Source organism: Nannobrachium achirus (assembly GCF_963921795.1).
Source record: "Nannobrachium achirus genome assembly, chromosome: 12".
In the NCBI taxonomy this organism is placed as follows: domain Eukaryota; kingdom Metazoa; phylum Chordata; class Actinopteri; order Myctophiformes; family Myctophidae; genus Nannobrachium; species Nannobrachium achirus.
In genome coordinates this window covers 47,269,329-47,413,507 of record NC_137832.1, presented here as the reverse complement: position 1 = coordinate 47,413,507, position 144,179 = coordinate 47,269,329, and the positions used below count along the sequence as shown (strand labels likewise).

The 144,179-nt window shown below is 41.3% G+C and overlaps 8 protein-coding genes across 8 annotated transcripts in view; 5 read left to right on the top strand and 3 right to left on the bottom strand.

Annotated features, from left to right (window-relative positions):
- Positions 1-4,849, top strand: part of agpat9l (1-acylglycerol-3-phosphate O-acyltransferase 9, like) — a gene marked incomplete at both ends in the record, with an annotated part of 10,541 nt that extends 5,692 nt beyond the window's left edge. The window contains 8 exons of the mRNA XM_080738998.1: positions 1,297-1,386; positions 1,481-1,574; positions 1,663-1,778; positions 2,699-2,754; positions 2,989-3,074; positions 3,488-3,616; positions 4,253-4,332; positions 4,744-4,849. Of these exons, the coding sequence (XP_080595124.1) occupies positions 1,297-1,386; positions 1,481-1,574; positions 1,663-1,778; positions 2,699-2,754; positions 2,989-3,074; positions 3,488-3,616; positions 4,253-4,332; positions 4,744-4,849 (757 nt within the window). The remainder of the gene's footprint in view (positions 1-1,296; positions 1,387-1,480; positions 1,575-1,662; positions 1,779-2,698; positions 2,755-2,988; positions 3,075-3,487; positions 3,617-4,252; positions 4,333-4,743) is intronic.
- A 3,584-nt stretch (positions 4,850-8,433) lies between these two features.
- LOC308295105 (myosin regulatory light chain 2, atrial isoform-like) lies at positions 8,434-11,178 on the bottom strand (the record flags this gene model as incomplete). Its single annotated transcript, XM_080738072.1, has 6 exons — positions 8,434-8,538; positions 8,674-8,722; positions 8,852-8,930; positions 10,050-10,154; positions 10,928-11,003; positions 11,143-11,178. 6 exons carry the CDS (start codon positions 11,176-11,178, stop codon positions 8,434-8,436), a joined length of 450 nt encoding a protein of 149 aa, XP_080594198.1.
- A 4,411-nt stretch (positions 11,179-15,589) lies between these two features.
- Positions 15,590-22,717, bottom strand: gck (glucokinase (hexokinase 4); the record flags this gene model as incomplete). Its single annotated transcript, XM_080739162.1, has 10 exons — positions 15,590-15,737; positions 16,156-16,389; positions 17,594-17,749; positions 19,289-19,472; positions 20,071-20,170; positions 20,295-20,390; positions 21,314-21,433; positions 21,641-21,795; positions 21,918-22,080; positions 22,637-22,717. The coding sequence occupies 10 exons, from the start codon at positions 22,715-22,717 to the stop codon at positions 15,590-15,592; spliced, it is 1,437 nt and encodes a 478-aa protein (XP_080595288.1).
- A 4,155-nt stretch (positions 22,718-26,872) lies between these two features.
- LOC308295312 (synaptobrevin homolog YKT6) lies at positions 26,873-34,103 on the top strand. The gene is made up of 8 exons (XM_080738358.1): positions 26,873-27,002; positions 27,365-27,523; positions 28,450-28,532; positions 28,894-28,994; positions 29,453-29,557; positions 29,786-29,851; positions 29,954-30,055; positions 32,291-34,103. Exons 2-8 carry the CDS (start codon positions 27,420-27,422, stop codon positions 32,324-32,326), a joined length of 597 nt encoding a protein of 198 aa, XP_080594484.1. The 5' UTR covers positions 26,873-27,002; positions 27,365-27,419; the 3' UTR covers positions 32,327-34,103.
- A 21,663-nt stretch (positions 34,104-55,766) lies between these two features.
- On the top strand, positions 55,767-90,251 carry itga2.2 (integrin, alpha 2 (CD49B, alpha 2 subunit of VLA-2 receptor), tandem duplicate 2; the record flags this gene model as incomplete). The annotated part of the gene is made up of 28 exons (XM_080738696.1): positions 55,767-55,852; positions 63,252-63,368; positions 64,529-64,638; positions 65,550-65,641; positions 66,460-66,574; positions 67,183-67,310; positions 67,631-67,779; positions 67,981-68,131; positions 70,193-70,358; positions 70,460-70,536; positions 71,374-71,512; positions 73,687-73,832; positions 74,507-74,650; positions 75,112-75,315; positions 75,614-75,744; positions 76,001-76,164; positions 76,498-76,649; positions 76,902-77,012; positions 77,392-77,477; positions 80,536-80,677; positions 81,405-81,497; positions 81,640-81,716; positions 81,816-81,899; positions 82,055-82,157; positions 82,272-82,382; positions 83,243-83,353; positions 85,711-85,827; positions 90,162-90,251. The coding sequence occupies 28 exons, from the start codon at positions 55,767-55,769 to the stop codon at positions 90,249-90,251; spliced, it is 3,396 nt and encodes a 1,131-aa protein (XP_080594822.1).
- Positions 90,252-95,778: 5,527 nt separating this feature from the next.
- On the bottom strand, positions 95,779-97,149 carry LOC308295908 (ruvB-like 1; the record flags this gene model as incomplete). Its single annotated transcript, XM_080738979.1, has 1 exon — positions 95,779-97,149. The coding sequence occupies one exon, from the start codon at positions 97,147-97,149 to the stop codon at positions 95,779-95,781; it is 1,371 nt and encodes a 456-aa protein (XP_080595105.1).
- An 8,947-nt stretch (positions 97,150-106,096) lies between these two features.
- On the top strand, positions 106,097-111,728 carry fsta (follistatin a; the record flags this gene model as incomplete). The annotated part of the gene is made up of 6 exons (XM_080738262.1): positions 106,097-106,187; positions 107,508-107,699; positions 107,930-108,148; positions 108,463-108,687; positions 109,301-109,531; positions 111,640-111,728. The coding sequence occupies 6 exons, from the start codon at positions 106,097-106,099 to the stop codon at positions 111,726-111,728; spliced, it is 1,047 nt and encodes a 348-aa protein (XP_080594388.1).
- Positions 111,729-114,039: 2,311 nt separating this feature from the next.
- Positions 114,040-143,555, top strand: ndufs4 (NADH:ubiquinone oxidoreductase subunit S4). Its single transcript, XM_080739279.1, has 5 exons — positions 114,040-114,143; positions 118,229-118,307; positions 140,134-140,306; positions 142,104-142,177; positions 143,352-143,555. Exons 1-5 carry the CDS (start codon positions 114,061-114,063, stop codon positions 143,453-143,455), a joined length of 513 nt encoding a protein of 170 aa, XP_080595405.1. The 5' UTR covers positions 114,040-114,060; the 3' UTR covers positions 143,456-143,555.
- The last annotated feature ends 624 nt before the right edge of the window (positions 143,556-144,179 follow it).

Below are 144,179 nucleotides of genomic sequence, written 5' to 3'. Positions count from 1 at the left end.
TCTGAATCCATTGCAAGCATTTGTTTTGCACAAAAAACAATCCTTGGGCTAAAACCAGACACTTTTTGGGGGCACGGTGGCACAGTTGTTAGCGCTGTCGCCTCACAGCTAGAAGGTCCTGGGTCCGATTCCCGCTGGGGGACGCTGTGGGCGCTGGGGGCATGTTCCTTCCTCTGCGTCATCAGTGCCCACACCCTAGGTGGGGTTGTCTAAAGGGCCTTTCTGTGTGGAGTTTGCATGTTCTCCCTGTGTCTCCTAGGGTATATATGTCACCGTTAGATAGAGAAACGGTGAGATAGAGAAACGGAGCGCTTGCCGTGCCGCACGGGGCGGAACAAGCGGTCGCCACAACAACGTCCTCCAGGCGGAGCCGCTCGATTGTCCACGACATTGCAAGCGGCGCGAAGGCCAGCGGACCTTGGTCCTGCTCTTCGCCCCCGAGCGCCGCAGGCACGAGTGGCCGCGAAGAGCGGGCCAGGGCCGCGCGGCCGGCGGAGCGCCGCGCGAGTTACGAAGCCGTGGTGAATGCAATCGTTATATTTAGCCTGGGCAAGCCCACGATAAACGCCCTGTCCAAGTGACTACAATGGAGCTAATGGCTAAGCTAGGCTAGGCTAGGCTAGGCTAGTAAATAAAGAAAGAGAGTCGCAAACGAGTGACGTCAGCGCCTTCACTATTGAATGGCTGCGTCGCCATCTGGTGGTGATTAGTGTGTGGTGAACTACAAAACGAGCGCTCTTACCACAGTCTCACTGAGTTACCCAAAATGACTGTAACAGATACACTCACAAAAAACATGCAGTAATCCTGGTCTCTATACTGCCTCCCCCTAGCCAGCCGGGGCGCCTGATGGAGGGGAAAGGAACTGGTTGGAATAACGTGTTACTTCCACACGCTACGTCCAAATCGGGGAAATCCCCCCTGCCAGGTGATAATAAGCTAATTGGACTCCCCAGGCGCGGCAGAGGGAGAGCAGAGCCCAGAATTACATAGGCAATTGGCACTGGGGTGAAAAAATGGGTTACAAAATCATGGGATAAAAAAAACAAAGAAAAACAACAACAAAAAACGGACACTTTCCATGTCATCACAAACCATTGTTTTGTGTTGGGGACGTTTTTAGCCCAAAGAGTTCAAAACCAATGCTTGCAATGGATTCAGAATCATGAAAACCCTCAATGAGTGTTACCACAGATCAAATAAACCTCTGACTTGCCAACTCTCTGACTCTCTCTTGTATACCTACCTGTTCTCTCTTTTACCTGTTCTCTCTCTCTCTCTTACACCTGTTCTCAGGATAAAGTACTGGCTAAGTGAGTGGGTTCATGTCATGTGCTACAGAATCTGTGCCAGGGGAATCTCTGCTACCATTCACTATCACAACAAGTAAGGGAAACCCGTCCACCTTCTTAAATCCCAACAGGAAATATGCTTATCCCTTCATGTAGTGTTACATGCAGTTTTTATATCATATTTGCAGGGAAAACCGACCCAGAAAGGGAGGAATCTGTGTTGCCAATCACACCAGCCCCATTGACATTGTGATTCTCTGCAATGACGGATGTTATGCTATGGTATGAGACTAGAACATGGCAATAACAGTGCTTTATACCACCAATAATAATAGTGGGAAATAAATGAATAATACAAACTTTTTTCCAGGTGGGACAGATTCACGGAGGCCTGATGGGAGTGGTCCAGAGAGCCATGGTGAGATCCTGTCCCCATGTCTGGTTTGAGAGAGCAGAAATGAAAGATCGCCATCTAGTGGCCAAAAGGTGATTCTTCCACATTCAAGTGTCTCTGCTCTGCACACTTGTTGAGTGTTTGCAGTAACTAACTAAGGCCCTTTTTCACCAAAAGAACTTTGGTTCTAGAATTGGTTGTGTTCTAGATTCTTCACCAAACTTTTGGTTCCAGTTACGAACCAACTTTTAGGGCTCTGAACCAATTCATTTTCAGTGGAAACACTCTGAACTGGTTCAATATTAAGCGGGAAAAAAATAATTGAACCGGTTCAACCTTAGTGTAAAAGGGGCCCTGAGAGCCAGTAGGACCAGCTTATGAGTAAACACTTTTTTTATATGTATGAGTGTGACCTTTTTCAGATCAGTTCAGGAAAATGAAATTATTTTCCCCCTCCGATATGTTCACTATATAATTATATTGAGGTATTTAAAGACTGCGTAGTATTCATTTCGTCATGTTCCAGGCCCAATCACAAATGTACTATGTGCTCTTTAGATACCTCAATAACTTGGATACCTCAATAACATATAGTGCGCACAAAAAAACAAGAGACCAGAAAACGAAGTGATATGTCTTCTTTTATTTCCCTGATCCGATTATTTAACCACTTAAACCTTTGTCTTAAGAGAACCGTCCATGAATTACAACTACTTTGAACACTTCTTTTTCCCAGCTACACCAATCAGCTATTTTTGGCCAATGTTCCCCCCAGAATTTGAACACTGGGGTTCAACTAAGTGGTTAACAAAAGACCACAATCATTAAAAGATCATGTTTATTCATGTGCTTGTCCACCCGGCTCTCGTTGACATCAGTGCATTCAGTGGAACATTCAGCTCCAGTTTGCCTGATGAATCTGCCAGCTGGACTCGTGACGTTGTTCTATCCTCTCCTTGTTTATATAATCCTTGTTTCAATTGACCGTGTTCCCACTCGCTTCAACTTCCAGGTTAAGGGATCACGTGAATGACAAAACAAAGCTTCCGATATTGATCTTCCCAGAGGGTAAGTGTCACCATGCAGAAGAGCCGACATCACCTCCCAACTCTTGATCATACATACGTACATTAGGTTTATCTTTGTCTTCTTGTTGACACGGATTGGCCAGTAGATCTACTCATCTTAGATCAAGTATGCCTGATTACAGTCAAGCTGTCAAGGCTGCAAAACAGATGCTGTTTCTCTGGATTTTGGAAAGGGCTCTCATGGCTCTGACGTGCTAATCTGTGCCTTCTTCAGGTACCTGTGTCAACAACACATCCGTCATGATGTTCAAGAAGGGGAGTTTCGAAATTGGAGGAACAATATACCCTGTAGCCATTAAGGTACTTTCTCCGAATGTGTGATAATGTGTCTTACACAGCTTTTTAATATTCAGTATATTTGTTGACGAAATTGTCAACATATTTAGTTTTAGTCATCATAGCTTTGTTTTTAATTTACTGTAGTCGACATTTTTTTTTGTCATAGCTTTAGTTGATGAAATCAACACTATTGAGGAGGGGTTAAAGAACATTCCCTCTAATGTAAGTTCTACCCCTCTAGGGGGTGCCTCAAATTAATAATTGTAAATTGTGTAACTCAATTAGGTTTGGTTTGATTAGGCTTGACTAAAATCATACTGTCCTTATAGGTATAACGTTATTTTTTTCCCCACTTCTATTCATTTGTTTAAATGAATATAAAAATATATATAATAAACATTTTAAATGTATGTTTATGTATTCTATCTTTTTAGTATGACCCCAAGTTTGGAGATGCCTTCTGGAACAGTTCAAAGTACAGTATGGTACAGTACCTTCTCAGGATGATGACCAGTTGGGCCCTGGTCTGTAACGTGTGGTATCTGCCCGCCATGCACCAACAGGTGTGTACAACAGGGGATTTCAAACTCTTAACTCGGGCACCCCTGTAAATAACTATTTCCTCCACGGCATGCCCTTGAATTACACTGTTCATTTTTAAAATCAGATTGCACTATGTAAATTTCCAGCAGAGGCTGTGTCACAGGAGAAATATCTGTTTCCATCAGAACTGACTGAAAATAACTTTATACTTGACGTTTAACCACTTGAACCCCAGCATCCCTAATCTGGGGGGGAACGAGGAAGGTTCACCAAAAATAGCTGATCTACAAGCTCACAACACATCACAACATGACGCGTTGTGAGCTTGTAGATTAGCTATATTTGGTGAAAGAGCTGGCTGTAGATGGAAACAGAACTCAAGTACTGTCCAAATCAGGTCTGTTTTACAAAGCATAGTGAAGTGATATAGATGTAGTGAGATTGATGAAATCCAATTGTTATCAGATTATCCTGTGGCACCCCTGGCATCACAGCACCCTGGGGTGCCGCAGCACCCACTTTGGTAAACCCTGCTGTACAACATGTGACCGTATACACAATGCAGTACAGCTTCAGTTTACTGTACCATGCCACGCAGACTGACAAAACTCAGACACGCACTTATATTTAAGTGATTGTTTATTTTAATATGATAGGAAGGAGAGAATGCTGTCCAGTTTGCCAACAGAGTTAAAGCAGCCATCGCTACGCAGGGAGGGCTGGTAGACCTCCAGTGGTAAGATGTTTTGTCTTTTTTCCCCGTCTTAATATATTTACAGTTCTTAGATTTCAGATAAAGTACACATACTGTGGACACATCCAAACACACACATAATACTAAATGCACAGTGAATTGCAAATGGCTCAGTTATTACCAGGGTCAAGGGGCCACTTTCCACCAAGGCGCTTTTTGTCCTACACGCAGCGTATGTTTTGAATTGTTTTCAATGGGAGTGTTGCATATTTACACTATGCTGGAAGAGCCTGCTTTGCACATTTACGTCTGGTGATTTTTATCTGGAATATTTTCAACTTGGCCGTTTGGGGTGAGTGTCTTTAAAAGTGCGCCACTGCGTTTTTTAGGAGGAGGGGGAAAAAAACGATTTGGAGACACAGCCTTATTGTAATGCCTTTCTGCCTGTTTCAGGGATGGGGGACTGAAGAGGGGAAAGGTGAAGGACTCGTATAAAGAGCAACAGCAGAAGCAGTTCAGCAGCATGGTGGTGGGAGACGACAGCAGCAACAGTGACTGACACCTCCGTTCAGTACGCCAGCCGAACCCTTACAGTACATACAGTTCGGTGCATGAATAGAAACACTCTCTGCCTCTGGAACGTCTCACCGGCTGTAACCGTTCTGGAATAACACTGGACTCTGAGCCTAGCTGCCTCTGATGAACTCATTATGACTAATGCCGGGTCTATACTTGGTTGCGGGCCGTGTCGCGAATCAAAATCTGTCGATCTACTAGCTCACGTTGTGTCGCAATGCGGCTTGAGCTTGCAGATCTGATATTTTCGGTGTATAACTGGCTTAATGATTCCTTATTTATTTGCATGAGGTATGCGTGCAATCTCCATGCATGAAAGAGTAGAGAAGAATTGCTGTGACGTGGCTAGTTGTGTGGTTGTTTCTGTGTCTTGCAGGTAGCCAGTGTTTTAATTGAATGTTAAACTCTGTGAATACTGTAATTCTCTCTGATCGGAATACAAAAGTGAGAAAGACTTAAACCACTAGTGTGTCTATCTAGACACACGGCAATGATAATTGTCTTGTGTTTACTTTCACTTATGCATGACCTGTTCGTACTTGTTTTTTTTATAAATGAGCAGCATTTTTGGATTATGCCTCATGGTGCTGATTATGAAAATGCAACAGTTGAGACACATTTGGCTCCTTTTCAACGATGGAAGATTTTTAGTTATTCAAGAAGCAGTTTACCACCAAATCTGGGTCTGTCATAGTAGACGAACATTCGGTGAAAACAGGCAACTATTTGATGGATGAACATGGCTATCTACTGTACAAGCTCTATCTACTGTACAAGCTCATGATGTGACATGTTTTGAGCTTGTAGATAGCTATGTTCAGCAAAGTGATTTTGTGTAGTGAAGTAAAAAGGAGGAGGGGGCCAAATACAGATCCCTGGTGGACACCGGTCAACTAAGTACACAGTATATGTATTGTATGCACTATGTAAGGTTTAAGTGGTTAAAGTGTTTATTTATTTGAAGGCACAAGGGTTTGGCACATGAATTAATAGATGGAATTATAGAGAAATCCATATGAAATGTGATGGCCTTAAAGGAGAGTACATGTTTTGGACTTTTTGGAGCTTTCTTGGCTGGGTTGCTTTCCTGAGGTGTCACAATCGCTGCCTCCAGTCTCTTGTGTGGTTGTTCCTTCAATTGTTCCTTAAACGAAACGGGAATGGCAATGGATATATGCATGGTGCAGGAGAAATGGAGCATGTACTGAAGTAATCCTCAAATGCATATTGATAGTTTTTCCAAATAACCAGTGTTCTCACCATTCTTCTCTCCATTGGGGGAAAGCCTGTCATTCTGTTAAATCACACAGACATGGGAACACAAGGTGGTTACCATAGTGTTACCATTTCCCCAGAATATTACAAACTCCAACTAGTATTTCTAACTAATGACTGCACTTACCCCAGGTGAGTTACCTTTTTGCTTTGTTTTCGGTGTGGATTCCAGATACCTGGTAGAATGAACAAATGAGCGTACACATTAAAATCTGGAGTGTTTAGTCTTTTACCATAACTGTAAAAATGTAGGGTGAAGTGTACTTGAATCTAAAAGGTCAAATATGCATAAGAGTCGGAAACAACTAGAAATAAGGTATTTGTTCCACCCAGGGGTGTCACACCAAATTCTGGGCCCTGGGTACAAGGATTCACGGCTGCCCCCCCCCATTTAGACTGGGAACGCATTATTATGCATTATTTTGTGCTTTTTAACTATTGAAAAATAGCAGATATACAGATATACAAGCTTGTAGATCTGCTATTTTTGAAAAGTCTTTGAATATTTCAAATCTTTGTGTCAGCGGTGCTCAAACATTTTCATGTCAAGGACCCCCAAAATGATATGTATTTGGCCACAGACCCCCGTCAAAATATTTAGTTCCAGGGACCCCCCCCCCCCCCCCCCCCCAGAAGCAAAATTTGAGTTACAAATGTTCGCTTAAAAAAGACATATCTTGGCAGATATACAAGCTCGCAGCTGTGAGCTTGTATATCTGCTATTTTTCAATCGTTAAAGCATAAAATAATTAAGGCCCCTCCAACTTGGGGTGGAGGGGCCCCGTGACCATGTTGACAGGAGCAGCTTGGATAAACTTGATCATCACGTGACATTTATGAGCGTGTTTTAGTACTTGACATCCTTATCTCTCCTTGCACAGTTCAAATGACAAACATGTTAAGTGTGAACACTTAACATGTTTTCATTGCCGAGCATTAATTAATGAGACCATAAATCCAAAGTTGGTCTGTAAGAGGAATGTGAATGAAATAAGTTTTAAACTCGTCACACATGCAACAGTGTATACCACATTTGGTTGCATAGACAACGACCACTGTAGTAGATTGCAATATTATTTCATAATTTCTTTTGTTATTAATTCCACAGAGAAACTGAGTGGTTGCCAGTGAATGAAGCCCTCACAGTAGGCCTACATCTTACAGGTTTAATGACAAAGCCCATACAGAATATATAATATTTAAATCAAACGTACCCACCGTTTCAGATAGGAATCACAATTCCTACTAATCGCACGTTTACTATCCCTCTTCAGTCCGTCTGGGGTCCATGCTATGGATGTGTCTATTCCTACATCCACCCTGCCTGTTGCTCCGGACGATATGGGCATCTCTGCGATGTGGTAGGCAGGCAGCTACATTTCAGAAGAATGATCGCCAAATCTTTTTGTTGTCACCGTCACCTCTACAATATTAGTTTGAACTTGGAACACTGTGCAGAGCCGAGCTGCATGAACACCCACTGCTTGTCTTGTAGTCTGCGAACTAGCCCTCTGTATATTGTCTTGAGAGAAAATGTGTCTGGCTGCGGAGTGTGGAGGGTCTGTTGTCGTAGCCATAGTAACAGTATTCTAAACGGGCCCGTCAATGACCCCTGAATGGGTGGTGGTTGTGTCTCCCATTCTCCCCTTTCTGGAAAACTACAAATGATGGGAGTTTACATGAAAACATTTATTTTATTTTAACTAAACCTGTGAAGTGACAACAAAGTTAAAGTTTTAGTTAGTTTAGTTCGCTGGTGATGCAAGGTTAGTTTAGTTCCATTTGAAGCAATGGAACAGGCCTAACTTGAGCAAGCGTAGGCTACAACTTTCAGGATCTTTGAGTTTTAGGATAGGATCTTGTAAGGCCACACTGCAAAACATCTGCAAAAATCAGTTTAATGATTTAATTAGAAAACAAACCTATGAGGAGCACAACACTTTATTCTCAAAGGCATACAAAGGGAGGTGAACATGGCAACAAATGATTAGTTGGCTAATAGCTAATTGCTCATATAGCTTATGAACAGCATGGTTCATTTAATGATCAATCAATTGATTGTGTTCCAGCTTGGATCAATGGAACCAACATAGTACACTTAAAGTTCCTATTCATCTGTATCACAATGAAAACTCATTTTTTCAAGGTTTTAAAGAAAGAATACCATGATTTTTTAAATATTGTTTTAAATATTAATGTGTCATCTTGCAACATCCTGATGTCCTACCAGGCCCACAGGTTGGGAATTTGCGGCTTTTAAAAACACAACAAATAATTGAATTGAAATCTTCTTTAGGATTCTTCCTTCTCGTCTCCATGTGTGATGATGTAGCAGAGGGACTTATAGTCGATGTTCCCGGCCACATCAATAGGAGCTACTGAGAATGCCTGGTCCACCTGGGAAGGTCACCATGGAGACAATGGCAGGTGAAGTTAACACGTACAAGATGGAAACGGACTGTAATGATGATCATTGCAGCACACTTTGAGCACACATTAGCATTAGTATTTTATGAAACACTGGATGCAAACCTCTTCTGATGTGAATTTATCAGCCTGATTCATCAGTAATCGCTTAAACCTGGATTGAATGAAAATACATCAAAGGTGGTTAAAAAAAGGAACTGATAAGCCTATTGTATATACCGTAATTATTATTTTCATTGAAAAAAAAGGGGAAAAAAAAGAACTAAAACTATGGTAACCATACTCATCCTTGTTGACAAAGCCTGTCGCATTAGGATCAAATAGCTTGAAGGCAGCAAGTATAGTCTCCTCAGGGTCAGTACCTGTATACAACAAGAAATTAGCATCCAAATTGTCGCAGAAACCTCTTTCCTACTAACTTTATTGTTTTTTTGTAAATTAATGCCCTACTACTCATAAATAAACTACTCAAAGCAGATCTACAAGCTCAAAACATGTTGTCATTTTGAGCTTGTAGATCTACTATTTTTGTTGTTTTTGAATCCTGAAATGTTTTAGGCAACAATACACTAGTCAGTAAATCAAGTAAACAGTGAAGTAAAGGTAATTATTCTTTTAACAACTTAAAGGAGAACTTCACCCATTTTCAACCATATCTTCGTATAATTGGTCCTCACTAATGTTCATTAAGATGGCACATGTTTGGATGTATATTAATAGTTCATAAACCTGCTTACCAATGACAAAAATCAATGGGGAAATTGCTATAGCAACTACAACCTTTATCTTCCTGGAAAGTTACATACTGGAATAGAAGCCTTATTCTTGCATTAAGTAAAATAAAAGTATGAAATCTTGTGGGAAATGACCAAACCTGCCTACCAATGATGTCACTGGTAGGCAGATTTCAGTAATCTCCACTCCACAGCCCTCCTCTGAGACACAAACAGAGAGTAGACAGAAACTGTACCATCTTATACTGAGAATTTAACCAATTCATGTTTATGTTGATGCTGTAAGTTGAAAATGGGTGAAGTGGTCCCTTAAGGAAGCCATATAGAGGGTATGCACATGCATAAAGTGAATGGCAAATCAAGTGGCAATCGAGTGGTAAAGTGAGTGGCAAAGTGAGTTTAATGTTGTTTAACATAGTTTAATGCCTTTTCTGTTTGGATGTATGGGCTGTCAATGCCAGAAAGTAGTTTTTTGGCACTCAGTGGGCGTTAACTTCCGGGTATGATGATGATGACACGCGCATACCCTCTAGTCTACTTCATTGTATGCCAAATAGTAAAAATAGCAGAGGATGACATGTTCAAGCTCACAGATACAATACGCTGTGAGCTTATAGATCTGCTATTTTTTGCATTTTCTTTTTTATTTAGAAACATTTAGGAAAAAACACCAAAAATATGGACTCCATGGTTAATGCGGTTAATGTCCAAAGTGCATTTTGGTTGCTGTGAACCCAGTGATCTCACCGTTGAGTTTCTCCCCGAACAAAGTCAGGAACACAGTGAAGTTGATGGGACCCTTGCCTTCACTCAACATTCCCTCCAGCTCCTCATCATTGACATTGAGCTTTCCTGGAGCATGCACACACACGCATGTTGCATGTACGCACGCACGCGCACGCACACACACACATACAAACACACATGTTCTTATTTAAACATGATATGAAGAGAAAGCACCAGATGGCCAGTGGTGGAAAAAGTACTCAAATGTTAAGTAAAAGTATCATTACTGCATTGTAAAAATACTCTAACAAGTTAAAACCCGCAATTCAAAATGTAGTTGAGTAAAAGTACAAAAGTATTGGCATCAAAATGTAATTGTACCAAAAGTAAAAGTACTCATTATGTAGAAAGTCTCATTACAAGTTTTCAAATTCAAATAAAAATTTGTAGAAAATACATGTACAGTAGGTCGGATTTATCCGCGGGCTGTGGACACCCATTTGAGAGGATTTAGTGCCAGTTACCCAATAGGTTTTGTGTTTAAACATTTTCAAGATTATTCCAAATTTCTCAAGATTATATTTTACTTTCTTTCTCCAAAGGAGCTGATCAGCAGATGGCAACAGTTAAGTTTGCCCATGCACCTCGAGGAGGCTGATTGTGACCAAAGTGCACAACGTGCCACACACTGCTACGAGTTGTGATCTTCTAGTTTGATTATTGAATAGCCAAGTATAAAATAGGGTTAAAGTTGTTTTGATGTTATATTTTGCTGGGGACCCTGGGGGTATCCGGACCCCACTTTGAGAACCACTGATTTAAAGACTCTGAATATGAAGGAGTTATATGAGTTGGGCCTATGCCTATTATTATTATTATTATTCAAATTAAATACTTACCCAGCTGTCCATAAGTCTGCACCAGGTCTTGTTTTTTAATTACACCATCTCTGTCTTGATCAATGCAGCCAAAAGCCTGCAAGGAACAACACAAAGTGTAGAGCAATTTCCTCTGATTTGAGTGGAATTTGATTTGTGATTGTGAAATATACCATTTATGAATTGCAATACATACACATTTGAAGCTGTGCCTGCTTTCCCATAGGCACTCTTACCTCCTTGAACTCCTGTATTTGAGACTGCTCAAACATGGAAAAGACATTGGAGCACGTCTTCTGAGCCCCCCTCTGTCTCTTATTAGCAGTCTTCTTACTTGCCTGAAACCCATACAAAGACAGAGTTCACACAAATCATACAATACTACCATTAGGGTTTGATCATGTAATACTACAACTAGATTGTAATTAGAGAAAAGAAGATGGCTGTTAAAATGCTTTCATTTAGGCTACTGCTTTCAATTGTTTTGGCGATTATTAATTTCAGTGGGTGCAGGCATGCTTATTAGTGGCTAAATGTGTCTTTTTAGACACAATAAGCCCATCCCCAAGATGCACCGCAATCTTTCATGGGCAGATGTGACTTATGGGGTCTAGTGTTACTGTAAATAGTAATAAAGAAATCACCAGCTTCTTGTGTCTAAAAATACTTTTTTTGTGCCCCATCTACTGAAATCAAAATCGCTAAAATGACTAGAAAGCAGTAAATGAAAACATTTTTTAACACTCAAATTAACCCTTGTTGTAACAAATCAAAGTTTTCCTTAGCCTATACTTCTTTGTACGACAAATAGTGAAAATGTTTGATCTGCAAGCTCATAACACGTGGCATCACAATGCAGTAAATGATAATAATAAGAATCATTTGTTTCCCACATTCTTTATTTTTTCCCCACTGTATTTGCATATTAAATTTGTCCTCTGCATTTATCCAATCTATATTAACTATATTAGGATCAGTGCTCTGGGAGCAGTTAGGGGCAGTGGTATAAAGTAGCTATGTACATTTACTTTGTACAATTTTGAGGTATTTGTACTTTACTTGAGTATTTCCAATTTCCAATACATTTACTTCTTCAAATATTGTACTTTTTACTCACTACATTTATTTGACAAAACGTAGTTACTAATTACTTTGTAGATTTGATTATTGTTACAAAACATACATTACACACTTCAGCCCTATATATATTTTGGCCATTTGAAAATACGTGAAATGAAATGGGAATTCTGCATAATGAGTACTTTTACTTACAAAATAGGTATGCCAGGGTTAATTGGTTAACATTTATTTTATTTTATTAAATTGTTAAATTGTGATTAACAGCACGGATAAAACATATCCCCACTGGTGATAAAACATTAATGACCAGAGGGGGATATCAGAAGCTGATGCAAATCGAACACTGGACAGAGCTGTTCATACCGCGCAAATCATACAAAAAGCAACCATAAACAGCCAGCAACACCCAAGCCAAGGTCAATCAAATCTAATATGACTGAATCAGTACTTCTTTTACAATAGGAGTTTAAAAATAATGACTGATACCCTCCAACCTCCTTATACCCTTCTCCTTATACCCTATCTCCATTAAGTTGTATTCTCAGGCAGCATTATTAAGTCATTAGTTAAACTCTCAAAAAGCATGCGCACCAAAAGAAAATGTTTAAATTATGGATTCCTGCAACTGGAATGGAAACGATCCTTCAGGCATGCAAGAGAAAAAAGAAAAAAAACATCTTAGTTTGACAAGAGTGTCATATGTTAAAAGCAGGAAATGATCTGCACATTAAACAACACTTCTGGATCACTATAGAGGTAATTATTTTCCCCGACATTCTCTGAAGGAAAGTATCGACACATTGTGGAGATATTAATTTACTTACCATGTCTGTAGGAGTGTTATAAATCAGTTGGCTCCCAGGCTAGTTGTGGTACTGAGGACAGTTTATGTATGGCCCTTGTTATCAGCTTGCTGCCTATAATAGCCTCTGGTGGCCAACATAGTCCCTTACATGGCTCCCTCATGTCCCCTGTCTCCTCTCTCTCTCTCTCTCTCTCTCTCTCTCTCTCTCTCTCTCTCTCTCTCTCTCTCTCTCTCTCTCTCTCTCTCTCTCTCTCTCTCAATGGACCTGATAAGAACTGAAGAACCAAGGATTCCTCTGGTCTGGAAAAAAGAGATAAGGATATCACAATGGTGGGACAGAATATGCAAGGGACAAACACTGATGTGACGTAGGCCATTTCTAGCCTGCCTACCTTAACCCTCTTGAGTGGCTGAGCTATAGGCTAAATGGCAACTTTTGTTACACGAGTGGTTCCCAATATTTGTTCCTTAATGGAGTGCCCCTTTATACTAATATATATGACAAAATCTAAGACCCCCCACATATGTGCGCACATGCACGCACTCATGCATGCAGGTGTTTTTCAGACACAAAGCCCAATATACTGTACCTACTTCTCGTTCAACGAATAGCACAAATAGATGAGCTTCAAGAATGTGTGAAAATGTTGTCTATTTCTTTAAATTTTACTATTTAATGACCCAAAGATGTATTTTATGATTGTGTTGTGATACATGTTTTACCTTTGGGACTACCTCCAAAACAGACAAGGCCCCACACAGCACTCCCCTTGTGATCTTTGGAGCCCTCCTATGGGGGGCCTGGACACACCATAACACTGGTTTAGCCAACACATATGCCACAGAACGGATGACATATTTTTGAGAGTTGCTGAACTTTTGTCTTGATATCATAATCTCATAAAGCAGGACTTTCATAGCCTCAGCTGTTTTGTCATAATACTGCTCTGATGAAATCATTTGAAATAGGTTAACAAAACTTAACAAATGATAAAGGCATAGAGATTTTATTTACAGTCAAGCTTATTCACATACAAAGCTCAATTTATTGTCAAGCACATATGAAAATCAACATCTCCCAGCTTAAACAATATTATAATGAACATCTTATCATTATATAAATACAATGTTAAATAAATATGTCATTGATCATACACAGGAAAGACTACAGGATACAGGAGTGAAGTTTTTATTTAGCATATAGCATATAGAAAAGAACCATCTCTTGTACGTCATCCTGCCAGTTTGCACTGATATATTAAATATGGTCCACCCACACCCAAACATAATGGACCTTATATCCATGCAGATATTTTGACTGGTAAACAGAGCTGAAGAATATAACGTTAGCTGTGGTTGAGTTTCATTTAGGTCAGGGATCTTCAACAAGGGGTCCGGGACCCCTAGGGGGTCCTCAGAGTTACTACAGGGGGTCCTCCAAATCTTTTAGTGATAGAACCTTTTTATCTTCTTTTTATATTAACCACTTGAACCCTAGTGTTCATATTCTGATAACTTTAGCTGAAAATAGCAGATCTACAAGCTCACAACGCCTGCGTAGATCAGCTACTTCCCCCCTCTACACCTAAGAAGGGAAAAAGAGCAGACTAAGTACAGAGTGAAAGGTCAAGTTTATTAAGTATTGACAGTTCAAGTGGTTAAATATCTGAAAACACAAATAGACATGTATCCAAAATACACTGATGATTGTGCTGTCAAACTATGGAATCTCTGAAAAAAAGGTTGTGGGGGTCCCTGCTTCATCTCTCTCTCAGCTAAGGGGTCCTTGGCCTAAAAACTTTGAAGACCCCTGATTTAGGTGTTCTGCGTGACATCATGAAGTTACAGTCCATGCTGGTGTAAAACCCAGGATTCAAGCCCGCTCTCTCACGTGGGGAACCAAGCTGTGCCACTCATCCAAAGGGGAATCTCTCCTTGGCCAGGGAAGATATTAGGCTTAGGAGGTGGCGGCAGGGTTACGTCATTATATTCACCTTGCTTCGACCTTGGGCAAAGCTATTCGCCCCTCGGGCTCTGTCATGCACCAACAACCAAGATTCAATCCCAGGTCTCCCATGTGGGAAACCAAAAAACCTTCGCTCATACATAAGGGAATCCACCCTTGTCCAGGAGAGATAGTAGACGTATGAGCTTCAGGCGGTGCTACTCCATTACATTCACCCCATTTGTCCTCCCCCCACCGGGAAGCCCCATCAGGGTCACAGTGGCAATGTGATTCAAACCCATGTGGGAAACCAAACATTCACTGGTCATGCAAAGGGGAATCCATCCTTGACCAGGGGACACATTTGTCTTATGAGCTGGCAGGGCTATGCTGTTAGATTCACTTGAAACGTTATTACCTTCAGCTGTGTTTACCTGTTGTGAAAATGTTCTATATTGATAGATAGACATTGATCAGCTAGGAAGCAGGAATTGTTAACTAGCTTTCTTGCCATCTAATCATTTTGGGTTCAACAAGGAACCAACCATATACTGTATATATTCACAAACACATACTGACATTGTGACAAATTGGTCTCCTTTTATCATACTACACATCGTTGTCTATAATACAAGTTACCGGTGGTTTCTTGTCTGTGCTCCTTCAAGTATTGAGTATCCTATTCCTCGCACACTGGCGCACATCCCTCAGCCAAAGTGCTTGCTTCTGTAAAGCCTGGAAAAGGCTGCAGCCGTATTGTACATCCCTGGACAGGGACATCACCATCACAGACCTAGAGTTCACTGAGGTCCACGTTGCTCCCTGTTCAAAGGTCACTTCTTGCGTGCTTCCTTTACTGTGCCATCATGCAAGCTGCCATCTTACAGGCCACCGCCGAGATAAGGGCTGCCCCACGGCCGCTTCCTTCCTCTGATTGGATGAACGTGATGTCACAGTGAGGCGTAAGCTCTCTGACAATTTTATGGAACCTGTCTTGGAAACTGTGGGAAAGGAACAACATGGTTACCACCATATAAATAATCCCACATGGAAATTCAAGATTCACGATTCACTGTACGTATATAGCCTATGGGTAACCCTAGACTTAGATCCTTTGGTTTTAGTTCCTCAACATTGTAGAAACAACAACAATAATTCTACTTAATATTCATTGTTATTACAGTATTTGACTTGCTGTACCATTGCTGCAGTGTCTGTATTACTGTTAAATTGTCATTTGTGGTTTTTCTTTTCTTTTCTAGGCCTATTTTATGTGATGTGCTGCCAATTGCCCTCAGAGGACAAATAAGGTCAAAACTTGAACATCTCTCTCTGTCACAGTCATGCCGCTTGCTTCCTCATTCTCCACCTCTCCGTCTTTCCTTGTGTCTTGTTTTCCTTTATCCTGTCATTCCTCACCATGGATGCAGCTTGTAAACAGAACCATCAACCCCGATGGTGATCTTCATTGCCTCCTGGTGGCGACGTTCTCTCATGAGATTGATGACCCCAGCGAGGCCAGCTCCACACATGTGGGCCGAGCGCGTGGACACGCTCTCACAGACCAGACGCACAATGTCACAGTCCAGCTCTGACGGAAGCACGCCCAGGGAAGACAGGATGTTGTAAATCTGTTTCCTGTCCCCAGAGTCACTAATGAATAAGACGAGGACAACAGAAATATTAAAGATTTTTCAAGGTTTCTTTTATCATATTTTTTCTTGTATACTTTTAAGTTAGTCGTTATCAGTTCCCAATTTTCCGCACACTTGTGTGTCCCTGCTTACTAGTAACCGCTACAGTTGGTTATATTTCAGGGTATAGATAGACAATCATGTTTCCTTTGATACACATGAAGTTGTCATTCACTTCTTTCACCTGACAATGAGGAGATTCAGCGGGAGGGCAATGCGACGCCAGAACCAATCACAGGAACCATCCCACGGCTCCTCCGCGGTGGAAAGGCTGGTGATGCGAGTTTACACAGTGATGTGTCCCTGGCTGTTTGAACAGATCTGAGACTAAAATAATGGCTAAAGTGTCATTATCAAAGCATTAAGACCCTTTTTAAACCCCAATAGGAATTCCTTTCTGAAAAAAGGAGTTATTGTAAAAAGATTCAGGTGTTCCAACATGGACGATATCTTGTCCAACTAGACATACTGTTCCTACGAAACAGTGTGGGCTTGCATGTATGGGCACAAAGATCTACCCTTTGGCTGCACCTCATTGGCACCTCAATTGCAAGTGTGGTTGCCGACGTGACTATATTCTGCAGCGAGCTAACTGTCATGTGAAGCTCGACCAATACTCCAGCTAGCACCACTCCCAAATGTTTTTCCACCAATTTCCAATTGCACCTCTTTGGCTAAGGGCCCTGTCTTTGTACTGTCGGGGAGAACTTGATAGATAATAAATAAATAATGAAGATAACATACGTGTGCTTGCTTTCAGCAAGCCCACAATTAGACAGGATTGGTCATGCTTCACTTGACATCACAATATCTAATGTAAATGATAAGACGGAATTCATTGGTCGGTCGGTCGGACGGACGGACGGACGGACGGGAGGCGGCGGGAGGGCCTTCGATTTGGAGAAGTGCCAAGGCCCGGGGATTCTTAAATCGGCACTGCTGGTACTACAGTTATGCAAAGAGCCTACTGTGTTGATTAGAGTGCCCTGCCAAGCTGGATGCACAGAGGAGGATTCAAACCCTAGATTCCACTCAGGGTGGCAGACGTCCTAAGACCCAATGACACCCGAGCGTCCCACCATTCCTTCAAAGTTAACCGAAGAGTTCATGGAGCAGGATCAGGTACCAGTTCTATATAGGCTTTCACAGTTAGGACGACTCACCTCTCCACCTGTGAGACGTAACGCGTCTCAAAGCTGCCACGCGTTTTCAGCAGGTCCGAGGCTTCACTGTTAAACAGCAGGTCCTCATTGACCAGTTTCAGCAGAACCAGTCTCACTAACTCGCCCATGTACTTCCCACTGATCAGCTTCTCAAATCTACAGCATGAGAGAGAGAGAGATAGAGAGAAATGAGTGGGCAATTATCTTTTCCATGGGGCCACATGAACAACAGAAAATATTGTGGAGGGCCGGGCCAAAAGGCAGTGCTCCCCATAAGATGTGCACCTCGCAAACTAAACACACAGCTTTACCCTCGACTTCAGTAAATAAATACTTAGCAGTCCAATTTTTGTTGAAAACACGGCATTCGGCATCGACTTTTCTTTTTTTAGCCACTTTAGCCATTTTTGGTGGGTAAGGTAAGGCAGGTCGTCTTGACGTGTGACCAGTCCGACCACCTGCTTGTTATTGAGACAACGATCCAATGATCACACACTTGCTGATGTACGCATTGCGTCCATATGTACATGAATAAAAAACTTCAAAATAAAAGAAATGCCGCTGCATGAGGTAAAATTAGAAAATGTGTTTATTTTGTAATTTGCCATTAATTAACCCTACAAGGGCCGGTCAGAGTGAACCATAGGGCCGCATACGGCCCCCGGGCCGCACAATGCCCAGGTCTGCATAAGAGATTAGAAGACATGATGGGAGGGGCTTCAAAGTAACAGCGGGTGCGAAGGAGAGATGCTGGTAAAAGGCGACCTGCGTCACAGAACATGAGCAAACAAATGTCTTTCTCTGAAACAAAGAGGGAGCATAAGCTGGACAGAAATCCCTAAGTCTCAGTGGCTGTCTATGTGAGGGCGGCCGTCAGTGAGAAAGGTAAACAGCCATTAGGGCTGGCCGGCACTATAGCGTACGCTGGAGAGAGAGGTCATTAATCTGAGCCCCCCCCAAGCCCCCCTACCTGACCATTGACGTACCTCTGGCCAATCACACAAGACCACAGGAAAAACAACTGGTCGCCTAGCAAGCTCACAGACATCACGTGTGAGCTCAGGTGAGTATTTGATTATTGCTGAGCGAACGATGATTATAAGAGAGCGAGAGAGGCATCGTTCTAATCTTTCAACATATACTGTAGTAATATTTGTAGTCTCACTCCAGCTGGGGGTTATCATCTAATTCAGGGGTCTTCAATGTTTTAAGGCCAAGGACCCCTTAGCTGAGAGAGATGAAGCAGGGACCCCCTCTATTGTATAAATGTGTGATGGAGATTCTCATCGATTTCATAGATAGATTCATAGACTTGTTTGACTCTTAACCACTTAAAATCTTAAATCATCAATACTTAGCAAACTTGACCTTTCACTCTGTACTTGATCTGCTCTTTTTTACCTCTACACCAAACCTATTTTTGGCTAAAGTTCTCCTCAGAGTATAGGGATGCGAGGGTTCAAGTTGTTAATTTAAAATAATGATCCTATCACACAAGGATTTGGCAGCCCCCCTGTAGTAACTCTGATGACCCCCTAGGGGTCCCCGACCCCCTGTTGAAGTCCCCTGATCTAATTGTATACACACACCTGCCATGAATGAATGAACGAATGAATGAATTAATTCATCAGTGCATTGTTATGGAATCAAAAGTGTCAAACATGCATGCAACATTTGTGCTGGTGAATGACTCACAGTTGTTGTCCGGGGTTGATGGAAGTCTCGTCGACCACCCTGTCGTACTCCAGCCTGAACTCCTCCAACTCCCCGTGGTCCCCGAAGGCCCCCCACTCTGTGTTCACACACATCCGGCCCTCCTCGCCCTCCACCAGTTCCACCGTATGCATCTCCTCCATGTAGCATGCATTACACCCCGTGCCTGTGGAAGACGGAAGATTTAGATCACGCATGTGCGAATATGCTTATGTAACTTAAGTTTACTCTTTGTGTGCGTGTGTGTGCACAGTGCATGTGAGTGGATTGGTGAGTAGTTGGACAGGTTGTTGTCTTGGTGGGCGTCCGTGCGCACGCGCGCGCGTGTGTGTGTGGCAGGGACGTGCTGAGAATGTTAGAGAGGCAGGGGCTGAAATTTCTAAAAGGGCCTTTTGGTGAAAATCTAAAATAGCAGACCTCCAATAGCCAATGCGTTGCAGTCAGCTATTTTTGGTGCTTGATACCACACTGAACTAAGCGTAATCAAGTTAATACTAGAGATGTGGCGTAACGGCATGGATTTCTACACAGAGAGGGCAATTCTTTCAACATAAGATGCTGCATTCAAGTTTAGGAGCGTTTGGAAAAGGCAATTCTCTTGAATGCCGTCTTCAGGTATGGCATGGAAAGAGGGCATTTGCATTTCTTTCACCATAGTAAAAAACGCATTTATGGTGTGGAGACGGATAAAAGGGCAGGGGTTCAAGCCCCCTTTGATGTCTATGTGTGCACTGTCTATGTGTGCAATGTGAACGTATCCTCACCAACAATCATTCCCACTTCACAGCTACGATCCTCGTAGTAGCAAGAGATCATGGTGGCCACTGTGTCATTCACCATAGCAACCACATCCATCTCAAAGTCCTGAATAACACATTTACAATCATCACTGATGTGACTCTTAACTATTGTAATATATGAAATTCAGGTATTGCAATTAAGTAATTAAGTCTTGTATAAATGTAACAAAGAAGAAGACCCAACATACCCCTCTCCTCTTGATAGCATCTCTTAGAAGGCCCACAATGTTGTTGCCCTCTGCTCCAGATGCCTTGAACCCTTTGGTCCAGTTCAGTAGGATGCCCTGTGGGGATGATCATAAATCTCATGAATCTCTCTCTCTTTTTTGTCTTTATTCACAGGTGCAGTTTAAGGAAACAGGAAACACAGGGAGAGAACAGCGGAGTGACATGCAGCAAATGGTCCTCTCGGCCAGGAATTGAACTAGGGACTCGCTTTAAGCATTCGGTTATTGGGTCACCCCATAAAGCTCACAAATCTCTGCCAGTTATAAACCCTGTATGATAAACAATCAGACCCTCAGGGCTCTATTTTGTCTTATGCCTTATGACTAGGGGTGTCACGATATATCATCCCACGATATACTGTATCGCAATATTTAAAAGTGATATGTATTGTCGTGACATCATACCGTATTGCAATTTCTTTTTTCAATAATGTTCTTACTGTATGGTGTGTGATGTGAGATGTAAGCTTATCATAATCACAGTTTTGTTTTTGCGCTCGTTAATGTTACATACTTCAAGACAGCGTCAAATAAAAATAGAGAAAATAGATGATCTACAGCGTCACATTGCGAGCTTGTAGATCAGCTCTTTTCAATTTTCAAAAATAAAATAAAAAGCATTACAAGATTAGTCATGCAAATACGGAAATGTGGGGCACCCAATGTTTTATACTGCACTTGCTTGTTTGAGACACCGCTCACCCAGTGTCCCTATGAGACACATAACATCTCCCCCACGTGTGCCATCTGGGCAGCAATCTGATGAGAAGCAGTAAAAGTAATGTTCCGTCCCCTGGGGGCCAATAAATACTTCCTTCCCCTTCCCACTTTCCAGCAACACAAGCACATACAGTATGAAACACAGGGCAACGTTTTTTTCATAAAAGTCATAACAAAACATAAACATAACAAGATGTTAAGTATGTGACACAGTTAACAAATTCGTCCAACCAGTTTCCAGGTCCCTTCCCACAGCCAACCTTGTCGAGGTCCTCGTGTCGCACGGGGAAAGAGAAGGTAAAACCCAGCGGAAGCTTCCTGTGTTTGATGTGGTGTCTATCCAGGAAGTCAGAGATACACTCTGCGATGTAATCAAAGAGCTGTGTGTAAGGAGAGATAGAGGGAGTGCACACTGTAAAATTGTGAGTGTTCATTTAGCTCAGGGAGGGAGTGTATTTGTACACTCTCAGATTCTCAGATAAATCTAAGATCTCAGATCACTGACTGTAAGTGTGTTGTGAGGGAGGACAGCCTCCCTGGCCTAGGACATTTATGAAGTTTATGAGCGCTGTGCTGGGCACACTGACCATCTCAGCGGTCCCCGTCATGGCGTCTTCAGGGATGGAGTACATCTGGGTTTTGGTCTCCACCTTCCAACCCCTCTCGTCATCTTCTCCCACCTTCACCAGCATCACACGGAAGTTTGTCCCCCCCAGGTCCAGAGCCAGGAAATCTCCCACCTCTGACACCGGGACACAGGATCATTGACAGGATATTAGCACGAGAGAAGCCATTTGGGATGTAACGTTTGCAAAGCAATCAAATATCGAAAACATTGAGTCTTAAAGCAGTGTGTCTACCTACCTGATCCTTCTGGGGTTGAGCAGACATACGTGGGAAGCATTTTGACACTAGCCTCTTCGTGTGTCTCTACACGCAGGCCTTTCTCCATCTCACGCCGCATTCTCTTCATTACTACTTTCAGTTCTTCCTTGTTCAGCCTGAACTCTGACAGAATTTGCTCCACCTGCAAGGAGTGGGAATTAGACCGCATGAGACTTATTATACGTCAGCTGTGTAGCATACGTCATCAACTAAAGTTGACACTTTCTATAGTTTGTCTTAAATGTTTGGGGACACTTTCAATTATTTGAGAGAAGTGTGCACACTGAAAGATGGAAGGAAAGTGCAGAGGTTAAAGAATATAGAGTAGGCCACAGACAGAACAATATGTTGCATATAGGAGAGGGCCTATAGGTACAGATCAATACAATAGAGCCTTGTTGTCTATTTGTTGTAATAATACAAGCAAATCTAAACAACATTGTAATGCACAATGACAAAAAGGATAGATTAAAAAGCTCTTCAATAACATTTTGAGTTAGCAGATACAACTAATATCTTTTCTAAATGAAAAGAACAACTTGAGCATCTAAAACAAGTTTGTTTTTCCTCCAAACATTTACACTGAAACCATAAAATAATTCAGGGTTCTATGACCTCCAATGCAAACAGGTTACTCAGAGCAATTTACAAATGGCATGAACCCTTGTCAGCAAAACACTGAGAGAAATGTATCTTACCATGCGTATTGTCTGAACCACAGAGCTGTAACTGCAGGGCACTGTTAACATCTGGTTTAAGCTAGAGCTGACACAAGGCATCTTCACTAGCTTTCTAGATGAGCCTTGTGGTATGTATCTAGGTGTGTGGTGAGTGTCTGTGCTGTGTGTGTGCAGAGCCAGTGAACTGTGAATGCCAGTGAATGAGAGCCTCAGCTGTTTTTATGTTCAGGTAAAGTGGGCCGGCCACAGAGCATGGTGGTGGCCTCTGTGCACACAAATGACCACCCCTTTCCAACCTCCCTCAACCCATCTGGACATGTACACACACACGCACGCACGCACGCACATCCCTTTTCCCAACACATTTGTACTTTCTGTTGTACGATGGTATTGTGTGCCGAAATTAGCTGACCAACAATGTGTTGTGAGCTTGTAGATTAGCTATTTTTATGCAACACAGTCTTACGAAGGGGCGTAATTTAGCAATACTATCTAATGTCTAAAACATTACTCTCTGCTCTCTATGAAAGTGAAACGCAGATTGCGGACACTCAAATACTGCAGCGCATGGACCAACTGCAGACAAACAGTACAGGAATAGAATGCCATTTGTTTGATTACATTCCACTAATGTTATATGTGTGTCGCACTTGGCACAGCCATGCGCAGAGCAATTTCTGCCAGGGAACTCAGCTAACCTCCACGTTCACATCTTCTGATCCAATCACACACTCATTTAATTCTCAGAACGCTCTATTTAAACTGGAGGTTTGCACTACTCATCCCTGCTTGCTGTGCTGCTATTCATGCTGTTGCTGCCACTGCTCTCACCAGAGCCTGTTTGTAAAAAGAACGCTGCTCACCCTCCACCACTAAAAGCAGATCCAATTCATTGCCAAACCATAATAAATATATTGCTCATTTTATATTCAATTAAAATAGGTTATCCTTCATGAGCTGTCTTTATCCATACAAAACTTGTTATGATTTAGCAATGAATGTATTGATGGAATATCAGATGAAGCAGGCAGCAATCCATAAGACGCACGCACGCGCCCCCACACACACGCACGCACGCGCGCACACGCGCAGTCGCGCACACACGCACACACACACACACACACACACACACACACACAAACACACACACACACACACACACACACACACACACACACACACACACAGGATTTGGTTTGCACGAGGACCATATCCGGATAAGAGTTGAATCTGTGCCAAGCACTTGTCCATAGCTGATTATCCAGCTAATTTAACTTTGTGTTATGTTTGCAGAGACACCTTTCCTGATGGCTCTCCATTCACCTGGCTTCCTCGCAGTGCAAACCACAAAGAACAAGAGATTTGATTTGCTCTCTGAAATGTATGAATCTGATTTAAAATGATAAAAGTACATTCTGCTTGAATCAATACACCTACTGTATTACTAATACATCTGGACTTTGATTGAATACTTTATTAACAAGTGTATTAACAGAAAACACAGTCAAAGGTTATACTAACACAAAAGGCCCCCACAGGCTTGTTTCCATTGTGGTCCATTGCACTCGATTCATCATAATACATATGATACATACAATACAATGCATCAGTATAGAAGAAAAGAAAAGAAAAAAGAAAAGAAAAAAAAGGGGGGGGGGGGGTTAGGGGGGGAACACTCAGTGGCATCAAAAGTTATATTTACAGAGAAAGGATGGGTGCATTTGATATTACCTTATGCTTATTGTAAGTCGCTCTGGTCTACTGATAAATGCCTAAATTGTAAATGGTAAATAGATATATAGATTATAATGAATGAGACCACTTGGGACCTGGAATGGGCAACATACATTCCTCATTTGCTGATAGGCATTTCCTTTATTATGACAGTTTGCAGAACCAACCATTCCATTAGAAGCATTTAACATGCATTGACAGAACAAATAGTATTTGAGTGGAGAAAGTTCTAACTCAGAAATGTGGCAACAATATCAGTTTTAGTAAATACCACAAATTAAGGTGTAGAATTAACTTGTTTGTGTTATTTACAGTAGGCCTAGTTTGGTCATACCAAGTCCAAATTCAACATAATTATACTGTATGCCTATTGGGTTCAATTATAAAGCTCATTAGTCATGCATATTGAGTTCAGCCTAGATAGATGTGTTTGCCTGAGATCACAATAGAAATAAATAATGATAATAATAATTTAAATACTTAAGTAGGCCTATATTGTATTAGCATGACAGGTTAAAATAATCAAACTTCGCCTCTAATGTTTGCACTAGCCTAACGGTTTGAAAGTGTACATAATTGTTTCCATCATCATGATCAAAAAATGTTTTTTTTTTAAAAGCCTATAAGTAGCCTAACTTTTCACGGGAATGGTGGGTTTTGCTGCAACTGTTGCTGATTGTAGATGGACTGAGCCTTTCCAGCAGTTCATGTATAGACTCTATATGTCCTGTAATTGATGTAGCCTACATTCTCCTATCGCTTTTGATCTGGATAGGATGATGAGATCATGAGATCATCACTGGACCGAACATAGAGTCGACATATAGCAGAACCATAGTGCCCTCGGCAGGATGCGGGCCTACACATTTAATAATTGAATTAATTGTTATTTTACCTTATCAATCGTAGTAGGCCTACGAGGATCCATGTCATTTTCCGCCGTCCATGGGGAGCTTTCTGCAGTGGATAGAGCGAGCGTCCGTTCCAGGTAGATTTATATCGCCCAATGTTTTAGCTGCAGAGGCAAATAGCTATAAAGCCTGGATTAAAGTTACCTATATATTTATATCATCCTGCCATATGCCAGACCAATCTGCTGCCAAAATACTGCGGCATTTAGAATAGATTATATTTTCTAATCAATAAATGGTTTAAGACTAATTATTTCCTACATTTTAGGGGTAAAGTCTGTCTGTGTAGCTTCTCTTCATTCTGATTGAGGCCTACTGGAGATTAAAGTAACCAATTATCTGTTAAATCGGAAATTGTTTTGGTTTAGGCTAGGCCTACAGCTAGTCCCTTACTCCCACCTTGCCTGTATATAAAGACGTCATAAGCTATACTATATAGGCTACTCTGTAACTTTACGGAAACAATAAGCATTAAAGACAGATATTGAACAAATAATATACAGTAAAGTTGCCTGCCCCCTCATTTCCATGTTTTGCTTCACTATTCTCTCTCTAGGCAGGGCAATAATAATGAAACCTTGATTCCAGGAAAGTGTGTGTGTGTGTGTGTGTGTGTGTGTGTGTGTGCGTGCCCGCGCGCGCGCGCGCGTGTGCGTGCCAGGTAAAGATTATTATAATTTATATAAGTCGCACGAAGGTGTCGCGCGCCCAAAATAGCAGACCTACAAGCTCACAACACGTCGCGTCCGTGAGCTTGTAGGTCTGCTATTTACTTTTCCCCCCCGACTCGCGGCACCGTTGTACGTAGAAGTCTTCTTCAGATAGTCGGGAAAAACAAAAAAAAAAGCAATTTTGTCAATTTGTTGCCTGGGAAACGGAATTTACCAGCACACTTCATTCACTGCCATGGAAAACACTTAGTGGCACCGAGGTTAAGTGGCCAGTACGAAATTGTTAAATGGACCAAACTCATACTTGAGAAAACATGGAATGATGGTGCCAGTCTGGCAAGATCTGGCACTGCCAGATATTTCCTACACATTTGAGCAAAACTGTTTAGATACAGCACTGATCACTGATAATAATAACAACAACAACAACAACAACATAATAATAATAATAATAATGATTATGATGAATAAATACATTAATAATAATAATATTATTGGTAATAATAAGGGTAATAATAATAATAATAATAATAATAGGGAAACGTCTTCTTGTAAGCCCATTACTATCAAGGTGTGTGTGTGTGTGTGTGTGTGTGTGTGTGTGTGTGTGTGTGTGTGTGTGTGTGTGTGTGTGTGTATAGGTCTATATATATATATATATATATATATATTTATATAAAATATGCTAATGAAATAGGCTTAACTAAATAAATTGTTGGCTGACGTTCAAATTATGTTAGAAATTCTTAGAATAGATGCAGAATATGTTTAATGCATATTTGTTGTTGTGTTTCATACATGTACGTCATTACAAAGAGTTTGGGCATCACAACAGGTGGTTTAATTCCGCCAGGAACCTTCGACGCTCACCGTGTGTTCCTGCCGGAGACATTATTCCACCGGACACATGGAGCATCGATCGTGACGTGGTGATTGGTCGTTCGTTGTTTAACGTAGCATCGCTAGCGTTAGCTTCGATACCAGCCTGTTGACGTTCGGAGGATATATCCACCACTTTTGTTGTTGTGGAATAAGGACACTTTCTGTTCGTTGTCACTGCTTTGCCAGGTGAGGGCCGCACTGGGACCCGAAGAACAGCGTTATTAGAAAGAAGCGTTAGCCACAGGCTAGCTCTGCTTCCCTTCTTCACTTGGGTTTGAAGAATTAGCTAAACTTTGCTAGCCTAGCTAACCTAGCTAACTAACTAACTAACAGTGTTTGTTTTATTAACCATCGGTAGTCATTTCTAAGAAAAATACGTTTAAGTTTAGCGGCAGCCACCCTCTACCAACGCTAGTATAAGGTTTAACTATTGCCACACAACTTTGCAGTTGGCGAGCAACCCCGGCTTAGCAACATTGCGGTTAATGATAGCTGCCTCTGGAGATAATGTTCTCATGTGATTTTACTTGTGTCATGCTTTAAATCAGATCTCCAGGCCCGTTGATCGTATCTGTGGCTGACATTAGCTGATCCAGTGCAAGCATGAAGCTCTATAGTATCAGTATCCTTTACAAGGGAACAACCAAGGCGAATCTCCTGAAGTCAGCCTATGACCTCTCCTCGTTCAGCTTCTTCCAGCGCTCCAGGTGGGTGTGACTGGGCGACCACCGCCCTTTTGGCCTTTAAGCACTTAAACCAGCGAATCTCTACCTTTCCTACCCTTTACTTAAACATTATTCCATAATTTGCAGACATAGGCTACCACATAGCCAAATACTTATGATATAGCAATATCGTAATAGGTAATTCCTTTCTTGTGTTTTTTTCTACATCCCCTACAACCATACCCTACCAACCCACACAAACAAAACAAACACATATTACATAGAAAAATTACCCTTTTCATTGAAGGACCCCCAGTTTGGTGTGCCCCCCCTCGGGGACCCAATCTACACAGGAAAATCCTCAGTGTTTATTAGCTGTGAGTGTACAAATAGATCTTAAGACTCGTACACACATGATGTGGAACCAAATGCCCTTTAAGGGTCCATTTGGTTCCTATAGTAATAGTACTAGTACACTCACAGAGTTACAGACCCAAAAGGGTCCCCTTGTAGTCCCAACTAAACATTGACTTAGAACCTTTTGGAGTATTTGACATAATTATTTTGTTATAATCGTTTCCATGTTGAAAAATCTTCATATTTTCAAATATTTTGGAACTAGCAGATCTATTTCCACTATAAATGAGATTTAGTAGTATAAAGTTCAAGTTGTCAAATATGTCAGTCATTTCCTTGTATATTTAGCTTAGGTTATGTGTCATATCTGCCATGTGCAAATCTAGCCCCATATAGAACCTCACCCGTCGCTGCGTATGCAGCGACGGGTGAGGTTCTATATGGGGCTAGTGCAAATCCAAAGCCTAAAAATCAAACAGGAATGTAATTGTCAACTACAAAAACACAATTAAATCGTTAATCGCAATTATTTGAGTGATAATTAATCGTCATGTAAAATTTCATAATCATGACAGCCCTATCATAATCATTTCTTGGTTGGGTTAATATAGTGTCCAAGAGTTCATGACCTTCACCAGTGCCTTGATTGTTGAGCGGTCATCACAGGGAAGTCGTGCTTCTGTCAAAGAACAAGGTATGCAAGAGCAGTATGCACCAATACATTTGACATAAATAAGTATGATGGATGTTATCCTTACTGAAGTTTGTGCCCTGCTTGACTCTAATGTTAAGATAGATGGAGGCTATTCACACATTACTAGTATTGATAATTGTCGTAGTGATTATTCCATCGATTACTTTTTTGATTCACTGATTAACCACTTAAGCTCTATTACTATTTTATACTTTGTCACACTGCGGTGTCATGTGAAAATAGGCGATCTAAAAAATCACAATCGCAACGCGTTGATAGCTTGTAGATTGCCTGTAAGATCGTTTTTGAAACTTTAAGCTTAATTAACTGTTAGAACCCTAATTACTTCTCCTTCTTTCAGAGTATCTGTGTCACGTGTATGTGAGAAACGACAGTCTGGGTGCTGTGGTTATAGCAGATAACGAGTACCCACAGAGAGTCTGCTTCACATTGCTAGAAAAGGTGGGTAAAACGGCTGTGAATAAATATTCAAAAATGTTACATTGTAGCGCTGCACGATGAATTGAAATAAAATCCAGATTGTGATTTCAGCATTTAGAGAGGTGAACAACCAACTCGTTTCAGCACCTTAAATGCCATATAATGAGGACTGAAATGGGTATAAACACACACCAAGCTTATACTGAAACGGGGCAGCCACCATGCTAATGCTTTCACTAGCATTGCCTATATACAAGAGAGGCACACAGAACTGCGACATATTATTTACCACAATCTGTTCAGTAAAGATGGCTTCAAGATTGTCCTATATTAGAAATAGTTAATTCTAATATAGCTGTTTTTACATACAACTATCATGAAGTCCTTCTTTATTAGAATAATTGTAATAATTTATCATGTTTTTTCTTTCCATATACAGTAACTGTCATTTAATGCCCGCTTGATGCCCACTTCTTCAGGTATTAGATGAGTTCTCCAGGCAGGTGGAGAGCATAGATTGGCCTTCTGGGAATCCCGAGACCATCAACTACAAGGCTTTGGATATCCATCTAGCTAAATACCAGGTATGTATGTTTATAAGCAGTTTAGCTATTGACTGAGGAGTGGTGTAGCTGACGTGTGGATAAGGTCTATGAAGAGTTTTTAAACTATTACATAGTATGTTTGCCGAGTAGCCACTGAGGTTTAGAGGATTTAAGAGGCCAATTTCTGTTAATTTCGCTCAATGTCACAAATATGTTGTGTCTCTGATCCACACCACTACTTTATTGAATGATTGTGTTTGCTTCTAGAACCCCAGGGAGGCAGATGCCATGACCAAAGTGCAGGCTGAGCTGGATGAGACCAAGATCATTCTTGTGAGTCATTAACTGAATCATTTTATAACCGTTTCATAAGCCGATAACTGCACACCATCTAGTTCAATAATTAAAGACTTAATTATGTGTTTCTTTTGGTAGCATAACACCATGGAAAGTCTACTGGAACGAGGGGAGAAACTGGATGATCTCGTGGCAAAATCAGAACATCTTGGAAACCAGTCCAAAGCCTTTTATAAAACTGTAAGTAGAGTAAAAAATTAGCAACTCGTCATATCTCGTCGGTGGCACCGTGGAACATTGGCTATAACTCGTCAAACTCACCATAAAGCAGTCAATGGGTTAGGAAGGGTTGCATCAGCTGAAATAGAACATTGGCATAAGTCACAACTTGGAGGATATAATGATGGAGCAATTTTATACCGGTGGTTTTGCTTAGGCAGTGCTTTCTCCGTGCTTTCTCCCCTTCGAAAATGTATGACAGATTTGTACTTGTGCTTTCATTGTCCATGAGTGCAAAGACTGTTGATCACTGACCTGCTGTCAGAGACAATAAGCTCTGTGCGCAACTGTATTTCCAGTTTTGAGAAGGTGGCATACATGCTTGCTGTTCCAGTAGATGTTCCGATAGCCTCCTTTGATTGACTTGGCAGATTTGAACTGGAAACACGTAAGGGTGTCATGTGTGTCTGGTTCAAATCTGTTGCCGAGCCAATCAAGGTACAGGTATGCCTAGGGTGGCCACCAGCAGGACCTCAGAAAGGAGGACACTTTTCCGGGCCTGCTTTACGGGACCCCCAAATTGATATCTAGGTCTATTTAGTCACGGACCCCCTTCTCAAAATATCTTGTGCCAGACCCACATAGACCGCCAAGATTATTCCAGATCTTTTAACTTTTTGAGAAAAAAATGTATCAAGCGCATAGCTTGTAGATCTGCTATTTTCGAATATAGTGTAAAATAGTTTTTAAGTGGTTTAATTAAGACTGGGTAGTGGGTACCCAGTTTATTTATGCATGATAGGCCTACACTGTGTATATTTTTTGCAAAATATTCCTGAGTTAAATTGTCCCATTTGAAATCTAATCCACAAGACTGGCATATCAGAAACAATAAAACATAGAGAGGGGAAGAGAAGGGTAGACTTGTGGACATACTGCATATAGCTCAGCTGCTGTTATTTTGTTCACAATTGGGGAATGGGGATCTGACGGGGGAAAGAAGACGAGAGGAAATCCTGCAGCACATTCTGTCAGTCAAAGCATGCCGTTGCGTTCTACCCATCATTTGATTGTTGCTGACATCAACCATGTCTGTTACACACAGTGCAAAGTGCATGATACTCGTAAATTCTGCTCTTCTTTATCTACTCCTTTACCTCGCTCCGTTGTTGGCTAAATTAAGTTTCGTTTCGGGGTCTTTAGGCAAATCTGCTGCAGCTCATCTGCGTTAGAACTACAGTAGCCTACTTGCTGTCGGTTTCATCCAACAGGCACACAATAAACAAGTGTGGGAGGAGCGCTCAGTGTGAGTAACAGTTGTGGGAGCGAGCACTAAACGAAATGCACGCACGTCGCATGCAACAAAGCTGTTATTCTATAATCTATACTAATGAAACGGGGGATTTGCAGAGATATGTAAATGTAACCAATAACACATGCACAGTAGCCTAATCACTCTCATAAAGCTGGATAATTAGGTGTCTGGTCAGAGGTTGCACTGGGCGGAGGACAGCAGGGTCAAAAACCGGACTGTCCGACTGAAAACCGGACGAATGGCCACCCTAGATATGCCACATTCTCATAACTGGAACTACTGCTATGCACTGAGCCTATTGCGCACATTCCACACAATACATTGTTTATTTTCTCTGTGAGCTCTAACAAATACCTACATGAGACACAGTTATTGAGTGTGACAGTTTTTAGCCTACAAAATAACTACAGATTTGGTGTAGAGGGGGTAAGAAAGAGCCCTGGATTGGTTGAATGCTTTATTAACAAATCACAAACAGAATATTGTGTAAAAGTTAAACGAAAATGTAATTCAAATTTTGAATTCTAGATACATTGCACATGCAGTGAAATATTCAATTTTTTCAGAGTTGCTTGAAGTCCAGTGGGACGTTTCCGCAGCGAGTTATTTTGGGGTGCTATGGCATCTATCTTTTTTTTTACACAATATTGGATTTTCTTTGATGGATTTGTATATTTACAGACCTCTGACTTCACTGTATATTGGGGTGTATAGGGTGGTGGTTTTAATGTTATATATTATACGTCCAACCCTTTCACTTGGAAAGAAATCACACCCAGTGTGAAGTGCGCGGTTAGCGCCACTTTTCTGTCAAAGCATAGTGTGTATGGGTCAAGACCAATGTTTCCATTTTCTCTCTCCCTATCTCTTCATTTTCTGTGCTTGACCCATGTCCCTATACACCTTCACCCCCCCCCCCCCCCCCCCCCCCCCCCACACAGGCACGGAAGCAGAACTCATGTTGTGAGATCATGTGATGCTGCTGTCTAGTCCTCACGGACATGCCTCTCTCTGCCTTTCTGCTCTTCCTACAACTCCCATCATGCACCAGCCACCAACTCTCAGCACAAAGGGACAGAATGGATACTGTCCACACCCAGGACAGAGTGCCAGGTGGAGGCAAGCAGGAGGTGGAGGTCTACATGTGAAACCCCTGGATTCTGACTGATGGGGGTTGGAGGACTGATGGGGTTTGGTCAGGGGGGTGATTTTATTTTAAACTCTCTAAGGGTAAACATCTTTGTGGTGTTTTCAATACCAGCGGAGGACATAATGGTGTGATCTTGTGTATTGGTGGTGTGATGTAAAAAAAAGAAAATGTTTTCTTCATCTGTATTCAGATTGTATGAAAGTCTCTCTCAGTCAGCACATTACTTTAAGGCAACCTTGACAATCTGTAATTGTCTCCATTGTGACTACTACAGAGTTAAATCCTTCACAGCACAAGGGACTTTTCTGTTTCTTGTTCTGCCCACTAGATGGCCCTGTTTATTCATGTCTGTACCATGGATATAGGTTATTTTTTCAAACTGTTCATGCAGGCCAAGACAGCAGAGACTGTTATGTGGTAGGTAGGCCCCATGGTAACATCCCATGCATTGTACTCTCTCCCCCCCCCCCCCCCCCCACACACACACACACACACCTCCCACCTCTCTCCATTATCTCCATGTTTGCTTTGTTATAAGTTGCACCGTTCTTGCACCCCCCCTCTCATTGTCTTAAGTGAAGCTTTGAAAACATTCCCAGTTGAAATGACGGTGTTATTGATGGATGGTGGAATTTGTTAGCAGTATTTTAGATTTGACCTGTAATTAAGTGGAGAACTAAGTGTTGAAATGCAACTCATACTGTAGACATGCTAGTTCTCTAGAGAAAGCCTTATAGCAGTACAGCATACAGTACATGCAATACTATGTCCTCTTGTTTCTACACTCCTTACAGCAGCCCTACTTAAACTTTTGGTTGCCATCCTTTTATTTGGCAAATCTGCTCCCTGACCAGCTGCCTTATATAACGGATGGGTTCAGTCTCACCATTGTTGTTCAGGTCATGAACTGATTATGTGCTAGTTGAGCAGGTTGTAGCTGAATGACAGCTGTATTCATTGCATATCAAAAACTAAGATGAAAAAGCTCTCTAAGCTCCATCATATTTCTATTACTTGACAGGATCATGTTTAAGCATGTGTGGCTTACAAAAGGCTGATCTACAAGCTCGCAACATGTTGGCCTGTAGATCAGTGCTTTTTGTCACTATGGACACTATTACGGAAAATACGTTAAGCTTTAAGCGTGTGGAAGTGCTTTTAGGCGGGTCTCGTCTTTGAAAGCATAGAAGTCCTTTTGGATTGTCTGAGTTCCTTCAATCCCAGCTCTAACCCTAAAAGGACCCTGGAAACATAGGACCGTAGGAACATGGGGATGATCCCTTTGGTTTTTTCATGCTCCCAATGCTTGCAGCCAGATGTCAATTTATGCCTTTGATTCTCTTAATTTTAGACATCTATCCACTTTGTTTCTGTAGTGTGTATGACCTTTGCTTGTGTACAGTATTTGTATAACTGCGGTGATGTTTGTGAGACTGTGATTGTGTGTGAAGACCGTTGCTTTTTACTGCTTTTACAGTATAATAAACATTCTGTGCAATAGACTGTCGATGGCTTCTTGTTGGATGAGCAAACATTTCTCAAAATAGATCAATCATATTTCTCTTATATACTCGTATATACTTACAAATATCCTATGTGAAATATATCCATGAGTGACAGAACAATTTGTAAAATGAGTGGTTTTCTTTTAAAGAATTTCCTTTTTTTTTAAAAATGGGCTGAATTTGACACATTAGTGGACTAAAGCACTTTACTGTGGATTTGAGAGATTTATTTAAACAGACTGTGCTGCAATTTATTGTCCAGTTATCTTAAGCAAATTTAAAGCAAACATTAAAAAATATGAATACATGCTACTAATCTTTTTTGACTCTTCTGTTGCTAAAGCAAATAGTTATACTTATGGGTCAAGTATCCCTCACTGCAGAGTGTAGAACGGGGCAGAGCTGATTGTAGAGCTTCTTGTGAGCTGGCCTTATCAGGGGACATGAGGTTAAGGCAGTTTTTTGACACTGTTAATTTTTTTAATCTTACATCATATTGAAGAAATATACGTTTCCATTAGACTAAAAATAACTTTATATTTGACGTTTAACCCCAGCATCCATATTCTGGGGGGGCAGGTTCACCAAAAACGTGCCGATCTACAAGCTCACCAGATCTTGTACGTAGATTTGCTATTTTTGGTGAAGAGAGTTGGCTGTAGCCCATCAAGTACAGTAGTGATATTAATGTAATGATATTGATGAATTCCAAATGTTATCAGATTGTTCTGCGGCACCCTTGGACTGGCATCACGGCACCCTAGGGTTAAGGAGTCAAACCAGGGGTCATCACCATGCCAGCTTGTGATGTAGGCCTACATTTCGAGATCTATGTAGCTGCTACCTTCTCATCTTATTATACACAGCTAATTCAAATAATGCAAAGAGAATAAGTCAATAGTTAAAGATGTATAATTATGAAAAAAGTGTAGCCACAAGAAACAAAATACAAATATTATTTGTGACTGATGATCGCACTTGACTTGATATTTCTATATGGCAAATAGTTGAAATTTCAGTTCCCTAGTTATTTATTTTTCTCAGTTCTGTGTCTGCTGGAATTATCTCGTCAAATGAAGTGTGGTTTGTCCGCAAGTGTCTTTCCAAGCTCTCGTGCAGTTCTTGCTCATGAGACAAATACTATATATATATTTAGTGGCCAAGGCCACGAAGTGGCAAAAGGCCACTCATTGTTATTGGACTTCATCATTACTATTATTATTAGTGGCCAAGGCCACGAAGTGGCAAAAGGCCACTCATTGTTATTGGACTTCATCATTACTATTATTATTATTATTATTATTATTCCGCCACTTTTGCTCTAGCGGCTAGACCGTGCAGTCGCTTTTTACGAAACTCGGCGGTATGGCAGAGGACTATGCCAAACGGCTAAAACGCGAAGCTCGCAACAATCGGCCAAAGGGTGGCGCTGTAGGAAGCCTTGGAAAGTGCAAACTTTGAACTGGTGTAGCTCATGCCCTGTTTCAGGTACAGCAATGAAACCTGTATACACTTATGCGTCTCCTCATGCCGAACAACTTTTACGCTCTGACTTTTGACCTCTGACCTTTACCTCTCCCACAATTTTGAATTATATGAAAAACAGTAAAAATGTATCTCCTCCTGGGATTTTCGCGTAACGTGCGCGAAACTTTTTTTACATGAACTTTGGACCAATACGGTCTGAAAACTTAGCCGGATTTTCTTTAAAGTGAAACATTATTTTTTAATAATTAACCGTATAATGCAGTTTCATGCAAATTATTCTTCTGCCTCTAAATCATACATGCAAAGTGACACGTTCATGGCAGTATGGCAGAGGACTATGCCAAACGGCTAAAACGCGAAGCTCGCAACAATCGGCCAAAGGGTGGCGCTGTAGGAAGCCTTCGAAAGTGCAAACTTTGAACTGGTGTAGCTCATGCCCTGTTTCAGGTACAGCAATGAAACCTGTATACACGTATGCGTCTCCTCATGCCGAACAAATTTTACGCTCTGACTTTTGACCTCTGACCTTTACCTCTCCCACAATTTTGAATTATATGAAAAACAGTAAAAATGTATCTCCTCCTGGGATTTTCGCGTAACGTGCGCGAAACTTTTTTTACATGAACTTTGGACCAATACGGTCTGAGAACTTAGGCGGATTTTCTTTAAAGCGAAACATTATTTTTTAATAATTCACTCAATGTTGCAGTTATATGCAAATTATTCTTCTGCCTCTAAATCATACATGCAAAGTGACACGTTCATGGCATTTGGCAAATATGTAGAGGGTTATTCCAAATATCACTGAAAGCAATCTTACTCCAATTGGCCAAAGGGGGGCGCTATACGAAGCGTTTGAAAACTCAAACTTTAAAGGGGCATAAGTCATGCCTCGTTTCGTTTGAAGACATGCAACTTGCTTACACGCGTGCCTTGACTCAAGCGGAAGACATCTGTGTCTTTGTTAAGTAAGCTCCACCCTTAGATTTTCCGCAATTTTGAGCAGTTTGTAAAACACTTAAACCCGCTTTTATTCCTTTCGCGTCACGTGCACAGAACTTTTTTTACATGAACTTTGGACCAATATCTAAAGATCTGTCAGATCGTTTTTTTTTTTTAATTGAAACATGCTTTATTAATAATTCAATCAACATTGCAAGTTTTATGCAAATTATTCTTCTGCCTCTAAAACATACATGCAAAGTAAAATGTTCATGATGAACTACCGTAGAGGGTAAGTCCAAATATCACTGAAACCAAAAAGAATCATATTTGAACTGGGGACCCCCCACCCTGACGTGAGTAGGGTTTTCCCATGATCTGGGCCTTAGGCTAGATGCAGAATAGAGCTGGGACGTTCGCGAACGAATCGAATCTTTTGAACGGCTCTTTGAAGTGAACGTTGGGATCCGGTTCGCGCAGTAGAGAGCCGTTCATTTGGGGGGAGACCCCCTCCCCCCAATTCAACATCTCCTTGCTACTCCACTGAGTACTGACTGAGTACAGTGAGTGAGTGAGAGAGAGAGAGAGAACAAGTGGAGGAGCGAGTTCATTGTTGCCTGCTTGTTTTTTTTTTGGTGTTTTATGAATAACAAAAGTCAAGGTAGCTTAATTTACACACACATTTTATGAAAAGGGTAAATACTAAATTGTGATCTCAACTGTCAGCAGAGGAATGTGGTGCCACCTTGTGGATTCATGTTTAAACAAATTCTTCTTAAAAATATATAAATATACAAGGAGCCAAATGAGCCAGTCTTTTGAACGGCTCTTTTCAGTGAGCCAGATCGATGGTACTGTCTCACTTCAAAGAGCCATAAATCCCACCTCTAATGCAGAATGGTTAGGCACAGGTGTGTGTGTGTGTGTGTGTGTGTGTGTGTGTGTGTGTGTGTGTGTGTGTGTGTGTGTGTGTGTGTGTGTGTGTGTGTGTGTGTGTGTCTGTGTGTGGGCGGGTGTGCGTGCGTGCGTGCATGTGAACTGAATCTAACTGATGGCTTAGTTTGGTTTTCAGAAAAACTACATTTCCCAGAATGCAGCAGCTAAGATGGCTGCTTGTTGCAATCAGTTTGATTTGTCAGCACCTGGCCGCAACACAGCTTCTCCGAGTCAGGCAATCCAAATGTTTTTGCTCTTAACCACCGAGCTCTGCTTCACTGTGTAGCTGGCTCTCGAAGGGACTCTTCCATCGAGCAGTAAGCAAAACTCCACTATGTTCTCCTCTGTCGCACATTTGCTCTGTATTTTGCCACATTGCTAATGGTGGTTCTATCTGTTCCCATTGTAGGCAAATTAGGAGCTGCATCTGAGTCTTGGAAGAGAAATGGCATGTGTTAATGGAAGCAACGGCATACTGTGAAACATATGTTTCGAATGTAACCCCTGTTTGTTAAGTTCTGGAAAGAAGCATATTTTGAGTTAAAAGCCCCGGTTTTGGGAAGAACTTTATTTCATGTTTTAGGGGAACGCCCCATTGAATAAAACAACGCTTATTGCGTTTTCACCTTGAGAACTGTTTCCGTGTGCTGGTTTGGGTTCAGACTTCACAATACTTAATGTTTAAAAACTTTATTTGAAGACGTTTACTACTTGAATTATTTAAAAACATTGTGATTTAAAAGACATGCCTGAAAATGGCTAGGTTGTTAACCCTCTGTTTTGAAGGTTTACAACCTGATGACCAACTCTTCAACAAAGAGACAACTAATGAAAAAGTTGGAAAATAAAGATATTGAGTTAAAACCTTGAGGAGTTCTTTGGAACTATTTTATGTCTGTTGCATATAGTCTTTTGCATAGATGTTGTGTCAATTTGTGCTTTTACCAATAACTATGCCGATTAGTGTAAAATCGGCAGAGTCTCTGTCATTTATAGCGCCACCAGAAGGCCGAAAACGCATTCTTCAATATTACTCCTTCAGATTTTATCCGATAATCACACAAATGGGCACACAGTATCTCTACAGTGATGTAATCATGACGGATTTGTCCAATATCATATTCTATCTAATTGGATAACATTGAATTCCAAGGTTTGCAGGATTGCTCCTTTTTGAACAAAATGTCTCAAACGCAGCCTGCTATTTGTGTGAGATTCTGCACGCACATTCCCACTAGGCCAAGGAACAGATGCCACCCTTCTCACATTGGCCTGTTATAGCGCCACCAGCGGGTCAATTTTTGCAAAACCCATTTTTGGAACAAAATGCCTCAAATCCCGCATGCAGCGTCCGATTGCCGTGAAAGGCCAAAGAACACGTGGTACCCTTTTCACTTTGGCCTAATATAGAGTCACCACTAGGCCAAAAAAAAAAAACACCTGACCTGCCGGAGACCTGTTCGGAAGAACACTGATTCTAGTTTTTCTTTGATTTCTTCTTTGCTTTCCCTTGATGCCTTTTTGCTTTCCTGCTATTTATGCCTTGGCCACTTTATCGCTGCTTGCAGCTATATTTATTATTATTATTATTCCGCCACTTTTGCTCTAGCGGCTAGACCGTGCAGTCGCTTTTTACGAAACTCGGCGGTATGGCAGAGGACTATGCCAAACGGCTAAAACGCGAAGCTCGCAACAATCGGCCAAAGGGTGGCGCTGTAGGAAGCCTTGGAAAGTGCAAACTTTGAACTGGTGTAGCTCATGCCCTGTTTCAGGTACAGCAATGAAACCTGTATACACTTATGCGTCTCCTCATGCCGAACAACTTTTACGCTCTGACTTTTGACCTCTGACCTTTACCTCTCCCACAATTTTGAATTATATGAAAAACAGTAAAAATGTATCTCCTCCTGGGATTTTCGCATAACGTGCGCGAAACTTTTTTTACATGAACTTTGGACCAATACGGTCTGAAAACTTAGCCGGATTTTCTTTAAAGCGAAACATTATTTTTTAATAATTAACCGTATAATGCAGTTTCATGCAAATTATTCTTCTGCCTCTAAATCATACATGCAAAGTGACACGTTCATGGCAGTATGGCAGAGGACTATGCCAAACAGCTAAAACGCGAAGCTCGCAACAATCGGCCAAAGGGTGGCGCTGTAGGAAGCCTTCGAAAGTGCAAACTTTGAACTGGTGTAGCTCATGCCCTGTTTCAGGTACAGCAATGAAACCTGTATACACGTATGCGTCTCCTCATGCCGAACAACTTTTACGCTCTGACTTTTGACCTCTGACCTTTACCTCTCCCACAATTTTGAATTATATGAAAAACAGTAAAAATGTATCTCCTCCTGGGATTTTCGCGTAACGTGCGCGAAACTTTTTTTACATGAACTTTGGACCAATACGGTCTGAGAACTTAGGCGGATTTTCTTTAAAGCGAAACATTATTTTTTAATAATTCACTCAATGTTGCAGTTATATGCAAATTATTCTTCTGCCTCTAAATCATACATGCAAAGTGACACGTTCATGGCATTTGGCAAATATGTAGAGGGTTATTCCAAATATCACTGAAAGCAATCTTACTCCAATTGGCCAAAGGGGGGCGCTATACGAAGCGTTTGAAAACTCAAACTTTAAAGGGGCATAAGTCATGCCTCGTTTCGTTTGAAGACATGCAACTTGCTTACACGCGTGCCTTGACTCAAGCGGAAGACATCTGTGTCTTTGTTAAGTAAGCTCCGCCCTTAGATTTTCCGCAATTTTGAGCAGTTTGTAAAACACTTAAACCCGCTTTTATTCCGGAACTTTCGCGTCACGTGCACAGAACTTTTTTTACATGAACTTTGGACCAATATCTAAAGATCTGTCAGATCGTTTTTTTTTTTTTAATTGAAACATGCTTTATTAATAATTCAATCAACATTGCAAGTTTTATGCAAATTATTCTTCTGCCTCTAAAACATACATGCAAAGTAAAATGTTCATGATGAACTACCGTAGAGGGTAAGTCCAAATATCACTGAAACCAAAAAGAATCATATTTGAACTGGGGACCCCCCACCCTGACGTGAGTAGGGTTTTCCCATGATCTGGGCCTTAGGCTAGATGCAGAATAGAGCTGGGACGTTCGCGAACAAATCGAATCTTTTGAACGGCTCTTTGAAGTGAACGTTGGGATCCGGTTCGCGCAGTAGAGAGCCGTTCATTTGGGGGGAGACCCCCTCCCCCCAATTCAACATCTCCTTGCCTCTCACTCACTGAGTACAGTGAGTGAGTGAGAGAGAGAGAGAGAACAAGTGGAGGAGCGAGTTCATTGTTGCCTGCTTGTTTTTTTTTTGGTGTTTTATGAATAACAAAAGTCAAGGTAGCTTAATTTACACACACATTTTATGAAAAGGGTAAATACTAAATTGTGATCTCAACTATCAGCAGAGCAATGTGGTGCCACCTTGTGGATTCATGTTTAAACAAATTCTTCTTAAAAATATATAAATATACAAGGAGCCAAATGAGCCAGTCTTTTGAACGGCTCTTTTCAGTGAGCCAGATCGATGGTACTGTCTCACTTCAAAGAGCCATAAATCCCACCTCTAATGCAGAATGGTTAGGCACAGGTGTGTGTGTGTGTGTGTGTGTGTGTGTGTGTGTGTGTGTGTGTGTGTGTGTGTGTGTGTGTGTGTGTGTGTGTGTGTGTGTGTGTGTGTGTGTGTGTGTGTGTGCGGGTGTGCGTGTGTGCGTGCGTGCGTGCGTGCATGTGAACTGAATCTAACTGATGGCTTAGTTTGGTTTTCAGAAAAACTACATTTCCCAGAATGCAGCAGCTAAGATGGCTGCTTGTTGCAATCAGTTTGATTTGTCAGCACCTGGCCGCAACACAGCTTCTCCGAGTCAGGCAATCCAAATGTTTTTGCTCTTAACCACCGAGCTCTGCTTCACTGTGTAGCTGGCTCTCGAAGGGACTCTTCCATCGAGCAGTAAGCAAAACTCCACTATGTTCTCCTCTGTCGCACATTTGCTCTGTATTTTGCCACATTGCTAATGGTGGTTCTATCTGTTCCCATTGTAGGCAAATTAGGAGCTGCATCTGAGTCTTGGAAGAGAAATGACATGTGTTAATGGAAGCAACGGCATACTGTGAAACATATGTTTCGAATGTAACCCCTGTTTGTTAAGTTCTGGAAAGAAGCATATTTTGAGTTAAAAGCCCCGGTTTTGGGAAGAACTTTATTTCATGTTTTAGGGGAACGCCCCATTGAATAAAACAACGCTTATTGCGTTTTCACCTTGAGAACTGTTTCCGTGTGCTGGTTTGGGTTCAGACTTCACAATACTTAATGTTTAAAAACTTTATTTGAAGACGTTTACTACTTGAATTATTTAAAAACATTGTGATTTAAAAGACATGCCTGAAAATGGCTAGGTTGTTAACCCTCTGTTTTGAAGGTTTACAACCTGATGACCAACTCTTCAACAAAGACAACTAGGGATGTCCCGATACCACTTTTTTGCTGACCGAGTACGAGTACAAGTACTTCATGTTGAGTACTCGCCGATACCGAGTACCGATACGAGTACAATTAATAATACAAAATGTATTTAAATTACGCTTTTTTTTCCTTTTTTTTTTCAACACGTGTTCCCAGGGGCATCAATTGGGTATGGCAATACCCTGGGTCCAGGGGGGAAGATAAAAAGTTAGTTCTGAATATGAATCCATGAATGTCTCTTTGTCTATCTGTGCGGGTTATTATGTTGGTAAATTACAGTAAATAAATGCAAACTTAACAAAATGGTCACTTTAACAAGGTATTATAATTATATTTAAGGTATATATAATGATATATTATAATGTACTTCTTCTTAAAATAAATGTATCATGCCTGTTGCTAAGGTATGGCAACATGACTGGTGTCACCAGTCATGTTGCCATACCTTATCTTTTTCTGAACTGACGCCACTGCGTGTTCCTCCATCCACACACAGTGCAGGTCCGTCCATGCTAATAGGCTAGCTCCGGTGGAATAGGTCTTTTAAACTCTATAAAGGGAACTAGAAATGCTATCCTTAGATGGACAACAAGTGTTGTCCATATCTACGACTCCTATGGACTTTATTTGGAAATATCGTTTGTTGTTGTTTTATGGAGCGACGTTCAGCAACGTGAGACGTGAGTTACGCACGCACGCACGCACGCACGCACACACGCGCACACACACGCACACACACACACACACACACACACACACACACACACACACACACACACACACACACACACACACACACACACACACACACACACACACAGAGAGAGAAAGGGTAGGCGGCCGCAGAACCCCCTCTTGATATTTTATTAGTGCATTGTTTGCACTCTGCTTTGGTGTTGTCATCCTCACAAAGAAGTGCACTCATTGCCAAGGGTGTCGCACCAAATTCTGGGCCCTGGATTCACTGCTGGCCCCCCATGAATGTTCTTCATGGGGTATTTAAAAAATAGCAGATCTGCAAGCTTGCAGTGCGGCACTGTGAGCTTGCATATCTGTTATTTTTCAATAGCAAAAGTATAAAATAATTAAGGCCCTGGCTTCCACCTTGAGCCCTAGTAACTCAGTCCCACTTTTCTCCCCCTTGTGACGCCCCTGCTCGGTATCGGCCGCTGCCGTGAGAAGTATCTGGCGAGTACGAGTACAGCAAAATAGGGTTGTATCGGGGCGAGTACCGATACCGCGAGTACCGATACCGCATCCCTAAAGACAACTAATGAAAAAGTTGGAAAATAAAGATATTGAGTTAAAACCTTGAGGAGTTCTTTGGAACTATTTTATGTCTGTTGCATATAGTCTTTTGCATAGATGTTGTGTAGAGGTCAATTTGTGCTTTTACCAATAACTATGCCGATTAGTGTAAAATCGGCAGAGTCTCTGTCATTTATAGCGCCACCAGAAGGCCGAAAACGCATTCTTCAATATTACTCCTTCAGATTTTATCCGATAATCACACAAATGGGCACACAGTATCTCTACAGTGATGTAATCATGACGGATTTGTCCAATATCATATTCTATCTAATTGGATAACATTGAATTCCAAGGTTTGCAGGATTGCTCCTTTTTGAACAAAATGTCTCAAACGCAGCCTGCTATTTGTGTGAGATTCTGCACGCACATTCCCACTAGGCCAAGGAACAGATGCCACCCTTCTCACATTGGCCTGTTATAGCGCCACCAGCGGGTCAATTTTTGCAAAACCCATTTTTGGAACAAAATGCCTCAAATCCCGCATGCAGCGTCCGATTGCCGTGAAAGGCCAAAGAACACGTGGTACCCTTTTCACTTTGGCCTATTATAGAGTCACCACTAGGCCAAAAAAAAAACACCTGACCTGCCGGAGACCTGTTCGGAAGAACACTGCTTCTAGTTTTTCTTTGATTTCTTCTTTGCTTTCCCTTGATGCCTTTTTGCTTTCCTGCTATTTATGCCTTGGCCACTTTATCGCTGCTTGCAGCTATATTTATTATTATTATTATTATTAAGTTCTCTGTCTGCTGCAATCGTACGGGTACCAATACGACAAATTCTTTAATGAAATGAAGTGAATATTTATATTAAAACTGGGCCCTAATAGGCACAGGCCGTTGTTCTAGGTTAAAAACGGATCACTAAACAATAATTTATAGCCCAATATAATGTAAATCACTCCCCTCCAGCTCATATAACACTACAGCACTCTACCCCCCAATACAATTTTAAGGTATTTGTATTTTGTTAAGGACACATTTGTCCGTGTACGCACATGTTGATGTCTTGATGACCCCTGACCCTGAGTCAAAACTTCCTCCAGCTCTGAGCTGGATACCTGAACGGGAATGTCCGGTACAAGCCCAGTGGCCCAAAGGTCAAGGGGGCACTCTAGAAAACTTGACCAATTGAGACCCACTGCACCAGGAACCTTTCAGAAGCTGAACTAAAAATGCTCCACATATTGTATAAGTACATTTTATGTACACACACACACACACACACACACACACACACACACACACACACACACACACACACACACACACACACACACACACACACACACTCACTCATGCACAAACACTCACACACACTTCATTTTCCATCTCGGCACCTCTGACCATAGCCTATATCACTAGAAAAGTAAGAGCGTGCTAGTTTCCTTGGCTTATCCCCTCTTATCCAGAGAGACCTTCCTTGCTGGTTTGGTCACAGCATTTGTCCGCTGGTCTTTGAAAATGTTTGTGGTTGCCATGATACAGAGGAAAAGGGCAAACTGTCATACCAAGAGATGCTCTCAACCTCAGTGACACACCACAACTATTGTCTGTTTCACTACTACAATGAAATGCCACAAACAAATTAAAGACAGACCCACTAGCCTATATCGTCACTGTTGGGTGAAGATCTTACATGTACCAAACCATTCCTCTTTCATTATCTCAAAAACATTTTAAAGTAGTGAAAATAGTTTTGTAGATCTACTATTTCACTCTTTTTGTATGACACCCTTGTATGAAGGAGTGGGGCAATAATTCGCAGTTGAAATATGGAGATACAAGGTTTCTGCCCGACAGCAACGTTATGCTTGAAGTAACAGTTCTTCTTGTGTGCTACAAATCTAAATACCAAACGCTGCACGTTTTAAGGCAAAGGACACAAGCTGGGTTAGAGAATAAAGCATTCTGTGTTGCCATCATTTAAATACAAGTAGAGTAAGGTGGGGTAAAAGGCCCCCCTTAAGGATAATGTCTATTTTATGACCAATTAAAATACATTTTGATATTAATTCAGTATGTACATGTTAACAATGCTTTACCCAATACACCTATATGGGCACCATGTTGAAAAATTAGATACATTTGATTTTATAGTACAAAAAGAAAAACATGTAAAAAGGGCCTATTGCCCCACTACTGGGGGTAATAGGCCCCCCTCTATGGGGTAATAGGCCCCCTTCTATGTCCTGGAGCAGAATAAGTGCTACAATCATGAAAATTGCCATGAGCATTTTCCATGGGTCACTTGACAAGATAATTGTCAGAGGAATTTGAATTTTCAAGATGGTGGCCATTTTTCAAGATGGCTGACACCTTAGTGGAGCAGTTATGTGATATAATAGTTTATTTGGTGATGTAAGTATGAAAATTGGCATGAGCAGTCTCTGTGGGTCACTTGACAATTAGCCACCCACAGCTACTTGAAATTTCAAGATGGCGGACATTTTTCAAGATGGCCGACACCTTGTGGAGCAGTTAAGTGATATAATGGTTTATTTGGTGCTCCACTATTAGTTTTAATGGGGGGTGAATAGGGCAAAATTTTAAACTGAGGGATATGTCCACGAAACTTCACAGGTTGATCAATGGTATACATATGAAAATTTTTTTGTATTGCAAGTTTCCATGAAATCCAATATGGCCGCCACAATATGGCCGCCATAATGTAAGGACCCAGAAAATAGGTTTTGCCTCTAACTTCTGAACCAGATGAGCTAGAAACGCAAACTTGGTGTCTATTTCATGGTGTCTGACCATGGGAGACTCAATGGAATAGCTAATTTTATTATTGGGTGTGTCTGGACCTTTATTGTGCATATTTGCAAGATGGTGGACTTCCAAAATAGAGCTTTAACATAATTTCTACCATTATTGTTGACTGCTTTTGCAAATACAAGCAATATGAATCCATTTGCTAAGATTTATGGCACAGAAGGGACTTATACCTGTATTATTCTTGAGTTTGCATGTTGTCAAAATGTCTGTAAACGAGATATTATATTTCCTGTCCGATTCTACTGTATGTAGTTGTAGCAAAGACTTCAGATAAAATCAGAGACCAAAACAATGTATCTTAGAAATTATTTTTTTATTAAAAAAAAAAAGAAAAAAAGAGAGAGACTATCTCAATGAAATGAATGCAACTGCCTTTTTGGGTCTTTCACACATAGACATGCACATGCTTTCCAACAACTTCAGCTTCAGGGAAATTATAATGAACACATGATTAAAACAGGCTGCATTATAATGCAAATAATTGCTAGTCACTATCACTGTCATGTGTACCTATCCTGCTGCATCTTGTCTCCAGTCCTTGGCAACGACACCCCAAGTAGCATGCAATTCCCTTCTTCGCACATGAAGTTCAATCACCCGAGAGAGACTTGGAGTAGAACCGCTGCTCCTTCACTTGGAAAGGAGTCAGCTTAGGTGGTTCGGGCATCTAGTACGGATGCCCCTCGAGCGCCTTCCTAGGAAGGTCCTCGATGCACGTCCCACTGGGAGGAGACCCCGTGGCAGACCTAAGACCAGATGGAAGGATTATATATCCAGACTGGCCTGGGAACGCCTCGGTATACTCCCAGAGGGAGTGGAGGAAGTTGCGCAGGATAAGGAAATCTGGAAGTCTCAGTTGGAACTGTTACCCCCGCGACCCGATTCCGGATAAGCGGTTGAAGATGGATGGATGGATGGATGGCACATGAACAGTTTTTCTGGCAGCCTTTGATACAGCTACATGATATTGCCTTGTCCATTGATATAGGCCAGGCTGGCTCTGTAGATGTACAGGGGACTGCCTTCCCATCACTGAGAGACCATCCATATTCAGTGAAGCAAGGGATGTCTGGCTTCGCGATGTGTGCAGTTTTATCTATTATGGCTGCAAGAGCAGCTCTTTTCAGGTGCAGGCCAAAGGCATTTTCTGTAGGTGGCAGCAGCTTCAACAGGGTTGATCGGTTATTTAGGAACTTGTACACTCTCAGCTTTGCCAGGTCAAAGTCCTCCGAATGGTCAGCTTTTGATGCATATACAGCTATTGTGAGGTCTCTAGCCTGATTCTTGACATCCTCTGAGAGGGAATAAGAGGAATTTTCACCAAACTCCTGAAGTGCAGGGAGATCTAGACCCATGCTGGTCTTGAACCATGCCTTCTTTCCAGTGAAAAAGGGATAGCTGGTGGTATCTCTGCCACCAGTATCTCTGTCGTGCCCTGCCCAATAAAGCAATAAAGGGCAGGACACGACACTGTGCGAGTCCAAGGGCTGAGACCATGTGATGGATAGGTTGATATGCATCCTGCTCTGTTCTCACCCACAGCTCTGGAAGGTCTAGGAGGTGGGTGGCAGCATGATATAGATGCCTATATCATGCTGCCGCCATGGGAAGGCAGTCCCCTGTCCATCTACAGAGCCAGCCTGGCCTATATCAATGGACAAGGCAATATCATGTAGCTGTATCAAAGGCTGCCAGAAAAACTGTTCATGTGCGAAGAAGGGAATTGCATGCTACTTGGGGTGTCGTTGCCAAGGACTGGAGACAAGATGCAGCAGGATAGGTACACATGACAGTGATAGTGACTAGCAATTATTTGCATTATAATGCAGCCTGTTTTAATCATGTGTTCATTATAATTTCCCTGAAGCTGAAGTTGTTGGAAAGCATGTGCATGTCTATGTGTGAAAGACCCAAAAAGGCAGTTGCATTCATTTCATTGAGATAATCTCTCTCTTTTTTTATATTTTTTTATAAAAAAAAAGATACATTGTTTTGGTCTCTGATTTTATCTGAAGTCATTGCTACAACTACATACAGTAGAATCGGACAGGAAATATAATATCTCGTTTACAGCCATTTTGACAACATGCAAACTCAAGAATAATACAGGTATAAGTCCCTTCTGTGCCATACATCTTAGCAAATGGATTCATATTGCTTGTATTTGCAAAAGCAGTCAACAATCATGGTAGAAATTATGTTAAAGCTCTATTTTGGGAATCCACCATCTTGCAAATATGCACAATAAAGGTCCAGACACACCCAATAATAAAATTAGCTATTCCATTGAGTCTCCCATGGTCAGACACCATGAAATAGACACCAAGTTTGCATTTCTAGCTCATCTAGTTCAGAAGTTAGAGGCAAAACCTATTTTCTGGGTCCTTACATTATGGCGGCCATATTGTGGTGGCCATATTGGATTTCATGGAAACTTGCAATACAAAAAATGTTCATATGTATACCATTGATCAAAGTTTCGTGGAAATATCCCTCAGTTTAAAATTTTGCCCTATTCACCCCCCATTAAAACTAATAGGGCTAATATTGAGGCGGCCATATTGGACTTTGTTGTACAAATTGACGGGGTTGTCCATATAGGTTGTGATCCTACTGGGTCATAGATAATATTTCTGGTGGACAACTTTTTATGTCGGGGCAAATGCAGGTTTCCCAAAAAAAGGCTGGTTTGCCCCATGGGTAAAATAACCCTTTATATCACATAACTGCTCCAATTAGGTGTCAGCCATCTTGAAAAATGTCTGTCATCTTGAAAGTGTCCATTTCAAAGTGACCAATGGAAACTGCTAATGCCAATTTTCACGTTTGTATCATTAACTGAACGATTCTGCCAAAAATAAGCAGTTATTCTCTCCATGGGGCAAAAAGCCTCCGGGGGCTTCTTACTCCACACGAGGGGGGGGCCTATTACCCCAACGCTGTCATTGCAAAGAGTGTCATCTTAAATCTTAAACCTTTTTTATTTTTTTATTTTTTTAAGTTGATAATTTATCATAAGGCCTTCCTAATGATATACAAAAAATAAGTGAAGAGGTTCAACTTATTTACACCGAGTTTGGAACATTTTCACAGTGACAAAGAATAGACCGTTTGTCAGCCTTCTGATTGGTCCCTGAGACTCCCTGACTGGCCAACCAGAAAAAAACATTCACTTTTTGCTATCGGGGGTGGAGTTTGTGCAGTGGAGAATGTTGTTTCAGGCTTTCAAAAACTGTCCGCAGTGCGCGACACGGAGATCGGCCGGTACGGTGATAGCGACGGCAAGCGTCAAGCGATCTCGCTCATCATAACGAATAAGCTTCAACAAACTAGTTCACATGTACCTTATCAATGGTCTAAGAGTCACGATTGGGTACATATAATTTAAATGGGCAGAATTACGAAAAGCCAGCCTATTATGTGAGGAGAAACATTCTCTCTGTCCTCTTCCTAGTACCCAAGATGCAATGCGCTTCTCTTTCTATCTCTGATCCAGAGGATTAAACTAATTAAAACATGTATTTTTCGGGGGAAAACTACTGTTTTGCTATGTAATTACTGTACCTTTTTCTTCCCTTTTTATTAATATCACGTAGATGTGTTTTTTGTGGTACTTTATATAGCTGTAATGAGGCTATGAAGGGGAAAAAAATCCCATCCACTTCCACTATAAAAGAATCTGCAAAGAGGATTCTGTCCCACTGGGATTAAACAAATTAAAACATATATTTTCGGGTAAACCCCCTGTTTTGCAATGTAACTACTGTACCTTTGTCTTCCCTTTTTATTAATATCACCTAGGTGTTTTTCCTTTGGTACTTTATATAGCTGTAATGAGGCTATGAAGGGAAAAAAAATCCCATCCACTTCCACTATAAAAACAATCTGCCCAGGGTTAATGTCCCATCATAGTAACAGGGCAGAATGGGGCGGGATTTACAAAAGGGTTTATTAGATCAGTTTATCTTAAATGTGTTTGATTGAGAAAGTTATGACCTGGATTAAGGTGAGACAATGAAATGTTGTATCCATGAAGAGCTAAGGATGCCAGGAATGTGCTGAAATCAAATAGTTTGCCACCTTGTAGTTCTGTAGTCAAATACAGCTGGGGGGCTTATTACCCCAGGGGGGCCTATTCCCCCACTCTACCCTACTGTAAGTGCCTGTATGTTTTCAAAAAACAATGTGATGTTAAAATCCAAAGTGTCTGCTTATGAAATCAACTTAGATGGTATGCTTTGATGTGATGGACCTTCCATTAGAATAAGTACATTATTTCAGGATCACTGTTGTTCTACCTCAATTATAATCTTACGGTGTGTGATTAAATTAGGAATGATCATCCTATGATTTTCTAGTAGGCCTACCGAAATTATGCATTCGTTTTGAATTAAAATGAAGTAACAAATACTATTTTTGAATGTAATCTTACAAGATAAAGATAGTGAATCATATAAATGGCACATCCCTTTTCCTATGAGGAATCCCTTTTCATAAGTGTTTGTTAAGCATGCTCTGTCAAGTGCAGGAAGTTGGCTAATCTCCTCAAGGTTACAAATGTCTTGTGTAATTGTCTTGGCATCCCTCTTTAAATGTTGATTATCAATCAAATAGAATACATCTTACTATAAATGCGAGAAATCTCTGTCTGCGTGTGTGTATGTAATCCGCGTATCTCGAGAACCGTTCGTCCCAGATTCGGCACGCGCGTTCCCCGCCACGGCGCGGAGTGCAGTGCCGGGCCTCGACCCGACCCGACGCGCGGTTTTCCCGAACCGGCGCGAAACGTTTGGAATCTCCGTATGCGGAGATGATTGTTGACATCAGGCTGTTTCTGAGGAAACAGGCGCAATCGCTGACTCATTGTGACATCACTTCATAAAAGGCTCTGACATCACGTACGCCACAGTCAACAAAAAATGCCATGGTTACGTATTGAATGTCATCAGCAGATGGAGGAGGAGACAAACATAAGACAAGCAACAAAGGGTGTGACTGGGAGGACATCGATGATGCAGATTTAAATGACTGTACAGCTTTTGCTGAAGAGAACAAGGATCAGTAGTCGAGATCTGGGTTGGCTGAGGTGCAGACGGAGGAGACAACCATAAGACAAGCTAAATCAACAGCACAAGACCGACAAAAAACAAGTTCTCTAAAAAAAACTCAAGCTGAACTCACCCGCTCCAAAAAAGAAAAAGAAAATAAAAGAGACAAAGACAAACATAAGACAAGAAACAAAGCGTGGGACTGGGAATATGATCTCCATATACGGGCATAAAAGGGACACAGACAGATATAGAGATCTCCATATATGGGCATAAAATGGACGCAGATAGACAGATATTGTTAGGATAAATTATGATACATAATTATGTTATTGGTGTATGAGTCTCATATGACCATATAAAGGCATAATATGAACTGAACGTACAGTATATAAGAGACCACATTTTGGTCGCATACTGTAGGTTCAGGCAAACTGAATGCCCTGAATAGAATCATGTTTTGGTTTATACTGTATGTCACCAGACTCACTGTCTTCCTCTGTCTGATATAAGTCACTAGTGGTGGAAAACACTACGTGGCACTTTCTTCCTGTTACTTCCTTGTTATGATATGGGAACGAATCAATATGTTCCACGCTTCTTACTGTCATAAACTGTATGTCTTTATATACATGTTTTCCTCCATCTTGGAGGAGAGAGAGATTTAGAAAGCTACCCCTATGGTACGCTCACTGTTTGTCTCCTCTGTCTGACTCCTCTCAAATACAGCAATCTAAGATATACGTCCTTTGTCTCTGTCTTATTTTGGTTATGGATTTTATCCATATTCCATATATTTATTTAACATTAATAACTTACATTTCAGATATCTCCATATATGGGCATATATGGGCATAAAATGGACGCAGACAGACAGACAGACAGATACAGATATCTCCATATATGGGCATAAATGGACACAGGCAAACAGATGGTCAAAACGGGTCCTATATGACAACAGGTATAATGGGGTTTGCTTTAAAGGGTGGGGCATTCATTCCCTATTTACATCGTTCCTGAGTAGGCCGGTCCCCAGAGATGGGGACTCGAGTTAAAGACTCGCGACTCGAGTCAACTCGAGTCGCGTTTTTGGAGACTCGTCACTCGACTCGGACTCGCCCCTCAAAGACTCGAGACTCGACTCGGACTCGCCCCTCAAAGACTCGAGACTCGACTCGACTCGAGCTCATAAGACTCGTGAACAATCTTTATTTTAAGCACTATAATGCATGACAAGCCCGACAAATATTGGCCTTTACCTCTCCTTTCTTCTTTCCTCTGGTGCCACAGACACAGCCGTGTGCACTCTGCATGGACCTTTCATCGTAAGATTTAAATATTAAAACGGCGAAATAAAACACACATGTTTAGCTCATCATCAGCTATTTTACTTCAGCTAACTTGGTATTTATGTGACTCGTGACTCGTGACTCGACTCGTGATGAAAGACTCGTGACTCGACTCGGGCTGACCCACTAAAGACTCGACTCGACTCGTAACTCGAGATCAAAGACTCGTGACTCGGACTTGACTCGAAATCAAAGACTCTTTTACATCTCTGCCGGTCCCCGACTAGACGCTTGGCCGCCTGACATACAGATACAGAGATCTCCATATATGGGCATAACATGGACGCAGACAGACAGATATATCCATATATGGGCATAAATGGACACAGGCAAACAGATGGTCAAAACGGGTCCTATGACAACAGGTTAGTGGGGTTTGCGTTAAAGGGCGGGGCATTCATTCCCTATTTACCGTACATCGTTCCCGAGTTGGCCAGGTCGCCGACTAGACGCTCGGGCGGCCGAGCTTCTAGTTTTAACCAATTCTAATATTGTCAATCATTGTCTTCAATCATAAATTGTGTTATTAGTGTGGTTGCCCAATAGGGCAACACACAGTAATAGCACTTGTCCAACTTTACTTTTCATCTCGATTATTATTGTTTCTAGTGTAACCGCAAAAGTTCACTGAGTTCAATGGAGGAGTGGTGCCTAGTTCCTCAAGCTGTATAGAAAAGTAGACCGACTGTACAAACGTATGTACTGTACGTCCTCATCCATCCGTGACCGTATGTCCCTTTTCTGATTGGACAATATAATAATAGGCAACCAATGATAGTAGCATACAGTTTACCCTTTAATGATGTAGCTCCTGTAAGCACTGTTGTTTCAGGTTATCCTTAGTTGAGATTTTAAAAATCCAGGGATCAAAAGAGGGATATTCATGCCTAGTCATGTCACTGTAAGTCGGATGCAGCTGGTTAGTCAAACTAAGTATGTTTTACAAAAACATTGACACTACTATGATATATGATTTAAAAAGGAAAAAAGTCAGTGCTGTCCAATTACTGGACTGAATTTCAGCATATATGAATTCAGAGGATATTCAGAATTGATATTGAGTAAATACTAGTATTTTTAAACTTGTGGTTCTATTTATTGCATAACCAATGAGTGATGTGGCTGTTGACCAATTACATTTTATTAATTCACTCATCATTCTATATATCTCCCTGCTGGACATTGTTATCAGGGGTTGACTGTACAGGAATAGCCGTACAGTAGTTTGCGGCTATTCCTGCATTGTCCCGTTGTACTATATGGTCTCGTGTTTTCAAAGTGTCAGTATACTACATAAGGGTTGATATGCTCTGAGTCTGACAAAATAATGCATTTAATGTACAGGTGATTTAGATATCACGGAAACTCACTTTGATAATTTATCTGTCAGATTATAGATTTTTCGTTGTTGTTACTATAATGGGGTTTTATGAGATTATTGCAATACAAATTATATAAAGTTGTTATGATGACTCAACCAAACAATCCGTACTCTTGAGATTCTATCTCCCATTTCTGTGGAAGTTCTTAATCTCCAACTTCCCACTAACTGACTACATAGTTACTCATACACTTTTATGTTTGTATTACTGTCTTTCTTCTTTTGAATGTATTGTTATTGTATTATGTAGTTATGTGCAGTTCTGTGTTGTATGTATGTGTGTATCTGTTGCGATGGGAAAAATCAACAAAAACGATTTAATAACTAGAAAGATGCATCTCTTATCTCGATAGGACAGTAGAGACAGGAAACAGAGAGAATGTCTGGGAGGAACAATGCAGCAATGCACAATGCAGGCTCGGGAATCAAACCCGGGACATGCTGTCAGGGGTCAAAGCCTATGTGGTACAGGCCTTAATCACGTGGCCATCAGTGCCCCACCCAAGGCAAATATAGTCTAGGATAAGATGGGGATTGATGGTCTCGATGTTAGCAGCTGTCCAGGTTTTTCGTTTTGTTTATTTATTTTTTTGCCAAAGAAGTCCTTTAAGCTACTTGTAAAACTAGTCCAAGTGTGGTGTGAGTTCAATGATCAGGCAGGTATGGCGAAGTCTAGTTTTAATAAAGTTCTGACACACAGAGAGCATACATACAGTGGCCTGACCGGCTAACAACTAATGCGCTGTAAGAATAGGGGCTGTCCTAATGCATGTCGGTTCCTGGTAGCCCAGGGAGGTACGGCGGCTTCGCTTGGACAACATTAAACACAATCATTTAGTTAAATGATCTACACTACTGAAACAACATTTTTCAGCTGGTCATTCTGGTTGCTGGCTGTGGTGGGGGTTGTTGGGAGTTGGGATGCAAACAGATCCGAGTCTTCTTCCCAAGGATCGGATAGATCTGATTCTTCTCCCCAAGGATCAGATCTGTTTGCATCAGGTGGTGGTGTCCAGGATCCTTGTTTTTTTCTTCAAGTAGATCCAGTAGGTCATGCTCCCAGCCACTGCCACCAGGACCAGCATCCCCAGACAGCCAGCTGCGACCACCAGGGGGCTCTGGTCCAAGTAGCTCACAGTGATGCTGAGTGAAGCCTCCATTGTCTCGTCGTCGACCAGCGAACACTTATACTCGCCGGCACTGTCTCGTGTGACGGCCGTCAAGGTGTAACTGTCAGAGTTTTCTACCAGAACCGTCTGGTTCTTGAGGTGGAAGTTGTAGCTCCTGGGAGGAGGGTTTCCGTCTGCATGGCACGTCAAAGTGACATCGGCCCCTTCTGCGATGGGACCTTTGGGTGTTGTCACCGTTAGACTCAGCCTCTTGGTCGGGTAATGGACAGGAAGGTTCAGCGGCTCGGACTCTGCTGTGCCCAGCTGGTGGTTGGACAGGCAGGAGAAACGTGCGCCAACGTCCTGTTTGGTCGGCATGTACAGGAGAGATGAGGATGTGGTGGACAGACCAGTGGAGGAGTCTTCTTTCACGGAGGATGTGACATTGACGTCAGTCCCCTCAGGCACCAGCGGCCGGCCGTTCTTCAGCCACGTGATCTGGGCCGCGGGGTGGCCGTCCCTTGCCACGCAGGTTCCCAGCCACGTCGGTTTACCTTCCTCCAGGAACTCAGTTTTGTTGATGATGACAGGGAACGCCGGCTTCTTGTAGACCAGGACAGAGCTGAGATAACGCTGTTCTTGGTAGGCAGACACCACGAAGCAGACGTAGACTCCCTGGTCCTTCAGCGTTCCCTGGCTGATCAGGAGGCTGGAGCCGTCCGAGGAGATGTTGACCCGTGGATCATCAATGTGAATGGTCATGTTGGTATGTTTACTCAACAGCGACTCCAATTCGCCGTCGTCATTCCTGTATCTCCACATCAGCTGAATCAGTCTGTCCCCTGGTGGGAGGTGGTAAGGACACGGCACCTCGATGGTCTCTCCGTAAAGGCTGATCACCATGCTCCTCTGGACTGGAAGAGACATGGTGGCAGCAACGCTGAAGAGGAGTATCAACAGGAGAGCAGATGAATGCATCCCAGACACCCTGCCAGATACCCTGGAGTATGCGTATGAGTCGGCTACGCCAGATATTTTGGTTCGTATAGGAGTTGGAGTGGTCTTGAGCGTAGGCGTCTTTTGAAGGTCAAAGGGTCTTTAAAGTCTTGAAGGTAGAGTCGGACTAGAGGAGTGGTGATAGTTGGAGATCCTGAGTGCTTTGGTTGAAATCTGTTATACTATGAAAGTGCTGTCCTTTTATATCATTCTGCTGAGCTGGTCGGGTCATCCTGGTGATGTCAGAACGAGTCAGCAATAACCGTATATGGAGTATGTGATGTCAGACGTAGATATCGCTCAGCTCCATATATGGAGATCCGGGTGATATAGAGTTGATGATGTCAGTGTTGGTCAGCTCCATAAATGGAGATCCAGGTGTTCTACCAACTTGGAAGGTTGTTAACCTGACCAACAAGCAAGATGATGTGGAAGGCCTTTGTATCACCCACTGATTTCCTTTTGGAAATCTGTAAATATCATGAAGGCCATAGGCAACCACACTAATAATAAGAAGACTAATAATAAGAAGAAGAACTCATATACTCTGTATACCAGTAAGACGCCCTATGGGCTTAATATTAATGGGATTGATCAGGGATCTGCAAGTATGGGCATAAAAAGGAGAGTGTGACTTCGCGAGTCGCGACATCCACACTGGTTATCCTGAGACTGACACAATATGTCCATTATGGGCATTCCCAGAGGCATAAAAGAGACAAGGACAGAATTAAGTGTGGTTTCAAATTAATTCTGTCTTGGCCATATATGGAACGTGACATGAGGCGTGACTGACTGAGTGGCTGACTGATTGACTGACGCACATGAGCTGCAGGTTTTCATAGTAAATGTGACCTACGGTCACAATAACACTGTTTCAACCAAAGGTCCATGACACATTCTTAAACAATATCCGTTAAGGGCTTGATATAATTCGGTACACCTTCCCTTCTTGAGATTCTATCTCGTGGACAATGTCTGTTTCTTCATGGCAATAGTGGCGGATACTCGGATAGGGAGAGAGACTCATCGTTTTCTGGCTCGAACCTATAGCCTAATGCATGATCAGGGACCACATGCAATACATCCACAGGCCACCTGTGGAAACCCTGTTGAAAACCCCTGTACTAATAATACAATGAATAAAGGTTGTAGATGTAGGTGTGGCCAGAGCCATGGCTGTGCCAATCTGCAATTTTCATACCTACCTAACACTTCCATTCTTAATATGATTAGCTGAAGCTGTGCTGCTTACAGCACAGTGTACTTTAAAAGGTCAGTGCAGCCTGAGCCTGCCTTGTTATTGCCTGAACTTGTATCATCACACAACCCCTCCCCAGAGCTATAGATACATCTGTCGCTTAAAACAAATGATACCACATAAAAAGAACCTACAAGATCATTGGCTGATTTGCATGTGCTAAGATAAAGGCCATGTCAGACCACACCAATGCAACTCTTCCCCCTGAGCATTTTTCTGTCTATTTGACGTCTAATATACGGTACATCTAAGGGCTGGTCTAAAATCCATCTAATCAATGTCAACTAGATTTGAAAGTTTTTTAGACGTTTTTGTTGTCAGCTCAGAGCATGTCACTCACAATGCTAAAAGTACTCAGCCGTACACATAACCCATGGCTGTCTGAACATATCAGTCAGTGTGACTATTGAGTCAGCAATTCAGTAGCTGAGTCAGTCTGCTCATTGTTTCATTCTGACCACCCATACCTTCTCAATCACTGCACTACAGAGCCTGAGAATGAGAAGTAAATCCGGTGTCCCTATTTTGGTCATGTATAATTATAGGCAAAGATCACAAATAACATGCTACAAATGTATGGAGATGGAGAATTATCTCTGATGTGATTGACAAACCGCACACAAAAATCATCTGTTGTGCTATTTCGTATTGATGTGGCACTGAAAATGCAGTGAGGAACTTTTGTCAAGTGGTGAAACATATAGCTTACTTGAAAGCTACATCTTCCTGAATGTACAGTAAGCTACCGACAAGCTACAAGGAATTTTTAAGCCAGTAGCTTTAGTTAAACTACCGAACATTAATTTGTTGATGTTAACAAAACATGATGAATCACACCTTCATAAATAATTTTCACAGTAGACATCTTGACGGGTAATCACAGCTGAAGGTAAATAATAACAATGATATTAACAATATCATTGACAGTTGACATTTAATTGTTACGTGGCAGCAGAGGAGTAGTATACAGTAGCCTACTGTGTCTGACTAACAGTATAATTATTTTATTTCATTATGGATAATCCTGATTCATACTGTTGAGTTAACCAAATAAATAAGGGGAACCTTTCATAATTGCTCTTCTAATTTGTGTGGTTGCCAGACTATAGTACTTGTCCGACCATATTCTTTCCATCTTTCCAGATAAACTTTTTCTTTTGCCGCGCTACTCCTCCCACAGTTTTGGTGGCACGCACTTGGGCCATATGTCAACTCGACCGGGACACGTAGGGGTGCATTTTGCTAAGAGATACGTTGTATATAAATAAGTAGATGACTGACATCGTGTCTGACATCGTAGACCACATGAGACTGACACAGTATGTCCATATATGGGCATTCCGAGTTTTGGGCTTAATATTGATGACATCATGGATCTCCATATATAGGCATAAATGTACAATTTACAATTTAGGCATTTTAGGCTCTTGATCCAGAGCGACTTACAATAAGCAAGGTAATACAATATCAATACATCAACATCAGAACATCAACATAGAAATATCAATCTAGACAAAGTATTACGTAGGTAGATCGAGCATAAAAGGGACAAGGACTGACACAGAGATCTCCATATATGGAGAGCTATAAAAATACAGTTAATAGTAATAATTTTTTCCCATTGCAAGTGTGACTTGCGTCACAGCAACCCCTCTTGCAATTTCCTATTGCATCTTTCTAAATGTAACTAAAAAGGTTGCCGTGACGCGAGTCACGCAAATGAATTCCTTCTTACCATTTGAATTGCCCCATTCAAGTCAATGGGGAAAATTAATTCACTAATAAATGAATGCCCATATATGGAGATCTCTGTGTCATCAGTATTAAGCCCATATCTTGGAAAGTATATGGACACACTGTGTCAGTCTCATGGGGTCTAGGATGTCAGACATAGATGATATTATAGTCATCTCCATATTTGGGAAATGTTTTTTTTTTTTTTAATTAAAGTCAATGGAGAAAATATGTCATGATTAAATGTATATAAATTAAACTATGTATAACGTATCTCTTAACAAAATGCAAGGAATCGATTCCTGATGAAGACGGTCGATTTGACATACAGTATGGCCCAAGTGCGTGCCACTAAAACTGTGGGAAGAGTAGTGCAAAATAAAGTTTATCTAGGAGGGGAAAAAAAGAAAGATGGATGGATGGAATATAGTCGGACAAGTACTATAGACCACACTAATCAGTAGGCCTATAATCAAACAAGTTCAGATTCTTTTGCACCCCTTGCAGGAAAGACATTTCATGCAATGAAGGTGATTATTGCCTTGCCTTGGCACCTCAGTTTGGCCCCCTGCCCCTCATAAAATGATATGCCCTGAGGCCCCACCCACACTGCCACAGGCCCAGTCTTCTCTTCTACCTCATTCCTGTTGAGGTTAATTGACACCAGAGTCTTTTGTTGAGTTTCAGAATTGTTATCTGTTATCTCCCCCTGACTACCCATCTTCAAATGAGTCCAGTGACTGATTAGTCCTGGGCTGGACTGGACATGATGTATACATGCACCTTTTGACTACCAATAGGCAATTTCTAAAAAGTAAAACAAACTATTGGTGGTGCGAATAGCCTATACATTTTTTTGTAAAATAAACAGGGGTTTCTTTATTTCATTGATAGTTATAGACTACTAGTTGTGTCCTCAACAATTTACAACACCAAAGGTCAAGTGGCCTTGCCCTGGTGAAATTCCAGCCCTGAAAAGCAAGTCCACACAAACATTCCGTAATCTTTTTCCTCATCTTTACGTTCTACAAATCCAAGTATGTCTCTTGTCTCAAACTACTGGATGAAAAAGGACAACCTTCTGCAGGACATGTATCTGGCTCCTCATAGAAAGGTGCAATTCTGGGATATTGCAAGCGTGGTTGCACTGGTGCGAGTCGCGAGTTATCCGCTGGGAAATGAATTCCATCTTAGCATTGAGGCTATATTACATATTGTAATTACCAATCCTGTCTGTCATGCACATTATATTGTCCAGTCAGTAAAGGGAGGTTTTAGGTTTACTGTAAAAGTTACAGAAAACGTCCTCTGAACTCAATGGACTTGTCTTTTGGGGTTACAGAAAACAGAAAAAAGGTTTAGGCTATTGAAATAAAGCTTTATAGAAAATTACATTTGACAAGAACAATAGTCTGGTTTCCACAACCACACTAAACAAATGATAACTAGTAAGACGCCTCAGGGGGACATGCAACCTCGAGGTCGCACCAAATGTTGGCCATCTGGCTAGGGATGTACAGTATATCAGACCAGTTACTCATATATGGAGACCCCTGGTACCCATGTATGGAGATCCATGTACTGTATGGTACATCCCTTTTATGGCCATACATGTCTGTCTGAACCAGCCACACAGATATGGGCTGTCCTCCTCCATATATGGGCATTCCCATATGAAGTCTTGTTAGATATCCTCTTTCCTCTTCTTTTGTATCATCTTCCTTGGTTGTTTGTCTGATTGGCTTAAGGCTCAATTTACGTACCAAAACCCTCTGGTCCATCGCGTCAGACCAGATCACCCATGTTGCTCTATCCCATAAGCACAATCGTAATAAATAAATAAATAAATGAATGAATGAATGCATGAATGAATGATGAATGAATAAATAAATACATAAATATCACATAGGCCTATCTGATATAGGGGTGGGGTCTCCGGCGCGGAGACCCCACCCCTCATTTCTCACATGGCCCTCTTCTAGCGCCACCATGAGGCCGATTCTTGCAAAACACATTTTTGGACACTGCTCCTACAATTTTCGCCCTAAAATCACGCAAATCGTTACACAGTATGTCTACACTCATCCCATCAACATGAATCTGTCCCATATAGCGCCACCTCCAGGCCGATTTTTAAAAACACATTTTTGGACACTGCTCCTACAGATTTTGCCCTAAAATCACGAAAATCACTACACAGTATGTCTACACTCATGTCATCAACATGGATCAGGAAGATTTTGGCAAAACACATTTTTGCCCTATTAGGGAGCCTTACTGGTACTTACTTACTTACTGTTAGACTCTTTTTTTTTTGTTCTCTAATTTTTACTTCTTTACATATCTACTGCATAGTAGTCTACTGTGTTCTATTCGTCTGTCATTCAATGTTATATGAGATACTTAAATGGTTTGTGGAAATAAGCTTAGTCTTTTCATGGATCTCCTTTTAGTAGACCTTGTACCAGTGAACTGTACCGTCATGAAACTGTACCTTTTCCTATGCAAACTTCTAATAAAGTCTTAAATCAATCAATCAATCAATCAATCAATCAATCAATCAATCAAAGAAGTCCACTGTTGCTTCACCATATACCTACGTCAAGAGAGACCCTCTGGGCTAGACCACCGGGACGTCATCGCTGCATGTCTCCACCTCCCATGCGCCCACCAGTCTGTCTGACTCGGTCTGACTCTGAAACGGTAAGCGATCACACACTGGATGGGCACTTGCCTTGGAACAAGTGCAGCAACTTCTATCAATCAAGCACACACACATGGAATAACGGCAAGGATGGAACACGTCGTGGGGAATATGTTCGTCATCCTTTTATTCATACGTAAGTATTCATCTTTGAACATAGCATTACAGAATTACAGTAGCCCTTGTGCGCACTGTTCAAAGTTTTCCCGAGTAGGCTCTAGCCAATGCGCCCTGAACGCACTATTTAAATTGGTGTTGACATGTTCTCTCAACTTGAGACTAAACAGTGGTGGGGAAAAAGTAGGCTAGGCTACTCATGTTTGACTTATTGTAAAAATATCGATACTGCAATATAGAAATAGGCTATAATGTTACAAGTAAAAGTCCTGAATTGAATTCTAAGTTTAGGCTACTTGAGTAAAAGTATTGGTATCAAAATATACTTAAATTAGCCTACCAAAAGTAGAAAGTAGCCTACTCGTTATTACGCTATGCATTGTGAGTTTGTAGATCTTCTATTTTCAAATGGCCGAAATGTAGACCTACCGGTATATAGGGCTGAAGTGGGTGTATGTTTCATAATAATACTAAAAAGTAACTTGTGACTGAAGTTTTCATATATTTGTGTAGTGGAGTAAGTAGGCTACAATATTTGCCTCTGATATGTAGTGGAGTAGAAGTAAAGGTATTGGAAATTAGAAAGTAGGCTACAAATACCCCAAAAGTACTTGAGTACAAAATAATTAAGTAAATGTACTCAGTTACTTTACACTAGCCTACTCATCATTTCCCCCCCTGTCGTTTACATTATCTATTATCTTAGTAGGCTTATTAGGCTATATTAGGCTATATTTAGCCTAATTGTTGACAGTAGCCTAATAGTCTAACTTTGGTTTGCTCCATATGTAGTTAAGAGAGGCTTGCCATAAGAAACATTTTCAGCAGGGTATTATTATGCATTTCATTTGTTGCACAGTGCCAGAGGTAAAGTAGCCTACCATTTATCATGCCACACCCTAATGATACTGCCAGGTAATGGCATGACAGGACAGGACAGGAAGTGGTGCCAAGGCAAGGTCTTCCTTGGTCAAGTAACCATCCACAACACATTCCTCTGCCTGTGTAGAAGAGAAGAGCACAGTTAATTTGCAGCTGAGCTTGACATGCATGGACTTGTGGTTATAATGCAGATAAGAGGGCTAAATTCCATGCCCTGAAACTGTTCATCATCATGGCTGTCCTTGTTTTTTTAGATCATGTCTAGAGACGCACAACCTCAAAAGACAGCTCTTCATGCAAACTATAGGACTTTATAAAGGCCATATAGGCCTATTTTATGTGTGGATAATTTGGTATGCTGTCTACTCTTCATGTTGACTCAGAGTGATGTGGCCGTCGGTGATAGAACTTTGAAAGATGATTCAGAAAAAAAAATCCCTTTGAGTCAAAGAAGAAGTCGAGGTGCATCGTTGCTCTCTTGTGGAGAAAAATATAATATATATGTACAGTTTAGGCCTATAGCAACATTTTATGTAATTATTTTTAATTTATTTAAATCTTTGAATGAATATTTGTCGTTTTTCTGAAAACAGGTCAGGATTTAGAGGGCAGGGCGTCTTTAGAATCCTAAATGGGTTAACAAATAAATAGAACTACAGTGTTTAGTGTTCATGATATAAAGCAGACATATTTAATCTCTTCTCTCCAGTTGACAGGATCTGCTACTCACAGTCTTTCAACGTGGGCACTGCCGATGCCAAGATCTTCACAGGACCACCAGGTGAAGAGTTTGGCTACACTGTCCGGCAAGTGACAAATCATCAGGGCAAATGGTATGATCATCCGCCAAATCACAGTTTGATGAAAGAAGCCATGATTTCATTCAGTGGGAACGCCCTTTCATAGTGCTTGTATGTCAGTAACAACAAGTTCAGTATCCTACAGTGGTCAAAATGGCCTGTTAGGCTGTTATCATACCAACTCAATGTAATTCAAATGTATTATAGTGCCAAGTCAAAACAAATTGTGTCAAGAGACTTTATGTAAGATGCAGAGGCCCAGCGCTTCCCCCCAGAGAAGCACTTAATGATAATGACAAGGAAAAACTAATTTAAAGCTATACTTTGTAATTTATTTAACAAATAAAATATTATTTTGACCAATCTGGTAGAGTATTTAATGCAATACAACTGATACAACTGTGGTGGTTGTATTTGGTCTTCCTGCTCATCTAAGTTTAAATTTAGATACTGTGGTAGGTTATGGCCACTACTGGTCAACAAGAGGTACACCTTGGTTTTGGTTCCAGTGTTGTTCCCCCTCTCTTCCTGTGGCAAAGAAAATAAAAATCTTGAAAAATGTTAAGACAGTACTGGAGAAGGCCTGATGAATAACTATATTCACTAATTATTTGCAACGCAACAAGCTGCAACTTGCAACCATTTGCTGCGGTCTGAATTGACCCTTCGCAGGTCGGTGCAGTTTTAGGATTCTATTGCAAGTGGTTGCAGTTGCAACTTGTCAGTGTCCAAGTCATTATTGTGGACTGCGCTTAATAGATGGTATGCGCTTGACATCATCATCATACGTGGAAGTTATGCAGGAACGCCTACTGAGTGGCAAAAAACGACTTTCTGGCCTATCTGATTGTATTAAAAATCTAAACAATGCTAAACTCACTTCGCCAATCACTTTGCCACTAGATTTGCCATTCACTTTCTGCATGCGCATAACCTCTATACACTGTACTTGTACTTAAACTAAGGCATCAAAATGTGGCTCCTAAAATTCATTGTCAGGGGTCGCTCAGGGGTCTATAGTATACTAGGTCCCCTCCTTTTCTCCTCTACACCAAATCCTTAAATGGCTGTTTTTTTTGTTTGTTTTTTTGCCTATTATGACATGACCATAATATGGATGCTAGGTTTCATGTGCTTAACAAGCATTTACTGTATGTACTCATAGAGCTAATATATGGTTGTACTTTCTATAGGCTGTTGGTTGGTGCCCCTTGGAGTGGTTTCAGTCAAAACAGAAAAGGGGATGTTTATAAGTGCCCTGTCTTAGGACCAGTAAGCAGCTGTGACAAACTCAATCTTCAGGGTAAGTCACCTCTGACCTCTCCTTCAAACGTTAGTAGAAGCATTCTTAGAAGCGGTTTGACTTCAAATGATGATTGAGTGAGTTAACTTAAATCTGAGGTTCCATGTGGTTCCATTTGTAGACTCTCAGTTAAATTATTAACGCTGAGGATTTTATTGTGTACCAGCTTTGTTTATATTTTGATTAATAAAATATGTTTTTCATTACTCTCTAAAATGAGCTGACAAGGAGACAATGCAAGGAATGACATTGTGTGATAGATAATCTACTGTCTGTAGCAGCTTCATTTACTGTTTAAGTAATTAACATGAGTGTAAAATGATGTTGAACAGATAACTAGTCTATGAATAGCAAAAACAAAAAAGTGATCTAGGCACTCTTGTGGAAAATATTAAAAAACCTCTGATGTAAATTGGCTACTGCATGGCAAACGTTAAAAACACCAACGTGTTGTTGCTAACGCCTTCATCGGGGTGACTAAATCCAAAATCCAGAAAACAAGACTTGTAAAGGAAATATCCTAATAGGCTCATTACCATGTTTGGAAAGCGACTAGAAGGTGACGTACGCACACCCACACATAGACATTAAGTATGTATATCCAAAATAGAGAACAACCCACGAGGATATATTTATGCACACACCATGAATAGCAGACCACATACCACAAACATCTAGTCAGTTTTCAATCTAATATGATAATGTTTCCTTTTATAAGTCTTGTTTGCTTAGCATTTTGTCAGCCTTGCACCAAAGAGCAGCCAGTTTGGATTTTCACCCATCTGCCAGAAAGACGCACTCCTCTCTGTGTTTTCTTACTAGTCTATGAATGTTGCATGTGTAAGACAAACATAGTTCATTGCAATGGAACAACCACAGTACATTAAACAGCATTGTCATTGTCCTAACAGACTCTATTAGTATTCAAGATGTGAGAAACATCAACATTAACATGAGCCTGGGTTTGACTCTCACCCGGATGCCCTCGATTAACGGTTTAATGGTAAGTGTACCTAATGCTGTGTGTGTGTGTGTGTGTGTGTGTGTGTGTGTGTGTGTGTGTGTGTGTGTGTGTGTGTGTGTGTGTGTGCGTGCGTGCGTGCGTGCGTGCGTGCGTGCGTGCGTGCGTGCGTGCGTGCGTGCGTGCGTGTGTGCGCGCATGCGTGTGTTGGATCCTTACAGGACCATTTGGTTCTATTTGTACACACTTAAGACCCTTACACCCCAGAAGTGTTTATTTTGTGAAATAAATTCACTTTAATTTAAACAGCTGTTTGTGTCATGATGCGATAAAGCAACACTATTTATTTTCACCGCACATTAAAGCATCAACCTGTATGACGTATATTCAGATCGTTTATTATTCCTACAGACCTTTAGAGTTTACACATTAAGACCTGGAACACATTATTATGCATTATTACTTTAACCATTACTTTTTGCTTTAAAGATAAAATTGCATTGCTTTAACTATAAATAATAGCAGATATACACGCTCACAGTGCGGCACCAAGTGCTGCGCTGCAATCTTAAAATATTTTCATTTTTTGCAAATCTTTGAATATATATATTTTTTAAAATGAACATTTTTAACTAAAATCTTTGCTTTTGGGGGGTCCCTGGAACAAAAATATTTTAGATGGTGCTCCATGGTCAAAAACATAATTCTAAGGGTCCTTGACATTAAAAACATTAGAAACATTAAAACATAACATTTTCAGAAAACCATTAGGATTTAGAAGATTTTTTTCTGTATTTTTCAGGTCTTATGGGTTAATTGAACACTCAGGATTTTACAGTGTGGCGTGATTCTCTTTCCAGGTATGTGGTCCTCTTTGGGCCCAGCAATGTGGGACCCAGGACTACTACCCAGGGGTCTGTGCAGGAATCAACCCCCTCTTCAAACCTCAACCTGCTTTCTCTCCCGCAGTCCAGAGTAAGGAGAGCATCTCTCCATCACACATGCATTTTAGCTCAGCGTTTTCAGGCCAAGGACCCCTTAGCTGAGAGAGAGATGAAGCTGGGACCCCCAGATTCCATATAGTTTCATCGTTTGACAGCACAATCATCAGTGTATTTTGGATTCATGTCAATTTGTGTTATCAGATATATAACCACTTGAACCGTCAACACATAATAAACTTGACCTTTCATTCTGTATTTAGTGCGCTCTTTTTTCCCCTCTACACCAAACCTCTTTGCCGAAAATAGCCGATCTACAAGCTCGTAGATCTGCTATTTTTGGCTAAAGTTCTCAGAATATGGACGTTAGGGTTCAAGTGATTAATATAAAAAAGAAGAAAAAAAGTTTCTATCACACAAAGATTTGAAGGACCCCCTGTAGTAACTCTGTGGACCCTCTGTTGAAGACCCCTGTTTTAGCTTATCAGCATGCCGTTTAATTGGGGGTACTGATCTCACCCACAGAAAATAACTTGGGGAAACTTGTCTAAACCTTTTACACAATGCAATTGTTTTGGTGCAGTGTATGTAACAATCTTCATAATAATAATGGTTTTGACTGTGTGTTACTTTTGTTTCAAGGTTGTGGAGGTCCTATGGACGTAGTGATTGTGTTGGATGGGTCCAACAGCATTTACCCTTGGTCTGCCATGAATGCATTCCTTAAGAAACTAATACCTCAACTGGACATTGGGCCACAAAGCACCCAAGTATGTGCCAGGATTTTCTTTATGGACGTTAATAGAACATTTATATCTATAACAGAAAGTTCATGCATACATAAACAAACACACACACGCACGCACGCACACACGCGCGCGCGCGCACACACACACACACACACACACACACACACACACATACACACACACACACACACACACACACACACACACACACACACACACACACACACACACACACACACACTACAAGTAACTTGATATAATTCAAATCGTTGTCTTTCGATTGTATTTATGACAGATTTGAGTGATTTGACTGTTTATCATGACATTTGTTTTCTCTCCAGGTCAGTGTGATTCAATATGGAGTTGATCCAAAGGTTGAATTCATCCTCAGTCAGTACAAAACCAAAGATGAAGTGGTCGCTGCAGCCTCCGAACTGAGACAGATGGGTGGCTCTTTAACCAATACCTTCCATGCAATCCAGTATGCCAGGTTGGTATTGTAGTAGACATTTAAGCAGATATTGAATAACTTATGGTTAACACTGAAATTAAGTGTATCTACTTAATTGGAACTTGAAGTAGTATGGGACACTTTGTATTTCTTCCCATTATTAGTATTATATTAATCTGAGAAATTATGGATCGCAAAAATTAAATATGATATTAACTCTAATGTTGCATTTTCTCTCAGTCAATGGGGCTTCCATTCATCTACGGGTGGTCGTGCAGGCGCTGCCAAGGTGATGGTCGTTGTCACTGATGGGGAATCCCATGACTTCAGAATCAGGGACACAGTCATTGAAGAATGTGAAAAGCAAGGAATTACCCGTTTCGGAATTGCTGTAAGTATTTAATACACTGGCTGGTTATGATATGTATGTTTTGGTCGGTTTGAGGGATTGCCATGGAAGTTGTTGTGCGCCTTCATGCTCCCTGGAGGATGAAGCCTACTGATTTTGGTGGCCTTTCCTAGTCTAGTGCCACCCATTACCACTTATACAGTATACTATTATGTGTGATCAGATATGTAATGTCTGTTTACTTGTATAATCCAATGCCAGGTGTGTTGAGTAGGACACCTACTGGTTGACAACGGTAATGGTAAAACAGTAATTAAAGCAGATGAGGATGGACCACCAAATCCATGGACTTTATATACCGTCCATCATGGACGGTATTTAAAGTGAATTAAACTAGGCTATAACTATTATTAGTAGGAGTTCATAAGTTGGTGGGAAAATCTCCACACCACCGGAACGGTATTGTTTTGGAGGAAATGGCTGAAAAAGTGGGGTAAGGGAGCGCTCTTCTTCATGTGATAAACGATTCTGTCCACCATAGCTTGCCAACCTGGACGGTGCGCTTGGCTAGTTAATGCCCGCGGCCAGCGGCTGCTCGTGGCCTAGTGCAGTGCTTCTCAACCTGTGGGTCGGGACCCTCAGGGGGGGGGTCCTCAAATTATTTTGGGGGGGTCCCCAGATGATTAACTTAATTTGCAACATTGTTTTCTCACTCAACAGTAAACAAACCAACAAAAAGTTTAAGTGTATAGAGGGTATCTGCACATTTCTAAAGCAACAATTTGAGGACCTTTTTATACCTCTAAAATGACAAATTAAACTTTGACCAAATTGTCAAATATTAGAGGCAGAAATGGTGCTCACAACGCCACGTAACGTGAGGTGTTTATTTTCATAATAGAACCGTGTTATACAAAATGTAATGTCTCAACTCTTAGTGCTCGTCAGGGTGGAGGGGTTCCCAGTTAAAATATGATTATTTTGGGGGTCGCTGACTGAAAAGGTTGAGACCCAGTGGCCTAGCGGCTTGCTCGGGCGGCTCGTGAGCCTCAAGCCCACACTGTTGGCGTGCCTGCAGTTTTAAAAGCATCCCTCTCCCCCAACCATAAGGGAAATCAATATGGCCTCCACAGCAACCTTAACAGGAAGGCATCTTGAGTGAGGGGTGCTGCCATGCAAAAGCCACAATTGTAACCTTGAATCAGCTAAATGTTATGTTGCTCTTTCCATTATATTCGCCGCAGGCAATGATTAATTTATTGCGGTGAAAGTATTCTCTCGCTTCCTCCCATATGCGCTCCTTGTCGTTTCGCATTCATGCATAATTACACAGGGACTTCCCCGAAAAAGATGAGGGAGATAAATGGACACAAGTGAACATAACTAACTGGCATCGATATAAGGCTAATACTAATAAGATATGGGTTGAGTCGTTAAACAATCATCACAGGGAGGGTGAAGCAAGACATGCGGCAACTACAAGGACAACAGGAAAGACTAGAACAACTGTTAATGTACCTTACAGGTGATCTATACAGTTTTGCGTTTACAATTTGTTTATGTAGCAGTGGCAGAATTGCATACTTACATACAGTACATACAGTATACACACATACAGTACATTCAGTATACTATACATACACACATACAGTACATTCAGTATACTATACATACATACATACATACATATACAGTATACTGTATATATGTAAAACTGTCCTTAGTGCTGGGGGCACTTTGTGGGATGTAGAGTGTCTCAGGGGGTACATAACTGTTAAACGTTTGGAAACTACACTGCCATCAACCCCCGGCCAGTGTCAGCCTCCCCATTTATAACCCTGCCAGTGAGAGCAGGGAGCTGTAAGGATCAGTGTAAGTAGCAGCACAGGCTCTAATGGTCACTCGTCGGTCAATATACATTAGGATTCTTTTAGGAAACACCTGCAACATTTAAAGTGTCCTAAGAGTGGCTGTACGACAATGGGTGATCAATGGGGGCTTCTTGAAATCCCCTTGCATTAGGTTACCAAAATAATTAAGCGAGATATTATGACGATCACTTTGAATATCAACTATTGTGTTTTCTTATGGGTTTGTTTTCAGGTCCTGGGTTACTATATTAAAAACAACATTCAAACCGACAATCTGATTGCTGAAATCAAGTCCATCGCCAGCGCACCCTCACAAAAGTTCTTCTTTAATGTGTCTGAGGAGGCTGCTCTCTCCACAATTGCTGGATCTTTGGGAAACCGCATCTTCAACATAGAGGGTATTGTACACATAATTAATTCAAAAAGCCTTTCCATTTTTATTTTCAAATACATTATACATGATTTTCTTCTTCTGACATTGTACTCTTTTCCCCACAAGGCACTGGGAAAGGGGGTGAAAACTTCCAAATGGAGATGTCCCAGGTGGGATTCAGTGCACATTACTCCAAAAAACAGGTCAGTACAAACTAAGCACTGCCCTGTATTCTATTCTTTATGTTTGACAGGGATTTACACTTGGGACAGTTATGCCTGTCTTCGCTTTGTGGTGTGCCAAGGAATTAGGGTTGTGGTAGGGATCATGGTTTGGGTCGCAGCACCAGTTCCACATAGATCAACATGATGCCAAGGCTGTATGCATGCCATCTTTAATCGCCTTCAGAATTATTTTCAGGCAGTTGTGATCATTTCACTTGATATGATACAGTACCTCTCATCCTCCATCCTCTTAATCAGCTGTTTGTTTTCATGCAACTATTGTAGGAACACCATGAATTGAGCAACCACTTTGATTTCAGCCACCAAATATTATGCACATATACATACTGTAGAGACGATTGTTTTGACACTGACTTAAGTAAGGAACTTCTGTGAGTTAGGGCAGTGGTTCTCAACCTGTGGGTCGGGACCCAAATTATTTTGGAGGGTCCCCAGATGATTAGCTTAATGTGAAACATTTTTTTCTCACTCAACAGTAAACGAAACAACATGAAGTTAAAACTCTATAGAGGGAATCTGCATGTTTCTAAAGTGACAATTTAAGGACTTTTTAATACCTCTAAAATGACAAATTTTGTGAAAATAATTGTGAAAATATCTACATGCTCACAAAACCTCGCGTTGCGAGGCCTTTTGAGCATGAAGAACCTGCTATTTTCACTATAGAACTGTGATATACACAATACTCTTAGTGCTCGTCAGCGTGAGGGGGTGTGGGGGATTATTTTGGGGGTCGCGGCCTGAAAAGGTTGAGAACCACTGAGTTAGGTTGACCTTTTGCTTTTGTTCTGGTAGAATGTAATGATGCTGGGGGCAGTGGGAGCATATGGATGGAGCGGCACAGTGGTCCACCAAACCGGATCCAAAGCAGACATTTTCCCATACTCGGCCTTCGAGGGAACCCTGCAAGACCGAAACCACAGCTCATTACTGGGTAACGATTGGTATTCTTTCTCAACATTTGAGAATGTTATTTGAACAAACCTCACTACAGTATGTGGTTTGTTAGCTCTTGGTATTAAAAGGCCCAGCAGCAACAGAATCTCAGAGTTCAGAATCAGAACCAGAGGCGTGCATAACACATCGCACAACGAAAGCCACGCCCATGAGGGAGAAAAACAAACTACAGAAACAATTTACATAGACCTCTTCCAACTGAATGTAATGATTCTGTTTATGGATTATTTCAGATTATTTCAGTCTCTCGCCTTAATACAGAGTCATGTAGATAGACAAACAGAGCTACATGTACTGTACATATTGACCCTTTTCACAATCTGCCTCAATTACTATAAGTAACTATGTCTGCATACCAGCATGGAATACCACAAACCACTGCGTGGGCAGGGGCTGACCATCTCACAGTGTTAATAAACATGACAAAATACTGATTATCTAAATGCTACTACCTGTAGATTATATACAGTAACATTCTATCCACTGAAGCACTAGCCTACCGTATAAATGTACTATAACTGGCCAATGATATAAATAAAAAGTAAACAAGCATCAAGAAATAATTTGAACAGTAAAAGACAAAGTTATAGACAAGAGAGCACAAATGTTTGCTGTTTGGAAATCTAGTCTTAGTCTAATCATTGGCTTAATCTTTAGAGTAGGGTATCATTTGGGATCACATTTGCATTTAACCTAAAAATTCAGCCCTTTTATGCACATTTCCAACATCTCTAAATGTTTATTTGCAGATTAATCTGATTTTAGATCAGCGCTGACTCTGATTTCCTATCCCATCTACTCTAGACATGATGTGACACACATTATATAGACGATAAATGTCCTCTTGTTTGCAACCATACATTCATTAACCACTTTCAACCTGGTGTCCCTATTTTGGGCATGACATTATAGGCAAAAGAAACGAATAATACAAATAATAATAATCATCGTCTGGAGACCCCCGTCCAGGACAGGCTTCAGACAGCAGCAGGAGACTTGGCTCAGATCTGAACCCATTTGATTTGGTGTTAGAGGTCTGGTCAGATCTGAACCCATTTGATGTGGTGTTAGAGGTCTGGTCAGATCTGAACCCATTTGATGTGGTGTTAGAGGTCTGGTCAGATCTGATGATTTGATGATTAGATGTTCAGATCTGGTCAGATCTGATCAGATCTGATCAGATCTGGTCAGATGGTTCAGATCTGGTCAGATCTGAACCCATTTGATTTGGTGTTAGAGGTCTGGTCAGATCTGATGATTTGATGATTTGATGATTATTGATCTGAATGATTTAGTGTTAGAGGTCTGGTCAGATCTGAACCCATTTGATTTGGTGTTAGAGGTCTGATCAGATCTGAACCCATTTGATTTGGTGTTAGAGGTCTGGTCAGATCTGAACCCATTTGATTTGGTGTTAGAGGTCTGGTCAGATCTGAACCCATTTGATTTGGTGTTAGAGGTCTGGTCAGATCTGAACCCATTGTAAGTTTAAGTGGTCACTTTTTGCCACCCTCTTGCTTTTGCAAGAGGGTGGCAGGGTGGTGTATACTGCACCAAAACTTTAAACCAGGTTGGCCAAAAAGTGAAAAACGTCTGGGAACCCAGATTAGGGTTTTGTTAATATGACAACGTACAACAACAGCTTTTCAGCAGTTTTACAATCTTGGTAATCCAATATTACTGACTCTAAGGAGCTCAACTGATGTTTTCTCTAATGAGCAGTGAGGGGCCGGCCTGTTCTTGTCTCTATAACCTTGTAGTACGAATTCACCCCATCACTGGCTTTATTCATGTTTATTTCATGGAACTGGGAGAATCTTTCACTCTTGGCCAATATGTTTGATGAGGTGTTGGTGCAAGCACAAATATTATATGGCAATTGAACGCAAGTTTTCAAAATGTTCTTTGCAGTTGTAAAAAGTATGTTTCTATTGCGGTTTGGTTTATAGTGGTTTCTGGACATTTCAGCAAGATCATTTTTAAAAGGAAAGTCTACCCTCCATGAAACCATTTGGATATACAAATAACTGCTGTAAAAAGATTTATTAACTCAGCCAGAATAACACTGGCAGTTCTTTCTGTAGTTTGTCCAAAGTTTGAATTTATGTTACGATAAACCAATGCTAATTACTAATGGCTGTTATTTCCCAGGTTACTCTGTGACCACTCTGAGTGAGGGATCCACAGAGTATTTTGTGGCTGGTGCCCCTCGCTCCAACCACTCTGGACAAGTGGTCATCTATACAGTCGATTCCCAGAAGAAATCAACCATCATAGACTCAGCAAGAGGGAAACAGGTACAGAGGAGTCTTCTTTAATATGGCTGCCAAAATTATGGCATTACATTCTCAACAAACTCAAACTGTTAACAGCCAAAATCTGTTGACTAGTTGCACACACGGTCCTTGGCTGGCAAACCACAACCTCCAGCCCTGATTTCTCACATGGCCCTCTTCTAGCGCAAAACACATTTTTGGACACTGCTCTTCTGCTCCTACAGATTTTGCCCTAAAATCACGCAAAGCGGTACACAGTATCTCTAAAGTCATGTCATCAACATGGATCTGTCCCATTTCCCATAGTCCCTCCTGATTGGCTATGATTGCCTTCTAAAGTTTGTGTATGCGACCTGACGCCTGACGGTCGCTTATCTCTAGGGAGTCTTACTGGTTATCTTGTTGAATAGACGAGAGAACCACCCACATTAGATGACAATTTAGTGTGCTCTAGATTTAATAGATACATTTTGTTCTGAAACACAAACTCCATCATCAGCTAATGCAACCGATACCAACTGATTGCTGATACAAGCATTCAGTTCTATAGACCATGAATATGTTATTCACTGCAGATATAACACCATCACGCTAACCCTTTTTACTTTTAAGAAAAGTAAAGCGCTTCATGTAATCGCAGCATCGATAATTTGAATGAAATTCAAATTAGAGTGTCCTGTCTTTTCTTGTTCCAGATCGGGTCCTACTTCGGCAGTGTCTTGTGTGCCCTGGATGTGGACAGAGACGGGGTGACAGACCTCCTGTTGGTCGGAGCACCCATGTTCATGAGTGAGCTGAAGAAAGAACAGGGCAAGGTCTACCTCTTCTCTGTCACCAAGGTAAACATGAGTCACATGTTCCGAAAGGTTGTGTTTCAAGATGTGCATCTCATTAAATACATGGGAATTAAATACAACTTTCCTGAGCAAAGTATTCACCCTTATGATGTCGAAAATACATGTAATTCTTGATGATGTTGATGGTGATGGTGATGGTGATATGGTTAAAGATTACAGTAACACGACATGAAAGACAACATGACTTTCAGTGGAAAGGGAATGGGAGTGTTTTGTGGGAAGGCAAATTGCATTTACATCTTCAACCAGCTGATGTGGGGGCTGTTAGGGGTCTTGTCCAGGGACACTTCGACATGTATACTGGAAGTCGAAGCAGCTACCCTTCCAATTTCCAGACGTCCTCTCTTCTCTTCCCACTCAGCTACAGCCCTTTCCTTTAGTTTCATTAACAGCCACAGCACAATGGTTGGTCTTCACTGTCACACATCTCTCTGTTTCCAAAGGGTATACTGAACGAGCAGGGTTCCCTCAGCGGTCCGTCTCCAGCCGAGAACACCCGTTTTGGGATGGCCATTTCTGCCGAGTCTGACCTAGATCTCGATGGCTACAGTGACGTTGTTGTGGGAGCGCCCCTAGAGGACAGCGAGAGGGGTGTCATTTACATCTACAACGGGGAGAAGAAGATGTTAAACAAAAAGTTTTCACAGGTACGGGAATATAAACGTCGCCTGTGTTGTGTAATTGCGTTGGAGCGAGAAGGAATTTCCTCACTGGAAAACTGAGCCTGAGCCTTTTAAAGTCTACGCTAGATAGAAGTAGGCCTACTGTCAGCCGAGTTGTTTGGTGAGAGAGTCACAGGGGCACTTAGGTGGCCATCATAGGTACTGCAGCCTAGTTTTGCATGCAAAGGTTTCAACAAAAGAGAGTAGCCTACCTTATCTACCATGTTATTATCAAACTTGACTGTAGTTTTAACTGTGGTAATAATCCTTTGATATTTTCCAGAGGATCCTTGGCTCTAAATTGGACCCGAAAATGCAGTACTTTGGAAGATCGCTTGATAGCTATGGAGATCTGAATGATGACACCATCCCTGATATCTCAGTTGGTGCACGTGGTAAAGTGGTCCAGCTTTGGTGAGTATGCATCGCACTCTGAGATAAATGGAACCAAAAAAAGAAAAAAAAAAAAATATATATATATATATATATATTCTTTTTGACCGATTATGGAATGAAGTCATTATTGTTTCTCAAATCACATAAAACCACTCATTTGGTTCAAGTTTACATCAATGACATGTTGACTTTTGGGTGGAAATGAATTCAAATTATGGAGATAGATCTTCATAAGTTACATAAGTTACATAACGTATGTTGTTTGTGTTTTCAGGTCACGCGGTCTAGCTGTCATCACTGCCAAAGCCTCATTTACGCCTAGTAAAATCAGCATTCTTACTAAGAATTGCATGATAAACGGACGGAAGCTTTTCTGTTTCAGCGCCAACATCTGTTTCAGTGCCACGTTCAAGCCCAAGAACCCAGTTGGACCCATTGGTAAATCTGAATTCCGTCTTCCCCTAAATGTGTTGGCTTTGTGTCCTCAATTCCTCACGATAACAAGTTGTTTTCAATGTAGGGTATAGCTCTAAAGTAGTGGTTCTCAAAGTGGATTTCATGAACTCTCTAGGTTCCTTTATGGGGGTCTAAATGGACCCTTACAAGTCTGTAACTTTGACAGAATACAAATGGAACCAAATGGACCCTAACAGGTCCATTCCTAATGGGTCCATTTGATTTGTACACTGTCAAAGTAAAGGGGAGACCTCCAAATTTCTAAGTTTGAGAACCACTGCTCTAAAGTGTGACAGAATCCATCTCTGCTTTCAGATCTATCTTATAACTTGACTCTGGATGCTGACTTGCAGTCTTCCCGTGTGACGTCTCGCGGGTCCTTCAGTACAAACAGTGATCGTCTCATATCTGGAAACATACAAATATCCTCCAAGCCTTTGTGTCGAGAATACCAAGTCTTTGTTCAGGTAAGCTTTAAGCAATACAGGATCTGTGGATTATTTCTTTGCAATTTTATTTTTATTTATTTATTTTGAAATGTGGAGGACACATGCAGTGCAGTGTTATAGAAATGTCCTGTGCATGTAGGTTATGTAACACTTAAACATGTTTCGGAAAGCAAAGTTCAAACAAAGTATTTTTCTTTTTAAGCCCTGTTACAGGCTGTAAATCACCTGAAACTCTTAACTCTTTATGCCAATCTGTCTTCTTTTCAACAGGAGGCTCCAGACTTTGTCAACTCTCTCAGTTTGAAGGCAGACGTTTTCCTCCAGAATGCAAACGCAAACCCTGTCCTGGATGTGTTCTCTCCCAGCGCGTGGGAGTTCTTTGTAAGTGTGATGTAGGATGTTTTTTTAGTCCCGCATGGAACCATGGACTAATTAAAATAGAAATACTGAATCTGCACACTGTTTCAGAATAAACACCCATAGTGAGTTTATTCAATTACCACCAAGATGATCAGATGCTCAAACAGCTTTTTTGCAACCATATCGTGGCGTAAAAGGGAGAATAAATGAATGCAATTTAATGGGCAATTCATGGATGCTTTCTTTTGCACGTTTCAAAAAGAGTTACAGTGCTCCCAGTGGAGTAACTGGAGTAAATAAAAGATAATTGGAGAACAATAACTGAATTAATATTAGGGTTATACATAAAATACAATGTGAATATGTCCAAATGGAATAAGCATTTACATAACTCTTTCAGGTCCCCTTTTCTAAAGACTGTGGTTCTGATGAGGTGTGTGTGAGTGATCTAGTGCTGACTGTGAAGAATGTACCAAAGGTCTCCAGGTGAGTGAGCATTAACCACTTACCCACTTGCAGTGTTGTACCCGAACGCGTTCAAAGAACGATCGTTCATGAACACGTTCATATTTTGGGCGAACGTGAACTGAACGTAATTGTTTTCGCTTGATGAACGATATTGTCGAACACGGTCATTCTGACGCCCGTGAACGGAGTTCGTCGGCGTTCGTCGGCCGTTCATGCGGCGGTCCGCGCCTCCGCGGTCGTCTGTCCTCTCGTCTCTCTTTTCATTCACGTGCTCCAATAGCACACACTGCACGCAGCCCCTCGTGAACGTTGATATGCGGTGCTGTCTGCACTCTGCAGCTGCACTGTTAATCTCCTCCTCGTTACGTGTCTCGCAAGCCTGACTATACTTTGTCCTATGTGTGTTGCACGGCGAAAATAGCTGATCTGCAAGCTCACAACGCGTCGCATCCACGAGACAACGTGAGCTTGTAGATCAGCTATTTTAACCAACGCGGAAACATGCTGTGCGCGAGGTTTAGAAACGTATGCCTTCTAGTGGGGTTCCTTGTACATGTAATTTTTTGTTTTCATTTCAAATGTGTGTTAAAGTTTATTTTTCACTTCCAATTTGTAGATTATGGTCTATAGAACAATTTTGGTTCGAGTGTCAAGACAGTGGATTGAAGAAAAATATATTTTTTGCCCTATTTCCAAAATGACCAAAATCGGAATTGTGTTTTTTGAACAATGTCTTAGTTTTCCCACAACTGCTGTGTAATATATATTTTTTATTGCTATATCAAGTCAATACTGTGTGGGGAATCAATTGGAGTCAAATATTTGTTTTGAATATTATGATATTTCACACAATGAGACAATAACATGGTTATTACATTCAGCCCTTCACAATAAGGGTGCAGGAAGACTGGGAACTAGGCAGTGGGCACATAAATATTGTGGGCACCTCAATGTTAAGTTGGATGAAATTATTGCTGTGTGGTTCTATATGGGCTGTGTCAATAAGTTTGACAAATAATAGCATGGAGCAACGTCTAAACATTTATATAATATATAGAAACCTAGGCTATATATTTTTTTCTTTTTTTTTTCTTTTTTTTTCGAATAGCCAAAGTATAAAAAAAATTATGGTTAAAAAAAGAACGAAAAAGAACTAAGTTAGTTCATTTTGGGGAACCACGAACTTAGTTCAAAATATAGAATTATGAACTATGAAATGAACTAGTTCATTTTAGAAGTTCTGAACTTGAACTTGAACTAGTTCGTTTTTAAAGTGAACTTTCCCAACACTGCCCACTTGTACCTTAGCTTCTGTATTCTTGGGGCTAACATTCTCAAATATAGATATTTATTGTTGTGGGGCAGACCAAGTACAGAGCTGACCCCGGTCAACAAAGTATTTGTTTACTAAGTATAGAGGGCTTAAGTTGTTATATTTTGTCCATCAAAGACCCCCAGGGGTCTATGCTTGGTCCCCTCCTTTACGCCAAAAATAAACCCAAGCTACAAGCGCATGCAAACTCAAGGAATTTCTTCACGTTGTGAGTTTCTGACAATTAATATGAATACAATGTTCCTTTTAGATGTACTGTATATACTGTATACTATATATATGTATATATATAAACTTTAATATTTGTGTTGTTACGGGGAATCAGGGATAGATATTAAGCATTACTAAATCATATTTCTGTATATATTTCTGTTTCATGTACAACGGATACTTTACCTGATACTGATACTGATACTGTGATACTGTACATATATTAGATTTTGATGTATTTATTTGTCATTTGATATGTTATTGGACTCAAGATACAATATCGGAACAAATTGGCATTAGTTTGAAAAATTAAAAAATGTTTACCAAGTTAAAGTAGATTATTTTATTATGCATTATGATTCATAAAATAATATAATGATAATAACTGAATCGTGACATTCTGGAAAGAGTTCTGTTAAGGCACATTTGCCAATATGGTTGATCTCTCCAATAAGTTTCATACCAACCCTTATAAACATTACAACATGTTCTATTTTAATCTACTTTATGAGTCTGTTTTAATTGTAAATGGCTTCATGGCATAAAACACTCCATTTTATACAGCAATCACATATCTCATAAAATGGGTGGGTCTGTCGGCAGAAGGAACTGAAAACATTTAAAGTTTGGGTAATATGTACTCAGTGAATGGAAGCAGTTGAAGGGATGTGGGGGAAAAAATCACACAAGGCCTGTGGCACTTTATAAAATGTTCTCACCCCTTTATGATTTATAGTTCGCAAATGGTTCATGTGTTGCTTTGGTTGCTACGTGAAAGATTATGACACAAACAAAAAAGGTGCTATTATATAAAGCCTGTTTTCTTTTTCTTTTAAATCTTTGTCCCAATTGTAATCATTGCCATGCAGTTCCGCCTTTGGATATACAGTAGATCCCTGTCACTACCGACCCTTACTGTTAGTCTTGGGGAGGATGTAGACGACAAAGTGTCTCCTCTGATAGTTGCCAGCCTCTTCTTTTCACCTGATAGTGAGGAATTTCACTGGGAGGACGTAATGCATGTGGAGGTAACCACTGTCCGTCCCAGTTCCTCACAATGCTGAACACAACTGGCGCTAACCTGTATTAACCTGTAGAGAAGGGCTTTTTTAAATGCTTTAGCTCCAGAACCATAAGAGACACTTGCCCCAGGACCCAAATGAGTGAAAATAGACAATTTCTACGCTCAACGTGTGTCACGAATCGATGGGACGTGTTGTGAGCTCGTAGATCTGCTATTTTCACTGCTTCTTAAATTATTATATATATATATATATTTTCAATGTATGGAGTTCTTATAGTTGTTTTCTTTTGAGAATCTTTTGTAAAAATAAAAATTGACTTTGGGCAAAAAAGAAATTGAACCTCCGTGTGGTGTTGGGCGAGAATTGTATCATGTTAAAGCCTGGTTGCTCTTTTGATGGACTTCCAATATAAATAGGGAATCATTGAAATTAGGAAGTTGTATTTGTTCTTGCCGTAGCTACAGTTAAACCCCTGAGTCTGAGTGAAATGAGGACTCTTGTGTTTCAGCTCATCTCCCGTCCTGATCAGATTCAACAACCAGGGCCTTTCATTTGAGGTTGTTGTCAAGAACAAAAAGGAGAGTGCTTACAACACCCAAGTCTTGGCCACGTTTTCCAGCAACCTCTTCTATGCCTCCATCATCTCTCCTGTGAGTTGAACACATTTAGACTACAAGCAAAGGTTATTGATGTTGACGTGGCAGTTTTTCTGCATTACATTTTTTTTTTATCAGAAACCATTTACATTTAAACCACCAAAATTCGTTAGCACATAAAACTTGAGGCCCTGACACATACAAAGCATCAGACACTTGCGTCAATGACGCTTTCTATCTGTCTTGACCTGGTGACCTTCTGATTACCAGACGACCTCTCTACCCACTGCTTCACTTACTGTAGGGGTCTTCAACGTTTTCAGATATTTAACCACTTGAACTGTCAATACTTAATAAACTTGACCTTTCACTCTGTACTTAGTCTGCTCTTTTTCCCCTCTACACCAAAGCTCTTTGCCGATCTACAAGCTCACAACGCCTCGCAGGCGTTGTGAGCTTGTAGATCAGCTATTTTTGGCTAAAGTTCTCAGAATATGGACACTAGGGTTAAAGTGGTTAATATAAAAAGATTTTTTCTATACCTCAAAGATTTGGAGGACCCCTGTAGTAACTCTGGGGATCCCCTAGGGGACCCGGACCCCCTGTTGAAGTGAAGACCCCTGAATTACTGTATAGCTTGTGCTCTAGTATTGTTTAATATCCACATCTGCAGTGTCATATTCACATGGTGTGACTGTGAATAACACAATTTACGAGTTTCCACACACATTGTAAAGTGGTCAGAATGAGTGACTGGAACCATGTCTTGAACTGTTCACAGAGCGATGGTACAGTGGTGAAATGCACCTCTACAAAGCAGACGTCTGTTGTTGCTTGTCAAGTGGGCTACCCAGCTTTAAGAAAAGACCAGGAGGTATGTGGAATACATCGACCACAGACAATAGTTTGTGGTTTTGGTGACACTTTTGGTTGCATGCTGCTTTGTCAAACGACTATGTTGTTCTGATGATAACTGCGTGTGGTTATTCCATGAAGTATACTTTTTTTTCCTTTAGGTCAAATTTTGGATAAACTTTGACTTTAATCTTGCCCAATTGCAAAACCAAGCGCATGTGAACTTTGAGGCCAAAAGGTACACAATTGATTTCCTTGTGCTTAAAATACACTTTTATTAACACTTTCAAAACAATATACAGTGTGAACCATTTTGCTTCTGTCATTTGATTCATAGTGACGGTAAAGAGGACAGACCTGCAGACAACAAAGTGGACGTCTCAGTTCCTGTCCGATACGATGCAGAGATTGTGATGTCCAGGTAATCCATCTTCTGATTCAGCAGATTCTTTCTGAACTACATAGATGTTTTCTAGTGTATCGTCAAGCAACATAATTATTGAATACCAGGTGTTGATTGATGGCATATGCGTCACAGCATTCATTTGTAATGGTTCTATTTGTTTGTACTGTCAGGCATTCAAACATACATTTCTACGTGTCAGAGGAAACCAACAAAGTGATAACAACGGTGAAAACCCTGGACGACATTGGTCCAGAGTTTAACTTCTCTCTAAAGGTACAGTAAAGGAATGTGTCTGTACAATATCCTTTTATACATCATAAAACATATTGAGATGTGTTATTGGAGTGGACATGAAGCAAACGGTGTGTCTATGAAATATGTTCACAGATTTCAACAGGTAAATTCCCTGCCAACCTGCTGTATCTGACCATAGCTCTACCTATGACAACCAAAGTTGGTAACCCACTGCTCTATGTTGCCAATGTTGACCAACAAGCAGTGAGTATTCAGTATTCATCTACACTTAATTGCAGAGTTTCACCACATTTTGTTTCACCTCATGAATGTCTTGGTTGGTACAGAGCTTGTCTGAATGTGTGTAAAGTATAAAAAAAAAAATCAAAAAAATACAGTTACTGTATATAAGACAGTGGTTCTCAAAGTCTGGGGACCCCCAGATCCTCAATTACATCAAAATCAGTTTAACCACTTTAACCCTATACACATATGCTATTTGAAAATAGCCAATCTACAAGCTCACAAAGCGTCTGTGATGTGTTGTGAGCTTGTAGATTTTCAAAGAAATGTTGAAAATCTTTCAACATTTGGGAATATTATGGAAACACATTTTGCTGTGCGATTTCCATTGCTGTGGCTCAAATGCCAAATAAATAATGGACCCTGATATCAGGGGTGTCGCACCAAATTCTGGGCCCTGGGTACTTTAACTATTGAAAAATAGCAGATATACAAGCTCATGGTGCCGCGCTGCGAGCTTGTAGATCTGCTATTTTTGAAAAATCGTCATAAAAAAAAAAAAAAAAAATCTATGTCAGTGGTGCTCAAACTTTTTCATGTGAAGGCCCCCCAAAATTATATGTATTTGGCCACGGACCCCCATCTCAAAATATTTAGTTCCAGGGACCACCCAGAAGCAAAATTTGAGTTACAAATGTTCGCTTAAAAAATACACATATTCAAAGATTTGCACATTTTCACGACTTTTCAAAATAGCTGAATAGCTAAAGTATAAAATAATTAAGGCCCCTCCACCACCTTGGGCCTTAGTAACTCAGTCCCACTTTTCCCCCCCTTGTGACGTGAAACCCTGTGATGACCTCTCTCTTCACATGGCACAGGGCAGCGCCGTAAGCTGTGATGCTTCCAGCCTGATCAACCCACTGGAGATTGGAGTGAAAACCCACACAGCTAGGTTCTCCAAAGAGAGCCTCAGAGGCACTAAAGTACTGGTAAGTCACTCAAAACGCAGCATTCAGTCAATAGAGTGTCACATTTAGCGAGAATTTAGCCTATAATGACAAGCCCAAAATAAGTACAGTATGATAAGTTGAAATATATATACGTTTAAGTACGTATATATAGGTCTATATATGGTGGAATGAAATGCCATTTATATTACATATTGCAATGTCACTCTTGTCTGACATTATACGGAAATGTTACTTTTGGTGTTACAGAAAAGGTTACAAAAACGTCCACTGAACACAATGAACAAAAAGGTAAAAAAAAAAAAAAACAGGTTTACTTTAGCTGGCATAAAACTTCTCGGACCAAGAACAATAGTGTGTTGCCTAAAGCAACCACACTAATTACCAACAGAAGCACACTGGGGGATTTTGGCAATTCTTTGGAGGCGCTCCCCACACGTTTAGCTGTGAACATTTCAGACGGGGGGGGGGTCTCATCTGGAGACACAAACCCAATTGCTTCGCGAGTAAACACCTTGCGATATTACGCCTAGCAGCCTTTGTTGTTGACCTCCTGTGCGCCAGCCGGCAAGCGTGAAAATAAACATGACCACAATGCAGCTCTTGCCGCCCACGAGTGCATGCACGAACGAGCATGCGCATGGAATTTCACAGGACTGTGCCCCCCGTATGACCCCGTCTGAAAGGCGCTTTACTCATTCCACGATTGCACAATGCTTACAAGTTATACCCCGTTTTAAAGGTGACTTACGGTAACTACGATAAAGATGACATCATGTGTGTGCCAAATGAGGACTGAAGTCACTACTGTTGTCATATTATGATAAAAGTGTCAACAGTGGGTTTATTTATGTCTCAACGTCTATCTACCTAAGGCAAGTTGTACAAAGAAATTCACTTCTTCAAATGTTTTATAATGTGAAATTAATCTTCTAAACACAATATTAGCTCATTGCCCCCCATTAAAATGCAGCACATTTACTGCAAAGAGCCTCAGTGATCTGATATGACCAAGTACATGGCAGTGCAGAGTATCAAAACATTTAGCCATCATTGCCACTTGGGGCCGCCATTGTACACAAAGTTTGAAAACTCTCCAATGCAGATTTGAATTTATAATGTCCAGCTACACGCCATGCTGGCTTGTTTTGGACATTTTTGTAAAAATTCTATTTTTGCTGTGGACATAAAATGAGCGGGCAACATTATTACCATAAACACATAAAGAGCTAGCCATAAATGTTTACTGGACCATCAGGGTTCCTTGAATGGCTCCAAATGGACCAGTCTGTAACTCTGAGAGTGTACAAATGGAACCAAATGGACCCTGGTTCCATCATGGACATGTGTCCGTGTACGGACATACTGATGACCCCTGGCTTGCACTGTTATTTCTAATAATTATTTTTTGCTTCACAGGACTGCAAAAATGCAAACTGCAAATATATAAAATGCATACTCAAAGACCTCCAAGAAAGGAGCGAGTACTTTGTCAACCTTACAACCAGGATCTGGAGCGGCACCTTCACGACTGTAAATATATTCATTGAAAAGTCTCAATTGTTCATCATGATTCCCAGTATTGTCAGCATATTTATTGTGACACAATATATGTATATTTTTTTATTTGACACAGGCTACATTTCAGAACATTAAGCTTGCTTCCACTGCAGAAATTGAGAGCTCCCAGCCTGATTTACTCGTCATCAGCGTTAACAAGCTACTAGTAGGTTACCGTTTTCTGTCACCTGCTCTACTGTTGATATAAAAGACAAAATTGACAATATACTGTGATATTTTCATTTTCCATTTCCTACATGTATGAAAAAAGAAAAAAGAAAAGAAAAATCATATCTATACATACGTACGTACGTACGTACGTACGTGTGTGTGTGTGTGTGTGTGTGTGTGTGTGTGTGTGTGTGTGTGTGTGTGTGTGTGTGTGTGTGTGTGTGTGTGTGTGTGTGTGTGTGATAAAGAATAGCAGCAATTGTACAAAAGAGAATAACAAAGTACAGTATATCAATTGGTGTACTGAAGAAACAAATAGCTTGTTTAGGTAGATGGCTGGAATTAGTAAAGTAAAAATAATGTTATAGGCCCCTCATTATCTCAGAGAAAAACTAAAGGAAAGAAGAGTGTTGATGATCTTCATCACCAAAAAATCAAAATAGAGATTGATAACTGTTTATCCACAAGTGACAATCACATCATAACCTACAGAAAGCCCCCTCCAGCCAATATTACTTCCTGTTTATCCCCTTAAACCATGTAGTGGGTTGAACTGTGTCTCTGGAATCAGAGGTTAGCACTACAGGGAGGCTTCAGTGATATGCAGAAGAACAGCATAAGCAGCTGTGTGACCTCCCGCCCCCCAGGTGGAGCTCCTGATCAATAAACCTGGAGAAACAGCAGACATCCCGGTGGCGGTGATAGCGGGCAGCGTCGTTGGAGGGCTGCTGTTGCTGGCCCTGTCCGTTGGACTACTGTGGAAGGTGAGTGAGTGTCTGTATGCTAAAAAAGTGGTGGAAAAAGTAATCAAATGTTATAAATAAGTAAATGTATCAATACTGAATATAGAAATACTCTGTTAGGGTGCCCTCTCACCAAAATACCTAGAGTGGAATCCGCCAATGCATTTCAATGAGAATGGAGCGTTTTTTGGCAGAAATCCTCTACTGGCAAAAAAAAACGTTACATTCTCATTGAAATGCATTGGCGGATTCCACTCTAGGTATTTTGGTGTGAGGGCACCCTTACCAGTAAAAGTTAGGAATTCAAAATGTACTTGAGTAAAAGTATTGGCATGAAAATGTACTTAAATTACCAAAAGTAGAAAGTACTCATTATGCAGAATGTCCCATTTCAAATTTTCAAATGCATCGCGTTGCATCGCGACGCATTGTGAGCTTGTAGATCGGCTATTTTCAAATGGCCAAAATGAGCATGAGCAACCTGCCTCTCCCAAAGCCTCTCCCAAAGCTAGAAACAAGAGGACCAAGCCACTGACCTGTGATGTTTGCACGCAACGAATCTTGAGTCTAGACTTCCCTCTCAAATATTGCATTCACCGCCTTCATCGCAAACAAAGTGATTCAAGTCAATAACATTATTAACACATGGGCTGCTCAGGTTTATAACATTTCTAGCTGTTGCTGGTGCCACCATTCACTCACGCTTTATTTTGAAGTGCCTCGGAAGCTTCGTGCGTGTGCACGTGGGTGTCCGCTGACGATTGAGGAAGATAATCCCTTTGTTTACAAAAGCTCGCGAAACTAAAATCCAAACGGGAGCCGACCATCGCGTTATAGTGTCGCCGTGAAAACAATCAGATCTCTGCTTCCCTGGCGTTCTTTTCATCTCATTCATAGATAAAGCCCTTCTTATGTTTCAGAGGATAATGTAAAGCAATGTAAACTGCCTCCGCCATTTTCTCCCCCTCTGTCTCCCTGCCTGCTGCGGGGTGACGTAATGGACTCGGGTCATTCAGAGGGCAGGCTGCAGGCACGTACAGTTAACCCTATGTTGCCTCGTCTCTCAACGAGATAGCTCCTTTTGGCAGGGTGACACCTAGTGGCCTTAACTCGTCGCTGAACGAGTTCGGCTCCCAAGTTGTTAATAGGACAGACAAGACATGGTGGGAAAGATTAGGATAGGATAGGATAGGATAAGATAGTTTTTAAATCTGTGAAACAGATTACTTACTTTCCTGTGTGTGAGTGCACTACCTTTACGCGACTTTTTGCCCATTGGCTGTCTCGGTGTCACATGGTCAGTGACGTCATTACGTGCGCATCCCACGTCTTAGACGCGTTCACGTTGCCTAGAGACGCATTCACGTCATTGTCCTGGAGTCCACGTTAAAATAATTTACCACGTCGCGAAAAAATATATATTTTAAAAAGTCCACAGACGCCACCATTGTTCATGGGTGAAGGCATGCTACTTTACCCTGCGTTAACACAAATGAAATCCGCGTAGAAAGTCTTAAAACAGACGATAGAACTAACAGTGTGTGTTTTGAATCCATTTTGTGCGACCGTACATGGTCACAGAATTCAATGGGTGCCTGAGTTTTAGCGTAGCACCGGGCCGCTCTCTGACCATAGTGGCACAGCGTGTCAGGTGATACACCAAAAAGGGTTCCCCCACAGAACGTGTTCCCCCACAGGCGCAGAATTGTGACGTCTTTACACTGCAGCTGCTACGTTTAGCTACATGCTAAAGCTACTGCCGTTTCTGGCTGCTCTTCTGAGGCAGAGTGAGGCTGGCAGAGGGTCATAAACTCATTAAGTCATAAAAAGACGTCTGATTTTCAAAGCGGAGAAACTAATTATCTGTGATTTACAACAGCCGTTTTCCCGAGCGCTCCACGTTCTCATAGTATTACGTCTCTCCCACAGAGTACACAGTGGTGAGAAAAGTATACTCAAATGTTTTACTTAAGTAAAAGTATCTATACTGCAAGTAAAAGTCCGGAATTCAAAATGTACTTGAGTAAAAGTATAGGCTACACTTAAGACTAAAAGTAAAAGTAGTTTTCAAATAATTGTAGTGGAATAAGTACAATATTTGCCTCTGAGATGTAGTGGAGTAGAAGTAAAAGTAATGAAAATTGGAAATACTCCAGTAAAGTAAAAGTACCTTAAATTGTACTTATAAGTACAGTACTTGAGAAAATTACCTTTTTATTACCCCAAGAAAAGAAAAAAAAAATACCATTATTGCACCAAAGTAATCAACAAGCTAAAACTATACTATCAAAAATGTCCAAACATTAGCCTAATTGTAAAATAATATAAGATAGAGGCAAACATTTTATAAATAGCCGATCTAAAAGCTCACTATGCAAAAAATAAATAAAATGGGGACCCAAATTATACCAAGGCTATTTGAAAATAGCCGATCTACAAGCTCACAACGCATTGCGGTGCGACGCGTTGTGAGCTTGTAGATCTGCTATTTTCAAACATTTTGTACTTTTACTTTTGGTACTTTAAGTACATTTGGATAACAATACTTTTGTACTTTTACTCAAGTACATTTGTAATTCTGGACTTTTACTTGTAACAGAGTGATTCTACATTGCAGAATTGATACTTTTACTTAATTATAAAAATGTAGGTACTTTTTCCACCACTGTGTAAACGTTTGTGTTCTCATGCCAATAAAGCTTCTTTGAATTGAAGATTGAATTGAAGATTGCTCCCCATGTGGCGGAGTACACAATAATGGTAAATAAAGTAGCTTACTCTAAAATAATCCATCCATCCATCCATCCATCTTCAACCGCTTATCCAGCATCGGGTCACTGGGGTAACAGTTCCAACTGAGATTTCTAGAGTTCCTTAATAATAATAATTAAAATAAACAATACTAATGATTATAATTGCGACCGTCAGGTCGCAGTTACTATGCAAACCTCCACCGCCTGTCTGTCCGTCAGTCTGTCTGTCACGTCACATCACACTTTTTTGCCCCTATCCATGTGACATTTTCCACACACAATCCTTGTCTGCCAATCCACAACCTCCACCCTTCCAGGGACCCCCGCAGCTCCAGGCACCCCCGCCAAATTTTTTAAAACACATTTTTGAATACTGCTCCTGCAGTTTTTGCCCTAAAATCACACAAATCGCTACACAGTATGTCTACACTTATCTCATCGACATGGATCTGTCCCATATAGCGCCACCATCAGGTCGATTTTTTAACACATTTTTGGACCTAAACTTTTTTTTTTCTAAATTTTTTTTTTCAAACTTTTTTTTTTTCAAAAACATTTTTTTTTTCAAAAAAATTTTAACACTAAAACGAGCACACAGATTTGATATTGACTGTGTCAATTCTTGTTTTTTTAAACAATATATATTTATTTATATTTTTTCAAAATATACAGAATATGTATGACTTGAGTTAGTGTTAATATACTGGACATTCGAACAATAGACCATAGAAACACGGCATAAAAAACATAAACACAAACAATAAAAACAATCATTATTAGGCGCTCTACAAACAGTTGCGAAAGCTATCGTGTCCGTATCGTCTGAGAATGAGGGGAGGAGGGGGTGGGGGTCCAATTCATTGTCAATGAAGGTCACATGGTTTTTTGTCTCTTGCAAATCTCTTGGCCAAAAGACAGCCTTCGGTTGAGCAAGAGACACGGCAACGACTTAAATAGAAAATGCATTGGACTCGCCCCTCCGCCCGATACGGAGAAAAACAATAAAGACAACAACAGAAAAAACATAACAATAAAGGTCTTATTTATCTTCCTCACACACTACAGAGCAACAGAATCAACCCATTACAGATCCTAAGGGATTGTTTTTCATAAAATGTATAAACTGTCCCCAAATTTCTTGGAAAGTGTCAGACTTCCCTTTAATAGCAAAAGTCAGCTTCTCCAGTGCAAGACAGCATTGATTGATGTCTGGTTTGTCTGGGTTTTTCCAAAATAGTGCAATTGTATGTTTTGCCTGGAGAAGAGAGTATATGATCACACTCCTTTTTTCTTTTTACTGTTTATTTTGAAATTATCAGGAAATATGCCCAGAATGCACAGCTGTGGGCAAATAGGAATGTCCTCTGAGACTATCTGGGATAATATACCCCAAACCTCTTTCCAAAACTTCACAATCTCTGGATTGGATAGGTTTACTTTATATAGGAAAGGATAGGACTGGATAGCATTTCATATCGAGCTCATTCTATCATGTATACTGTATACATATACTACTGTATCTCCTCCTCAGCACACAGCTGTGTACCTGAATTTTCTTTCTTCCAGAGCTGTGTACCTGAATATTATCTTTTCATTTTCTAGTTTGGCTTTTTCAAAAGAAAATACAAGCAGCTTCAGGCAGATGCAGGTGAAGAGGAGGAGAACATTGCACTGGAGGATGAGGGGCTGTGATCTGGAGACAGAACTCCCAGTCTTCTCTTTGGTGGACACTCAGGATGAATTCTACTATTGCTCAGACGTTCTCAGAAAGTTGGAATGGACAATAGCTCTACTGCTGGGTCTTGGGTGAAATAGAAGATAATGTCATGGCACTATTGTTGATTTCTGCAGCAACCTGCAGCCTGTGGATATCTCAATATTTGTTTCACCTTACAAATGATTGTTGTTAATCTGCACATGTTTGCCTGTCTGGACCGTACTGTACATTGACCAATTGTTGTTACGCACTGGATTTGAATAAATGTTGAGAAATGTCAATAATTTGGGAAAACTCTTTACGGAAGCATAATTTTCATTGTCAACAGGTTTTCAAAAATGACAATTTGTGTGGCATGCCTCTGGATGTTATGGAAGTTGACTTTCTGTATGCACCTTTTCGATGTAGGGGTTTACAGAGTTGATCAGATGCTCTATACAGAACATTCATTAACTAAAAGGTAATGAATTCCGTATTACTCTTTATTGCGACCGTAGGTCGCATTTACTACCAAAACCTCCACAGGCTGTCCGTGAGTGAGTCAGTCAGTCAGTCAGTCCGTCAGTCACACGTCACACTCTTGCCCTGCTCATATCTCTGCAACCGTTGCCCCGATCCATGCCAAATTTTGCACACACACTCCTTACCTGCCAAACTACAACCTCCAAGGACCCCCGGAGCTCCAAGGACCCCCAGGTCCCTGGGGGACCCCCAGATGTAAAAAATGACCAAATGTGCTAAACTGACCAAATGACCACCCCAACGGGGCTGCTCACGGGGAATTCCCGGGGACCACCGACTCCTGGTGCTCCAGAACGGATGCAAAAGTGGTGGCGCCCCCAGTGGAGGACCCCCTACACTGCAGCTCACATAAAATGCCGTAACTCCGGCTAGGAGCGACCGGGACAGCCGGGGCCGGTACCTATTCGTCCGCCTTGGCGGCGCGGAGACCCCACCCCTCATTTCTCACATGGCCCTCTTCTAGCGCCACCATGAGGCCGATTCTTGCAAAACACATTTTTGGACACTGCTCCTAAAATCTTTGCCCTAAAATCACGCAAATCGGTACACAGTATGTCTACACTCATCCCATCAACATGAATCTGTCCCATATAGCGCCACCTGCAGGCCGATTTTTAAAAACACATTTTTGGACACTGCTCCTACAGATTTTATTATATATTGTGATGTCAAGTGAAGCATGACCAATCCTATCTGATTGGACATGATATTGTCTAATCTGAAAATGAACAGAAAAGGTCCACTGAACGCAATTGACTTTTGGGATTACAGAAAAGTTCAATTAAAACAGGTTTACTTTAGGTGACAGAAAAAGGTTAACTGAAAATAGGTTTACTTCAGTTAGAAACTTTCTTGGACCTAGAACAATAGTCTGGTTGCCTTTAACAACCACACTATAATATCCACAAGTGTCCAGTGTCATGTGAGTAATCAATAGAAAAGCCTATGGGTCCCTTCACTTTTCGGGGTTTGAACGGTCGGGAGTGGAAATCACTCTACGTTGTATTATGTAGTCCTAGACGGACTACACTTTTAGGGCCTATAATAATAAACCCCTTGATGCGGCGTAGTTTTGCTTTTGGAAAATTAGTTCGGTACATGCATCTTTTAGTCCAACTCGTAGCTACTGGCAAGACTACACTAGGCTACTCGAGTATTTTAATAGGGATTGGGGAAACAAACGGGGGGAACCACAACAAAGCGACGCCACTTCTTCTGCTTGTGGTTTCCGCCTAGACAGGATCAAACGGCCCGTTGTAAACGATCACCAGGGTTGTATCGAGGTTATATCCAGAGCAACTTTGATTGATTGATTGAAGACTTTATTAGAAGTTTGCATAGGAAAAAGTACAGTTTCATGACGGTATAGTTCACTGGTACAAGGTCTACTAAAAGGAGATCCTAGAAAAGACTAAGCTTATTTCCATTGGAAACCATTGAAGTATCTCATATAACATTAAATGACAGACGGATAGGATACAGTACTATGCAGTAGATATAGTCAGGAACAAAAGGGGAAAACAATTTAAAAATAAAAACATACAGTAGGTAAATACAAAGAAACATCCAAAAGTGAGATCAGAATAGGCACTAAGCAGAATTCTGAACCTAGCATCCGTCTTAACAACATTTTATCTCAATACATTCTGTAGGTTTGGGGTCAAGAAAAAACTAGTAACAAAAACGAGAACAAGTGATCAATAGCTGCAGCTGTAGCAAACTAGCATCTATGGAACAAAGATGACAAGAGTATAGTTACTTTGCAGCCTATCCTTGCTCTTTTAGCACTCCGGTTCCACTTAATCAAAACGTTACATCCATATGAAAAAGGAAAAAATAAGAAAAAGAAAACAAGTTTCTATGCTTTTTTATATATCACAGGAGCAATCACAGGAACAAACGTGTTTCGGCCCTCCTGGCCTTCATCAGCGTTTGAATCGTTTAAGTGGACGTGACCTACAGTATAGACAATCAGTCATCATTAAATACACAGAAAAATAAAAAATACTGAGCATAATACTATGGCATCTCAGTAGTACACAATCACCATAATATACTTTAGGCTATAGTAAGGCTCTCAAATCAACCACGTAAATCCAACATAGCCTTAAACCTGCCTAAAATAGCCACCGAAAATAACCAACCTACAAGCTCAAAACACATCACAACAAGGTCGAGGATCTGCTATTCTTCGGCCAATGGGCGAATACAATTGTTCCAGGCTTATGGTGCATGAAAAGTGAATGTTGCCTCCCTTCGTTTAGTTCTCACCCTGGGTTCAGAAAGCAGACCTGGCTCAGAACATGTGATAGCAGGGGTCATCGCCATGCTGGCTTTGACTTTGTCAAAATTACTTTTTTGCAAAATTAAAAGACAACTAGAAGCAGTGCTCTTCCGAGCACAGGTCTCCACCAGACCGTGCGTCCTTGTGAACTGATCGGTGGAGTTATAGGTAAAACCACAAATCAGCCTGTTATAGCGCCACCATGAGGCTGATTTAAAAAAGAATACGTGGCATTTCTTCCTCGGCCTAGTGGGAACGTGTGTGCGCGATTTCATGATAATTGCACTTTGCGTTTGTGATTTGAGGCATTTTGTTCCAAACGGCTCAATCCTACAAACTTTGGAAGCCAATTTTAGCCAATCAGGATGGAATATGCCAAATCGGAAAGATCCGTGTCGATCACATGACTGTCGAGATACTGCCTACCGATTTGTAGGATTTTTGGACAAAATCTGTAAGAATAGTGCACAGAAATGTGTTTTGCAAACATCGGCCACTAGGTGGCGCTAGAAAAGGCCCATTTTAAAAATTTAGGGCAGAGGTTCTAGTTTGGCATCCAGGGAATGTGTGTGCTCACTTTGGCAGCGACCGGGCCAACGGCGACTGAGATTAGCTGCTCACAAACTGCGAGGACGCACGCAATCCTACAAACTTTGGAAGCCAATCTTAGCCAATCAGGATGGAATATGCAAAATCGGACAGATCCGTGTCGATCACATGACTGTCGAGATACTGCCTACCGACTTGAAGGATTTTTGGACAAAATCTGTAAGAATAGTGCACAGAAATGTGTTTTGCAAACATCGGCCACTAGGTGGCGCTAGAAAAGGCCCATTTGAAAAATTTAGGGCAGAGGTTCTAGATTGGCATCCAGGGAATGTGTGTGCTCACTTTGGCAGCAACCGGGCCAACAGCGACTGAGATTAGCTGCTCACAAACTGCGAGGACGCACGGACGCGAAACATCGGCCACTAGGTGGCGCTAGAAAAGGCCCATTTGAAAAATTTAGGGCAGAGGTTCTAGATTGGCATCCAGGGAGTGTGTGTGTTCACTTTGGCAGTGTCCGGGCCAACGGCGACTGAGATTAGGTGCTCACAAACTGCGAGGACTCACGGACGCACGGACGCACGGACGCACGGACGGACGGACGGACGGACGCACGGACGGACGGACGGAGGGGAAAACATACTCTCCCCTCAGCCTTCGGCTGGTGGAGACAATAATACCAGAAACATGTAAAGAGATAGCCCTGAAGAATGACCAAGTCTTTAACACTGAGACTCTGAGAGTGTACAAATGGAACCAAATGGATCCTTACAAATACCTTCTGTACTCAAGTACATCAGCCCTATGATACCCTATGATAGTCAGCATTCCACTCATTAATTTCACAGTAGGGTAGAATCTTATACCGGTTTATTGTGGACGGTTCTGGCGAGCACTCTGCGGTTCTGTTCTGGGTGAGCACGTCCTAACACATCGGCGAGATTTCTCGGCGAGAAGGATTGACTGAGACTGAGACTGAGATAATTGGGTCTTATGATGAAAATAAGAACATTATAATGGTGTGTAAAAAAGAAAATGTAGTATTTGCCAAGGACCAGGCCAAGTCTTTGCCACGGACATATTTGTCCGCCTATGGACATATTGATGACCCCTGATAGATATCAAAGGGGGATTGAGCCCCTGCCCTCAATACCTGTCTGTAAAAAACTGCCCTCTCCAGACCATGAATGCAGCATTTACTAATGTATATGGTGAAAGAAATGCAAATGACCCCCCTATCCATGCCTGAAGGCAGCATCTTGGGAGAATTGCCTATTTCCAAACTACTGAAGTTGAAGGCAGAATTTTATGTTGAAAGAATTTGTCCACTGTGTAGAAACGAAATCCACGTGGTACGCCAAATTTCCAGTACTGTAGCTAATGAGTGCAGGCATTGATGTGTGCTGCTTTTATTGAGATCTACAAATATCAGTTCACTATGTCGCGTGAAGCTTGGCCAGTCAAATATGGACGTTACGTTTGGGACACCCACCGTCCAATCAAATAAGGATGCTTTGATTGTGATAACCACCATTCACTCACAAGATGTTTTCTTAAGTAATGTACTTTTATTATCTTATTTTACTGTCTTATTATTTATTTTTACTTGCTCTTATTTGAATATTCTGTCTTAATGTCTTAATTCTTAATGTTTTGTGTAAAGCACTTTGAATTGCCTTGTTGACAATATTCCTTGGCTCTGCAACCTTGATTTGAAGAAGCCAATTCTCTTTCATATTCAGGATCTTAAAAACTCTGTTGTCTTTCATCTCTTTCCCATATTGTAGGTGATATGTTATTAGGAAGAATGTGGGGGCGTGGATCTGAGATTATGAATTGACAAAACGTGAACAATAATCACACAAAAGTGTGAAGTGAGCGGTGCTTTTTATGAGTTAATGTCATTGAGCGTCCGGTAATGCTTCGCCAATGTGACCCTGGGTGACCCTTTTCTCGGGACATATGGACAAAGCCAGATGTATCAGTGTCACTCTAAAACAAATTGCAATATATGAAGGATATTCAGAGGTTTGGCACTGATGGATCCAGTGGTTTGTGAGATTAGCTGCAGACAGATACAGACAGACAAATGCTCTTCTAGAAGGCTCGCCCCCTAGGTGCCATGCTGTAAAAGGTGGGCATTTAGACACTCATTTCATGAATTTGTAATGCTGGTCTTGGAGGATCTTTGCAGAGGACTTGGCGTCATAAAACAGCTCGTTAATTTCCTCCACCTGTTCCCTTTCAACACTATTTTTGCCCTGGACTCGTCCCAGCAGGCTGGCTGGGGTCAATAAATACAACGCATACCTGAGGGTGGTCTTGTCGCCAATCTCTCCCAAATGAGTAAGCGCATCGTCGCTGATATTGATGCCCTCAATCTGAGCACGGATCCTAATGATCTGTTTCATTTCCTGTAGTGGGTACGGCATGGTACGGATAATCATGACTCTGTCCAGTAAGTCCAGAGGAATTCCGTGAGGAGAGCTGATATCCTCTGTCCCCCTGACGAGGCAGTTGCCCCTGTTGGAGGCAAAGACAACAATTGGGGCAATGGTGCTCTCCAGGGCCCGATGGAGGTAGGTAAAACATTCAATGTCCAACATGTGCACCTCATCCACAAACAGAACACCAGGAACTAACTCAGCCACGCCCTGGTCGATGTAGCGGTTCACCACCTTGTTAATCTCTGTACGCAGCTTGTCTGTGATCTCTGTCTTCTTGGGCTTCATCAATTGTCCCATCAGGGAAACAATGTCCTGCCCTCCCTGGGGTCTGGCATTGGCAATGTCCAGGTCATGTAGTGTGACGTCTTGGATGATCTCTTTCTTCTTATGGGCGTCACCTTTGGGCAGTGGTACATATTCGTCTGCCTCCAGATCAAACTCTGTGGCAAAGGTGTCACAACGACCTTGTCTCTTAACGGCTCCGGTGTTGGCCTCAATGTAAATGACGTCTCCCACTTCCACACGCTCCTTTTGCAGACTCTCATAAATGCTGGGATCCAACTTGAGTTGCTTGGTGCCCTTGGCAGTCTTTAGCCCAATGATAACGTGGCTGATGGTTCTTCCATTACCTCCCATGGAATTCTTTGTCTCACTGGGAGTCAGCTCTGTCACCTCCCCCTCATACACTTCCTTTGACTCCTTGATACGCAATCCGATGGCCCTCCTAAAATTCTCCATCAGCACCTCTGTTTTCTTTATCTCTGATGAGTAGACCTCACTGCCTACCATGGGGCAGAATGGGACCTTGTTGCCCAACTCCTGAGCCATTGCCAAAGCAAGGGCTGTCTTTCCTGTGCCTGGAGGCCCAGCAATTAAAACTGCCCTTCCTGCCATCTTCTTTGAGCGGATTAACTCCACGATGATACCACAAGCCTCCCTTGCCTCCGCCTGTCCCACGAGGCCAGCTGCTGTCTGCTTAGCATGGCCGGCCTCGTCTAACCCAAGTCCTTTCACATGACTGTGTGACGCGATCCGCTGAGTCTTCGTGGTGCTTTTCACCTCCTCGATCTTCATGTTGTGTTATGCTTGGCAAAGGCCCGATAGATGCCAGCGGTTCCGTCTATTGCACTTTGATCTAACAGCTCGGCTGGCGTGCAAAGTCAAAAGAGGAGCACCTGTCCAACAGATATGAATATAGATATTGAAAACGTTTTAAAAATACATTGAGCAGAGTTTAATCAAAGAGCTTATCAAAGTGTTTTTATGACAATCTTTTATGTGCTATTTACATGAACATTTGATGACGTCACCCCTCCAACGTGCTCTGATTCGACAGTGTGTGTGTGTGTGTGTGTGTGTGTGTGTGTGTGTGTGTGTGTGTGTGTGTGTGTGTGTGTGTGTGTGTCGTCATGTCTTGGCCATCTGGCCAGTGATGTATATCGGACCAGTTACCCATATATGGAGACCCCTGTTACCCATATGGAGATCCATGTACTGTATATGGAGATATGCTGTGAGAGCCCAAACATGCTCACTCAGTTATTCGTTTCATCGTTTGTGAAAGTCCTATGATGTCTATGACATCTGACATCATACATACACTCCCTTTTATGCCCATACATGGAGATCCCTGTCTGTAGAACCAAATACTTCCTATATAGTGACATCACTGCAGCTAAAAGACTCAGATTCAGCTTCCCACCGTCCTTCCATAAATGGACAAGACTGACGCCATCAACATGACCTCATCAACATGATGTCAGAGATCCACAGGGAAGCCACACTTATTACTTAGAGTGCGCAAGTACTGTGTTTGGTTCTGTCTGTTTCCAGCTGTCTGTATCTAGCCAACAGTACAAAGGCAGGGGTTTTAGACAATGAGGGAGCAGCGTTCTCGGTGACGTCACCACCAACAAGTGCGACCTGATATAAATAACAAGGCGCAAGTTGGCAACTTACCCACCCACATACATACAGACAGCACTCATCATCACCCTACTTGTCGTTTTCTTCGGAAAGTGAGTGCACAAGGCGCAAATTGGCACCTCGACAGAGTGCAGTCTAGCACTGCGTTCGGCTGCGTATGTATGTCGGTGTCCTTTTTTGTTTAAGCCTGTGGCCCAATCAGGGACCAGCATTTCCGGCAACGTCATCATTAACAGCCAATGAGGGACCAGCATTCCTGATGATGCCAGTGGTGATGTCACTGGGCATCGCCAGTGGTGATGCTAGTGGTGAGCGCACCTGTGTTGAGCGCACCTCGTGCACACACTCTGCTGGCGCACTAGTAGGCCATACATGGCCGACTTGTGCACAATGTGCAAGTTGGCACCTCGACAGAGTGCAGTTCTAGTTAGAGCTTTTATTACTTGCGCCAGCAGAGTGCGCAAGTAGGGTGATGATAGCTGTCGGCGGGTATGTGAAGTGAAGGCCAACTTGTCCAAAGTAAAGTCTCGCTTGTACGTCCTGGGGTGCCTCTGCCAAGGTACTATATGAATCTCCATGCAACACTCTTTGCGGCGGCTGAATACTGTACCCCAGCCTGGTGTAGAGGCTGACATTGATTGACAGAAGCCCACCCTTGTGTTCTACCTGCCAGTCCTTGTCCCGGCCAGGCTCTGATTGAAAGGCTCCTATTGCTCTAGCAAGGAAAGCATGTAGCATCAGACAATAAAATAAAACAATGCTGTTTAAAGAGACTTCTCTCCTTCCCCCCCTCCTCCAAGAACAAACTACCTTGATCCCTAGGCCTAGAACACAGTACACCATCAGTAACTGTAAAAGGACATTGTCTATATGTGATATTAAGATACTTGCTGCATGCGGATAAATATTTTCATCAACGGACAACAACACACCCAGGACCGGGGAGACGGCGTCAGAGGAGAAGATCTGCCACGCCGGCAATGGACTGCTGAACCATTGATGTGGGTCTGCTGCTTCAAAACACCTATGAAGAAATGGGAATTGGCAAACAGCGAGTGGAGCTTGAGCAGACTACCAAACACAAAATAATCACCACCTGTCACCTATAGACTGTAAGTCTATTAGACATCTAATCAACGTCTAGTCTAAGTTTAGACGTCTAAAACACTTTCGAATCTAGACCTGTAGACCAATTTTAGACGTGTGCTCAGTGGGTGACGTCACCCATTGGTTTCTACAGAGCGTAAATTAAGCCTATTTTACCATTGTATGGGTATCCTACATAGTCTCGAAATAGTACCGGATATGAAGGCTATAGGCTATTGGCTGGCTATCAGCTTGCTGAAAAAGGAGAAGAAGGGCAAGACAAGGGTGTGACAAAAGGGTAGCCACGCCCCTCCTACAGCATACTTACTTTATCATCAATTCTAAAATAAATTGGACCATATTTTAACAAAACGCATATCATGGTGATTGAAACAAGACATTAAACTAGCGACTCGAATCATAAAGTATTTATGACAATGCAAGGTAATAAAATCGTGTGTGAAGTTCGGCAAAACCCCATTCACTTGAATGGAGCATAATTCTTTTTGGTACCAGCAGGGGGGGAAACAAGTTAAACTAGCGACCATTCGTAGGAACTTCCGGGTTTGTATATAGGAAAATAAAGAGGTTTGTATCGTCTTAATTCTGCGGAATTCCCCCCCATATTCCTGGCCCCACCCCCAGCTTCCTGTTCATATCCTGAAAGGGCGGAGGCTGAAAAAGCTGGCCTGAATAACCACAGTTCGCCTCTGCAGTTAATTGGAGCGATGTGCAAAAGTTCTAGTCCGGGCTTCCTGGAAAAACTAAGGGAACGCTGTCAGTCAAGGTGACTACTGGCCAATCACAGCGTGTCTTTTCCGGGACTTATCCAAGGACTACAATTCAATTCAACAGAGCCAGTTCCGATGTTGCGCTGCTCAGCTGTTCTTACAGGCTGCATACGTAAAGACCAGCCCCCACCTGCCTCTGATTGGCTTACCGACGCGTGAATCAAAACAGCAACGCAGTTTCGACAATGGAACAAGGGGGGAGCGCTTTTTTTCGGTGGAGATGACGGAGGCACGCCAGCGTTATATTATGTTTCAAAAATATTTAAAATATTTTAGTTTTTTTCCTCTATTTTTTAAATACCAAATATTCAAGCTCACAATGTGTCGCAATGTGACACATTGTGAGCTTGTTGATCTGCTATTAATGTAAATTTAAAGTAGTAAAACTGAGCCTAGTTGCTTCTGTTGGGCTTATTTCTTTGGCAAAATCTGGCAACAGACAATTCTATGTCACTTCCTTACTTGGGAGGAAGTGAAAAGATGTTTTTGAAGCAGCAGACAGAGAAAAACTCTTTAGCGCCCTCTGTAAAAGAACATGGCAGCCTCCATAGAGAGGGCCAGGAATATGGTGAATAGACTTCCATAGGCCTCTTTGATGAGGGACCTGAGAAAAGAGTGTGGCTGCACGACACTAAACTGGACATCTGATGATGACACACGAAAGATGATGTCACAGAGGCCATTGGTCTTCATACACTTCTTAAAGGAGTAGTTCACCCCCAAATTGACTTTTTTACTCTTGACTTTTACTCATGCCATGGAGACTTGAGTTCAGTGATTTTTTTGTTTTTGTATTTGTCGCATTCCAAAAAATGTATCATAGGAAATTCACCCGTCTGCCTCCAAATAATATTTTTAGTTTTTTGTTGCATTCCTAAGACAATAATTTGATTACAATAAATGTACCCACAAATGTATTTGGGTCCCCATCCGGAAAGAATGGGGGTACATTTATTGTAATCAATTTATTGTCTTGGGAATGCAACAAAAAACTAAAAATATTATTGAAATCAAGTCTCCATGGCATGAGTAATCAACAGAAAAAAAATCATTTTGGGGTGAACTACTCCTTTAAGTGTATGAAGACGCTGGCTCTCTCTGGGAGAAGATAATCTATTCTAGATGTAATTGTACAGCTTCTCCACCAGGTGTCAGCATGGTATAGGCCCTGAGCATCTGTTCACCATTTCTTCATTGCTCATGGAAAAGTCCATCCTGGAAACCCTAGTGATTTCATTTCTATCTCTAAAAGGATACCATATATCTATATCACTTTTTCTAACAGTCAGATATCCAAATATTTGGCTTAGTGTTTCCTTTTGTCCTTGAATGTTTTCTGATTGTAGCAAATAAATTAGCATAGACCGACCAATAATGGTTCCAAAGTGGAACCCAATGGACCTGTATGGCTATGGGTCCATATTACATTTGTTCACTCTGCAGAGTTACAGACCTGTAAGGACCCATTTGAAACACCCCCAAGGCCAAAGGGTCTCTGGGCCACACTTTGAGAACTACTGACAGATTTAAACCGTAATAAGCGGCCTTTGGTGCACAGTCCCCAGCCTTCTTGGATATGGCAGTTAATATGCCAAATAGCTAAGCTCTAATTCTCAAGGCAGTTTTTGCAAACATGCATCCCATGTGTGAACGGTGGAAATGTTGGAAATGCTTCATAGCAGTGTTTCTCAAACTTTGACATTTTGTAATTTGAAGGTCTCACCTTAACTTTGAACTTGAACTTCTGGGACTCTAATTCAGGGTCTTCATGGTGGCTGGAATAAATTCAACATTATAATTAGTTGGTGATACTCCACTATCACAAAGGGACAATTTATAGGCCTACCCTTTGATATACTACCGTCGGTCAAAATAGAAAAATAGAAATGAAAGAAAGAGTTTCATGTCTAACAGTAAATGTAAGGTGATTTTTTTGTTGTTGTTGGCAATGAAAAATTAAACTCAAATGCTGGGCCTGACTATCCATGCATATTATGTATTTGATCATGTTTCTGATAACCAAATCATCTTTCTACGCAGATCAGGCCATGATCATCATTTTGAGACATCTGTGTCATTAGATGAGCTCCCATGAATACGCACACAGCACTCATCCTCTATCCTCCTCAATAACCCTATAGAAAACATGTCCTACGCCAGGCTTTCCCAAAGTGGGTGCCGTGGCACCCTAGGGTGCCGTGATGCCAGTCTAGGGGGGCCTCCGAATAATTTGATAATATTTGGAATGCATGAATATCACTTCAGTTTGACCACTTAGACCCTCTATAGTAAAACAGACCTGATTGGCACTGTACTTGATGAGTTATTTTTTCATCTACCTCAACTCTCTTCACCAAAAACAGCAGAGCTACAAGCTCACAACGCATCACAACGTGACATGTTGTGAGCTTGTAGATCGGCTATCTTTGGTGAACCTTCCCCCAGAATAGGAATCCATGGGGTTCAAGTGGTTAAACGTATACGCTAAAAAGTTATTTTCAATCTGTTCTAATTAAAACAGATTTTTCACCGTGACATACCGTATCTCAGGTGGAAATATATGCATTTACGTAGTGAAATATGACATAAGAGTCAAAGAAGTTTGAAAACACCTTTCTCTGTACTGGACACACAAAAAATAACACCTAGTGTGAAGTCAGCGGTGCTATTCATGAGTTAATTTCATATAAGCTTTCATGAAGCTTGGCCAATGTGACCCCGGGGCGTATAACAAACTTTGGGCACTTTGTGCAAAGATGTAGGCCAGATGTAGGCTTCGCATCCCGCAAAGCTTGGCCAATGTGACCCCGGGGCATACAACAAACTTTGTGCTCTTTGTGCAAAGATGTAGGGCAGGCCAAATGTAGGCCTGGACAAAGCCAGATGTTGGAGCTTAGCTCCTTCCAGGAGCACCGCTCAAAAATCTATTCCTTCAAAATGCTGTGATGCATTTCCCCCCTTTCACATACTATCATACGCACACCAATCCTGAGTCATTACAATAAGGAACTTTTATTAATAGCATGAAGAATTCTGAGATATTTTCAACTTGTTTACAGCTTCTGTACTTTCTATATATCAAGTGTTTTTGTGTCTTTTGGTCTTCTTGAGTCTCAGCATATCAGTGTAACAGAAGAGCTATTACAGTAGGTGAGATATAATTACATTGTATGTAGTGGGAAAGCCCTTACAGCTGTGGTTCTCAAAGTGGGGGTCATTACGGGTTACAGGGGTTCCCCAGCCAAATGAGTTATTATAACATTAGTTTGATACTTAACCCCTATTTTATAATAGGCTATTAAAAAAATAGCTGTGAACTTGTAGATCAGCTATTTTTGCCAGACCCATGAAATGGGTAGGCCTACATAAGCAAATGTCGGTCTGTCTGTCCGGGTTTTCTATATAAAGGGTATATATGATGATGACATGATGATGACATGCCCACAAAAGGCATGATGTCATAAATGATGATGACAGACAGGGGGTCTGGCACAACCAGGTTGACCTGGTCTAGTTTTTAGAGTATTAGCCAAAATGTATTTGTGCTCATACTGTACACATAGAGTAACTGACATCACAGACCGAATGGCCCATAAAGGAAATGATATCTAACAGTTTTCTCTTTTAACTATTCATTTTAGATAAAAAAAAAAAAGGTTTTACTGAGAAGAGTTGGCTAGATATACCTATAGTGACACCAATCACAGAGAGATGCTGTATAGATACAGGTATAGATTCATCCTCTCTGGGTAATTGTAATTGTGTTGTTGCTAGGCAACCAGACTATTGTTCAAGGTCCTTCCGAGAACTTTTATGTCTCCTACAGTAAAATCCAAAAATCCCAAAAGTCCATTGAGTTCAATGGATATTTTCTGTAAAACCCCCAAAGTCCATTGTGTTCAATGGATCTTTTCTGTCCCTTTTCTGATTGGACAATAGTCAGATTTACTATAATTGCTCACCAGTGCATTAAAGTGTTCTGAAAGACACTGTCAGGAGTGTCTCATCCAATTTCTGGGCCCCGAGGACAAGGATTCACTGTGGGCCCCCCTATGAATGTTATTCATAGGGAGGGGGGCTTTTCAAGTGCCCACACCTTGGGCCCTATAGTAACTCAGTCCCACTTTGTGACACCCCTGGACACTGTCATGTCAAAGTAAACAGTAGCCTTCTCAGTAGGGCTACCACAACTATGACATTTTATGTGACGATTGATTGTTACACAAATAATTGCGATTAACAGTTTCATTGTGTTTTTGTCACTGAACACTGGAGCATATGAATATGTGTATGTTTTCTCATGCCAATAAGCCCCTTTGAATTTGAATAAAAAATACTTTTCTGTTTGGCTTTGAAGTTGCACAACAGGGCAGATATGACAAATAACCTAAACATATACAAAGCAATGACTGGCATATAGTGGAAGTAGCCGATCTACAAGTTCACAACGCATCACACTACTTCCACTACTTTTTGTATAAGTGTTTGAAACTATATATCTCAACATGGAAATGATTATGATGATTATGCAAAATAATTACCTCAAATAATTGTGATTAGACGATTATGTAGGCTAATAACTGTGACAAGCCTACTTATGTTTCTTTGGTAACTGTATAGATTATGCTCTATAGGATGGTGCACTGATTTCACATCAAATATGGAAAGAAGACCTCTTTTTTTTTTTTTTTTTACCCCAAAACAGCATGGTCTACTCACAGTAACTGTGAAATATGATTTCCAAAGTTAAAAGTTTTCAACATAAGGTCCAAAGCTTTCTAAAATGCTATGTAACTTAATCACTGTTATTAGACATACATTTGAATCTGCTATTCCTCTGAATTTATGTGAATGATTTGTGTGACTTAATATTTCTAAGAGTTATTAAAACATGTTTAAGCAGGTAGCTTCCAGTAGGAGCCAACCTTTAACAGAATAGATGGAAACTTTAGGTGCATCAGCATGTTGCATTGATAAAAAAAAATGCTATCACTCTCCCCACATGGCACAGGCTAGAGTCTAGCCTGCCTGTGCCATGTAGGGAGAGCGTGCCTATGCTCATCCAACTCTGTCTAGCCGCTATGCGCACACGCACACGCGCGCACGCTCGCACACACACACAATATGTAGGCCTATATGCCACTGTACCATGACTTGGTGTGAATTTGCCACGTTTGAAGAACATAGATAGCCCTCTGTTTTACAGCAGTAGCCTAATTGAAGATATCATCGTGTCTTCATAATATAGGTCTTTAGCCTTTAGGCCTACTTAGGCCTACCCAATTAAGCCAATTTCTGGTGTTTGGCCCACTGTTCTTTGCCTGATGGGAAATAGTTCGTTTCCGTGTCTAATTAATATGAAGCCTTGTTGTCTTTAGTTGTGTAACCAACGTTTCGCTGAAGAGGTCGCCGGTGGACTTCTGAAAGAGTTTGTGAAGGGACCACTGCTATCCAAACTCAAGCAAGCCCCTTCAGAAACAGTATTATATATAGTTTAATAAATAAATAAATACTATTATTGACCCATGAGAGGAATTAAAACAACACAACACACTTCTAATGGTTGGATATAGGCCTAATGCAAAAATTTTGATACATTTAACCAAACAAAAAAAAGAGCCTATAACCATTTTAAGTGTTTAAGCACACACAGTGTTTAAGCACACACAGATTTAAAACAAGTAGCCTACCATGCTTTTGACTCTTTCAATCACTTAGGCTAGGCTACTGTGTGGCCCATACTTTATAGGTCTATATATTTTTTAATTAATTAAATCATGGCACCATCAAAACTAGATTCTAGCTATAAATATATGCGGACGCATTTCATTTGATTTGTTCTGCGGTGTATGCTTGTGCAGTGCTTTAAATCATATATCTATGCTTGAACACTAGGCTAGCCTAGTCGGTAGGCTAATGTGTTACAAACTTGTAGGCTACATTTTTCATATTCTTGAAGTGTTGTGGGCTGTGGGTGGGGAGAGAAAGTTGCCTCTAACGATGTCACCTGATTGAGATTGGGGGGAAAAAAGAAAAGGGAAAAAAAATCTCCCCACCCCCACAGAATAGGAGACGCCCACCAGAGACAACCCGAGACCCCTAGATTAAAAGAGAGGCTGCATTCTCAGACTGACACTTATTCAACACTGCCACCTTAAGCAGATTACTTTTGCGCTGCCTGTGTCAATAATATACGTGGTTCACTTTGCCTCTCCATTATGCTTAGGATGCTGAAACATCACCTTCACCCGGGCATTATTCTATTGCTTATATGGCTTTGTCATCTCATGGAAGATCAAAAAGTTCAAGGTAAGCTCCTCATCATTTTTTCGAGGGGGGGTGGCAATCTTCGCATATTTTGCAAAACTTCGGCTGTTGTCAATCTGCAGGGTGGCTGGGTGTGCATGGGTGTACGGATACATGCTGGAACCGTTTCTGTGTTCAAACTTTTTTTTAAAGTCCAAGTTTCTATTCCTCCTCCAACAGACAAAACTCCGCCAGACAGTGCGTGCGTTAAGTGTGCATAACAGGTGCCATATGGGACACTTTAAAGTGATAGGCTAGGGTGGCAAGTTTTGCAGCCCTTGCGAATTAAGTGCACAGACCTGAGCCTCCAAATCGAGTTGAAAGCAACGGCTTTCGATATACTTAAAAAATATATATTTGTAGTGCAAATCTACTACTTTTTGAATGGATTTATTTAGCCTATCCAAACAATTAACAACCCAACAGATGATAAGCACACATAGGCTGTATAAGTTTATGGGGCATGCTTTTAAATTAGCTCTGACTTCCTTGTCTAAACATAAATATATCGAAGGCTATTTGCTTTTTAAATCACTTTTTTTTTTAAAAGTATGACAGTTGTTTTCGTTTCCGTCATTTTGTGTTTGTATTAATTTACGGGTCAATTAGTCTATGTTCTCATACGTACGCCCCCCACAACTCAATGCATGATCACTTGGTCTGTCTGTGGCGTCACGTCTGTATAATGCTGTTGTCTGCTCAACCCACGCTGCCTATGCATTTCGTATAATAATGTCTTCGCAGTCTTTTATATAGCATACATTTTCATCAACATTTGCTTTGGTTGGCAGAACTTGGCACTTTAGGCAGATAGGAAAAATGATTGTCTAGTTGTGTAGGCTAATGTCTGGGCATTCAAGACGGATGTGGGTTTAGCTCTATCACCTAAAGACAGCGCGTTTCTGATAGGCTGTTATTTAACACTGTCTAGACACTCCACTTTCTGCGCAGTGATAATGAGGCCAGAAGAATAAAAGACAAACATCCACCCCCCATAATATTCTCACGTTTTGGTTCTTTCTTGGCATTGCAATATCCTATAATAAGGGCTGCCGGTTACTGACTGCGCACAGTAGACACGATGAGAGTGTTATAGGCTATAACAGTCTCGCAGAAACAAATCAGACAAAAATAATAGCGGGGAGGGTGAAAAGCAGGGGAGGGGGTGAGCGTCTCAGTCAGATAATGCAGGCTGCACGTGTACGCGTCTGGGTCACCGTTTCCAGACGTTAAATACGACGTGTGTGTGTGTGTGTGTGTGTGTGTGTGTGTGTGTGTGTGTGTGTGTGTGTGTGTGTGTGTGTGTGTGTGTGTGTGTAACAGCTGGCAACTGCTGGTTGCAGCAAGGGAAGAACGGAAGGTGCCAGGTGCTCTACATGCCTGGCATGAGCAGAGAGGAGTGTTGTCGAAGTGGACGATTGGGGACGTCCTGGACAGAGGAGGATGTCCCCAATAGTACCCTCTTTAGGTGGATGATCTTCAATGGTGGAGCCCCCAACTGCATACCTTGCAAAGGTGGAGGTGCACTCATCCCCCCCCATTTCAACATAAACATAAACACTTAGCTATGCATATACTGTAGCCATACCTATTATGGCACATTTCAATTATCTGCCAGTTTAAATTACAAAACAAGCCTATCTTCTGTGTTCTCTGAATCAAAGTGCACAACATCCAAAAAATGCAAAAAATCTTTATTTAGCGTGCATGTAAAAGTAAAACACAGACGGCTTTTTATTTTTTAGAAACCTGTGACAATGTTGACTGTGGACCCGGGAAGAGATGCAAGATGAACAGACGGAGTAAGCCCCGCTGTGTGTGCGCACCAGACTGCTCCAACATCACATGGAGAGGACCGGTCTGTGGCTCAGATGGGAAGACCTACAAGGACGAGTGTGCTTTGTTGAAGTCCAAATGCAAAGGACATCCGGACCTGGAAGTTCAGTATCAGGGGAAATGCAAGAGTAAGTAAATTCTACTTGAATGCTTGAGTTGAGTCCAGTGTTAATTTACAAAATACAACCAAAAGGATCATTGTGGCTCATGTCGTGGGTCCATTTGGTTCCATTTTGGCACTTCTGACCTGTAAGAGACCTTTTTTTTGTACACAGCTAAATTAAGGATTTTTCTGTTTTGTTGGCTTATTTGTTAGACATATCTGATTGTCTCGAATCCAGTGCCCTTCACTTGTAAATTCTAACGGAGCCTAATTTAGCTGAAGTTTACATCTCGGATCATGTTAACAAACACTCCCCATTTTTCTTTCTTGGCTTGACAGAAACGTGCCGTGATGTCTTGTGCCCTGGCAGCTCCACGTGCGTTGTGGACCAGACAAATAACGCGTATTGTGTGACGTGTAATCGGATTTGCCCCGAGGTGACGTCGCCTGAGCAGTACCTGTGTGGAAACGATGGGATCATCTATGCCAGCGCCTGTCACCTGAGAAGGGCTACCTGCATTCTAGGCAGATCCATCGGAGTAGCATATGAAGGAAAATGCATCAGTAAGTCTGCAACAAGAGCTTCAGCATGAGACTGTATTCCCTGAGTGTCGCCTCCTTTATTGGAGATGGTTTGAGAGCATATTCCTCTTGGCCAACTTTGCAGTTATTCAAAGTCCACTTTTTTTCCCCCAACATTCCTCTAGGAAGGGGGTCTGAGAGTGTTCTGTAGTTTTTGTTCATGTTTGCTCAAGACATGATGGACATCTTATTGTTTCCTGATGTTGGCAGCACTCATACACACGCACATTTGTGCAAGCACGCGCACATATACAGGCAAGGAGAGAGGAATGGAGAGAGCTGAAGACAAGGAGCTGCAGGGTGAAGGAGACATGCAGTCAGCCAATATCTGAGTTAGATGGATGATTATAGTAGCAAATCTAAACATGTGCAGCATTAGTCATTGTGACACCAGGCATTGCCAAGTATATGATATAATGCCTTTTTCACACTGCAAGGCCTAACCCTTATAAAACACAATGCAGCGTTTTATTGCAAGCTCAGTCCTCCAAGGTACACCGCAGGCGTACATTTAGCAGCCCATAAAAACAGTTTGTGGCGATCCGTCTAATCAGAGGTTTCCCCCCTGTGATGAATTGTCTCGTTCTGCTCCTAGAGGCCAAGTCGTGTGAGGACATTCAGTGCAGTGCAGGGAAGAAGTGCCTGTGGGACGCCAGGATGGGTCGGGGACGCTGCTCCGTGTGCGAGGAGAGCTGTCCGGAGGGTCGGACAGATGAGGCGGTGTGCGCCAGTGACAACACCACATACTCCAGTGAATGTGCCATGAAGCAGGCCGCGTGCTCTTTGGGAGTGCTGTTGGAAGTCAAACACTCGGGATCTTGCAACTGTAAGTAAAATGACAAAAGAAAATAAGAGAAACCACCCCCCCCCCCCCCCACCACCACCACCACCACCCACATCCCTGCCACCAAGCAAAAGACAATATTCTGCGTTGTTTCCCCCAACACAACCTCCTCTCCAAGAATCCCCACCTTCAACCCCTCCACCCCAACCTCATGCAAACTCCCACCCCGCCCACACCAAGCACAGCTTAAGCAAGCAGAAAGGACATGAGAGTGGAAGAACTTGCATGGTGTTGTCTTTGTTGCTGGCTTTAGTTGACTCTTTATTTTTTCATTTTTTATCTGCAATTCTTCTGCAAAACAAAATAACAGAACGGTGAATAAACGAGCATACATCTATATATGAAAAACGAAAAAGACTTAGTCGACGGACTCTATTTTGGGAGTCTGGGAGACACTAACTTCATCAAACTAACACAAATAATAAAAGAGACTAACTTTTGTTTGCAGTGGAACAATCGTGATATTTAAAACTTTAGTAAAGTTTATGACCATGCTAGTGACCTGCTAGAGCAGGTTGCCTTAAGTTTCATGCAGTTTCTTTTTTTTCTTTTTTTTTGTCAATAGTGTTTTTTATGATAGTGGTCATTTCTTTACAACTTGTAAATGCCATGGTCACATTGCTAATTTCATAGAAATGGTGTATTTATGTTTTTGTTTTATTTTTTATTTTTGTTTGTTTAGTCTTTTTTTATTTTGGCTGTAATCAATCAATTCAAAATGCACTGCCTCTTGTGACATACACCGCACTGCCAACATGTCAGTAAGAACAGAGTACATTTGCCTATACTCATATAATGTGCATAAGGTGATTGTAACTTTGGTACCATTATAGAGATGATGGATTTGGAAGTTGATATTCATGCAGACTACCTATTTCTATAACAGGGTGAGCCGTTCAATTGCTCACAAAGTTTGGGGCAACCCATCTAATTGATCAGTAGCTTCAAGGAGTTATCAAATTTACATTCCAAGTTGGTATGACTATCTGATGAATCTCTAGATTTCCATTGTGAACTCATCATTGTTTTTTTTTCTTTTCTGACTGAGTACCTTAATGTGACGTGCCTTAAGGTATATATACTTTAATCCAAGGGACCAACTTTATGATCACCTCATGAGTCAAATATAAATGGCATTTTACCGTATGCAGATTAAGCATAAGTAGCTTGTAGAACAACATTCTTACTTCTCATCTCATCATTAGAAAAAGTAACATCTATCAGCTGACATTTGTTGTTTGTGCTGTTTCTTGTGAATGTGTTGTCTATCCGAATATGTATCAGAACATAACGAATCCTTTTGGATTGATGAGGGACTGCCTGTTTTATTTTGTCGTTTTTTTGTATTGTCACTCTCGCTATTGCTTGTGTGCTTTTTTTTCATGTCCAATGTAAAAAAAAAAAAGAGAGAAATCTGTAAAAAGAAAAGAAAATACCTCAGTACTGTGTTGATGTCCTCTGGCCTGCTTGCTAAGGTCAGGCTGCGACACAGAGAGCCGTCCCACCTAGTAGCAGCAACTGTATGTTTGAGTCAGAAACAAAAGCTAATAATCATAATTATACAGTATAATGATAATAGCTACCATAATTATAGTAATAATAATAATAATAATAAGGAAAGATGCAAATCCTGAACCACAAGAGCACTTTTGTGTGTTATATGTGTCTGCTTTCAGGCCCAAAAGAAACCTGAGCCATTGGACCGTTCCCCGTCCCCTTTCCAATCCCACATCCACCCCTTATCCCCACCACCACCCCCAAACCACTCCACTCCATCCCCACCCTCCCTTCCATCTTCACTGCTTTTTTCTCTTGTCGCAGCCCTGACTTGCTAGATCATGTAAATGGGAGTTGTATAATTGGGGATCGCCACACTAAATTGCAGACTGCCAACAATACTTCCCATGTACACACACATTGATGAAGAAAAAGAGAAAAAGAAAGGGGAGGCTGTGTACTGGATGCTTTGCAGTGGGATCATTTTTTTGTTTTTTTCCTTCTTCTTTATGCTGCAAAAACATTCATTGATAATAATCTCAGCTGTTGTGGTCCATATTCATACAACAGCTGCCATGTATTCTCCCATATAGCCATTACAGAAGACCAGGAGGAAGATGAGGAAGATGAGGACACAGACTACATGACATTTGTCCATTTATCTTCTATACTGGATGGATAGGCCACCATCACTATAGCGGAACAGCCCTAGGGCAAGGAATCATGTCCATACTGTACATTATGTGTATGCTTATTTATTTTTTAAAGAAAAAAGGAAGTATACATATAGTTCAGTCTGCTAGATGTTTATTTATACTGTGTTTTGTGTTTTATAATTTATACATTTACAATGTCAGGCTTACTATCTACCATGATATATTGTGTTACCACTCATTTCCCCTCCCTTTTTGTTGTTGTCCCCTTTCCTTTCTTTTTTTATGATGAAGAAATATATTTGTCCAAAGAGAAGCAGTGTTATTTATTTGTCATGTTACCGTGTAAGTATCCTCTGCAAGCTGTAAATGGCATTCCCTGAGCTGTAAAAATCTGCTTGTTGCTGTCAAATCTTTATCACAAATGTTTATGTCACACATAAGTAAGATGCATGTTTAGGCTGTGTGTTTATTTATTGGGAATATATCAATCATTTTATGTACAGAAGTGTTTCTGGTTTGTTTACAACTCATAGTAATAACTGACCAAAGGGATTCTCTCAATGGTTCTGCAAAGGCGCAATGTACACAAAATCTTCAGCGTTAATTTAACTCTTGAGAGTGAAGGGATTGAACTAAATAATGGACCAGTAATATGGTCCATTTGGTTCCATTTGTACGTGGGTAAACTGACACTGAGGATTTTACAGTGTAGATTGTGCAACACGGTGGTAATGGAACAAGAGAAAGAAGAGCCATTGTGTGTGTGTGTGTGTGTGTGTGTGTGTGTGTGTGTGTGTGTGTGTGTGTGTGTGTGTGTGTGTGTGTGTGTGTGTGTGTGTGCGTGCGTGTGTGAGTGTTGTTGTTTTTTGTTTACTCTTCAAGACTCTTAAGTCCTGTAGCTTTGTTTCCCTATGGAAATGTCAGATGTCAACCCTCGACATTATTCACTATCATTGTTTTTGATTCTCCACAGTAGTTCAGAGACGATTTATGGATAATACTTGATTTTCTTTTGTTTTGATTTTCTTTTCTTTTTTTAAAATATATGTGCCATTAACATTTGTGTGCTGTGTTCTCGCCAATGTTTTTCTCCATATTGCTCTCGCGGAGCTAAAATAGGATAACATACCGCAGTACTTAACATTATATCAAACTTTATCGTTTTGCTTATTTCAACATTTTTCCCTCAGAATGCATATTTTTTTTATTTCGAAACATCACAAGGAAAATACAAAATTCAGTTATGAATATATAGTTTTGTATTTTTTATGTAAATGTCATATGTACATACAAAGTTTGACGGTATTTGTACAGATATGAAGAGTGAAACAATAAAAGTTTTTCCTTATTCTTTTGCCTTAATTGACTACACCACATTATTGAGTTATATGACATGACACAGGCCTACTATACGTAATAGACCAGTAAGTAGTTCATAGATTCTGTCCACTGGACTGTTCCATTATGATATTTTAGTTTTCAAACAGGCTAACATACAATAAGAGTCACTAATAATGACAGACTACACTTCAAGTCACTGATAAAACTAAATTGAACAAGTGAAGAGTTGGCCCATGAATGTTCTTCATAGGGGGAGGGGGTTTAACCCATTTAGACTGGTGAACGCATCTTTTTTGTGCTTTAACTATTGAAAATAGCAGATCAACAAGCTCACTGTGAGCTTGTAGATCTGCTGTTTTTCAATAGCTAAAGTATAAAATAATTAAGGCCCCTCCACCTTGGGCCCTAGTAAAGCCCTTTGCACACAGGCACGTTTATCCGTACGGATAAAACGGACAATTTCACTTTTTAAAAAGAAAACAATGATTCTCTACGACCTCATGCACACCAGATCCGAATTGGCCGTGCGACGAGTGGCTGCGGCCGTGCGTTTTTTTCTCGATCGAACCCAGTTCGATTCGTGCGTCTTGTCGCATGCGGTAAAAAACTCATCACTCCTCACTCCATCACTCCGCAGCGCCGATTCCGCACAGCATTGCACACCAACTGCAATGCGTTTTATTCATGCCGCAAACGAAAGAAACGCAACTGTCCTGTGTGCAAAGGGCTTAACTCAGTCCCACTCCCCCCCCCCCTTGGTTCGCCCCTGCTGCCCTGCATAGTTAGTTTAAAGTTAGAAAATCAGAAAGAAACAAAGAATCAGAGTTTCTAAATGTCTGACTATAAACCAATAAACAACAAACACCCAAAGAGCACTCTTTGGATTTACAGACTTGACTTGGACTATTATGAGGTGACTGTGTAGTTTGGTTATTGTGAGCGGACTGCAATACGGTCACTTTCAACATTTGCTTTTTGGCCACGCCAGGATTCCGTACCTCCGTATTGACAATAATCATGGCGTCCTCAATGTCACTTCTAGGCTTGGGACGGATTTCTGTCATCAACGCAGCCACAAAAGTGTTCCTGAATCCCGCCAGGTAGTTGACACGTACCTTTTCGATTTGGCTATAGTTATTTGTGTGCGTCGGTGATTTTATTTTTGTCTGTGTAGGCTGTGTAGGCTGAAGCAGACAGTTATAGGCCCTGACAAGTTAGCCACTATCGAGCTAATCATGCTATGTTTTGTAGCCTAGTTATAAAGCTATAAGTAACAGTTGGTATCCACTCACGGTTTGATAAAACATGGTGTTTGTTTACCATATTATGTTGGTCGTATGTTTCTATTAAGAAGTGTACTGAATAAGAAGTATTTCAGATTTTCTCTCTGTTCAGCTACAGCTAACTGAGCAGTCTTTTTGTGGATACAAACTAGATTGATTTATCTAAAAGGTTTATATACTAGTCGTCATTACAGGGCACACACTATTTAGCTACTTATTCACGAGGATGTATGTCAGGTAGGTGTTCATTGTGTACGCATTTTGCCAATTAGCAACTTGAACTTGACTAGACATCAGCACACACAACACAATAACACCATTGCAGCATCAAGGTGACACGCTTTGGTGATTGGTAGTTTGGTAATATCATTTCTGCCTCATATTTGTGTGTGTGTGTGTGTGTGTGTGTGTGTGTGTGTGTGTGTGTGTGTGTGTGTGTGTGTGTGTGTGTGTGTGTGTGTGTGTGTGTGTGTGTGTTTCCCAACGGGTCTGTGGTAGATGCAGAATAGACAAAAATCTAATCTTTGCTTCTGGGGGTCCCTTTGCGATGGGGGTCCGTGGCCAAATACCTATCATTATGGGGGTCCTTTACATGACAAAGTTTGAGAAACAATGATAGCAACATCATTTTTTTTCAGGAAAACTGTTAGGATTTAGAAGACATTTTTAGAATGTGCCTATCAGTGGTTAAGGACCCCAAAAATGTGTTTTTGGCAGCGGACCCCTATATCTCAAATATTTTGTTCCACGGATGGACCCCTATCACAAAATATTTTGTTCCATGAACCCCCAGAAGCAAAGATTAGACTTTGGTCTATTCTGCATCTAGCTTAAGGCCACAGACCCGTTGGGAAACGAGTTTGGGTCGACTTTGTTTTAGCTCGACCTTTCATGTATTCACTGTACTGTAACTCGTGAAAACGTCTCTCTAAATGGGAGCACGACGAGTAGTACCACAGTCGTGGCTTAGTTCTCAATGTGGCTCAACTTATGTCCATTGAGGGGAGGGCATTATTGTATGCAGCATATGATCCCATCTGGAATCAATGGGGGGTAAAGTTATTGTAATCAAATTATTGTCTTCGGAATGCGACAAAAAAACTATAAAATAATTATTGAACTCAAGTCTCCAAGGGAGAGTAATCAACAGAAAAAAAGTCATTTTGGGGGTGAACTACTCCTTTAAATATGATCATATATCGTTTTTATGGTTAATGTTTTCATCGAAAACGTCATAGATTGCTTTATGGTGTGTATGTAGGGATGGGACGATAATCATTATTGTTTGGCGTGATAAAAAAGGCTCACAATAATTGTATCGTGGATATTTAAATTTATCATGAAATGATCCTCCGTCATGCACTGGGATCAATTCACCTTTTATTTGCCAAGCTTCATTTCTGGTACCACTTAAACCCTCCAGAACTGGTAAAACGGACCTTTTAAATTTAAATTACATACTTAATAGTCTTTTGTTCTTTTTTACATATAGGGTGCGCGTTTGCGCGTCCGCCGGAAAACTTTGCTTAATTAATTAATTAATTATTTTTGCCCTCAAAATATTAAGAGAAGTTGGATAAGAGAAAGAGAAGTTGCTTATAACATCAAACAAAGCAAAATATATTTAGATTTTTGAATACATACATTTTCATTTTTGCCCTCAAAATATTAACAAGTTAGTGTGATGATGGAAAATATAAATGGGATATTTGAAAATAGCTGATCTACAAGCTTTACACTGCGAAACATGAGCTTGTAGATCAGCTATTGTATTTGTATTTCTTTTTAAATCTTGAAATAAATATTCCAGTTACTTTTAAGTACCAAGCGCTCTTATTTTGTTTTGAAGTCCACCAACAGGTTAAAAGTGGGTAGTCTACTTTTATTTTGAAGCCTATAAACTAGGAGTAACAGGTTTTCCTTCGTCTGGCTTGTTGAACAATAACATACCAAACTCTGCAGTTGTGCTCAGCTGATGATGACCAGTGATTGGACGTTCAATACACTATCATCGGTAGCGTATTTTTCCGCTGCTATTTTTAATCTTACATATGAACCCAACGTAAACTGTAAGCTTTTCACACGGAAGGCTTTATTCTGCCCCTGCACAAATCCCACGATGCTGTGAAAATAACTCGCGGACGTAGAGTGGTGCTTCTCTCATGCAACAGTGTAGCTTACACAGTACACACCACCGCCCGCCCGCCCGCCCTGGAGTTAAATCATTGTGGAAGTTTTTCTTTGTGACTTGAGGCTAAAGATGAAGGTTTAAAACAAACTATTCAACCCTTGAAAACGTGAGGTACACGGCCGTGGCTGCCTTTAACTGTTTAAGACACGCCAGGCTTTCCACAGCGGTCCGAGGAGGAAAGGCTGCATTACTTCATTGTGCGCTTATTGCTGTGGTGACGTTTAACTTTTCGGACGGTACGCTTTGACCAGGCGCTGGACATTTCAGTCCGGGCGGGCTGCCCGGCCTGAAATGGACTGCCGGAAACCCTGCTCTGGTCCATAGCAGAGTGTTGTATAGAGAGAGTGGCGTCACTCCCGTTCACTTCATGGGGCCAGGTCTTCCACGCACACATCTATTGGCGTATAGTGACAAACCGCGAACCGGAAGTTTCCAGAATGCATTGAAGTATATGAGGTGTAGTGACAATGAACCACATGACCAGCACTGTTTCTGACCCCGCAGTGGCAGAACTCTCTGATTAGACTGCAGCCTATGTATGTATGTCAGTGATGATCCGGTGTACCCGCAGGAAAGGCTGCGCCCCCTCTCGTCTGTAGTAAAAATGAAAAATACTGTTTCTCTACTCTCCAAAACAAAGGTTGCTGCTGGGAGTTGAAAATAGTGGAAGCATTCTTCCACCGGATGGAGACACTACTTCTTCTAGTTTTTTAATCTTCGCTATCGCCATCACGGCACCAAGCCAACTCACTACTGCCGCGCAGGTCAGAGGACCGCATTAACAGGAAAGCATTAGTCTCGTTGGCTGTTATTTGGCTCTGCAACGTTGGAAGCGCTGTTTCGTAAAAACAGTCCTCAACCAGGAAGAGTGGCTCTGTCCGGTAGATAATTTTTCATTTTGCCCTAGAAATGTATTTTAGACGTGTGGTCGGGGTTTCAGAGTGCTTCCACTAAGTAGAGTAGGCTTTCAATTCCCAACAGTCACCTTTGTTTTGGTGAGTAATGAAACAGTATTTTTTACAGAAAAGAGGGTGCGCAACCTTTCCTGCGGGCGCACCGGATCATCACTGACATAGCGTTAAGGGTGAACTCCTTCTAACGCTATGGCTAGTATATTTTGATTATCGCTGTAATATCATAAATCGCTATTATTTTGGTCACAACAATCGTGACATGAAATTTTCATATGGTCCCATCCCTAGCCACAGGCACTGCTGACAGTTGGCCAGCGAGACAGCATTAAGCACAGCCTGTCATTAGGACATGAGTGGGAGCCTGCCAGAAACTCACCAGACAGTACTAATGGGAGAGAATTTCCCCTGTCTCTTCCTTTTCACTTCCCTTGCCATCACTTACTCCAAGATAGCGAGTCGATTTACGTAACTTTCTTTTTTGTTGTTGGCACGTAACATCTAATCCTGGGGTTCCCAAATCTTGTCTCAGCTCGAGAAGACAAATTTGCTGTCTTGAGTGTCTTCCCAGGACACAAAATTACAAAAATACTTTGCCTTGATTGACTATTTTCTCTATTAAAATAGTGAAAATAGTCAATTTAAAGTTCGGCTATTTTCACTATTTTTCAAATATATATTGTTAGGAAAGGTAAAAAACTAAAACAACAACAACAGGATATTTAATCGCAACACATAAAAACGGGTCTGTGACCCTATGTTTGGGAAACACACTGATCTAATCAACTCTGATTTTTCAGGTCTACTAGCACATCCGCATGGAGGCTGGCAGACAAACCAGGACCAGACACGCAACTTATTACTGTGGATGAGAAACTGGTGAGTGTCCCTCTCCATGTGATGGGTCGTTACTTGTTTTCTTTTTCTTCTGTTGCACCAGTGTCCAATTAGGCTATGTTGCATCCCAGTTTGTGTGAGTGTCTGATTGTGTGTAAGAGTGAGATTGTGTGTGTGAGAATTCTTTTCTAGACAAAGTGTCCAGTGAATGTTCTGTTTGATAGACAAATTAACAAATTGTTTAAAAGTCTGGCCACTATTCTGCCAATATTTGCCTAACAAGTGGCTTTTATTTCAACAAAATCTTGACAAGGCTCCCAATAGGATATTCAGCCTAGAACCCCCTTATGTCGTCTCTGCAATTTTAAAATGGCAAATCAGCAAAAGTGACTTCAAACAGTGGATAATGTTTTGCACTAAAGTGTATAATTATTAAGAACTTTCATCATCTCCAAATCAAATGAGCTTGAGTTGGAAAAGTACCAAAATAAACATTATATACATAGTATGAGTTGTGGGGAAGGGCTGGATCAATGTGAAAGCTGTGGGTTCATTCATTCGTGGAGGGGCCTTACAGAAAGGAGATTCTCTAGTCTATACCCTGCAGCATCTACTGGAGCAATTATTACTTTTACTTCTTCTAGGCCAGCTTTCTAATCTGCTCCCATGGAACAACTGCAATGATATGAACAGTCCCCAAAACCACCATCACTTATCTATCTTTTCTCAAGTAAAATAATGTAAAATACAAGTAGGCCACTAGACGGCCATAACATAAGAGCAAAATGTTTACCTTGTGAATATGGTCATTTTCATTCATAAGCTTACGCACTCACCAATAGAACACTTGACACTCTTAACCAAATGCTTTAGACTAGAGCTCATATAATAAATGTACCGTGAACTCTGTCATTTTGGACAGAGATACTGTAGATGTCTGTGCTCTTCCACTTTTGATCAATTTGAATATAAACCACTCGAGTTCTATTTAAGTTGTTGAATGATGAATGATGAAAATAGCCAATCTACAAGTTCAGAACATTGTCATATTTTAGATGTGTTATTTTTGTTCTTTTTGAAAATGTGGGTCTATAGAACTGCTATTTCCACCATAATTAAGCCATAACTATGAGCGCACAGAAAAGTGCTATATGAATTGGATGTATTGTTATTATTATTATTATTATTATTATTATTAACGCAATATCCATTCATCCACACATTGGAATCGCAGTTGAGGGCCTTTTATTAGAGCATACCTCCAAAAGCGCTTTCACTTCTGCCCATAGGGTTGCCACAAACGTGAAAAGTTGCACAAACTTTATTTCCCCCCACAGCTTCCTCAAGTCCCCCATGACTGACACAGCCCTAGGTAGGCAGCCTGGCCTGGTGGAGATCTGAGCTTTGAGGGGCACAGTTTGTTCATATAATCTTTTGCTACAGCTGGCAATAAAAGTCACACATGTGACACAGGCACAGATGCTCAGTAGAATATCTGTTTGGAAAATTGTTAAGGGGAAAAAACAAACTATTTCTTTGCCCAAACAAATTTCTGTTTATTAGACCACTTCAAGAGAAAAACAAAGATGTTTTAGTTCCATGGTTTCTTTCTTTTCTTTCTTTTCTTTCTGCTTGTGGTGTTCCCTAATTAATGAAATAAAATTTTAAGAGATTTTAATCTTTGAGATGTTTCAGCAAACAATATGCAAAAATTCAAAGTTCAAATTGACTCTTTCAGCTGTTCTCTAGTCGTTATTGTGACCGTCAGGTCGCAGTTACTATCAAAACTTCCACCGGCCGTCACACTTTTGGCCTTACTTCTATCTCCGGCACTGTTGCCCCTATCCATGCCAAACGTTGCACACACACTCCTTGGCTGGCAAACCACAACCTCCGCCCCTGATTTCTCACATGCCCCGCTTCTAGCGCCACCATGAGGTTGCTTTTTACAGACTCTTATCTCCGGCACCATTGCCCCTATCCATGCCAAACGTTGCACACACACTCCTTGGCTGGCAAACCACAACCTCCGCCCCTGATTTCTCACATGCCCCTCTTCTAGCGCCACCATGAGGTTGCTTTTTGCAGACAACATACATGTGACCTGACGGTCGCTTATCTCCCGATTAGGGAGTCTTACTGGTCATTAGTGGTCAATCTAAAATCTCTAAAACTGAAAAGTTTACTAGTCAGTATCAAAGCTGTTACAGCAACTCAGAGATGAGCACCACAATCATTTGCCTTTTGAAACTGCCTGGGCCTAAATACATTTAATGATCTAAGTAATGTTACATTGCATTGTTGTATGGTGCAGTACACAGAGCAGAAATACATTAGACCTTTTCACATGTTAACATAAGAATGCCACATTTCAGGCCACTCTATAAGCACTTAATGCACTGTTATATCGTCCTGGACTTTACTTGCACACAACATTTGGAAGAACCTATTCCAATTTTCTATTTTTGAATACGCTACTGCCTTTTTACTCTTTTTCTCTGTCTGGAGAAACTTAATTCGGTACAATGATGTTGTGAAGAATGTGCCTAGGGCACTGGTTTGGGTTGCATGAATTGGCACTTAAACCCACAGTGTCAGATGGTTAAAAAAAGGTAGCATGCTGCATATTGTTCAAAATAATAATTATGTGGATATTAAAATCATATATCATTTAAAAAAAGATCTTTGTACCATTGCTGTCATGGCTATGCCTCTGTTGTAGAGCTGCATGATTATGGCAAAAGCTATAATCACTGTGGGTCCACAGATCAGTTATTTAAAACATTATTTATTTATTGTGTATCATTATTTATTTACTATTGTTTAGCAGTGAAAGAAAATGTGTCTCAAAACATAAGCATGCCAACAGTTGAATTATTGCAAACTAAAGAAATATTAAATTATTCAATGAATTAAAACAAATATCGAATAGCCAGCCTAACACTGCCTTACAGTTAGCCAAAATGCCTTAACATCATAAGGCCAATCGATGGTCAATGATGTGTTCAAAATAGGAGATGTCATGTTGAAAGTAGTTAAGTCTGTCTGTGGGGTAAATATTAAACCAATGAAAAGTATCAACAGCGGTGGCCATAGCTTAGTGGGTAATTGGGTAGAGCGCCTGCCTGGTAGTCAGAATGTCACCGTTTCAGCCAACCCCTGTCTAGATGTTGAAGTGTCCCTGAGTAAGACGCCTAACAGCTGCCCCTGAGTGCTCGTCATGATCATCTGAGCAGTCATCAGCTGGGTGAAGCTGAAACTGAATTTCCCCTTTGGCACTAATAAAGGTCCACAAAAAAACAAGAGCTTCTAACTAAAGTGACCAATTAGACCAGGGGTCTCAAACTCAATTTACCTTGGGGCCGCTGGAGGCAGAGTCTGCATGCACATGCACTAATAAAACGAATTAGTGCATGTGCACTAATTTGTTTTATTATTATACTGTAGTTTCATACCAGTCTAACAACTACTGTATCTATCTCCCCATCAAAGACATTAAAATAAAATCTTCTCAAATGTTTTTTTATTTTTTATTTATAATTTTTTAACACAAAATAAGATGAACAAGGACCCTGATGTAAACAAGTTGTGTTTAACTTATGGAACATGACTGTACTGTTAACTGTACTGTATTATTAACTGTTTTGAGGTTCAAAACAGTTAGTGCAAGCCGCACTAACATTAAACTTTCATATTATGGTGGGGGCCACAAAATATCGTCTTGCGGGCTGCAAATGGCCCGCGACCCGCCAGTTTGAAACCCCTGAATTAGACATTGGTACTTTTTTACATTTCCTGAAAAGTAACTGTTCTTTTGGACATACAATGTTTCCGTCTGACAGCGATGATGTTTTGTGCACTGATACACCTGATCAAAGCGAACTAGCAGGGTGATTCCACTGCTGCTCTCTGCACACATTGCAATACATCTGTTGGTAATCAAGCCATTATTGTTTGAAAACCTTTCTGTTAAGTATTAGGTGATATGATGTTTGTTTCAAGCCTGTTGCTTTTTCCAAACATGGTCTTTGGTCTTTGGGCCTTATTTTCGTCCTTGATAAACCCTAAACTTCTTTGCCTTTTTTACTATTTTGAAAAACATTTTTAAATAGTTCAAATGGCTGATCTACAAGCTCAAAACATGTCGATGTAGATCAGCTATTTGAAGTATTTTAAAATGTATTTCAAAATAGTAAAAAAAAAAAGGCGAAGAAGTTTAGGGATTTAGCATGGACAAAAATAGAGCCCTTCTCGCAAACTGTTGAAAAGGACAGGCTAAACAGTTACTGATAAGCCAGTGTTGGAAGGTGGTCACGGTCAGCAACCTCTGGTGATTTAGCATAATTTGAGTAAAGCATACAGGAATGTTTGAAGATCTTCCTGCGAGCACCTCGTCATTGAGAGTGGAGAAAAGAAAAATAGATAGGAGATATGGAGGAAGGAGGGAGGTGGTGCAGTGGGGAGTGTGGGAGTCTCTTGTGGGCTTGTGGGGGGGTAGTGTGTGTGGGCAGCGTCAGTGCGCTTTTGTCCCAGACCAAAGCTTGACCATACTGGCAGACAAACCTTTGGCTGGGCTGAGTGTCTGTGTCTCTCTCTCTCCTCACAGTAGGGGCCACTGAGAGGAACGGCAGAGGAGAAAAATAGGGCCTCTCTCATAAAAAAATGGGGGTGTGGAGAAAGAAAAGAAGCTTGCATGAAAAAAAAAAAAGATTGTGAGACACCCTGAGATTCTCACGAAAAAGACAGCGGCCACTTCAGTATTGTCGGCCACAGAGGTTCCTTTGTGGCGCGCTGTCGCTGGTGGCAGCGGGAAGTACTCTAATGCTCACCCAGACAGGCCAGAGAGAGAGAAAGAGGCCCTCAGCTGTTTACTGTACATTGGTGTCCCTCTCACATAGGGGAGTAAGTGGAGTGATTTATACTCAAAATGCATCGCAGCGTGACATGTTGTGAGCTTGTAGATCAGCTATTTTCTGAGCATAAATCATGGGTTAACCTTCCCTCTCTCAGGCATTCAGCAAAAATGTTTCCACACTTGTTCATTTGTCAGCTTATCAATAGTGGTGAACAGGTGTTCTGATCAGACTAGTCAGACGAGGTCTTGCCAGATAGCCAAAGGGGAGATCTTATGATGATGTCTTTTCTGAAGAACCTCATTTCTTGTATTTTGCTATGGAGAAATTAACTCAGTGGCCACTTTAATAGGTACACATTCATTAATACGAAGTCTACTCCAAACAGAGAGTGATGTGGCTGCTACTCGGTACACTGACGCTTCAGGGTTTCCCTTGCCAAATGATCCAAATTGATCCTTGCAGTAGGGTCTCTAACGAAGAGTGTGCAATTGCAAAGGGTCAGTCCATGGTTACGTTTATACTACGCAGAGTTATGTTAACACTGGATTTCATAGTGTACAGATGTGTCTCAACTGGAGGTCTGTGGCCTAATGTATGTCAAACTGTGGGTCCTTGAAATTAAAAAAAGTTGTAAATCACTGCTGTACAGTGTGTATAGTTTAGTGTGAATAAATAAGCCAACATATTTAGTTTGTTGTCCTAGGCCTTTATTTAATAAATACACTTTTTTATACTTTTTTACCACGTCTCCTCTCCCCTTCGTTTTGTCGTTGCTTGGGCCAGCTGTGACAGAGAGGTGACTGGATGGTGACTGATACTCAATAGGTGTGTACCTAATAAGATGGCCACCAGTTAGTGAATGGAGAGTGTGAGGTTTGCTGTCACAATCTACTAGAAATAGTCACATACTGTATCATTGCGCATGGTACATAATTGCCTTTATAATCTCATAATCTTTTTGCAAAACTTCCTGAAGTGCGTCTGGTTCTTTAGGTTTGCCTGTTTACTTTTGTAAAGCAACACCATGGGCAGCAATCATAAACATTTGCAGCTTCGTAACATGGTGACTGCCTCCACATCACTTTAGGTCAGTGGTTTTCAACCCTTTTCACATCAAGGTCCATTATTTATTGGGAATTTGAGCCACGGACCACCATTTGATGAAATTTGGCCTCTCAGACCCAAAACCTATATTATTAATATTTTGTTGTCGTTGGATACGATTTTGTCCACAATTCCATGCTGTATTGATGTTGGTTGGTACCATAGGAGATAACAGGCAAAACGTTAATCAAAATAACAATTCTTCTACATTCTGTAATTGTCTAGATTGTTGTAAATGAAAGCCTTCGCAGTTAATCTACATTAGTTATGGAAAAACTAATATAATAATAATCTTTATTGTCCCCGAAGGGAAATTTGTCTTCACAAGTCTGTTCAACACAAAAAACACAAAACCATATAACACAAAACATCACAGGACAGATCACCAGGTCCCCACTATTCACAGAAAACCATCCTAGCGACGGGGGTGCTTGCTTAGCAGATTGTTTAGTGCAGCGATGGCTGAGGGGACAAAACTCCTGTTAAACCGTACCTTGAGCCACGCCAAGGTTCTGTATCTAAGCCCCGATGGCAAGAGGTTGAAGTAGTGATACAGAGGATGATCAGTGTCATTTGTTATTGAGAGTGCTAAGCGTGTGATGGCCTTATCGTTCATATCAGCAAGCAACTATGGCAGCATAAATGTTAAACCAATGAAAAGTATTAGCGGGGGCGGATCAGCTTAGTGGGTAATTGGGTAGAGCGGCTGCCTGGTAATCAGAATGTCACCGTTTCGCCTCCCAGCCAACCCCTGTCTACATGTTGAAGTGTCCCTGTCTCCTGAGTAAGACACCTAACAGCTGCCCCTGAGTGCTCGTCATGATCATCTGAGCAGCCATCAGCTGGGTGAAGCTAAAAGGTCTATTATTTATTGGGCATTTGAGCCGCGGAAAACCATTTGATGAGATTTGGCCTCTCGGACCCAAAATGTCGAAGATTTTGTTGTCGTTGGAGAGAAGATTTTGTCCACAATTCCATGCTGTATTGATGTTGGTACCACAGGAGAGAACAGGCAAAACGTTAATTAAAATAACAATTCTGGGGGCACGGTGGCGCAGTGGTTAGTGCTTCGCCTCACAGCTAGAAGGTCCTGGGTTCGATTCCTGCCGGGGGACGCTGTGGGTGCTGGGGGTGTGTTTCTCCCTCCGCATCATCAGCGCCCACACCCTAGGTGGGGTCGGCGATGGGGCCTTTCTGTGTGGAGTTTGCATGTTCTCCCCGTGTCTCCTAGGGTTGATACCCTCACAAAAACATGCAGTAATCCTGGTCTCAATAATGCCTCCCCCTGGCTAGCCGGGGCGCTTGATGGAGGGGAAAGGAACTGGTTGGAATAACGTGTTCCTTCCACGCGCTACGTCCATCCCGGGGAAATCCCCCCCTGTCAGGTGAAAAGAAACAACTTGGACTCCTCATGCATAGAAGGAAGCATGAGGTCAGTCCGTTGTCTCCCCAGGCGCGGCAGAGGGAGAGCAGAGCCCAGGATTACATAGGCAATTGGCACTGGGTGAAAATGGGTTGCAAAATCTGTAATTGTCTAGACTTCTTGTAAATTAAAGGGATATGAAACCCAAAATCACCTTTTCTATAAATATATATTATATCAATGAGTCACTTGTGATAGGGAGCAATGATATCGTTCAGTTTGCCTATAGGCTTTGTGGATTCAGAACAATTTCTGTGTACTTCCGGTTTCTGGGTAGAAAAGAAATATTTGGCACCACTCATTACATTATTTGCTTCCATTAGTTTGGCGTGACATGGCTTATCTAATTAATATTAACGTTTGTTTTATATAGATTTGAATCAAGGGGGCGTGGTTTCACTGTACTTAGTTGCAGCCAGAGTGCAGACGCCCGCAGTTACACTCACTGTGGTGTCTGTGTTATCTGGTTCTCTCTCACAAGTCACAAGTTGGACAGTTCTTTAGATTTTAGGGTAGTTTCTTCGTACAGTATTTGGTGTTTTATCATATTAGTATTTTCAATTGTCCTGGACTCGTTCCGAGCTGAATCACCACCGTGTTTACATGCAGTGGCCCGTGAGAGAACGCTGTTATGCGGCTGGAAGCTGCTGCTACTATCCCCGACCGTGGAGCTGTTCGACTCAGTGGTGGAAACACTGGTTACATGTTGGAAGGAAGTATCAATACTGCGATGTAGAAACACTGTTACAATACTGCGATGTAGAAACACTGTTACAAGTAAACGTCCGGAATTAAAAATGTACTCGTAAAAGTAAAAAAATAGCCGATCTACAAGCTCGGCCATTTTCCGTGAATGTCACGTGTGTGTGCGTGCACTGTCACCACACACACAGTCAGAAAATAGCCGACAGTGCTACCAGCCAGTGTCCATCGCTCCGGTTCTCCCCGCGGATAAGACAGCTCGACATGCGGTAAACAGTCCAGAGCACGGGCGGGGTGGAGAAAGTTAAAACCATAGATAAAAGCTCAGACACCTTGTTTGTAAAAGACTTGTACATTTTTACCTGTAAATATAACATGGAGTTGCGGAATCCTTTTACACCTGTAATGACTAGTTTTAATTTTTGTTTCCGAAATGCAGACAGCAAGTGTGGATGGCTTCCTTGTGGCACTGGCTAGAGTATAATGATATGCACGCTCAACTCCGCCCCTACCCCCACAAGAACAGATCATAACCACGCCTACTTTAGATTTCTTTTCATAATCTGAATTCTGATAAAACAAATAAAGGGACAGGGTTTCTCGCTCCTTTAAGTAATGCTGATGTTTAACAATAATTGAACTCAAATTTACCCTTGTGGGTCCATTTGGTTTCATTTTACACTCAAGAGTTAAAGATCTATAAGGGTCCATTTGGTTACCAACTCTCCATTTAGCTGGGGACCACCTGGAATCCCCTCAAGGACCACTGGTGGTCCCCGAGCCACTCGTTGCTTTAGGGTAAAGCCAAGACAAATGAAAAAATAAATTAACTGTGTAACCACTTGTATAAACTGGTTACAAATGTCGTAATGGTTAACCTTTAACATCCCTACTGTGATTTAAACTGTACACACAATCTGCACAGCTGCATTCACAACTTTACTACTAAAGCCTAATTTAAACTCTGTAGTACGACATGCGTGTGAGAGTGTGCAGTGAATGAACAAACCCAAAACTAAATGTAGTACAATACATGAGAGCATTGCAATTCATTTTTATTTACTGATTTAAATCATCACACATTAATCATCACACATTAATTGTTATATATCCCTAGTCTTCTTGCTTGCTCTATTTGTAAATCACTTCGTTCTTGTGTTCTTTAAATTTGGGGGTTTGGTTCCTGCACCGTACCCGTCTTTCTCCCAAACCCTATCCCAGGAAACGCACAAGAAAAACCTCTCCTGTTCTAGATAAAACCATGATGATGAAAACCCGTGATGATGATGACGCTATCCTAGTGCTTTGGATAAGTGCCTTCTCTGCAGGCTGCTACAGGCAAAAAGCAGAAATAATTCTTAAAACCTTGCATACCTGCTAGCTAACAATTCTTTTAATTCAAAACTAGTCTCAACGTAAGACATTATGGCACATAAAGACCTGCGTGATGGAGCCTCAGTGTCCAGAGTTGACCCTCAGAGCAGTGGTTCTCAACCTTTTCAGGCCGTGACCCCCAGAATAATCATATTTTAACTGGGGACCCCCCACCCTGACGAGCACTAAGAGTTGAGGCATTACATTTTGTATAACACAGTTCTATTGTGAAAATAGCAGATCTACATGCTCACAACACCTCGCGTTGCTAGGCATTGTGAGCATGTAGATCGGCTATTGTCACAATTTCTTCCTCTAATATTTGACAATTTGTTCCAATGTTTAATTTGTCATTTTAGAGGTATTAAAAAGTCCTTAAATTGTAACTTTAGAAATGTGCATATACCCTCTCTACACTTTTTGTTGGTTTGTTTAATGTTGAGTGAGAAAACAATGTTGCACATTAAGTTAATCATCTGGGGACCCCACAAAATAATGTGGGGACCCCCTGGGGGTCCTGACCCACATGTTGAGAACCACTGCCTCAGAGTGCCCATGCCGGACAGCTTTTGTTGGTAATTGCTGTTTGATTAAGCATGCTGGGCAGCTTCCAGGGTCTGGCTGGCTGGCCACTGATACGCAGCTTTACACGGAATGTCTGAAGCCTCTGACAAATAGAGGCAGACTTTACGCAGTAGGACAGAGGGGCACATCACTTTCTTTGCTCTCTCACCCCAGTCCACAAAATGACCATAAGCCTGTCTTCCGTAGCAAGTGGTTCAATAAGAATTGCGAGAATTAAAAAGCTAGACTGCCAGGAGCTGTAATGGTGCCATAAAAGCCGTACCTTCTACATAGGCTCACGTGTCTTTTGAGTAAGGTCTATCCCGGCCTCTCCGTGGGCCAAGCACGCTCCCGCCCTTCACATAAAGACAACACCATAATCTTAAAGTGCTTGTGAAGCCTTGTTATAGAGTTGTCTAAAGGCACTAGGGTTTTACGAGAGCAAGGGGGACAGTTATGAGAGCTTGGGGAAAGGAGTGAGTTGCAGAGAGACGGAGAGAGTATTAAACTGGTTTGATTCCGTTCTATAGTTTTGTTTCTTGTATATTTACAGTAGGGTGATTACATCTGGTCAATAGATTTAGGAAATATTTTCCATGAGGTAAGGGAGTCTGGAAGCTGACACATTTGTTGTTCTGAACAGGGCAAAAATCGCAATTGAGATTGAAAGATCAGACGGCAGTCTTGTCAACATTTGTTAGACAGAGAGGTCGGGGGAATTCCTCCGACTGGCAATCATTTGAGGGAAACCTGGATAACAAAATATCATCATTGCTCAGATGTACGGGTAGATGGTTAATTTAGACACCCGAGAAGAGTCAAGACAACTTCTCTGAAGTCAATTAAACAATGTTTTTAGGTAAAGCAGCACCCGCCCAAAAAGCAATCACAAACGACCACATTCACTTTACCATTCTTGAAACGCCCCACCCCACGTCGGACAAGGAAAAGAAGCTGTGATTGCAACAAAAAAACGTAAGCAGCGTGGACCATGGGTTATTTTTAGTGCAAGCCGTTTTGAGTCTAAAGTACAGGGGTGTAAATTCTCTGAGCCCGTCTAGCCTCAGACACAGAATGACCTACAGTGTTAACACACTACATTCACCACCCCCACCCGTGCTCTCTCCCTTCATCATTTTACTCCCACCCACCGACTCTCCCCGCCATGCAGACAACTTAAAAGCCGGATTTATACTTGGTTGCATGCCGGTGTCACGCACCCAAAAAAAAAGAAGAAAAAGAAAGCTCAACGTGGTGCACCGCTACACCGCACTCAAAGGAAGTCTATCAAGCTCTTAAGTGTCTGTTTTGTCTGGTGGTCGTCGCTCTCTCGTATAGCTCGCTCGGGCTCAAAATCTCGGGGCTGGAGTTTGGATTGGCAGATTAGAAGATATGGCTCTTTGAAGAGCATGGGACAAGAGGCTTTATTATTATGTATGATCCACTAAATAGTGTTTCATTCATTAACACTGTTCAGCAGAGACTCGAGGCTCTCAACAACTACTACTGGTTGTTGTAAGCATCTCACAGTGTGGACAAAAAGATTGCTTGCTAACACTGTGCCCCCCCCCCCCCCCCCCCCCCGCCTCTGGGCTCTTCAACAGTAATTTGTTATGATGCTGCTATACATTATTCAGCTTCTCCAAATTAGTTAAACTTGTACACAGTTATTTTGACTGATTTACTGCAGAGCGCTTACTAATCACATCATGGCCTTTTTTTGGGGCCTAAATTGTAGAAGTGAAATAGTGCTATGAATGATGTGTGCAAAAAATGTGTTTGCAATTTGAAATGTCTCACAATTTTTCTTCACGTGATGTACAGTGCATGTCTCTGGAATGATTTGTACAGAGAAAGAGACCGCTAAGCCACGCGTTAACAGCACGTGGAACGTACTTTGCCTTTGGTTTTGTGCATTCCTCCCTGCCCAGAGGTCACTTGGACCTGTATCTTAGTCTAGACATCTTATCTCAATAACAAACCATACAGTGCCAGAATAAACAAGTGTCGTCTTGTCCGGCATATTCATAAATGCCCCCCCGCTCCCCACCCTTGTCGGCATGCGTAACGTGAGATTTAAGACGGCGTCTTAGCACCAGCTGCTACTCGTTCGCCTGCGCCAAGCCACTCCCACACATGAGCAACATAATATTTGTTTCTATTAGAGACACTCCTATAGCCAATCAGTAATTGCCATGTTATTTACACTTCAAAGGCGGTCTGAAGGTTGGAAACCAGTAGAGGGTGATGAGTGAGTCCTTTGGTCTGGGTGTTGGCTGGTCACTGAGGAGGTTAAAGGGTGATGTGTTTGGACTTTCACCACACGCTCATTCTACATGATTCAACTCGGCTGACCTTGTAAGGTCAGCCCGCCCCCCAAGTCTCTTGGCATATGGGTGCTCACGTCATTCACAGAACAGGAAACGAGCATCGGACCAATGGGACCATGCTCTCAAGTTGCCCCGCCATGTCTTGCGGAGAGCTAGAAGTGAGTCAGGCAATGCCGTAATGTCCTGTCATCAAGAGACAAAACCTGGCTGTGTTAGTGTCGATGAACTGGAGAAACCACATGGATGCTGTGAGAGTATCCAGTAATTAATCCTTCCGATTCCCGGCTGATGCGTGATAAATTCATAAAACACTTACAGGAGCACTTAACCCATTTTCAAACACGTCTTCAAAAGATTGGTCCTTACTAAAGCTCATTATAAGATGCCACAATTTGCGTGTACTCACTCAATAGACACAGTTCAGAAACCTGCCTACCGATGACTTCATCGATGGGGATTCCAAGGTGATAGAAACTACAGTCTTTCTCTCCCTGGAAAGTTAGCGTGCCAAATTAGGAGATTCCCTCTTTCCCAGGTGTTTTGCCCAGGTGGGTGTGGTTTTGAGCTTAGCTTTAGGCTTAATCTCTTGTGAGGTTAGGGTTAGGCATAAAACCACGCCCACCGGGGCGAAACACCTATGAAAGAGGGAGTCCCGCCGAAATAGAATTCTTTGTTCTTTCATTAAATAAATGACTCGCCTACTGATGATATCACTGTTGGGCAGGTCTCTGAAGTGTCCACAGCCCTACGAGAGAAGTGAGTAGACAGAAATACATAGGTTGAAAATGGCTGAACTGGTCCTTTTTGCGACCGCCAGGTCGCAGTTACTATCAAAACCTCGACCAGCTGTCAGTCAGTCACTCTGTCTGTCACATGTCTGCTCATATCTCCGCAACCGTTGCCCCGATCCATGACAAATTTTGCACACACACTCCTTGCCTGCCAAACCAAAACCTCCACCCATCAATTCTCACATGACCCTCTTCTCGCGCCACCATGAGGCCGATTCTTGCAAAACACATTTTTGGACACTACTCCTACAAATTTTTACCTAAAATCACGCAAATCGGTACACACTTGCTCTACACACTCATGTCATCAACATGGATCTGTCCCATATAGAGCCACCATCAGGCTGATTTTTTTTGGACACTACTCCTACACATTTTGCCCTAAAATCATCGCTTATCTCCCGATTAGGGAGTCTTACTGGTTTTAAGTGAAGAAGCGGAACTTTATTTATTTAATTATGTATTTATTTATTTACTGGTAAATTGTCAATGAAGCAGCTCCATTTTATTCCTTGGATTACATGACAGATTAGCCTCAGTCGTATGGTTTTTAGTTTTGGGAGAGACGGTCCTGTTAAAAGATATTGATTTCGCAGTCCAAGACCATAGGGCTAACAGATGTGAGTTCTATTTTAGGGTTTATTTTCACTTTAAGATAATCCTGTTTTTAAAGAGCCCCAAAGAGAGTATCACATGATGGAGGGAAAGAGACCGGGTCGTTTAATTCAATAAGTGTACGAACAGTACACTGTGCCTGGAAGACAAAGTCCTGCTACTCACCTCTTTTTAATTCCTCCCCTCTACATTTTTGTCAGACCACTCAAGGCTCCAGATCCCCCTGTATAGGGATGGGACGATACGCGATATTATCGCTTATCGTGATAAAAAACACTCACGATAATCGTATTGTGGAGATTTAATTTATTGTGATATCGTCAATTCACCTTTTATTTGCCGAACTGGTAAAAGGTACTATATTATACATACTTGATACAGTCTTTTTTCACTCTCTATCAAATGTCTTTGCCAAAAAATAGCCGATCTACAAGCTCACTTATTTTTTTGGCAAATGTTCCGCCTCAAGATAATGGATGTTGATTATCGCGATAATATCGTAAATCGCGATTTCTTTTGTCACAATAATCATTTTCATTTTGTCCCATCCCTACCCCTGTATGAGATGCTGTTCAGAAGTCCCCTTTTTTATCAAAATGAATCAGTTGCACACATTTTTACTAGTTTAAGAGAAATCATTTGCACTGCATTCGACTTCGACATAGTATATTTTGTCATAAATAAAGCAGTGCTTTAATTTCATTCAAATATTCCCGTTACAACAATACAGTGCTTATCACAAATTTCCTCCAAATTTCTTTCCATTTGGAGCACACCTGCAAATGCCATTAGAAGGAATATGGAGGGCCATATTTTATGTCAGTGAGTGTTTAAAAATGTACATTTTGAATAGCAGCTGTACAAACTCATTAGACTTGAGATTGACTTCTGGAAATTCACCTGTGACTCAGTCCAAACTGACAAGACATGCTGAAGGATATAGGATCGGCATGGGACCTGTAATGAAAGAACATGCATTATTCCATCATTGTCAAGGCATTTCAAGGACATTCTGTGAAGTCTGTTTTATCAAATGCATAAATATAATGGTCAGCAATTAATATTTTCCATTTTAAAACGTGTTATTTGGGCGACAGGAAAAGCATGTTGACAATCTTAGGAATCCATAACCTTCAAAGACCACCTGCATACACGTTTGTGTGACTGCTTTTTAATTTCACTGTTGTTTGGTGGGACTTTGACTTGCATCAGAGCAAAAGGCCATAGAACGTGTGTGTTTAAACCAGTAAGACTCCCTAATCGGGAGATAAGCGACCAACGGTCGCTTATCTCCACAAATATCACAACCTCCACCTCTCACGTCATACGGGTAGCCATAGTTACACCTGGAATGTTGAATCTCCATATATGGAGATAACCTACGCATCACACAAAGTCTGACCTCACCAGCCCATACTTGGGCATGGACGACTTATATCTCCATATACGGAGATGGCCATATATGGAGATACGATGACATCACAGAGTCCACAGCTGATGATGTGGCGTGATGTCATACAATACACAAACAAGCCCTATATAAAGGGGCAATTCTCACCAGGGAAGAGAGCATTGCCTGGAATGTTGAATCTCCATATATGGAGATAACCTACGCATCACACAAAGTCTGACCTCACCAGCCCATACTTGGGCATGGACGACTTATATCTCCATATACGGAGATGGCCATATATGGAGATACGATGACATCACAGAGTCCACAGCTGATGATGTGGCGTGATGTCATACAATAAACAAACAAGCCCTATATACTGATGCGATACGATGACATCACAGAGTCCACAGCTGATGATGTGGCGTGATGTCATACAATAAACAAACAAGCCCTATATACTGATGCGGAGATATGAGCAGGGCAAAGGTGTGACGTGTGACCGACCGACCGACCGACGGCCGGTGGAGGTTTTCATAGTAAACTGCTCCCTGACGGTCGCAACAATGATCCCTAGCTTTCCTATCCTGGGGCAAACACTTGGTGATAATGGCACATCGACATGTTAAAAATGCATCACGTTTACCGTCTTATTTTTATTGAAAGATATTTAGTACAGAAGGGCGGCCTAGTAGTATAGAGCCCTGGATTAAGTATATCTCATAATAAGACTCTCAGTACGTACGTCTGTAATTCACGTAACTTGATAACTGTTCGGCACACGCGTCACAGGTGACCGGAGGGAGTGCCGTGCCCGGGGTCGAGTCGGTTGGATAGACAGTTGTCCAGGACCGCACTGGCCGTGGCCCAACTGACCTAATTCAGGGGTCTTCAACAGGGGGTTCGGGACCCCTAGGATGTCCTCAGAGTTACTACAGGGGGTCCTCCAAATATTTGTGTGATAGGAAATTGTTTTTTCCCCCCTTTCTTATATTAACCCCTTGAACCCTAGCGTTATGAGTTTGTAGATCAGCTATTAGTATTGACCGTTCAAGTGGTTAAATATCTGAAAACAATGACACTGCTGTCAAACAATGACACTATATCTATGAACAGATTGTGGGGGTCCCTTCTTTGTCTCAACTAAGGGGTCCTTGGCCTGAAAACGTTGAAGACCCCTGATTCTAATTGATTACCATGGCAAACCCAGCCTAAGCTTGATTTTACAAATGTTGTATTCCCCACAGCTGCCATTTGATTAGTTAGTTCATTCATCATTCTCCAGACATTTACCACTGCACAAAGACTTATCCACATGGGCACAAAAGCGACTCAGACGGGCGGCTACAACGGGTATTCTGACAATGGGTATAACGGGTATTGCATAACGGGGTGGGGCATTCTCATTCCCTGTTTGCATCGTTACCAACTTGCATCGTTCCCGAGTAGGCCGGTTCCCAATGGCCGTTGGTCTGCTCTAGTAGGGTTCAAAGGGTCATGAAGCCCTAGGCTGATCATATTTTTGTATAAAGTCAATATTATGCAGCCTGCCATGTTGTACCCTGCTGTAGTTTTGTACCTGAACTGAACAACAAACCACAACAAAAGGTTTATTCCACAGTTTTTCTTCTGTCAACTCTGCTGTTTTAGACTCATTTAGGACCAGAGTGATTATTATTTTCTTCTTCCTTTTGTCTTCTTTACACAAAAATACCCCAGGCCTGTTTGGCACATGAGGGGTACCAGCATTCAAGAACTGTGGAGGGCCCGACGGCCCCACAGCGACAAGCCCCCAGTGCTCTTTATTCGCCAGGAAGCCTGGAGGTGTCAGAAATATCGACACGCTCTTATGTGACGGAGACTTTGCCAGCCTTTTACCCCCCTGGTCTTAAGCCCGGCATTCTGTCTCCCCAGCCAGGTATTGTAGGGCCCTGTGAAGGCTCTGTGAATAGTGTCAAACTTCATACTTTTCATTTTGCTTCCTGTACGTGGCAGAATAAAAAGTGCCCGTCGTGTGGGTTTTCCTTTTGTACTGGCCCTCCCTAGTCTTCCTGGGAACACATCACATTCCGGCTACAATCGTTCCCTTTGTGGGCGCGGGCATTGTGGATGCGTCTGGTGCGCTGATGGCCTTACTAGCTTTCACTCTAATGTATGCAAGTATCATAAAAGTCTAGACGAGTGTTTTTACACACAATGCAAGATATCAGGGCTAAGTGTTTTTTTTTTCTTCAGTGCTTCGGGGTGGGGGGGTCCTCTGTTTTGACACATCGAAACTTCGCAAAGCACCTATTGTGCTCATCTGCGCATAACTTTGATTTAAGGGCGGCTACATCTGGAGAGATTATTGCACAAGTTTGCCATACATGGCCCCCATGTGTCAGCTATGGTTTATGTAACACACATATGCGTAACCATAGACTGGCCCGCTAATCCTGGGGGAATAATGTCGAACCTTCGCCTGCGTCTGGTATAGAGATTTTCATGTGTGTTCATCTTTGGGAGATGCGTTTTTGGGAGGACAGGAGAAACCACAGAACAAACTCATGGATGTTTTCGGTCCAACCACATGACATGATAATTGATTTGTTGTCTTCATTAATAATTATATTAAGGTTTATTCCAACTCCCACATTCACTGTATGTCGTTTTTGCATGTGATATCAAAAATGTTTTGGTCACTGCTCCTTTCCCAACTAAAAATATTCATGTCATTTTCCATTTAAAAAAAGAAAAACTATCTTCCATAAAATTTTAATGGCAGCTTTTGTCAATCATACCTTTATTTGTTTGAACGTTTGAGTGTTTTATCCACCCATCCCGAACAAACAGGTCTTTCTTTATCCCACGAATCTTATAGAAAACAACACTGTTTTTCAGCACTTCTAGTGCAGTTCTAGTGCTGGCCCCTGAGATCAAATACAATTTGTCCATCTTTGTTTTGGGCCCTCTCCGACTGCCCCGGCTGATACCATGTCATGAACTGTCTGCCAGTTTCCCCTTTTGCTGAAAAGAAGAAAGAACCTGTTTTTCTTATGCCGCTGACAAGGAAGAATTGCCAAGGTTAAGTATATAAGGCAACCGGAAATAATTAGTACTCCAGACGTACACCCCCCCCCAACCCCGCCCCCCGTCCTTTTCTTTTCATTTGAACAATCTTTTTAATGTGTACATGTTGTTCACAATTAAACACATTCTGGCCCCACTGCGATGTTGGCAAAAGATGTTGTTTCAGTGAAGCAAGCTGTGTTTAAGCAATTGGAGCTGTAATTTACTAGGCTTAACTCTCATTGAGGGGAAAGTTCTGCACCAGAGGGAAAGTGGGCTTTTGTGTGGAGTTCATGCAAAAAAAAAGACCCCCTTTATACAAATCAACTGGCAGATGAGACAATGATGAAAATTTGATTCTTTGAAGTTGTAATGGCCATTGAAATGTGTAAAATTCTTGTATTGAAAGGGTAGCACCCTGGAAAGCCCTCATTCTTGGGTGGCTGCTGCCTGCGTGCTGGGAGGTTTGTCTGTGTTTTGTCGCCGACTTCCCATTGCTTGTTTGCTAATTCCCTGAAGAATTGTACGAGATCTTCTATAGGAGCTTGAATGGGTGCAGTTGCCCTGGAATATGCATTTACTCCCCAAGCCCCCCCCCCCTCTTCTTTCTTGCACAGGACAACTTTCTGAAGGTCTTGAATACAAAAAGAAAAGGGAGAGAGAGAGAGAAATACGTTTTGTGGTCGCCTGAATCAGTATTTAGCTATAATATTAATGCACATCTTATACTATTGGTTTTCTTTCTTTTGCACACGTTTTTGGAAATGTAACTGTTATATATCTTAACATTTTATATGCATAACATAAGTCTTATCTAGTTTGACTTTCTTAGTTTAATATAGTATCCCTAGCACAGTGGTTCTCAACCTGTGGGTCCAAATTATTTTGGGATGTCCCCAGATGATTAACTTTATGTGCAACAATGTTTTCTCACTCAACAGTAAACAAACCAAGATAGACTTTAAGTGTATATAGAGGGTATCTACACATTTCTTAAGTGACAATTTAAGGGCTTTTTATTACCTCTAAAATCACAAATTAAACATTGTTCAAATTGTCAAATATTAGAGGCAGAAATTGTGAAAATAGTAGATCTACATGCTCACAACGCCTCTCAACGCGAGGCGACCCATGCGCAGTACAGTATCAGTGATGTCAGAAATGTGGGCACGGTTTCACCCGCTTATGCCCATATATGGGCATATGTCCTATGATGTTCCGTGTCCAGGCCTGTATGTTAAGTCAGTACTATGACGTCAGAGTACTGTAGACAGACAGACGGCGGACAGACAGACATTCCGTAAATTAATAGTTCGATTGTGGGTTATATACTTTTAAAAGATATTACGCAGTACAGGTAAAAGATCTATCAGGTGAAGACTACTTATTTGCTAATTATTTATTGTCTCCATTGTTTTTTTTTGTTTTGGGGCTTTTATGCCTCTATTGGATAGGACAGGTAGACTGACTGGAAATGGGGGGAGAGATGGGGAGCGACACGCGGCAAAGGTCGTCCGGATCGGGAATCGAACTGGCGACGAAGCGACATACATGCCTATGTGGCAATGCCAAAGTCTCCATTGTTTTTCATCTTACTTATGTTTGAAGAATGAATGAATTAGCTATTAATTAATAGCAATTACACTTACACATCATTTGTCACATAATGTTACAAAAAAAAACATTCCTCAGGATTTCTTACAAGTAATAACCATTCATTCTTAATATAATATGGAAGCTTGTGGTCTGGTCTAGTGAGGTTGTTTAAATCCTCTTATTAGCTAGGTTTGTCTCTATACTGTTTTCTATTTTACCTTTATTTACAGGGGAGGTGCGCTGAGAACTAATTATCTTTATCTGCAGTGCTACTGGAACAGGAGCTATAGCTCCAACATCTGGCTTTGTCCGTTAAAAACTTTCCGGGCTTAAGTAAACTGAAGCGCGGCTACAATGTCCGACCTACATCCTGGCACAAACAGCTCAATGTTTGTGCCAGGATGTCCGGGGCCAAAGTGTTCAAAAATGTCTGGCGCTAAAGTTTGTTGTACGCCAGGGTCCCATTGGCCAAGCTTCGCAGGACGCGCTGTGATTGGCTAGCGGGACGCTTGATGACATTAACTCATAAATAACACTGCTCACTTCACACTAGGTGTGATCATTTTGAACAAGTCAATTGATTGACTTTTCACTCGTCTGTGATACAAGGACTGACATTTTTCTCCCCCTATTTCTTGTCGAACTACCTCAGCAGTCATATACAGTACATTACAGCCAACCTCTGAGAACCTCTTTGTACAGGCCTCAACACTTCATATTGGCCTAGTTTACTGGCACAAGAAAAGAAAGACATCAGTCACCAACTCAAATGAAAGTCAAAAGAGAGATCCTGGCAGACCCTTGGCCAGTCTGTCACCACAAACGGGTCAATTAGTTATGTTCTTCTGCACAACACATCAGTGATGGTTATAGCATGGGGATGTTGCATAATTGGGAAGCGTTCGCTTCCTTTGTTCTTTGTTTTGTCTTCTGCCTCAGAACCTTCATTCCAGCTCCATGTTTTGTCTTCTTTAAGTGGTGTGGCACTGACCGATTAATTCTCAGCCACTGATCTACTTGATATCTATTGTTCATTTGAAAGGAATTCATTATACATTATAGCTTACTCCCACAAGCTGGTTTGGAATTTTCTGTTAATTTGCCAGTGATTTAGTCATGAAGGCTCCCAAGACAAATACATCAAACCAGCTTAAGTACATTTTGTCCAAATGATCTAATATGGGGGGAAAAAATATATATTATGTTATTGAATAGCATTTTTTAGGCCTATTTTGTAAAATGATAATGGACAAAGTTTGTTTTATGATGTACATGTATCGGTCATGAACAATGAGAGGACCTATTTTTTTTCCTTCTTTTTACGGCATGGCTTTGGTGGAGGTTAGCCCTCGGGGACAGTGGTTCTCAAATGCAGACTGGGGACCCCCTGGGGTCCTTTTAAGAGGTTCCAGGGGTCCCCAGCTAAATGATTGATTGATTGAAAAAAAATGAAAAAAACGTACAGGTTTTTAACAATGACAGTGTATAAATGGATTTGGTTCCATGTGTACACTGTCCAAGTTATGAGGTTCTATGGCTGGTCTATGGCCTAATGCAGTGGTTCACAAAACTTTCAGGTCGAGACTCTAAAGAGTGATTAGACGTGTTTGCCCGGGACCCAAACTAGTGAAAATAGCAGAACGTGTAGAAAGTGCAACATTTTCTAACCAATTTCAAAATCTTAGATTTGATTAAAGTTTCTATTTGAGAACAACTTATGAGCAACCAAATAACATTTTACATTTTCATCATACAATGAGCAAGAAAACAAGAAAATACAAACACACAAATTGAACTTTAATTGAACCACTCAAGCCCTATTCAAACTTTTTTTCTTAAATGGCACAATCATCATGTAGTTTTTGCATTTTCTTAAAAACATTTGAAAATGATTGCCTCTATATACAGTGCAAAATAAGGACACCGGGTTGAAAGTGGTTAGAAATCAGGAAACATTGGCTACATAATTGCAAAGACGAATGCCAAATAATGCTCAATATATCAGTTCGGACTCTACCCTTTAACATGACATGTGCTGTTTTCTCTCTCTCTCTCTCTCTCTCTCTCTCCAGGACATCACCTCGTTGACAGGTGTGCCAGAAGAGCATATCAAAACACGCAAGGTGCGCATCTTTGTGCCAACCAAGACAGCCATGCAGTCAGGAATTAACAGCACTAAAAAGTGGAAGATGGACTTTGATACCAGAGAGCGATGGGAGAACCCTCTAATGGGCTGGTCCTCTACGTAAGTACAGCCCACATGCCAGTTTCCCAAGTACTTTAACTCATTTACTGCCATATCCTGAGTTTCTAGAGTTATTCCTGTTGTTCCAGGCCGCCACGCCCGAGTTTCCCGAGCTATTAGATTAATTGGATTTAATTCAAAACAATCAAAAATCAGATCACCGATCGGCCATTTCCTAAGTGCTCCAAAAACTGTGCTTCCGGTTTGGGACCGGAAATTGAAACGGATATGCTTTTTTGGGGGCGGGACAACACGTTCCTATGTGCCAATCTCTTTTCCGTTCACTTCCTTGTTAGACAACGCTGCAGCTGCTGCAGCAATGTTTATTTTTTTTATTTTTTGTGCTCACGCGTGGATCGTGCACGATGGACACACACGCCCATATTAAAAATCGCGGCGATCAACCCAGAAAGTCTGCCGTTTTTTAATGGCAGTAAATGAGTTCATATTATAGATGGATCATAAATTAATAGATGTGTTTTCACACGTCCTACTATTGTGATGTCTTGCTTTGCAACGCTGTGCAATAACAATATTAGGAGGAGGGGTTGGGGTCAGGTATATGGTGCTCATTTGTGTTGTTTTTGATACTTTTATTGTGTCTTGTGCTTGGGATAACAATATTTAGTGTGGTTGCCTTCACAGGGCAACCAGATTGAAGTTCTTATCCGCCTTAACTCTCTCCCAGCCATTTACAATAGGCTTGTGCGCCTATACTGCCAGGAATTTTATTAATTTCCAAGTTAGCTTTAATCTAACCCAACAGGGATCATATTGTTGTAGAATGTAGTACTAGTACTATCCACTAGAGTGTGCCCAACGATAATCTCCTAGAGTCTGGACTAGCGAGTGGACAGCAGTAGACCCATAATGGCGGCGCCCATTGGCGGCCATTATGTCTCCCGGTCCGCCGAACGGGAGCTATAAAACACGATCCGAACGTCGTGCGCACGCCATTTACACTCGTTTTTGCTCTTGAGTGACCAATCTGTCAGTCCAGCCATTTTTTTCCGAATGAAAATCGGTCTAAAAATGGTAAAGTTTGATAAGAAAAACGTCAACATTCAATGCTGTAAAAAGGCCCATTCTATGTTATGGCCGAACGACTTCCGGGTTACGTCATCGATGATGTCACTTCCTTCGAATATGTAACTTTAGACTAAAATTAAGCTAGAAAGGTCATTTATAGCTCAAAAAATGTCAAAAAAATACCAAAATGATCAGAAAATGATCCCCAAGGCGACGTTTGGCGATCTGGCTGCCTCACCCTCCTCAAAATGGCGATGGAAGGCGATTTGGCTGTGAACTAGTTTTAATTAATTTAATTAATTTACTAGTGAATTCATTTTCTCCATTTACTTGACCGGAAAAATGCAAAATGTAAACTTTTCCCAAATATGGAGATGACTGAGATCATAGATGTCAGACTTCATAGACCCATGAGACTGACGATTCAAAAGTCTCAATTCTGACACAGTATGTCCATATATGGGCATTCCAAGATATGGGCTTAATATTGATGACATCAGGGATCTCCATATATGGGCATAAAAGGGACAAGGACTGACACAGAGATCTCCATGTATGCCCATTAATTTATTAGTGAATTAATTTTCCCCATTGACTTGAATCGGGAAAATTCAAATGCTTAGAATTAATTTGCAAGTGTGTCTCGGTTTGCATCTTTCTAGTTTTCATAGTGAGAGAGTCACCTTTTGTCATCACCATGGTGTACTGTAGCTCTTGAGTGAACCGTGAACCCCAGTGAATCTAATAATGGCTCATTTTGTCTTTCAGGGCCGACCCCTTATCCAATATGCTCCTAACTTTCAGCACCAAGGACGATGCCATTGCCTTTGCTGAGAAAAATGGTAAAAGTAATCTTCATTATCACTTTGGGAAAATGCGAGTTTAAGCCAGATTTTACCAGGCCAAATATATAAAAGAAAAAACTTCAAATCAAACGCAACAAACATTTAAACTTTACAAACAATGTGCAAGCTCTCTGGGGAAATGATCCATTAAAAAAAAAAAAAAAAACGGTAATGCTGACCTTGAATTTAATGTTGCTCAAGCACAAAGGTCATCAATCTATATTTAACTGTTGAAGTTACAGTGGAAAATGTCATTTTGATTGATGACCCCTTGGTCCTCAAAACTTTGAACTCAACCGATCTTAATCGATAAAGGATGGATTATTGTATATATCAGAAATAGAAAGAAGAACATTTTGTGCTGTGATATTATTTTTGTTTAAGTAATAATAATTAATAAAATAAAATTAACTTGCAGACTTCACTTCCTTTCTCGTTCAGTCTGCATAGATTAAGTGTGTTTTTATTTATCCAGGCCCTTAACAAAGACCAGGCGAGTGGTTTGTCTCCATTTTCTTAGTTTGAAGTAGACTGAACTATTGTTCCAACACGTTATGGCAAAAAAAAAATCAACCTTTGTCCTAAATCAAATTTCCCCCAAAATAAAATCTGGTTATCTATGGACCATTGCCAACCACTATTGAATATTTCATGTCATTCCTTTCCAGCCATTTTCCCATTAATGCAACAGGCTAAAAACAGATTTGAAAAGGTCTGTGGAAAAAGTGAAAGCAACACTGTTGTGGTATTGATGCCAGTACCTTCTTTGCCTTGCTGAAAAAGCAGGCTTTACTCCTACTGTCATACTTTATTGCCTACACAAGCAAATGGAGTTGTCTCAGTTGTATGCATCATTACAAGCTAGCACCCGCTAACATGGTGGAGAACGGGGTCTCCTCATGCTTGACAGTTCAGCAAAATACAGCAGAAAGTACAGCGAGAAGTAGATAATTGAACCATCTGGTAAGCTTTGTAGAAGCCGAACAAAGGAAATTGGCTCTGTCTGTTTATTGCACCAGAGCAGAGATTAGGACGGTCCTATCTACACACGGTCTGTTGATGTTTACAAAACACTTCATTGTGGCTGGAAAGCATCCAACATGAATATACGAGATGTTCTCTGCCCTGTTACTTATTGTTAAAAAATATAAAAATCTTTACCCCCTTCCAGGTTGGAGTTACGACATAACAGAGAAACAAGAAAAGAAGCCCAGGGTGAAATCTTACGGATTGAACTTCCACTGGAGCAAGAGAACCAGGAGGTCTGCTAAGTAAAGTGATGACACCCGTCTGATAGCTTTGCTTGACCTGCTTGTGCTCTGCTGCAGACCTGTACATTCTCAACTTGTCAATAAACGAATAAATATGTGTGTAAAAACGGTATCTGGTTTCTGGTAAATGTTTTATTGTTGCTTCATTAAGGTGAACAGAACTATATAATAGATGATCTAATGTTTGATCTCATTCTGCGTAAGTAGAGGTTCATAACGGCAGTTCAAAGAAGCTACCGATTTATAATAACCTTTGTAAAGAAGCGGTATGTACATAGAGAGGAATCCAATAAAATGTTTCTTGTGTGAGTGTTCGTGTCCTTCCCATTAGCTGAGATGCGTTTGTGTCCGACAATTATTTTGAGTAAGAATGAAGAACAGATCTCGGAAAGGTTCCCATCGACCCTATAGGAGTTATGAGTACCATCATCTAGGTCGTGGTTTGCTCCATGTGTGACCTTCAACTTTTCATTGGGAGGCACCACGTCGACACATGATTTTGATCGTTTCGCAGAACTTTGTGTGATAGTGATTGTTGAAATGGAATCTTTGAAAATGACTCAGAACAGTCAACAACTCATCAGAGACAGTGTTTCAGGTTGAAGCATTGGGTTTGAGTTGTAGCAGCCTATTGCGGCTCCATATATAGTTATGATGGTATTTATTAGTAATTCAGCCACTTTCAACCAATTCAGCCACTTTCAAGGGGATCTGAAGATGAGGAGTCA

Excerpts from the sequence above, each read along its gene's own strand:
- ndufs4 (XM_080739279.1), top strand. The coding sequence starts at position 114,061 with ATGGCGTCCTCAATGTCACTTCTAGGCTTGGGACGGATTTCTGTCATC. Across the intron at positions 114,144-118,228 it reads GTGTTCCTGAATCCCGCCAG|GTCTACTAGCACATCCGCAT; the intron begins GTAGTTGACACG and ends CTGATTTTTCAG. Across the intron at positions 140,307-142,103 it reads CTAATGGGCTGGTCCTCTAC|GGCCGACCCCTTATCCAATA; the intron begins GTAAGTACAGCC and ends TTTGTCTTTCAG.
- LOC308295312 (XM_080738358.1), top strand. The coding sequence starts at position 27,420 with ATGAAGCTCTATAGTATCAGTATCCTTTACAAGGGAACAACCAAGGCG. Across the intron at positions 28,533-28,893 it reads TGCTTCTGTCAAAGAACAAG|AGTATCTGTGTCACGTGTAT; the intron begins GTATGCAAGAGC and ends TCCTTCTTTCAG. Across the intron at positions 28,995-29,452 it reads GCTTCACATTGCTAGAAAAG|GTATTAGATGAGTTCTCCAG; the intron begins GTGGGTAAAACG and ends CCACTTCTTCAG.